Source organism: Triturus cristatus, chromosome 1_2, assembly GCF_964204655.1.
Source record: "Triturus cristatus chromosome 1_2, aTriCri1.1, whole genome shotgun sequence".
NCBI lineage: Eukaryota > Metazoa > Chordata > Amphibia > Caudata > Salamandridae > Triturus > Triturus cristatus.
Genome location: NC_140580.1, coordinates 1037901241 through 1038045419, shown reverse-complemented (window position 1 = coordinate 1038045419; position 144179 = coordinate 1037901241).

Sequence of the window (144179 nt, the reverse complement as noted above, 5' to 3'; positions counted from 1 at the left end):
CTGGTTCTGATATTTGTCATTTGTTATTTAATTTAATTGTATTTGTCCTCTCTGGCAAATAAATTACCTTAGGTTGGCATTGTTTTACCTGGAACATTGTCGCTCTAATTGTTTAGATTCTGCATTTAACAGAACAGTGGGAAGCAACAGTGGGAAGCAGTAGGAGGGAATAGTAACACGAACAAATAAACCAACTCATATGCCCTTGTTCTAAAATAATTTAGTTTGCTCAAGAGCTCTCTAAAATTCCATCTGCTCTTTGACAAAAGGGTACTTCCAAGAAAATCAAGAGTAATAAACCATCAATAATTGTGGAAGAAAAAGTATAACTCACATCTGACGAAAAGGGATTCACAAAAGACGAGCAGGATAAAAAGATATCCTTCGACTCCAACCAGCAGCACTTGGCATCTTTATAACAAATACAACTGTAAATATAAAACCACTCGATTCATCTTGCCGCAATGGTTCCAGCATGAATATTATCATCTAAATCATCTACGAAGGCAATTGAAAAAAACATAATGGTACAAAAGATTTAAATTAAAGGCTACAAAGACGATAAATACAATTTACGGTGATTGCCAACATCCTATAAAAAAGATTCTAAAAGAGGAGGTGTGCGAAATTCACGTAATTTTCTTTCAAGTGTCTACGCAAAATGACAGCAAGATTATGCAAAATTGCACAAAATAAAATGAAATGCAAATCCATAATTTCGTCCTATATAATTGCATGCTCGCCTCAATCTTTGGACCGAGGAAGTATTTAATCAAAAGCAACGTGAATAACAGCCTTCATGTTATGTTGTTGCCGTGTGTTCGCAGTAAATTGTTACAGTAAATTACACAGTTTGCTATGCATTTTTTAGCATGTATGGGCGTAAAAATGTGAAGTGGTGTAATGGCATAATTTGGGGGATTTTGAGTAGCAAGTGTAACATGAAATTCCCCAAATTAAGTTCACTAGGCTAATAAAGAATCAAAGGTAAGTCACCTGTGGAATACAAAGTGAAAAACAACAATCAAAATGCAATCCCTATAATTGGCTCTTAATGCCTCTGTCCCATTAGTAATTGGAAATAATTATGAAGTCACTTTAATGGGAATACCTAAAGTGCTTCATTAAAAAATAAGAGAGGGCCTCATACCGATGGCGGAGGGCCCGCCACCGACAGCCTGCCGGTGGCGGGCCCCCCGCGATCAGAATGAGGTTTTTCACCCGCCTGTTAACTATGGCAGGCGGACAGGCGGTGGTCGGAAAGACCGACCGCCACGGTCCCAACAGGCTGTCTTTCTCCTACCGCCTGTCGGACCTCCCCGGAAGGCCAGCATTACCGCGGTGCCAGCAAGGCACGGCTGTAGGGATTATAATATGTCTTTCTGCTGGACGTTCTTCGGCGTTCGACCCGCCACAAAACGGCTGGTTGAAACGGATTTTGGGGCCCCTAGTGGGCCCCCCACAATCCCTGGGGATGGAGCAATGGTACTGGGGGGCACCTATGGATCCCCCCTACATATCCCTGCACCATGTAGCAGGCACTGCATGGTGCCTGCAACGTAGTGCAGGGATATACAAGTGCCTTTTTTTTGTATTGCGGCCGGGCTGCTGACTACATCCCCAACGCAATGCAAAAAATAGGGCCTGCGACTGCCGCATTGGCAGTCACATCGTAATGCGGTCGGTGGGTAGGCCACCTCGTAGGCGGCTGGTCCCACTACCGCAACAATGGCCGGCGGACGAAAGTCCGACCACCATCGTAATGACCCCCAGAGAGTGGCGAAAGCCAGTATGAACTGGCCCACTATAATATTCCCAATGAGGACCTACTAGAAACCCTATTAACACAAAACCAGCATCTGAGTGTTCTCAAAAAAAGTACTCCTATAATAATAAGAATAATAGGAAAGGTTTACAACTCAACAAATCAGATGAAACAACGTAGTGATAGAAAATGACCACATCACTAAATGTAATGATTAACAGCTATGTTAAAACAGACATCAAACCAGAAAGACAACCTAACACACAGGACAGAATGTATATTTCAAAATCAGGGATAGATAATAATATGAGTAAATTAAATATCTTGATATAATTGGCGCAGGACAAGGTCAACCGCACAAAAACATCATGCACTTGTCCCCAGTGACTAGATTATCTAGTGGACCAAATATTTTAAGTAATTGGTAGAGAATAAATCAGTTGATTAAAAAATATTTTTACCAGAAATCCAAGGCCGTCAAAGAAAATCGGTGTAATTTACCGAAATCTTTGCTGTCAAGAATAAATAAAAACACATTTGTTACTGAATCAAAATGCAATTAATTATAATCTATAGAGAAAAGTGAACTAACTTTCCTCTATATCATAGGTCTGTTGGAAATGTCATAAAGAATTCAGAGAATAATACCAACTTAGCCCCCTTTTTTTTTTTAAACAAGAAAGAAATAAGGAAAGCTCAAGAAAAAAAAATACTTATGACCAGAACAAAAATGAACAAGTTAAAAAATAAACCAACCACTCAACTGTACTATCAAGTTTTTATGAAGCAGATTATTAACCAAAATCATGTATCTGACACTGCATCGCTACATAAGGCAATCACAGGATAAGTCCGAAATAATGATCTATAATTGATATTTATTACAAATAGTTTACAAACTACACCAAGGCAGCATAGACGTAGGGGACGAATACCCTGGAACAAACTATAAATGCTAAAAAGGATCAACAAAAGTTTATGGAAAAACTTGACATTAATCCTCAAACACTAACTAGATCTTTACTAATTAAGACAAAATATGACAATCCAGTATAAACATATTTACAAGACATGAATATTAAAAACATTGAAACTCGAAAACTCTTCCCAGTTGATATATGAAAAAAACAAATATGTTAAACAACTTTCCACCTGCAACTAAAACACCTTTAAGTTGAACAAAACTATGACATAATGACAACCAAAACAACTACAGATCCCAAAAGTTTCTCCAAAATGCTCAGGCTTCTAATTACAGCTTTTATGTACACAGAAGATAGTAACCCTGGATTAGATGATTACAGTTGGAGATGAAGTTGTAGAATCTGAACTATACCGAAATAAAGATAGCGTCTAAGAAGACGTAGAAAAAACCCATCAAAATGCAAAGATTTCCCAATACGTCTCTATTACCAATATACAAGTCATCAACTAATACAGAGGGTTGGGAAAGCCACACAAACAGGAACCAAATAGTGGATAATAAATTTGATCAAATTGAAAACATTTCAACCTTAATAGTCCACTTGACTCCTCAATATACATCTAGGGACTTCAAGACCTCTTGAATCACAGGATTATATTACAACTTTTAAATTATCACCTCAGCCCATGACTTTCAAATGAGTCAATAGTAAATGTGGCAGGTTTGCCCATACAAAGGTGAAAAAATAAAACTACAACTTTTTCCCTTAGCAAGCAAGTAGAATTTCTAAATCTCACAGCCAGCAGAAGGATATTTGAAAACTGGGGAATTTCAGTATCTCACTTATAACCAGAACAATATCCACACATATAGAACCAGTCTAAAAAAATTATGAGTGACTAATATTATGCTAACTGTTACTAAACCCAAACCATCAGAAACACCAAAGATTGAGGAGACCCATTGATGAATACATTTACATCTAATGATGACACCATAAACCCACATGACATGCAAGAAAAAAATCAACCGTCCTTAAATCAACAAAAGTACCAGCAAAAACTACAAATCTAGACTTGGAATGTACAACAGATTAAAATGTGCTTGGAAACCAGCATTGCTACCCAAAAAACTAACTCAGCAAACAAAGCATTAGTCATGGCTGGCAGCCTTGCCACAAAATAATGTATCTCTGAAGGGAGACCCCTGAAGTTACGTAGATGAACCTCCAGATCCTAACATTTGATCATGTAATAAAGATTATGCAATCATCAAGCAAATAAAGAAATGTTTGTAGAATAGAGCAGAATGGGTACAACTTAACATGCACGAGGAAGCAATGCCCTTCGTGGTGGCCTTTGGAATTTGGCACACTCCCCAACCCTACCACTAAGGTCAAGAACATAGGAGTGTTTTTTACAGCAAACTATCTTTTGAGGGTCATGTAAACTCCATCATGTCAGTTTCATTCTTTAACATCAAACTTGTTAGCAAAATCTTTCTCTTCATTCCAAAGGACCTGCAGAAAACAGTGCCTACATATTTTATCCTCTCTTGAATTGACTGCTATGATTTACTTTTTGTCAACTTACAGAAAAAATGCAGGTCTTACAAAACGCGGTTGCTCGACTTCTCTTGGGCATTCCCAAACGTGAATCTGCTTGTTCAGCGCTCACTCATCTCCACTGGCTTCCTGTTAAAAAATTTATAGAGTTTAAAGCTCTCTGCATTGCCTTAAGGGCACTACACGGCTGTGGCCTGAAAATGCTAGGTAACATTTTCATTGGTAAATCCCATCAAGAACACTTCGCTCTGCGCAGCCTATGACCTGGTGATTCCCAGATTTTAAAAATCCCAACGGGGTCCAAGGAGCTTTATAACCAGCAATTAACAACTCTGGAGCTCTCTTCCCATTGAACTGAAGAAAAAAAAACTGATCTGCTCTTATTGAGGAACGTTTTCAAGACCTGGCTATTCAATCACTAGACTCCCACTACTGTTCTCATTCAGCTTGCTACCTCCTTTGAGTTCAGCACCTAAACACCCCTGGATTAGTGTGCTTTTACAAATCTTTCTTTCGTTTAATTTCATTTCAATATCATTCATTTCAAACTTTGATATACATTGCCTTTAAGATACCTGTAAAGTAGACACAATAAATCTTTGAAGCGTTGAAACCTTTGAAGAACCCTCAACAAGAAGATCATTGAAGGAGCACAAGACTTTTACTAAAACTGGAAAAAAATCAACACATGTCTAAAATAGTTATTATCAATCTAAGTGAAATTAAATTAAAAAGTGGCTAACCTATGCATTCTTTATATACCCGCAACCAGGAAATGAACAAAGGAACAAACAATTGCCCATTTATTCAAAGCACTATCGAATATAGTACAGGACAATAAATCAGGTACTATAATATTAAAAGATTTTAATCTCATTCTCATGTCTCAAGGCCCTAAGAATGTTCAATATTGTGAACAAAATCAATTCTGAAATGCCCAAAATTGATCAGTTCTACCCCAGAGCAAGGACCGTGTGAGAAGTATTTAATCCAATCATTATACAAAATGAATTTAATAGCCCAACATGAAAAGCCTGTGGGAAATCGACATCGCAATCCTGATGGCGGAAATGCTGTCCTTAAGGGATTATGTGCAGGTTCCAACTGGCCGACTGGCTCTGTGAGCCCGTTGGAAGCCAGACGGAATAACCGGCTGGTTTCACTTCTGACCGCCGTCATTGTAATACAATGGTTGAAAGTGAAACTAAAAATGTCAGGCTGCGGAGCTAGGCCAAAATTCATGTTTTCATTCTCAGACTAGTGGATGGCAAAACTTGTGCTGCATACCACAGCTGACTTTAACTTTTCATGCCATTGGTAGATTTTCTTCTACCATATACTGGAAAGTTAATATTCCAATTGGGGATTAGTCAATTTAGCATGTTTTAGGAATCAGAGCACATAATCTGTGGACTGGGGAGCAGTGCCACAGTATGTAGAGTTCAAATCCCAGCAATACCAATCAGTAAACAATTAGGTCCTTTCAATGTATAGCGATAACCGCTGGGCCGGCAGACACAGTAGGATGGTGGAAGTAATGTTCTTCCCCATCCTCACCAACACTACTCTATATGTCACAGGCTAAATTAGGCTATGAGTCATGTGTGCATCTTGCCAAATCTTTGCGAACTAGCCCCATGTAATTACACATCATGGTGTAGACAAAACACAAATGATCTTCTTGTCGCCAGGAGCTAGATGTTGAATATTAATTACAATTGCAGACATATTCTGACATCTTTAAGTTGGAATGCATCATTTAAAAATTTAAAGTAGGTCAGGCATGTTTACAAAGTGTCAGAGCTGTATTGCATTACAGATACAAGTTATGCAACTGCTGGTAAACATTTCTTTGTATTATTATTTAGATTATGTGGCAGATGCTCGATTAGATTTTATAAGTCCAAAGTTTCACAAATGTTCTAAGTTCCTGGTTTCTGTGTATGTTTCACTTTAAAGCAACACTTAGGGGCCGATTCCGATCCGGGTCGGAAGGGCACAGAACGCGAGCCGGCAGGAAAAACTGCGAGCCGTACGCGTGTTTTCCGGATGACTCGTACAGCTGTACGAGCGAGCAAGTACGATGCGAGCTACATGAAATTCACCGACAGAGTCATTTCCGGGTCCGAACCGCTACGTACGTCTCGGGCGTAAGCTAACCGTGGCGTGCAATGGATGCGCTTCACGACCGAGCCAGGACGATGCATACGCCGGACAGCCTGTGCGAGATGAAGTGTCCGGCTCGCAAATTGTCTGGGTGGTTGCCTTTGGGGGTCCGCGTCGGACCCCCTGTCACCCGCAGCCCTAATACTCGGACACAGGGGGAGACCCATAGGTCTCCCCAACACAGGCATGTATGGTGCGGATGGCACCGACGCGTACCCACTGTAGGGGGCGCACTTGTCCGCGACGTACACATTCAGTCAATGGGAGCCCATGTACACATCGTACGACTGGCTCCCATTGACTTCTATGGGAGTCCGACCGAACCGAGTCCGGCAGCATACGGCCGCATCGTACTCACTCAGTCAGACTGCAGGACTCCGGCTCGGTCGGAAAACACTCCGGATCCGGCTCGGTTGGAGTGCTTTCTGACGCGGATCGGAATCGGACCCTTAGTTTATGTGATATATGCATGACTTGCACTTACTGAGTAAAATGTCATTTAATCTCTAATATTTTGCTGCTATGGAACTGTTCTTTTCAATTTTGGGTGCAATGCTTGACTTAGGTGCCGATCACGATCCGGCAAAAAAATTGCCCGTCCGACTCGTATCCGGTCTTTTTACCGTACGAATCGTACAAGTGCCGTACAAACTGGCAATCACGATTCGCATGGTAAAAAGTCCCTACGAACCGCCTTGGGAATTAGTCCCCACACGTCCTCGGGTCGGAAAATGTGTCCGACACGTCCTCGGACGATTTACCGTACAAACGTGAAAAGTCAAGTCCGACCGAGGAATCACGATCCATCCCGTGCGTCCGATGTCACAACCGTATGGAAAAAACACCGTCCACACCGAACTCCCATAGCAACCATTGAGACATGTGCCCGCATACGCGCCCAACACTCCCCCCCGCCCCCGTACGTCCGAGACGTACCCCCGTGTATGTACACCCCCACCCGTGTATGTACACCCCTGTACGTGTCGTACCCTCGTGTATGTACACCCCTGTATGTTCGAGTCTTACCCCCACCCCTGTACGTGTCGTACCACCGTCTAAGTACACCCCAGTACGTTCGAGTCGTACCCCCACCCCTGTACGTGTCGTACCACCGTCTATGTACACCCCAGTACGTTTGAGTCGTACCCCCACCCCTGTACGTGTCGTACCACCGTCTATGTACACCCCAGTACGTTCGAGTCGTACCCCCACCCCTGTACGTGTCGTACCACCGTCTATGTCCACCCCAGTACGTTCGAGTCGTACCCCCACCCCTGTACGTGTCGTACCACCGTCTATGTACACCCCAGTACGTTCGAGTCGTACCCCCACCCCTGTACGTGTCGTACCACCGTCTATGTACACCCCAGTACGTTCGAGTCGTACCCCCACCCCTGTACGTGTCGTACCACCATCTATGTACACCCCAGTACGTTCGAGTCGTACCCCCACCCCTGTACGTGTCGTACCACAGTCTATGTACACCCCAGTACGTTTGAGTCGTACCCCCACCCCTGTACGTGTCGTACCACCGTCTATGTACACCCCAGTACGTTCGAGTCGTACCCCCACCCCTGTACGTGTCGTACCACCATCTAAGTACATCCCAGTACGTTCGAGTCGTACCCCCACCCCTGTACGTGTCGTACCACCGTCTATGTACACCCCAGTACGTTCGAGTCGTACCCCCACCCCTGTACGTGTCATACCACCATCTATGTACACCCCAGTACGTTCGAGTCGTACCCCCACCACTGTACGTGTCCCACCCCCGTGTATGTACACCCGTGTACGTGTCCTACCCCCCTGTATGTACACCCGTGTACGTGAGAGTCGCACCCCCACCACAACCTCCTAAGTACGGAGCGCACCCCAGGCCCCAACATCACAACCGCATGTACGAGTCGTACCAAGCCACACACAAGGACAGCACTGTACAACCAAATGGCCCATGTACACACCGTACACACGCTAAAAACGCACGTACACAACCAGGACAAAACAAAACAACACAAGAATACACCATTCGAATGGCACAAAGCCACTAAACATGTCCAACAACCACTAAAAAAACACATTCACTGACCTGCAACTGCCAAAAACAAACAGAGGCCCAAAACACCACCACTCCTTATAACACACCCACCCAAACTTCAAACACAGCCACACCCACCAATGGACCAATAAAAAAGGCCCACACACACAAACCATGAGCCTTTGCAACAGAATCACTGCTGCCAGACCCCTCAGACAACCTACAGCACCATACTACAAGCTTCACCACACCTTACACTTGCACACCTTCACACAACCACCTTCACAAACACCCCCTCATCACATTCACACACACACACACCTGCACAACCACACCCACACACCCACAACCATCCACACACACCCCCCACCATCCACACCCACACCCCTCACCATGCCCACTAACAAGAATCCAAAGTTCAGTAACCGAGAGTTGGAGGTCCTTGTCGATGAAATCCTCAGAGTCAAGCCACACCTCTTTGGAACATTGGTCAGACAGACCAGCATTGCAGCAAAAACAGCCATGTGGCAGACCATCGTTGATGCTGTGAATGCTGTTGCGGACACCAGAAGGAACAAGCAGGAATGCCAGGCCAGGTGGTACGATCTGCGGAGGAGGGTCCGAGCCAAGATGACGGACGAACACAACCAGGCCAACGTCATTGGAGGAGGGCCGTCCCGCAGACCCGTACACTACCATCCCTGGGAGGAGAGGGTGATGGCCATACTGCCGGTGGAGGCAGTCGAAGGATTAGGAGGACTCCGAGACCCGGGTGAGTACACAAACAACGCACCTCACATGGGGGGAACGTCATCCACAACCAAACCCACAAACAGGCACGCAACCACCCCAAGCTATCGCATGACTCAACCACACTCCATGAACACGCACATGCCACTGGCGCCACCATGCCCCATGCACCCAGCTGGACAATGTCAAGTCACAGGCCACAGAAGACACCAACACATGACACGATAAGCCGGATGGCGGGAGGGTGGGCCCCAAAAATCACATAGTACAACTCAGAAGCAGACAACAATGCCCTCTGCCCATATGGCCTAGGTCACAGCCAGACTAACACTGTGTCCCCACACAGGAAAGGCTCGCCAGCAAATGGCGGACGCCTTGCATTAACACATGGGGGTGAAGGCACGTTTTTGCACATTACAGCAGCTAATGAACAGCCAACACTGTGAAAGAGTGGCAGCACACAACACCACAGCAGCAGCGCAGACACACACACTACACCCAATGGGTGCCTGGAGATCACAAACAAACTCACAGCAACAAGCCAAGGGCCATTCAAAGAACTGCTAACAGTGTGTGCCCAGGAAGCTGGGCTGAGGTGACAGAGGGTGACACACAGAGGGAGGGAGAGGGGGACAGAGAGGGAGGGAGACACAGGGAGACGGACAGAGGGAGGAGGTTGACAGAGGGAGGGAGAAAGGGAGACGGACAGAGGGAGGAGGTTGACAGAGGGAGGGAGAAAGGGAGACAGAGGGAGACGGACAGAGGGAGGAGGCTGACACACGGAGGGAGGGAGAGGGGGACAGAGAGGGAGGGAGACACAGGGAGAGCAAATCAGCCTTGTGGTGTGTGGGAATGTCTGCTCGTCAGCAGGTGGACTGCGTGCATGTAGACAAGGGTGGCCAGTGCCAGCACCCCCCTCTCCTCCATGGCAAAACACAGGGCCATGTCACAACCTGTGCACAAGCACAACGACAGCTACCTGCATCATTGAAGTGTGTGGAACAACTTCATGTGCCCACGTACAGTGCAACACAGAAGGCGCCAATGCACGGCTCGCCACACCTGCCCACTCCACTGCTGAGTGCAGTCACACTTGATGCAGCAAGTAAGACTGTGCCACACATAGTTAAAGGCGCCAAAGTGGTACCCAAGGGACACACCCATGCACAAGTGCACTGTGAGTGGAATGCAAGACAGATCCTAATTCCAAGAGGAAATGTGCCAACTTTGAAACTGATGAAACATGGATGTTGCATGGAACAAAATTAACATTGTCTCTCTCACACACAGGTCAACCTCGTGGTTCACCCCCCAACACTGGGGGGAAGACTCACAGGACCCGGCTCTGCGGGAGGCCGATCCCACCGGCAGCGACGACTCTCACCACTCTGTGGACGACCCCGACCAACCTGGCCCCTTGGTGTCCAACGACCTGCAGCATCTGCGTCAGGTACAACGGGGCCAACCACCACCCCCACTCCTGCCACATCCCAGGAGACACCCAGGATCCCTGCCCCACCACCACAAAGCAGCCAGGCTGGCCAGGAGGGACACGGTGTCCCGGGCACCCAGGAAGAGTCAGGCGACAACGCCAATGCCACCCCTCAGGGGTCCCAGAGACCCGATGTGCCCACAAGGGCAGGCCAGGTGCAAGTGGGCAGGGGTGGTGGGAGTGGAGGACGGCAGAGGCGCCAGCCTGACCAGTTGGCTGCGGAACCGGTATATTTCCATGTCCGAAACATCCTGGACACATACCGGCAGGACACCACGGGCCTGGCCCAGGTTGTGTCCGTCCTCGAGGGGATCAAGACCCAGCAGGCGCAGCAACATGCGGAGCTACATGCCTGTCTACTGCAACACCAACGGAGGATGGAGGACGGACAGGCTGAGCTCGTGACGGCGTACACGGGAATTCACGATACACTCCGTCGGATGGCCGACAACATGGCCAACCCTCCCTGTGCCAGAAGGCGTAGAACATCACCACCCACAGGGAGGGATCAGGAGGAGGAGGAGGATACATCCGATGGAGCATCCCAGACGTCGTCACGGCCTGCTTCTGAGGGTCCCCGCAGGAGGGCGGGTCGTCCACGGAAAAGACCGTGAGGGTCAGCGCTACATCACCATCTCCCAGGACACCTGGCCTGGCACCTGGCCCACTGGAGCAACAGCATCACAGCATCAAGAGACATTCTCTGCCACATGGCCTTGCTGGTCGCTGTCTGACCAATGTTGACAAAGACTGTGGCATGGACTCTGAGGACTTCCAATGGCAAGGACACCAACTCCCCTACTGAACTTTGGATTCAAAACTCCCGGAAAGCCCCTCACGTCATACCCCCCCCCCCCCAAATAAAAAATCACACCATGAAGAGAATATGCCTGCTGGTTGCATTATTACCTTACATGTGTCTTGTAAAGTCTAAACATGCCTGACTTCTCTTTTGACTTCAACCATCCACACCCTGGGGCCTGAGTCTGGCACAGGACACACGGGTCACAGTGTATTAGGCAAGACAGACATGGAGCACCATACACACCCGTGATGGGCCCAACCAGCTGAGGGGGTGGCCGCACAACCGTGCTGACAGACACATTGAGTACAGCAACAGTCATGCGCAGAGGTCAGGGATCCCGTCCAGTGTCCTGGGGGGCACCCAGGTATGTGTAGACAGGTGGCAGAACCATGTCCTGCAAGCTTGAGTCCGGTGGATGCAGAGAATGGGGGCCTGACCAACGTTGGATGCATGGGGATGGCACATGTCACAATACCCACACACTCATGGACATCATGCACAAAACACAATCTCAGCCCACACACACAGCTTGCATCTTGCTACTCGACACATAGACACATAGCCACTATCAGGGAAAACCATGCCAGACATGCTGGATGCACCGTGGCAACACACCAGCATTGACTGAGAAGAGGCACCTTGGAGGCATAGGGACACCTTTATTAGTCATGTTTTCGGGATTGCAGAGGCAACTTGAAGTACACATGACCACTTCATGTGGAGTAACATGTGGGTCCAACACTGGCACCCCCCTTCTGCAGCACTAATGCGTGATAGCCATGGAACAGGCACACAATTGTCGGCTAACAGCTAAACACCCACAGCTGCTCACGGAGAGACTGCCATACACCATTGATCCGCTGATGTAGAAGTCCCACACCATGTCAAGCCAATGCAAACCGCATGTGTCCGAGGGCAGTGTTACACACATTGATGCCATCATCACAATCCACTATCCCATCACTGATGACTGTCAACCAGTCAGACCATCTATTCAGGTGTACACAGCTGCATGTTGTGTCCCATGGTGATGCTACATGTGTGCAAAGGAACCAAACATCGACAGGGGCAGTGTGCATACATCGTGAACAACTGCCACACCCAATACACCCCAGATGCATCCCTTACCCTAAGGAGACTTCCAAACTTGTCCGTGCGTGTAATGCTGAGTCAGCACACGATGACGTGTCCATGAGGAATAGCAGTGCCACAACAATGCAAGCAGCAGACGGCATGCGCAAGTACCTGGGGATGAGAGACACACAAGAAGTCAGCCACAAAAAGCACAGCCACTTGCATGTGCATGTACTCGACACATGTATGGATGACAACATGCTAGGTCACAATTATGACTGGGGAAATACAACCATCACTGCCACCATCACTCCAGTGACACACCCACACACACCTCTGACTCATGTGCCATACATGCAGGTGGAGACACACATCACAACACATGCCACACGGGGAGCAATGCGTGCACACTCAGACACTGGTACTCACCACTAAGCAAAGAAGTCGCGTATGAGCCGAGTCCGTATGTCCTCTTGCGGCTCCACATCCTCCACATCACTAGCCCCATTGCCAAGCCCTTCGTCCTCCACGGGTGGATGGTCCTGGTCAGCTTGATCCAGGATGAGTGGCACAGCTTGCTCAACTGCCATGTTGTGCAGCATGCAGCAGACCATGAAGATTTTGCAGACCTTCGCAGGGGCATATGGGAGCGTGCCGCCGGTCTTGTGTAGGCACCAGAATCGGCTCTTCAGCAGGCCAAACGTCCTCTCGATCACTCGCCTTGTCCGGCCATGGGCGGTGTTGTAGCGGAGCTGGGCCGGCGTGATGGGGTTGCGGAGAGGTGTGATCAGCCATGGCATGTTGGGATAGCCAGCGTCCCCTACATGGGAAGCACATGGACATCGTTAGAACTGGAGAAGCGGTCGTGCCAGTAGTGTACGCAAATTACAGGACAGACAGACTGTACCCACCAACAACACATGCTCGTTCGTTGCGCAGCTGCGTCATCATTTCAGGCATCCTGCTACGCCTCATGATGTAGGCATCGTGTGCTGATCCTGGAAAACGAGCACAGACATGTGAAATCACCATGTTGGACAGACACACCACAAGGGCATTGATGGAGTGGTAGTGCTTCCGATTGCGGTATGCTACCTCCTGTGCGTGTGGTGGTACCAAAGCAACATGTGTCCCATCTATGGACCCAATGACATGGGGCATCCCTCCCAGGGCATAGAATCCATGCTTGACCCCAGTCAACTGTTCAGGGGTTGGGAACTTAATGAAGTCATCCAGGTGAATCAACATGGCCTCTAAGAAATCATGCAGCACACGGCAGAACATGCTCTGGGACATGCCACCAACATGAGCTATGGTATTTTGAAAGGTACCCGTGGCTAGAAAATGTAGGGCTGCCATTACCTTCAGCTTGGGTGTCAGTGCCGTAGGATACCTGTGCAGCGGTTGCAGGTGTGGTGCCAGTCTCGCCGTCAACTCCAGAATCAACCGTTGTGGGAAGCGGTAGCACCGGATCCGATCATTCTCCCGCATGGCAGCCAAGTCCGGAATTGGTCGGGCAAGAGGCGGCACTCTGCAGTAATTTGGAAGTGACAAGGAAGAGTGAGTGCACCACAACAACAAGTAATTAGTACTGAGCACATGTTAATCTGTCTATACACATATGCTACATACGGAGTGAGGTATGTGCCACATGCCCTGGACACGTATGGCTGCCAGGTGACACTCCTACCAAGACCCAGCTACACACGGAGATTGAGAACCTCCCCATGCCATGCCATGGGATTAGCTGTGTCCCAGTGCAAGTGAACAGCCAGACGCAAGACAGGAGTGACATACACCCACACATCAGCAGAAGTAGGATGCCGATTGCAGAGACTGGTAGCGGAACACTAGAGCCACAGGTCACATGACATTACACTAGGACAGCCCACACACCTTGCCATGAAGGTGCACATGTCATGACTCACCACACATTCATTGAGAGGATGCAGACATGTCCTTGTCACGCTACTCCGTGTCCCATGCATACATGGGCACCTCACATCCGAAACCACATGTGGCATGGTGTGCGGAACAGTGTGCAATGTCAATCTACACACAGACACATGTTGGTTGCTGCAACAGCTGCAGCTTTTGAGGGTGCTCCAACATCAACCTCATGGGAAGCCCCCACACATACATGACATAGTCACATCGTGCACCGTGGGCAGTGACAAGTCAGGTGTGGTAACCCCTGTACCGGGCATCAGGGGACACTTCCGTGTGTTGGTGTCCGTGCCATGCCAGTGTCGGTCATCCCAAGTGTGCAGTACGACATACACACATGTCCAAGGAGTCAAGGGCATGCCTGGCACACATTGCACCGTCACACATTACATCTGTACACATCTCATCATACATCTGGTGCCTTCTCGACTCAGGAGTAATGTTCCACATCACAGCCTGTCACACCTGTGCCCCACACATGTAGTAATGCACAGACAATGCCTTGATGTCCATTCATGGACAAGTATGTCCATCCATGGACAAGTATGTCCGCCCTATTCCTTCCTGTGTGCTGCTTGTCACCACTGTGATGTGTGAAAATCCGCCGTACTGCTGCTAAGAGGGCCTGTGTACGTTCCCATATCACTATGGGAGTGCTGCCGTATGTGTACCCATCGTGATGGCGAGCGTACAGGCATGTGTACGGTCCGTACCACTACGAGTACGCATACGCAAGAACACCCATAGTGACAGGGAGCGTACAGGCGTGTGTACGGCCCGTACCACTACGAGTACGCATACGCGAGGACACCCATAGTGATAGTGAATGTAGGCACGCGTGTACGGGCCGTTGCTATGCATTTGGGGTGCCCTAGGGCCCCGGAACGCACCGTACCTGTGTGTGAAGCTCCAAATTACATAGGGGACACATGAGGGATAAGTATTAAGGCCTACATGCATGCTGGTTGTCATGGAGACCAAGTTCAATGCTGAGTCTGCCGCCAATGCTGAGTCTGTGGATATCCAGCGGCAGTTGCAGATTGGTCAGACTGCGATCCTTAATGTCCTCCATGCCCACAGCCAGGTCCTCAACAACATGGAGGCATACTTGGAGGGCATTCATTCATCGCAAGCTGACCAACGCAACTTGCTGAGGTCCATAGACTCCACACTGACTGCAGCAGTGGGTCTCCTGCAGCGCTATGTCCCAACCCCTACCCCTGCCCCTTCCACACTTCCCACTCCCATGCCTGTCCCACATACACCCAGACGTAAGCATGCACCCACCACAACAGACACAGGCACCACACCAGCAGGGAAGGTCCGCCGCACACCTCCTGACACGCACACACAGGGTGAAGTAGGCACACCCACTGGGTCGGGGGGCAAACGTGTGACACGCAGCCAGAGTGGGAGTCCGCATTCCACCAAATCCACTCCCTCCAAATCCCCTCCCCCCAGCTCTCCTGGCCAGATCTCCCCCAAAGACTCCTTCATGGCCGCTCTGTCCCTGAGCCCCACAGTGACACGACCCCGCAAGCGGTCAAGGAAGTCCACGGTCAGGGTGCTTGAGTCCCCCCCCTGTCCACACCCTCCCCCAGTGGCGCTGCGACATATCCCTCTGACCCCCCCCCTCCTTGGGGCCTGTGGTTCCTTCGGGTGCAGGGGAGTCCCTGGAGCACCTTGCCGAGGTGTGCAGCGCGCTCCTAGAATCCACCTTTGGCCCTGCCCCACCCCCTGTGGTGGAGTCCTCCATCCCTGCACCCACGTCGCCTACCCTTCGCCCTCCTGTCCCTGCGGTGCCTGTTCCTTCCCCCCAACATGATGCCCTCACCCCTGTGGAAGACAACGGCTTGCAACTGTGCAGGCAAGCTAGGGGACACGCATCCCACTGTGTCCCCCATCCAGCTGTGACTCCTGGACTGCCCTATGGGCTTTGTAAATATTGGACTTACTTCATACCAGTTTTTTGCTCATGCTGAATAAAGCTATTTATTTTTTGCCCTTGGAACACTCCTGCTTTGCTGGCATTGCTGTTGGTGGGGCTGCTACATGGTTGTGGGTGTTGGTCATGTGTTGGGTGTGTGGGAAAATGTAGTAGTGTGCTGCTCATAGGGGGGACCCTGGGATGTGTGTGCCATCACACGGTGTTAGCTAGCTTTCTCCATTCATGTAAGCAGTTGCTGCATGTTGCAATTGTCCCAAGGTGTATTCCTTCCACTGTGTACCCTGACTTCTTCCCTGCAGGGTGTCCCCTGACTTTAGCGCAGAGCTGTGTGTACATTAGCTGGGTGTGTGATGTAGTCCTTCACCTTTGCACATGCATGCTGAGCCATTCTCCACCTGCATCATTCGTGGCATCCTTGGTAGTCATTGTACTTGTGTATGTGGACTATTGACATGACTTCATGTGGACATGTTTTCTTTTTGGCCCTATGCATGCGTATACTCCCAGCCTCGCACACATGTGGTACATGTACTGCAGGGTCTTTGTGCACCTGACTGACATTTGTGGGCATGGTATCTGTGGCTACTCCACCCTTTGCGTTCCATGGGCACTGCTGGGAGTGATGGGCACCCACCCCTCCTGTCTCAGGGCACTGCTGGGAGGACTCTGCACCCACCCCTCCTGTCTCAGGGCACTGCTGGGAGGACTCTGCACCCACCCCTCCTGTCTCAGGGCACTGCTGGGAGGACTCTGCACCCACCCCTCCTGTCTCTGGGCACTGCTGGGAGTGATAGGCACCCACCCCTCCTGTCTCTGGGCACTGCTGGGAGGACTCTGCACCCACCCCTCCTGTCTCAGGGCACTGCTGGGAGGACTCTGCACCCACTCCTCCTGTCTCAGGGCACTGCTGGGAGGACTCTGCACCCACCCCTCCTGTCTCAGGGCACTGCTGGGAGGACTCTGCACCCACCCCTCCTGTCTCAGGGCACTGCTGGGAGTGATAGGCACCCACCCCTCCTGTCTCAGGGCACTGCTGGGAGGACTCTGCACCCACCCCTCCTGTCTCAGGGCACTGCTGGGAGGACTCTGCACCCACCCCTCCTGTCTCAGGTCACTGCTGGGAGGACTCTGCACCCACCCCTCCTGTCTCAGGGCACTGCTGGGAGTGATAGGCACCCACCCCTCCTGTCTCTGGGCACTGCTGGGAGGACTCTGCACCCACCCCTCCTGTCTCAGGGCACTGCTGGGAGGACTCTGCACCCACCCCTCCTGTCTCAGGGCACTGCTGGGAGGACTCTGCACCCACCCCTCCTACCTCAGGGCACTGCTGGGAGGACTCTGCACCCACCCCTCCTGTCTCAGGGCACTGCTGGGAGGACTCTGCACCCACCCCTCCTGTCTCTGGGCACTGCTGGGAGTGATAGGCACCCACCCCTCCTGTCTCTGGGCACTGTTGGGAGGACTCTGCACCCACCCCTCCTGTCTCTGAGCACTGCTGGGAGTGATAGGCACCCACCCCTCCTGTCTCTGGGCACTGCTGGGAGGACTCTGCACCCACCCCTCCTGTCTCTGGGCACTGCTGGGAGTGATAGGCACCCACCCCTCCTGTCTCTGGGCACTGCTGGGAGGACTCTGCACACACCTCTCCTATTTCACAATATGTACGCTCATTACATACACGGATGTGGGTACGCTCCATGCATTCGAGGTGGGGGTACGTGTCGTACTTACACTGTTGGGGTGGGGGGTACGCTCCATACGTCCGCTGGTGAGGGTACGGGTCGTACTTACACTGTTGGGGTGGGGGTACGCTCCATACGTCCGCGGGTGGGGGTACGGGTCGTACTTACACTGTTGGGGTGGGGGTACGCTCCATGCATTCGAGGTGAGGGTACGTGTCGTACTTACACTGTTGGGGTGGGGGTACGCTCCATTCGTCCGCGGGTGAGGCCACGGGTCGTACTTACACTGTTGGGGTGGGGGTATGCTCCATACGTCCGCGGGTGGGGGTACGGGTCGTACTTACACTGTTGGGGTGGGGGGTACGCTCCATGCATTCGAGGTGAGGGTACGTGTCGTACTTACACTGTTGGGGTGGGGGTACGCTCCATTCGTCCGCGGGTGTGGCCACGGGTCGTACTTACACTGTTGGGGTGGGGTACGCTCCATACGTCCGCGGGTGAGGGTACGTGTCGTACTTACACTGTTGGGGTGGGGGTACGCTCCATGCGTCCGCGGGTGAGGGTACGTGTCGTACTTACACTGTTGGGGTGGGGGGTACGCTCCATACGTCTGCGGGTGGGGGTACGTGTCGTACTTGCACTGTTGGGGTTGGGGGTCCGCTCCATGCATACGGGGTGGGGGTACGGTCCGTACATATCCGTCCCCACGCTATGTGATGCTTGTGCGGGCCGTACCCAGGCCTTTGCCACGTGGGTACGAGCCGTCCCGCCATTGTTGGGGTGACGTAGGTGTGGGCGTGGTACGACTCGTACCCACGCTCTTAAGGCGTGGGTACGGGACGTACCTGTCTGGTTGTGTTGCAGGTTCGCGTCGTCAAGGACTTCCGTTGTGGCGGTCGCTGGCTTGGCTGGACACGGCCTCACCCCCTCGTAGTGACCAGGGCCTGGGAGTCAGGTATGTCCAGGGCATGTGTGCTGTGTGACTATGGTGGGGGTTTTGTGGCCTGCCCCTGGTCCTGCCCCCCCCCTCCCCCCCCTTTCCCCCCTCCCTTAGTTGTTCTGACCTTCTGCGGCGTCTGCGTCGTAACCTGTAGAGGAGGTCGACTGCTATGAGGGCCGGGATGACACGTAGGTTCGGGTCCATGTCTGTCCGTCGCGTACGGGTACTCCTTGTTCGCGTCGTCCTGTCTGTCCGTCGCGTACTGGTACTCCTTGTTCGCGTCGTCCTGTCTGTCCGTCGCGTACTGGTACTCCTTGTTCGCGTCGTCCTGTCTGTCCGTCGCGTACTGGTACTCCTTGTTCGCGTCGTCCTGATTTCCCGGCAGTTTTTGGCAGCCGGTAAATATTCACCGTGCGGGATGACGTCGGTGCGAATCGTAATTCCTGGTTCGTGAATGGCAGGCTGCGTGCGTCCCGACGTCAGGTCGGCGCTTTCCCGGATCGCATTTGTACGTTTATTTTAGTCGGTCGGTGTTTTGTACGATTCGTACGGAAAAGGTGTTTCCGTACGAATCGTAATTCCATGTTTGTATATTTACACGACCGGGTACGCGTCGGACGGAGAATATGCTCCGTCTGACGGTTCGTACCCGGTTTTTCCAGGATTGTGATCGGCACCTATGTCTCAGTAATTGATAGCTAATAGAGCCACGTTCCAATAAATCTTTTGTAGGGCATTCAAACTAAATATTGTGTTTAAAATATCCTCCTACAAACATATCGAGCTTAAAATATTGTGGCATGGAAATTTCATCAGCAAGAATATCGGTGTCAAGAATATCGATTTGAAGGTAAGTAAAATCGATGATTTAAATATCCAATATAATAATATAATTTGCAAAAATATAGTTGTTTAAATTAAAATATCATATTTTAATTATGATTATGTACTTCAGTATATTCTTTAAATTAATATGATATAATTTTTTGTATAATTATCGTTTATGATATTTTATATATTTGCTAATTTTCTAGTAGTTAATAAATTTACTTTAATTACATTTTGTGATTTTTAGTACCATAGCAGGTTGTGGGTTTATAGGGGTAGAAGGTGGGAAGCAATTTAGTTATAATACATTAATAATTAGTTAATTAAAATAAATTTATTAATATTTATGTTAATTGTGTCATTTATTTTAGGCGCGGGTTGTGAAGTTATAGGGGTAAAGGGTGGGAACTAATTTATTTGCAATTAATGGACAATACTGTGTTAATTATTATTAATTCAATAATTGATAATTATATACATTGTTTAATTTCATTTTTTTAGGTGCGGGTTGTGCTTTTTTTGGGGGGTAAAGGGTGAGGAGTCAATTAATTTTAACTAATTATTCATTCTTTTTTATCAATATTAATTATTTATTTGATAATTAATTATGTTAATTGTGTAAATATTTGTCTGTGAAATTTTATGTGTGTGTTGTGTGTTTTGGGGGGTCAATTGTGGGAAGTACATTAACTGTAATGAATTAATAATTAATATTTAATCTATTATAATTAGTCTGTTGATAAATATTTATATTAATAGTGTAAATAATTTGTTTTCTTAAAGTTAAATTTTATGTGCTTGTTGTGAGGTTTCTGAGATTATAGTATGGGAAGTTACTAAATTATAATTATGAAATACATTTGTTTTGGATAATAAATAACTAAAAAAAATATTTATATGAAAACTATTTCTGTATTTTATTTATAAAAACATTTGTAGGTATTTGTGATATGTTTTTCTTTTTGAACATTTTCAGTATTACACATATTTGTATTTTTTCACAACATATTTATATTTGTTATTATTTACTTTATTTTATAAATAATTTTGTTTTGTTCAAGACATTTTGTTTCTTTTGAATGTTGCATGGACTGGAGTGGTAATAGTAAACTTTACTTCTCTGCAATCCAACACTTTCCCTACTGTTGAATTCACTGGAGTGAGAATAGTACATTTTACCCCACTGCTATCCAACACTTTCCCTACTGTTGAATTCACTGGAGTGGGAAAAGTAAATTGTACCTCTCCGCAATAAAACACTTTCCTTACTGTTGCACTGATTAAAGTGAAAATAGTAAATGTTACCCCTCCGCCATCTAACACATTTACTACAGTTGTACTGACTGGAGTGGGAATGATACATTTTACCCCTCCATAATCAAACACTTTCCCTACTGCTGTACTTCGTGCAGTAGGAAAATAAATGTTACCCCTCTGCTATCCAACATTTTCCCTACTGTTGCAGTGTCTGGAGAGGGAATAATAAATGTCACCCCTCCGCAATCCAACACTTTCCCTAATGTCATACTGACTGGAGTGGAAATAGTAAATTTTACCCCTCCGCTAGCCAAATCTTTCCCTACTGCTGTAGTGACTGGAGAGGGAATAGTAAATGTTACCCCTCCGCAATACAACACTTTCCCTAATGTCATACTGACTGGAGTGGAAATAGTTCATTTTACACCTCCGCTAGCCAACATTTTCCCTACGGTTGTACTGATTGGAGAGGCAATAGTAAATTTTCCCCTATTCATTCCAATATTTTGTTTACTGTTGTACTGGCTGGAATGGGTATAGTAAATACTATCTATCCACAATCCAACACTATCATTACTGTTGTATTTACTGGAGGGAGATTTGTAAGTTTTAGTTTCATTATTTTTGCATTGTGCAAAGTGGGAGTAATACAATTTATATACATTTACTATAATAATTTGTGTTGTTTTGTACAAATTATAGTGATAATAGGGTATGTATTTTATAATATATTTAGTAATTTATTTAAAATTACAATTTACATTGTTAAGTATTTGTTAATTTAAGCTTATAATCATTTTAATTAATTATGTTTTTAATGTGTAAAATTATTGTTACTACATTTTAAGACTTAGTGGTTTATTTTTTTAATTCAGTTAGAATGGTCTGTTTTTTTTTTCTTGAGGAGCTGATTACACCGTCGATCAGAAAGCCTCCGACTGCTAGTCAGAATCTCTTTGACCGCGGTCAGGTGCTTTCCGACCGACACAGTCAGTTTGAGGTCGGACTGCCCGATTATGATGTCAGAAATAAACTGGCCGTTCAGTCCGACTTGCTTCTGACCAGCTCTCGGAGTCTTGCTGCCGGTCAGAACCACACCGTATTCCCCTTTGGTCGGCATTTCTGCCATAGGGATTAAGAAGTTGATTTCTCACAACCTTTCCATGCTGGCCTGTCTGACTCGTAAAGGATGTCAGAATGTGACTTTGGGAGGGACCCCTAGCAGGGATTCCTGGCCTCCACAACCTACAGTTGGTGGTCGAGGGGGTACCTAGGGTACCCCCTGTAAAATCCTACATTGTGTGGCAGGCACCATAGGTGCAGAGATTTACACACACTCCCATTTCTCTATAAGAGCCTGTATTACACCCAGTTTATGGTTGTGACACAAGCTCCCATAGAGAAAAGTAGGTATCTGACCGAACAGTGTTCGGTCACATCATAATCAGGCGGTCAGAACCGCCGACCGGAGATCAGTTGGCCCTGAATCTGAGCCAGTGTCCTACCGACATCATATTCAGCCCCCTAATGTTATTGGTATATGTATATTTTTTTGGGGGGGGGGGGGGGTTATATTTGTATATTATTTAAAAAAATTGACATTATATTATGAATTTAAATTATTAGTTCAGGAATTGTTTTTTAAGTAGATATATTCTAAATATATATACTAGTTATTATATAATTGTGTTTAACTTTTTTTAATTAAGTTAATTTGTTATATTTGTTAAATTATATATTACATTTTTTTAATTAATGTTACAATATAATACATCTAATATTTATTATTTTATTCTATATCTATTCAAAAAACGATATCTAATACAACTATATTAATGACATCAATATTTTTTCCCAGATATTTTTGTACTTACAGTTGTAAGTATAGGACGTCAATATTTCAGTAAGGAGATATTTTGTCTGTCGATATTCTATCAGTGAACCCTTTTGTAGTCCAATTTGCCACTCTAATCAGAGAAACCAGTCTTATAGAAACCAGCTGTGGTCCGTCTCCAATTAGAACAGTCAAGGTCATTCAAAATGTAAAAGGATGTTCAAACTGCTGACCGCAACCATAATCTGGACAACGCTCCACCTCATTTCTTTAAATCAATAACTCAGCATGATTCAGGAACCACGGATGCGTCATTTTGATTTGTAGTAAAATGAAGACGCCTTGAGAAAGCTTCTGGGCATTTATTGAAAAGAGAATACATCCCAACTGTTTAATTGCTACAAAAATAAAACATTGGTGAAACCAGACATGTTCAAGATTGAATTTCTAAGGATATGTTGAGCCTCAAACAACAAATCACGTCCATGAAGTGGAGGGTGGCGTGATCAACCCCTCCTGAAGTAGGCATAGCACCAGGCACTATCATATAAATGTCTTTAAAAACCTATTCTTTTTCATGGCAAACCTGTCAAACCTGAATCCAACCAGAAAGGACGCATCTCTTCCACAGTCAAATTGCTCAATTTCAGTGCAATAATTGGTAGCTCTACCTGGTCTTTGAGCCCGATTCATAGTTTTGACTTTAAGGTTATTTTGTAAAATGTTCTAAAAAAAGTGAGTACTAGATCAGTAATAGCGCCATTAGACACACTGTTACATTTAATAAATGATCTCAGGGGGGCGTGGCTTGCTGCCGACGGGAATGGCCGCTCAGTAGCGAGGCTCTGCAGCGCCACTCCCGTTCTATCCTGATCTTTCCTACCCGCTGCTCCCGGCTCATGCCTTGAGGGGTCCATGGAGGTCCTGAGGCTCCGGCCGATCCAGCGCTGCAGTTTGGGCCCGTTTTGTGCATATACGGCGACGGCGCTCCGGTCCCCGGGACCTGGCGCGGCACCTCTGATGGTGAGGGGGTGCAGCCCTGTGGATCATCCTGACGCCGGAGGGGCCTGGACAGCCCGCCGGACGGCTCCGTGTGCCGCATTGGAGCGCCGGCCATGTGTGTGACCAGTACTGCGCCCGGAACTGGAGGTGAGGTGTGGTGGGGCCGTGGATGGTGCCGGCGCCCTCCTGTAATAGTGGCTGGAGCAGGGAGTGTGGCTGGAGACTGTGGGGGCCATCCCCGGCGAGCGAGGACTGTCGGCGGAGCCGCTTGTGGCTGGGGCCCAGCCTGGAGAGCGGACCCCTGCGCTGCTGTGGTGGGGCCCAGGTGCTGGCCGGCCGGGTTCCTCCCCTGTGACTGCTGGGCCTGCTGACGAGTGGGAGATCATCCGTCTGGAGACGCCCGGAGCATCGGCCCTGGAAGGCTGGGGGTCGCTCCTACTCCTGACGCAACGTACAGGTGGGCGCAGGGTGCGGTGACCTGTGGCGTATTGGTGGGCCCCGATGGTGCACGGCTCTCCTGGGCCTGGCCTGGCTCTTCGTGGCAGACGGATCGGCGGATCGCCTGAAGACGCGGCGCCGGACTCCCTGGACTAGTGACCCGAAGGGAGGGCTGTGAGCCTGGTGCGGTGGCAGTGCCGAGCGAGAGAGTGAGGACCTCCCCCCGGCGTGGTCCCGCTGCGGAGGATTCGGACCCAGGAGCAGGGTCCTTGTGGCTGAAACGCAGCCTGCGAAAACCGACAGGCCGAGGGGCGGTGGCCACGGCAGGCGGCGGGGAGTAGCGGCTGCGCCTGGAGGAGGACGAGTGTCGACGGCGGCGGGACTATGGCGACCGAGTGGCAAGTCAGCTGCGCAGACGAAACTGGATAAGTTCGCCTGGAAGCAGCAGCGGAGCGGAGAGGGACCGGTGGCGCAGGACGCAGATGGCAAGGGGGAGCCGACTAACAAGGACCTCATGGAGGTACTCACGGCAATCAAGGCGTCGTTGGAGACACGCATAGACACGGTGGCCACGGAGGTGGGGCTGATCAGAGAGGACGTCCAAAAAATCGCCGATCGGGTGGGTGCAGTGGAGACCATCACCAAGGAGCTCAATAGTAACACCGTCACTCTGAAGCGCGAGGTGGCTGACCTACGGGCGTCCCACGATCTACTTGCTCGGCAGCTGGACGATTATGAAGGCAGGATGCGGTGCAAAACTTCCGCATTATTGGTGTCCCGGAGCGCGCGGAGGGGCCGGCGGCGGACCTCTTTGTCGAGGAGCTGGTCCTCAAGCACTTGCAGCCCCGTGGACTCTCCAAATGTTTCTCGATCGAGAGGGCCCATCGAGTACCGGGTGGCCGCCCGCGGCCGGGGGCGCCGCCACGTCCATTGCTTGCCCGGGATGTCATTCTCCAAACCGCAAGGACTGCCCCACCTCTTAAGCTTGAGAACACCACCATCACGTTCTTTCCTGATTACACACAAAGGGTCCAGAAACTGAGACGCAGCTTCCTGGAGGTTAAAAAGGCTCTCCGTGATCGAGAACTCAAATATGCTATGTTGTTCCCGGCCAAGCTACGTGTGGAGGCAGACGGAAAGTCATGGTTCTTCGCACGCCCGGAGGAGGCTTGGGACTGGCTGGAGGGCTGGCGTACAGTGGACAAGGGGGCAAAAAAGGGACAGTCGGCTGCGGACAAGGCGGAGGATTGGCGCCGGCGGAGGCGGCCTTCGTCACAATCGGACGCTGAGGCTCCCGGCCCAACCGGAGACCACTGACTACGGTGGTGGAAGAGGAGTGTGCGGCTGGTGTGGCCTTGCTGGTCTCCAGTGAGGCGCTACTGGTGGCGATTCAAGGGGTCTCATGCCTCTGAGCCGAGGGTGAGGGGAGGGTCCCGGGTGGGCGATAAGAGTCACCCCTGGCTACATGGACATGACAGACTACCATTGCTGACGAGTGGGGGCAGCTCACCTGGACACTTCCGCTATGGCGTAGCTGTTTCTTGAATGTAGGCTTACTCCTGAGAATGGGTCTTTGAGCAGGCATGGCTAAGGTAGGGTGGACGTGGGGGGGCCGTGGTCTGGTTGAGTGGATACTGCCGAACTGTACTGGGGACTTCACTCGTTGGGGCTGTGGGGGTCGGGGGTGGCGGATTATTGAGTATCGACAGACTTGATGTAGGGAGTGGAGCAGCACACGTTTCCTCGAGTTGTTCAAGGGGGGGCGACAGGCGCTCTGCATGTTGGGGATGGCGGGCGGTTTTAGTCCCGTTGTGCAGGGAGGCAGGGTGGGGGGTAGATTTCTATGGTTACTGTTTGGCTTGAGTTGGGTGGTTTGGGGAGGGGTTTTTGATTGTTCCCTACCAGCGGAGCTGAATGTCAGGCTCTATCCTAGGGTCATGCGGGGCACTTACCCCCAGAATATTGGTCACATTTTCTCCTTCCTTGTGCAGGCCAGTAGTACTCTGGCCGCGGTTTATCCCGCCAGGGTGGCAGGGCACCCTTGGGGGTGCAAATCCACGCATTCTATCGCCTTACTGTTGAGATCTTATGGTAATGAATCGGAGACTTAACCTTATGACTTGGAACGTCAACGGGCTGGGGGACAAGCTAAAACGGGGCATAGTAACACACTACATCCACAGGCATCACCTTGACCTGGTGCTGTTCCAAGAAACGCACCTTGTTGGCAACTCCTGCAAGGCCCTAGACAGAAAGGGATACCAGATGGTTGCGCATTCGGGTTTCACCTCAGGGTCCAGGGGAGTGGGGATCCTCCTGCGTAAGGGTTGCCCCTATATGATTCACACTACTTGGACCGAACCCCAGGGTAGATATGTGGCCTGCTCCTGGTGACCTTGCCCGAGGGTGTCCTGGTAATGGGCGGGGACTTTAATTTGACGATGGACGGCACCGTGGACCGCGCCCCCCCTCGACGAGACGCGCCACAGGGCTCACAACTACGTAACTTTACTGACGCCGTGGGACTGGTGGATGTTTGGAGGTGGTCGCATCCCCGGGAGACGTTCTATTCTTTCCAGTCCGGGGTTCATGGCAGTCAGTCGCGGCTGGACTACCTGTTCACCCAAGCACAACACCTCCACCACTTCACTGAGACTGGGTATTTAGCGCGGGGCATATCCGACCACTCCCCGGTTACGGCTACATATGGAGCCCAGGGAGCAAGGCAGCCGGGCCCTATTAGGATCCAGCCTTGGTTATTGAAGATCCCTCATATAAGGGACTCCCGGTGGCGTCGGCGATCACACTTTGGGGCGCTTATGGGGCGGTCATTAAGGGACGGGCGCTCTCTGCCACAGGGCTGAAGGCAGGCGTAGGGTTGGTGAGCTCGAGACTGACATACTTCACCTTGAGCAAGAGGTTTCGCATGACATGTCCCCTGAGACTCCTCACACGCTAACTGTCAAGCGGCTAGATTATAGGCAGCTGCTCCTCGAAGAGGCTACCCAGCGCGCTCTGGCTACCAGACATAGGATTTATGAGTTAGGGAATGTACGGGGAAATTGTTGGCGTGGCTGGAGCGTAAAGAGGTGGCGGCGAGGTGGGTCGGTGCGCTCAAGGGGCCGGACGGTGTACTGATCACTGATCCTCGAAACATCGCAGAGACCTTCGCGGCGTATTACAAACGGATCTAAAACCCGCCGCAGCACTCGCAAGCAAGGTGGGCACCAGACCTCATAGCTACTATTGAAGTCCAGGGTGTCTCGGAGCAGGATAGGGAGGGGTTGGAGGCGGACCTCTCGCTCGAGGAGGTACAGAGGGCCACACGTGACACCAGGTCCGGAAAGGCAATGGGCCCTAATGGTCTACCGATAGAACTCCTGAAATCAATGGCAGTGAGGGTAGCACCCCATTTATTGAACTTCTATAATGAGTGTTACGAGACGGGCGCGTCGTACCTGCCTATCTCCCTAATTACCGTGGAGGCCAAGGTGTTCGTCAAAGTGCTGGCCAATCGATTACTTCCCTATCTGCCCGCCCTGATCCACCCAGATCAATCAGGATTCATGCCCGGCCGTAACACGGCGCAAAATCTTCGTCGGGTGCATGGAGCGCTGGGACGGGCCGCCACTCTCCAGGAAGAGGCGCTTCTACTAGCGTTCGACGCTAAGATGGCGTTCAATACTGTGGCTTGGGAGTATCTCTTCGCGGTCCTGGCCCGGATTGGATAAGGGCCCCGGATGATCGGCTGGATCCGACTCTTATATCGGCGACCGCTGGCCCATGTCTCTGTCAACAATCACCGTTCGGGCACATTCTCCTTATACCGGGGCACAAGGCAGGGTTGTCCGCTGTCGCCGCTCCTCTTTGCTTTGGCCTTGGAGCCCCTCGCGGTCTGGATCAGGGGTGATCCGGAAATTAGAGGCTTCCAGTAGACGCCGGATCACGAAGATCGTATATCCTTATACGCAGACGATATCTTGCTGTATTTGGCCTCCCCGGCCCGCTCTATTCGCCGGGTTTTCCACATCTTCCATATCTTTGGGGCCCACTCCGGTTACCAGATTAACTGGTCCAAATCCCAGATGTATCCGCTGTGGGGCGACCCTCTCCTTAGCCCCAGAGGATACACCATACCGGTGGCGCCGCAGGGCTTCCTGTACCTCTGTATCCATGTTACCTTGGACCCCACATTGTTCTATGACCGCAATCTGGTGGGCCCACTCTGGCGATTTACAGCGGATGTGGTCCACTGGAAAATGCTGCCCCTCACACTATTGGGCCGGGCATTGCTGTTTAAGATGCGGCCCTTCCGCATTTTCTCTACGCGTTACAAAATGCGCCTCACCCGATCCCAGAGTCGTATTTTTTACAGATCGACGCTGCCCTTAGAGACTTGTTGTGGGATGGAGGACAGCCTCGGATATCGACGCAAAGATTGACAATGGGATGGTATGATGGTGGCATAGGATTGCCAGACCTGCGGCTCTACTACCAGGCATCGCAATTGATAGCAATCAACCAGTGGGTGTTTGGGCCCCACGATGACCCCAATTTCCACACCGATCGATGGCTCCTGGGGAGGGGTGGATACAATAGGGCTTTGTATTCCAACTACAAAAAACTTCGTCTCACTGGTCCCACTGCCCGGACGGTGGAGATATGGCACAGACTCCAGCGACGAATGGGGTGGTGGGGGCGGTTGACTGGGGCCACCTGCACAGAGTTCGACAAGTGGGACTTAATTGGTATCGCGACTGTGGGAGATGTGTGGATCAAGGGTAGGATGGCGACGTTTGCGGAGCTCCAACTCAAGTTCCAACTTGCCCCGTCGGAGTACTTTCGTTACCTTCAAATAAGTCACGCTATTGCCGGCGCCCTTCCTGCTGACGCCCCTCTCCCGGCTTACTCTCCTCTAGAGGACCGACTGCTGTTGGACCCAATGGACCGCAAGGCTATCTCCCTGACATACAAAAAGTTGATCAATAACAGGACTGATCCTTTGCAGAAAGTTAGGGCTCGCTGGGAGACGGACATGGGGGACTTGGCGGACGAGGACTGGACGGAGGCGTTGGCTTCCCCGAGTGAGGTGGCTATACCAATGCGACTCCGCCTGGTGCAGCTTAAAATCCTACACCGTGTATATTTTGATGCTGAATTGCTTTGTAAACTAGGAAAGAGAGCGGATGCGGGTTGCTTGCGACAATGTCACCAGATAGGGACATTTTTACATATTCTATGGGCATGCCCCCACGTCCAGCGCTATTGGGAGGCCGTCACCCGTCAGATGGTGCGGGCCATTGGCAAGCCCCTGACCCCCTCTCCCCAGCTCTGCCTCCTCAATATCTGGGACACCACAGATCTGACCCAGCCGGAGCAGGAATGGTCGGCCATGGGCGGGTCATCGCGAAGAGGAACATTGCCCAGAAGTGGGGGGTGGCCACGGTGCCGCAGCTGCGGACCTGGGCCACGGACATGGCTCAGGCCATGGTGGTGGAGAAAACAGTCTATAAGGGTCGAGGGTGCCCCAAAAAATGGGATCTTAAGTGGGGATGCTGGAACAAATATCGGGGAGACATCTGCATTTCTCCCACTGTGAAACTGAGGAGGGAGAGACTGGCGGCGTTGAGTGCAGCTGGGGCGACCGAGGTGACCTGAGGCCCCTGAGACGCAAGGTATATGCTGTAGGGACTGGGTTCCCCGATCCCGATGTATGCGTGAGTCCGTTTATGGGTTGCTGTGCTAGTGGATTTGACAGGCGGTGGGTGGCCCTGCGGGCGGGGTCTGTACTCTCCAGTGTCCGTTTGTATACTATGCCGGGGATAGGATTACCTAATGTGACATTACTATTGCTCTGCTGTGTGTTTGGTTTTACTTTCAATAAAAATTGTTTAAAAAAAAAAAAAAAGATTCCAAACTTATGGGACTTTGATAAATGAAATGCTTAAATAAAATGAGACTCGTTCAGCTTTTTTAGCGTTATTATTTGCAAGGTGAGGCATGCTGAATTTAACTTATTCTGCTTTGATTGGTGGACTAGCATTTGCATATTATAAAGACACACTTGCATAGAGTATTTTTGTACATTTTTCAGCAGATATTTATCACACGTTAATATTCTCACAAAAAGTATTTTTGTAGGTTTTCACCCTGGGTAGCAACATTTTCTATAATTTCTGTGTCAATATATCCTTATACAACTTCATGAAATTTCATAATAAACAAAAGTTGGAGAAAGCCAACTGTACAAGTTTTACACACCCACACAAAGAAGTTGCTTTCTGATTCCTATGATGATCATTATTAAATTGAGGCCTGTCCAGATCGTACACTGCATATGAGTCACCCTGTCCTCATTCTCGACAATTGCTGCGATTTTCACTTCCTTTCAGCAAACTGTTGGGTACAAAAAGACATGATTTCTTACCTTTTTTTGTGTTTTGAAAGTTAATTGTTTGGTAGAAAGTATGGTGATTAAACATAATAACAGCTAAAGGCGGTAATGGATCTACGTCTTCTTTCTTTATGTTTCATTTCTCTCAGAATGTTTTTTTTTCCAAATTGCATTCAATATATTGTGAATATAGAGAACTATGGGATTGATTTCTAGATTGGCAGACTGCTCTGTCACATATGTGAAGAATATCCAGTCCCCCTTAGAAATGAATTATATCATATGGCACTTTTAATAATGTGGATGGGATATCTGCCATGCCTGTGATGGAATAATCCATCCAGAAAACTCAAAATCAGGCCCAAAGAGTCTCGTATCTACATTAATTGGAACCTTAATGGGCCCCTCCAGTGCTTTACATGATGAGGGATATAATATAGTTAATTTGAGAGTAGTACATTTATTGCTTGCAACTTAATGTGTTTCCTTCACCTAAATAATATATTAGCCAACTTGTGCCGTGAAGGCCAAACAATTGCATCACAGCTAAAAGATAAGGATGTAGAGTACAATGAGCTTGAATAGCAATGGATTATCGGTCACAAATTATACCATAATATATGTGACAGAGTCAAGGAAAAACAATTTAACCTTGGCATCTTTGTTAAAATCTCCTTACTACTACTGTTGTGATTGTTCTAGTTATCAGTATCTAAGAACCTGGCTTCAGACTATAGCAACACATCCTCTGCGACCCTAAATTGTTCATAGGCATTTCTACAGCAAGTTAGATTTGACTCTCAGATTTCTGCACCTTTACAGCTGCGTTACACCACAGAGCCTTAGCAAGAGGATATTTCTCTCCTTAGTCCTTTTAAGGGGCCAATTTCGATGTGGTCGGAAACAGCTCCGACCGTCAGTCGGAGCCGTTCCAACTGCATTGAAATGTCCTGTTCTGATACCTTTACGACTTACCAATTATGATGTGGTCGGTCAGAAAGGAATATGAACAAGCTTTCCGAATGGCTTCCGACAGGCTCAAAAATCCCGTCTGCCACTCGAAAAGAAGCCTGTAATCCCAAGGGCGGCTCTTTCCTCCCAAGGGATTACAATGGCAGATTCCCACAGCCTTTCTATGCCGGCCTTACCGACACAGAAATGCTGTGGGAATTCGACTTTGGGGGCACCAAGCAGGACCCCCTTTCGTGCAAGGCCTCCGGATGGCGACCTAGGGGGCACCTATGGTGCCCCACTGTTGATCCCAGCACCCCATGGCAGGCACCTTGAGGTGCCTACAACCGGGTGCAGGGATGAATTGCATCTCTGCTCTTTACAATCAAAGCATACATTCCGTTCAGAATGCATGTCCTCATTGTAAAGAATAGGATTGCGGCCGAACAGTGTTTGATCGCATCCTAATTGCTGATGTGGGACCGCCCACAGTAGGTCGGTCGGTACCACTTCCAAATCGATGACGGACGGACTCAGGTCCATCCGACATCATAATCGTCCCCTAAGTGAATCACTTGCCTGCAGGTTCAATCATTCTACCAGTCCTTTTGTTGATATGACTGCTTTTCAGCACAGCCAATTACACATCTATTTCCAATCGATCTTCTTTCATTGCAGTGTACTTACCTGAAATATTTTTCCCATTACTTCAAGACCTCCACCGTATGCACACAATTTTCCTCTCTTCACTGTGTCCTTACCTGCACATATATCTTACTAGCTGAGTGATCGATAATCTCAGTACAATTGCAGTCTAAGCTTAGGAGAGTGTAGATTTTTTCCGCAGGCAAAGCTTTGCAGAATTCTCAGTCTCTAGTGTTTACAAAGTTTTTTATTTCTTCTGTGCATTGCTCGATGATTTTCACTGCATAGCAAAATAGATTTCAGTCTAATAAAATCGAGACAATCTGCAAAATAGTTGCTGGTGGTTTTTCTGCAAGTTTACCTTTGCTGTTGTTGTTTTTCAGAGGAAGAGCATTAAGATACTCATTCCAACCAATACAGTAAAATCAGCCTGGCTCTATCACAAGTACCAGTATGAAATTACTGAGGGCATTGTTATTTAATGTGATCTAATTCAGCAAAACAAAGCAAGTTCAAGAGAAGCAGTCCATAGCAGAATGTGCTTTGTGTACCTAAAAGCATCTGGTAAATGTCAGGAATCTATGAACAGTCCTTCTAATTCTATTTTTAAAGGTGGAAACTATGCAAAAAAAACACATGACAGCTCCTAAAAGAATATCTGTAATAACTTCACACAGGTAAGTTTAAATAACCAGATAGATACATAAGAACAATTCCACCAAGATTGATACTCAAATACCAACATGGATGTGTTTTGGAGTATATCATTGCACTTCGCAGATCTCTAAGCGGACTCAGTATGTCATTCTTCTGAAGCAAGAGGATGAGGCTGAACAGTGCTGAATATCAGTCACTAGTTGGAGGAGAAGGCTAAGATTACGTGGTCAAGACTAAATCCTTTGAAGATGTCACAGATCCTCACATCAGGACATATATACTGTACACAACAACCTGTCTTCCATTGGAAGTGTGCCAAAGACTGGGATCCAGGTAGTTTTAACCCTCACAGTGAATTTCTTACAGAGCTTCTTGTTTGTACAACTGGCTCATGCAGCATAGAGTAGGCATGGTGCGTGGGTTGTCATAGCATACCTTTTTCAAAATACTGACACAGATCTCAAATGGACTGCCCAAGTTAATAGACTCTATCACTGTATGCCCTACAGCTTCCTAAACATTGAATGCAGTAGAATCGGAATGTAAGCAACAAATGTGCACAGGACCCATGTCCCCAAGGTGGCATTGAATGCAAAATAATGATGGAATGGGATGCAATCCAATTATTCACCAGTGGCTGAGATTAATTCAAGAATTTCATCAATCACTTTTCTGTATATTTTAGTGTGTGGCCATCAGTAGGGGGTATATGCCCATATGTGGGACCTGTGCCCACTGAGTAACTGGAACCAAGCTATACCTAGCTTATTCGCCACAACTAAGGTGAAACCATTCCTTTTCAGTTCAGAAATGTTTATTAAAGAAAAAGCAAATCTCAATATAACAAGCAAAATAATAATGTAAAGTCACATGAATTATTTTTTGAATACAAGAAGTAGGTAGGTATATATACAATCATAAATGGTCTATCAAAGCAAAAAAGGTTGATAGAAATAGAAAAAAGAAAATTGCACAATGTATAAACTGTAATGCAAAGGAAAAATGATTAAGCATATAATAAATTTCAATAATAGAAAGTCATGGAGGTTTGAAAACTTCTTGTTGTATGGGAGTTAAAGAAGAAGAATGCTTAGCACTAGCTTCAACGAATGTTGTAACAGGTAGCCACAAACACAGACGTCTCGTGGCCATGGCAATAGGATAAACAAAAGCTGTGTTAAGCCTATGGTTATAACAAATAGCGTACCACCAAGCTTGATAATATAATTTGGTGAGGTCTTTCCAATTTTTAGTAATCTGTTGAAAAGCAACTGCCAATAAGAGGTCGATAATTCTTATATTAGAAGGATGGTCTGACCATATCAGAGATAAACTACCCAAAAATACGTTGGAAACAAAAAAAGGAAAGTGAGAGTGAAAAATTAAGTTGATTTGGGTCCAGACCTTTTTCCAAAAAGCATGAACGGGTGGACATGTGAAAAGTAAATGGGGATGGTCTGCCTGAGGTGAGGAGCATGTCCAACAGGTATCCAAAACACAAGCATGTTGTTTGAGCAAAACAACTGGAGAGAGCAATAATCTATTATTTTAAAAAAAGGGTGTTTGTGAGGATTTCCTAATCTCACTCGATATTTTTTTACAGAGAATAGTTGACCAATCAACTTCCAGATCTTTCTCCCAGGATAATTCTACTTTGGATTTTTCCCGTGGGACGCATGAAACTTGCAAGTAATTATAAATGGCAGAAGCTTTGGGGTTAGCTTGTAATAGGGAGTATAATTTGTCGATCGAAGAAGTAAGAGGGGTAGTGAAGGAGGTGGGAAGTGTGCAGTGAGTGTATGCATCTAAAATAACTTGCTTTAAAAGTGTATACTTAGAGTGGAATGAGGATGGTAAACTGAACAGACTTTTAAGCTGCGTAAAGGACATGAATTGGTTTTGTTGATATAATTGGTGAACCCATATTAGACCCTTTTGCCTCCACGTTTTCCAGTAAAAAGGTTTGTCACGTATCAATATCAAATTATTATGCCATGCGTGGAGTTGAAAAGAAAAGTTCCATTGGTGGAATAGTTGGAACGTGCAAGTTGCAGGATCTTGGATGTATATTTAATTATGGGGGTCGAAAGAGACTGCGGTTTTCACGAGAACGAGAGGTACTCTTGAAAAGAGAAAGGGGAAAGAAAGGAAAGCTCAAGTTTAGCCCACAAGGGGCGTTGTGCAGGAGAGTGTGAGAGCCATCTAGATGACTTTCGAAGTAAAAAAGATTTTTGATATATGGGGAAAATAGGAAAATTAACACCACCTTCCGATTTTTGGTGGGTCAATTTGGATATGGACATTCGCAATTTGTTATTGCCCCAAAGAAAAGAGGATAAAAAAGAATTTGTTTTAAAAATTATTTTTTGAAGGAATGTAATATTAGATATTGTGTAAAGAACTATGGGAGACAGCATAATTTTTATAGTGTCAAGACGGCCCCACCAAGATAGGTACAAAGGATGCCATTTAGTAGTTAAAGTCGATATTCTCGGTATACAATTATCCATGCATCTGGAAATTGTAGTTGGGATGTAGGGAGTGAAGTGGAGGCCCAGGTATTTAATAAATTGGGGACACCATGCAAAGGTTGAAAGAGTAAAATCATCTTTAAAGGTGTATTTTGGCAGGGGTAATATTTCACATTTATCTTTGTTTAATTTATACCCAGAAACCGCTGCAAAAGAATCTACTTCATTTAAAAGCACAGGAATAGAGGATTGAGGTTGGGAGATAAATAGCAATATGTCATCAGCATATGCTGCCAGTTTAATGTGAGTGTTGTTAAAGTTAAAGCAGTTAATATCCTCATTCTGACGGATCCGCAAGAGAAATGGTTCTAAGGCCAAGTTAAAAAGAAATGTAGACAGTGGACAGCCTAGGCGAACACCTCTCCCTAAGGTAAAAAAAGAGGAGGACACCCCATTGTCACACACTGCTGCTCTTGGGTTAGAATATACAAGTGAAATTAAGAAGATTATTTTAGGACCAAAGCCAAACCACTTGAGGGTTTTGAAAAGGTATGTCCACTCCACTCTATCAAATGCTTTCTCAGCATCCAATGCTATAGCAGCCAAAGGATGTGTAGCATGTGAAGATTTAGATAAACTATAAAAAAACAAGCGGGAGTTGTCTGTGATAAAATGTGCTTTAATGAAACCAGATAGTTCCAAACCCAGCAATTCAGGAAGGTGTGAATCTAGTCGAAAAGCTAAAGACTTAGAGAAAATGTTATAGTCAACAATGAATAGAGAAATGGACCGAAAGTTTTTACAATTTCTCAAGTCTTTTCCCTCCTTGGGGATAAGGCAAATGAGAGCTTCAGAGAAAGAACCAGAAGATTTACTCAAGGAAAAAAAGGAATGTAATAATACATGTAATTTTGGAATTAGTATGGAGGCAAAATGCGTAAAAGATTCAACTGTAAACCCATCCAGGCCAGGGACTTTGTTTTTTCTAAGTGCCAAAAGAGTAGCATGGAGTTCTTTTTGTGAAAGGTCTAATTCTAAATTAGAAAGATCAGGTTGAGGGGAGGGAGTTTGATGTATGTCGGACAAGAACCGACATATGTGCTGTTCTGTAGGAGATGCTTCTGAAGTGTAGATCTTGATAGAAATTCAAAAATTTGTGTACAATTTCATCATCTTTATATTTCAATTTCTGCTGATCGTTCATAATAGAGTCTATATTTAGCCTGTTGCGCTTAACTTTCAAGTAGTTGGCTAGAAACTTGCCGGCTTTGTTCTGTCCACCGTAACATTTTGCACTGGACTTCAATAGGTAAGTAGAAGCATTATTTGTTGACTCTTTATTAAATTGAAATTTAACATTAATACGTTCTGACAAACATTCCTTTGATCTGGATGAGTAGAAAAAATGTTTAAGGCTTTTTATCTTAGCCAGGAGAGACGTGGTAAGCTCTTTTGACTTTTTGCGTTTTTTAGAGACATAGCCAATAATAAAAGTCTCTGGCTGCTGCCTTAAAGGCATCCCAAATCATGTGAAAGGGAAGGTCATCTGTCTGATTGAATTAAAAATGTTCTTTAAAAAAAGAAGTGAATGAAGAGGCAAAAGCTTTGTCCAAGAGAAGGGAGTTGTTAAAACGCCACTTCCGTGGGGAGCAAGGTTTATGTAAAATGTCTAAATTCATAATGATGGGAGCATGATCAGAGAGTAGAATGGATCCAATCTCTGCTGCCAATAATGACTGTGATAAGCTATGAGAGAAGATAAAATAATCCAATCTTGACTTGGTATGGTGAGCTGGAGAATAATAACTGTACTCTTTAGTAGTAGGATTACATAGTCTCCAGGCATTAATAAGCTTGTATTGTGTGATAGTTTGTACAAATAATTTGTGGGCTTTGTGAGGAGTGAAGGAGACCATAGAGATACGATCTAGGAAGAGGTCATATACTTGATTACAGTCACCTGTAAGTATGACATTTTCGTCAATACAGTCTGCAAGTTGCTGTGCTAAGATCGACCAAAAGGAGGGATCACCAGTAGTGGGTGCATAGACATTTAACAAGGAGATTGGAACTTTATCAATCATAAGCTTAGTAAATAACCAACAACCATTTTAGTCAGAACTTTGTGATAACTCTTTAACAGAAAGTGATTTACGACATAAAGTAAGAAGCCCATTCCGTTTCCCATCACCTGGCGAGTAAAAAACCTCCTCAACCCAGCTCCTTTTCAATTTAATGGATTCTTCTGCTGTTAGGTGAGACTCCTGTATATCTGCACCAAGTTTAGCCCGGTGAGTAAGGAACCATTGTCTTTTAATGGGAGAATGAAGACCTTTCACATTCCAAGAGACAATGTTTAAAGACATATATAAAATGAAAGAACAAGTATGAAACAGATAACCATAAAGAAAGAACAAATGAAAAGATGTAGACCAGAAGACAGACCAAATAATTCCAATACGAATCAGTTTTTTTTTCTTTCTTTTTTTTTTATTGTCCTCATGTGCCGCATCCACCCATTCTTTTCCTTAAAGCGCCCTAGGGTGTAAATCATCTCATATCTGAGGAAACATTGCTCACTAGAAAGCGAGAGGGAAAAGGAATTGACCCTTTCACCTAAACTCTCCAAAGCAACAGCCCCAAGAGATTACCAGCGACTTAATCATAGGACCACATTTTCCAACATAAAACAAAATTCTTCGAGGTCCTAAACCATCCCCTCACCCATAATGTTCATAAAATAACAACCGAAATCTATGCTTCTTTTTCAGGGGTACTGTCATGTCGAGTTTACCAGTAGCTCTCATAGCACTAATCCACATCAAGTCAGTAGGGGGATCGGGAGAGACCCATAATTTACAAATTTCCCTGCGGGCCAACAGTATAGCATAAAACACCAATTTGGTACTGTCATCTAAGCCCTTACCTTGTAGATCCAATCTACCTGTAATAATACTTTCAGGGCTTACCTCAATCTTCTGTTTTAAAATAACTGACAGATAGTTACTTACAGCGTCCCAATAGATCTTAATCGCCGGACACGTTACAAACATCTGTATGTCGTCCTCATTTAGGCTGTTACACTTAAGGCATCTTACATTACCGCCATCTTTAAATTTTGCCAGCCGCTTTGGAGTCCAATATGCCCTGTGGAGAGTGAACAGGTGATTTCTTCTTAGGTTTGCTGGTTTCACCACCTTGTAAAGCATCAACATAGTTACTTGCCATTGATCTTCTGACGCGATCCTCGGCAAGCTCTCTCCCTAAAGAATTTCCGGAAGTCGAAACGGGCCATCTTCCAACTCGATGATAGCCCAGTACCACGTTGCCACCTCTTTTTTAAAACAAACTTCCAAAGCTAGTTTTTCCTCAAAAACGTTATTGCGACCAATAAGATGGTTTTTCCCCACAGCCCAGCTTTGAATCTGATAATACTTAAATTTGGAGAACTTTGAACCCCAACGTTGATTACATTCAGACCATGGTAACAGGATGCCATTCATGAATAATAAAATAATACGAATCAGTTTTGTAAAAAAGGAATATAGACAAGAACGATATAATAAACTAACATGTGACAAATGGAAAGTGCAAAAGAGGAAAACATTATGTGCAATATTGAGATAAGCAAAATGAACTAGGAGTATGCCAAAGTGAGAAAATTGAGAAAGAAGATAAAGGATAAAAGATAAGAAATGGAAAAAAGAGACAATGTGTAAAGACAAATTAGAGACAAATGGCAATGAATGAGTAGAAAAAGGCCAATTTGTGCACCAATTAAACACAAAGCAGGTCTCAAAGTCAAAAATTATTTTCTTCTATCTGCTGTGGGTTTTGCACAATCCTGCGAGAAGTAAAGTTGGCATCCTGAGGATGAAATCCGCTTCAGAGAGTGTACTGCAGCCAACACCTTCAGGAGATCTGTGTACTCTAGAAAGTAAAGTATAACACCTCGTGGTTTGCATTGAGCAGATGGTGAAGAGTGCAGGGGGCCTAGCCAGTGAGCACCTTGAATGTTCAAGACGGTGGTTTCTGGCAACTTGAGCACTGTTTGCAAAAAGGATTTGAAAAAAGCTATGTGATCCGACCCCTCTAAACCCTCCGGCAATCCGTAAATGCGTAAGTTGTTCCTTCGATTCCTGTTTTCAAGGATTTCGATCTGCTTCTGGCAAGATGCAACCTGTGATTGAAGGGCTACCACCTGAGCGCAAGTCGAACTCAAGGAGTCCACACATTGTTCTATTGCTGTGATTCTCTCTTCCATTTTTGTCCAACCATCAGTCAAGACTTGTATCTTCGAGTTAGTCTCCTCCACAATTGGATGAAGCGCCTGTATTTCTTCCTAGAGGATATGCAGAGAGACTGACGAAGATTGCTTTGGAGGTGATGGTGGATCTTTTTTCAACCACTTTATTGAAACTTTGGTAGTTGTGGCGGAAGAGGCAGAAGCACCCTTTGGAGAAGAGGCAAGAGAGTCCTTCATTCTGAGGCGACGAGCGTAGAAGTGTGCACGAGAAGCAGATGAACGATTTACAGGAGTCACCAGTAGTTTAACTGTTTTCAGTCTGCCCATATAAATGAACTATGTAAATAGTCTTGTCTAGAATAAAAAATGGATTAGGGAGGCACAAAATCCCTAATGTGCAATTAGAAACAGGTACTTTAGATCTTCACCCACTTAATATTGAGAAAAAATGCATTCAATGACTGAAAAGGTTGACATGCACAAATAAATGTAACAAACGTGCAATATATAAGAAATATCCACAATAGGATTTACAGGATTGAAGTAAATATTCCCCAATGTTTGTGATATACTCTTGAGAACTTTGTTTGAAAAAAGAGGCCTTGATTATCGAAAGAATGCCTTATGATGAGAATATAGTTACCCATATGTCAACAGTAACAAAGTTTGTAAGTGCTAAACAAAAAATAAAAGAAGAACAACCACCATAATTGGAAGCCTCTCTGCAATGACATTGAGAAAAATTAAGAATACCCATGCCAGAGTAATAGGTGCAGGCGAATTGCATCTGGTATTAAGAATGCGCAATAGTGTTCATAAAAAGTCCTGCACACGAAGGCTCCGTGAAGCTAAAATGGCCGCTGGCAGCTGAGGTGGGGAGAAAGAATTCCCAACAGAAGCGGTGAAACAATGGCAAGTGTAACATTTATTGAGTGAAAGCTGCTCAATAGCTCTGCGCGATTCAGCGTGCTGGGGTTAAAGCACAGAAGCACATGGGTAGGCAGAGCCACAGGAAAAAGAGAGTCTCCTCAGGTTACAAGAGAATCAAAATGGCGGGCGCCATGGGTTGCCAGAGAAAAAGGATAAAATCAAACCAAAACAGAATTTCCTCCCACGACGAGAATCATTCCGCAAGATGCCACCTGATTTCCGACATCCGTACCACGTGTTCTGCCGGTTGTCTTCACGTATAGAGCATCACAAAGCCCTCAGTCGTGCAGTCATCGCCGTGAGCACTACGGAGCCGCCGCCATCTCCCGTGGGCACTAGCCACGCCCCCCATGGTGAAACCATTCCTAAGTTGCTTGTGTTCGGGTTCAGGGAGGACCTGGCCTGGCATTTGGGCAGGACTGTTCCCATTGGAGCAGGGTCAAGACTGAGAATTCCATCCATCATCTTTTTATTTACTTTAGTGTGACCTTTTGGCAGATCCAACCAGAATACCACTTCCTATGATGTTTTTGACACAGACATTCGTACAAGTGGTATCTGGAAGAGTAAGGCTTTGGGATAATTGCTCAGGCAAGAGTTATTAGATACGATTTTGTAAATTACACAAACAATGTATCTTGAAAGTATGGCTTTTGCTGTCCCAACCACGAGTTTATTATGGGGTCACATTTGCCTCTTGGAGCAATGTAGTAAGCCTCTGCTGATTTCAAGGCCCACATAATCTTTGGGTGTGCAAAATCACATAAATTGCTTTCGCACAGTTATGCAGAATTGAGCAAAAATTACACTAAATTACATAAAATGCAAAAATTCCATTTAACGCTATAGGACCAGAGGCTGCATTTCACATAAAGCAAAAATAAAGCACAAAAACACATGCGCTGCAAACATTCTAGTGGTTCTCATTGTTCCTTTGCTCCTGTGCTAAAATATTCCAGCGAACACATCATAATTTAGCCACGTGGCATAATTAAGTAACTTTGGAAATTCCAAATAACAAGTTTAACATGAAATCCACAAAATTATGTGAGATTATCCTGGCATAATAGGAATTTCGCCCGGAGATAATCATTTCATTGTCTGCTGTTCATGTGATCTGTGGTGCCTTTACCAGGCTTCTCGCTTTTCATGCATGAGTTGTGATTGGCCATTCAACTTTACATACAAAATTAGCGCTTGTGTTAATTTTAGATAAATAAAATTGTACAACATTACAAGAATTGCACAATGCTTTTTTCATGCTCAATCATCATTTTTCCATATTGTCTTAATGTATAGCATCCATATTTACCGAAGTGGATTTTAAGTGGAGCTAGGTAGAGTTTGCAGAGTTCTGCTACACGGAACTCTGAAAAGTGTATTAAAAAAACACATACCATGCTACACGGAGTTCTGCAAGTGGCAGAGTGCGGTTGGACTCGCCTTTTGCGTTGATTTTCAGTGCCGGGTGTTTGTCCCACACTGTAACGCAAGAGAGAGATACTTCTGTGGCTCGGGTTGATTTTCTACTCGAGCTGCAGCTTTCTTAACGTAAGCAGGTTTCTCAACACTAGCAGGCGCGACCATCCGCAACCACTCAAATTGAGAAATCCAACCACCCACGTTGAGAAATCTCACCTGGAGGTGGATTTTCCTCACTTGCCAACTTGACGTGGTGAACGAGGAATAAACTCTGCTACGCTACGCTGAGTTTTTTTTAACTCTGCATACTCTGTGAAGTGCGAACACTCTGCGAACTCTGTGAATGGAGCGGAATTTATCACCCAGGCCTAACCGTATGGGGTGAATGTTTTCTGCACAGCATATTATATGGTGAACTACTTTGTAACAGGAAATAAGGATCTATGCGACAAAAATTGTCATGATTTCTCATGATCATGAAAAAGAGTATATATACAGTATTCAAGAAGTTTGCAAAAGAAATGCACACCACCAGGTCCAGGCACCAAAATAAAAGTGCCCCTGTTAACAAATCAGATAGCTAAAAAAGGTGGTTCACATTTGCACACTAGGGCCATTTTTAGGTTTCACCTGCACAGTCCTTGCACTGTGCTTGTGAAATCTATTGTATTAAATATACATCTTATAGGGGGCTGACACTCACCCCCTTGCTTTCCTTACTTTTCATTGGTTCCTGTGCTTGCCACTTACTTTTCTTCACTTTCTATTGGCTGTAGCATAATGTTTCCTGTTATTTCACTCGTTGTTCCTCATGCGCTTCTCTTATCAGTTTTCTGGCTACCAAGTACTGTTTCCATTTGCTTTTGTGGACCTATTTTTTAAAGGTTTTGAATGCACAGGTCAGTGTTCTAGTGTTGTTGCTCTCCAGTGTGCACCTCGACCACCTAGCAGTATCTGTTTGTTCAGCCCTATTAATAATCTCGCCATGGTTTCCCTAGAGATAAAGTCTCCTTGAAACCACGAGCTGCTCAACCGATTGCAACAGCACTGACCAGGCAACCCGGGGGCAACTAGTGGAAAAGCCGCATCAGAGGCTGGGGCTTGTTTTAAGATGAAAACATCAGCCTCTGCACTTGGGAGCCCTAAGTCATTACTGGTAAGTGCCTCATTTGTACATGTTACTTGTGCATTTGCCAATGCATGACTCGTGACAGGTTATCTGCATTCATTCTAATGTGCTTTTTTACTTTTCGGCATGTACTCCTAGAGAGAAAGGGGCATATGTACAAGCCCCTCTCGCCACCACAAAGTCACTTTTATCGATGTTGTGGTGGCGATAGGGGCTGCGCCTTATTTCCAAGGCAGTGTTAAGCCACTTAATGCTGCCTTGTAAATAAGGACCCTTTCACGCTATGGTTAGCGTGAAAGGGGAATGCAGTGGGTGTTGCCGTGGGCATTCCACCGCAAAACCAATTGTATTTGACGCTGCCCCCTATGTACAAGGGTGGCGTACATAGGAGGCAGCGCCAAAACTAACACCAGGAAAACCCTGGTCTTAAGTTGGCAAAACGAGGGGAAATGCATTATTTCTCCTCGTTTTGGTTTTTTCCATGTGTGCAGCACACATGGAAAAAGCAAAATGCCATGGATTGTTTATGGACAGGAAGGTGTCCCTTCCTGTACATAAACAATAATTTAAAAAATCAAATTTGTGACTTTCATGTGTACTCAGTGACAGAATCAACAATCATGTTTGGGTCTAATCAAGACATTATCTTTTTTTGCAGTTTTATTACAGTGCAAACTCGAACCAAAGGTATTAGAGTGCTTTCCATGAGCACCAGTTATATTGAACAAGCACACATTCGTTTTTGTTAGGTACAGGGAGATGAATTGATGTGCCCAGGATTTCAAGATGTTGAACTGGTGCTAGGACCCGAGCCTGGTTCCCTAGGCCCCAGCCCCTCTCCATGAATTCTCTCACTACCACTCTCCAACAGGGCACCTCATCTCGCCATAGCACCTCTCTGGCTTACATTTCATGTTTTTACAGCGCTACTCATATTTCACTCACACTCAGGTCTGTGACCTGCATGTTACATGTTCTTTGCAGCAGGCTCGTTAACCCTCTGTGCTACTGTAGGAAGAGTCAAATCTGCTACTAGACAAAATTCTGATCATTCACCAGTAGGAACATTAATCACCAGAATTATCTTGACCTTTTTATTGTTTGCTGAAAACTTCTGGATGCACAAGGAAGTTCTTATGCTTTTAACCCAACAGTTAATTTTAAACAAGGAGCCCCACACCAAAGTAAGTGTCAGGTCATAACGCTTTAACGGAGTTTCAGTACTTATATTGCACAACTGCTCACCAAGCTACAACAAAAAATACATTATTTATCACATAGGTGAAACCTAATTAATTTAACAATGCTTGCTGAACTTCTAAATACACCTATATAGATGTTTCACAAGGTATGTTAGACTGCATGCATTTGTGCTTCCTGTTGGGAATGTTTGTGGGAAACCAACAGCAAACAAGTATTGTCAAAGGCAACAGATCTCCCCTATGGTCGAGCTAATGGCTTTGGCTATCGGTTGAGGGTGGGGAACGGGTGGATGTTTAATGGGAGTGGGCATTGGGACAGTTAAAAAAGAGCACTATGAAGTGGCCAGCACTGGCTGCTTCATAGAGTTTTGTTTTACTTCTGTCTGTGGGAGGGAGAGAAAAAAAGCTGGAAGGATCGTAGGGGGAGAGGAAACAGGGACAGGAAGGGGAGAAGAAACAGAATGGGGTGGGTGGGGAGGAAAAACAGGTTGCATGGGTGAAGGAAGATATAAAACAAAAGCGCTATACACGACCAGCATTGACCGCATCATAGCGTTTTTTTTTCTCAAAAAGAAATAGTACCTGAATCACAGCATGAGCATCAGATGGCCAGCTTAAGGACTCTAATTAAAGTTAATTAATCTGTGCTTGGTCCATGCACCACCAAAAGAAAAGGAAGTGACACATGGCAATCGATGCCCAATTACAAGTTGGCAAAGAAAAGTGACAACGCTGCAAACAAATGGTAAACAGTGAGCAGGTTCAAAACACATTATAAAGGAGACGATTCTTGCAAGCAAGAGCGCATGCGCTAGCACATGCTCACACAGGCGAGACCTAAAAACAGCCCCCAGTTACATAAAGAAGGCCCATAAACAGCCAAAAACCAGGCCCACACAAAGACCTTTCCAACCTGCACTTCGGGCACAACATGTTTTCCCCATAGGCCAGTCAAACCCTGCACTCTCCTTTTGTAAACCTGCTTGTCCCACTTGTCATTCACTAATTGTGTTCATTGCTTAAGAAAAAAAGTTGGAATTAAAATATTAATTTCCCCATTAACAACTAAGAAATCTGGATAATATAGTTATGAATGAAATGCAGATAGGTGGAAATAAGAATAGAGAGGATGAGAGTGAACAAACTGTATGAGAACAGAGGGATCTTCAAATGTGAAAGATTAAATGATGCAAGAGTAACCAGGAAGCAGAGATAGCGATAAAGGGAGAACCAATGAGTGATAAAAGCAGCAGAGAGACATAAAGGACTCACACGAGGAGTCGGGATGATAGGAAATATATTGAAAGGGTAGATTGAATTCTTATATCCTTAGCCATATCTAAAAGGGAAGATGGAGGAAGAGAAATGGTGTAAAAAATTAGATAAAAAGAAGCACCAGCTATCAATCAGTAGCCGGCAGGATGCAAAACAAACGCCTCAAACTCAACACTGGCAAAACAGAGGTATTCATCTTCAGGAGCCACACCTCCCCATGGGACAACTCCTGGTGGCCAGCAGAACTGGGCCCCTCGCCCACTCCCACAGACCACCCAGAAACCACAGCATCCCTGTATCCACCTTCAGATCTCCCGAGGCGTCTCCGGGAGCAACGTTCATTTTAGAGACTTTCTTTGCTCGTTGACTTTTAAAATTGCCATACCTGCATTGCACTTTCAGCGCTCTGGACATAGCGCTCTTGGATCCACCCTGGCTGCCCCCTCTCCTGCACGCGACCCAGACCGCCTCCGCTGACCGCCCCCTCCTCGCCTGGCTCTCGGAGTGGGACGGGCGGGTCCACCATCTTGGGCGGGTCCGGGCGCCGCGCTGCAGTTCTTTGGCTCCTCCACCCCCTGCCACGCCCCACTGATCCTCCTCCCCCATGTGTCCCTACATCATGGTTACTCATTCCCGGCAGCGCAGCGGGCGTGACGAAGGCGCGCCGAAGTTGCGCCTAAGTTAAGCCCGTCTGCGCCCGTCCGCGACGAGCCGGGACCAGGGGCCACACACCCTGCTCCTTTTTTCGTTTACACGTCAGCCCAACTCACTGCCCTTTCTGCTACTTTCCTTCCTCCTCTCTCTCTATTGCATCACCTTGATTCATTCGGCATTCTTGCCTCTCCTTCCTCTTACCCGGTACCTGTCACTCACTGCCCCATTCCCTTTTCTTCTGATCCCCCTCCTGTCCCCCGCCCCTCTCCTGTTCCTACTCTAGCCTCTGCTCACTTACTTAACACTCGTTCTGCAGTCTTCAAACTTTTGACCACGGACTCTCCTGACTTTCTGTTCTTGACTGAAACCTGGTTTTTTCCACCGATTCCCTTCCTGATCTTCTGCCATTCTCCCCGTTACCTACTATGCCCTCCGAGCTGACCGTCCGGTCGGCAAGGCTGGGGGTGGTGTGGCGATGATCATCCGGTCGACTCTCAAATTCCAACTTCTTACTCACCCCCCCATACCTAACGTGGACTACTTGGTGGCCCGCTCACTTAATCTTTTCTGCCCCCCTCACTGTTGTCCTTGTGTACCATCCCCCTCAATCTATGCCTTCTTTTGTAGCTTTTGGCCACTTTGGTGGTTAATAACTCTTCCGTCCTTTTGCTCGGCGACTTTAACTTTTGGCCGGGCGATCCTAGGGAAGATTTTCCCTCTAAAGACTTTTCTGCCACTCTTCAGTGCTTGAACCTTACATCTCATGTTACAGTCCCTACCCACGCACAGGGTCACATCCTGGACCAAATCTGGTCTACACGTCCTGTCATCTCACCTCCTTCTATATCCCCTTGTGTCTGGTCGGATCACTTTATTATTTCTTTTTCTATTTACTTGGGCGCGGTTGACAAGCCCCCCCTTCCGAAAAACCTTCTAGCCCGTAATTGGAATCAGACCGACCTCGATTCCCTCTCGCTCACCTTGGCCTCCTCTGCCCCGGACCTTAATGACCTTCCTCTCGAATCCCAGGCCGACGCCGTCAGTACTTGGCTTTCTTCCTCATGTGACCTAGTTGCCCCGCTAAGAAAGATCAAAGCGGTCCGCCCCTACGACACGCACAAATGGTTCTCTCCAGAGCTAAAAGCGCTTAAACTCGATCTTAGGCGGTCGGAACGCCACTGGAGACGGAACTACTGTTCCTCCTTGCGCGTCAAATACAAACTACTCCTCACCGAATATAAAAAAGCGATCCTAGTGGCTAAAACCTCATATTTCACCGAGAGAGTGGCTCTCGCCACTAATAAATCTCGTGAAATTTTTTCCTTGGTTCACAATCTTGCCACCTCTGATCGCTCTACCCCCAGTCTTGTCCCTTCACAGTCCCTCTGTTCCTCACTTAATGATTTCTTTATCGACAAGATTTTGAAGATTAAAGCCAATATCCCTATTGTGCTTCAACCTAGTTCCACTTGCTTCCTTCCTCCTCCCCTTCCTTCGTTCGCTCTTTTCCCTCCCATTTCCCTTGAATTATTTTTTAAACTCCTGGTCAAAGTCAAGTCTGGCTCTCCCGCGGACTGTGTGCCGGCTCGTATTCTTAAAGCTCTTTTCACTAACTGTCCTGCCTCTCCTCTTGCCCTTCTCAATTCCTCTCTGGCTCTTGGTTCTGTCCCCTCCTCTTTTAAATCTGCTATAGTCTTTCCTATCTTAAAAAAAAATGGTCTGGATCCCTCTCTCCTTTCTAACTTTCGACCCATTTCTCTTCTTCCCTATCTTGGCAAGATCCTCGAAGCCCATGTCACCTCCTGCCTCTCCACTTATGTCGAGGAGAATGGCCTTTTGGCATCCCATCAGGCGGGCTTCTGCCCGGGCCACTCCACGGAGGCGGTGGTCCTCGCGGTCTTGGATGAACTCAAGGGGAAAGCCGACTCTAACCTCCCCCAAGCCCTGGTCCTTCTCGATTTGTCCGCTGCGTTTGACACGGTCGACCACTCCATCCTTCTCGACCGTGTCAGCTCAGCTGGTATTCGGGGCGTGGCCTTTTCCTGTCTCGCGTCCTTTCTTCGGGAGAGGTCCCAGGCGGTTCATCTTTCTGGCTTTTCTGCCCCTTCCCGCCCGGTCACTTGTGGTGTCCCCCAAGGTTCTTCCCTTTCCCCCCATCCCCTTATCACTTCCCTTCTTGAGCTGGGGGTCTCTGTGTACAACTACGCAGATGACCTTCAGCTCGTCTTTGACCTGTCTTCTTCCCCTGATTCTCTCCCTAAGTTTTGTTCCACTTTAGTTTTTATTTCTGAGTGGATGAGTGCCAACCACTTGAAGCTTAACCCGGACAAGACGGAACTTGTCCTCACTGGTGGCCCTTCCAACCCTTGGTCTCCTGCACATTGGCCCCTTTCTTTTGGTCCCCCCCCTTTGCCCGTCCCCTCTGTACGCACCCTTGGCATCAAAGTCAGCCATGACTTATCTATGCACAGTCAGATTAGTTCCGTTGTGTCTTCCTGCTTCTTGTCCCTTCGTCTTATCCGGAAGATTTCGCGTTTTTTTCCCACCTACGCACTTAAAACCATAGTCATGGCCCTTGTCACCTCTCGCCTCAACTATGGGAATGGCCTGTATGTGGGCATACCCGCCTTCGAATCCCGCCGACTTCAGGCCATTCAAAACCAAGCGGCCCGCCTCATCCTCTCCCTCCCTAAATCCTCTCATATCCCACCTGCACTTAAGTCCCTTCACTGGCTTCCTGTTCGTTTTAGATCTTTTTTTAAACTGGCTTGTTTAGCCTTTCTGGCTCATTCCCGCTCTGCTCCCCTTTTCATCACTTCTCTTATCTCTTCTCACGCCCCCAGCCGCACTCTTCGCTCTTCTTCCCTGTCTCTTTTGCACATCCCCCGCTTCCGTAAATCCAGAATGGGGGGGTACCCGGTTTTCAGTCCTGGCCCCTCCGCTCTGGAACAGTCTTCCACTTTCCATTCGCTCTATTCCCATTTACACTCACTTCCGTAAGGCCCTCAAAACCTTTCTTTTCTCCCAGGCATTCCCTTCCTAGTCTCCCGGGGTGTTCTCTGTGAGCTCTGATCAGGTCTTCAGTGCCAGGAAGCCGCTTGGCCGCAGTGCGCTTTATTAAAAAAAATTTTCATTTCATTTTCTTTTCATTTCAGCATCATTCTCGACAACAAACTCACCATGAAGAAGTAGATAAACGTTGTCTCATCAGCCTGCTTCCTCACCCTCTGCACGCTCTGGAAAATTATTAAAATGGGTCCCCATCAACACCAGATGCACTTTCACCCAAGCTCTCATCACCAGCCACCTGGATAACTGAAACTCCCTCTATGTGGGCATCACCTCACAACTACTGAGCAGACTGCAAACCATCCAAAACGCTACAGCCAGGCTCATCCTTGACCTTCTGAGAAGAGCCCACATCACCCCCCACCTAAGAGCACTCTACTGGCTCCCTGTCCAAAAAAGCTGCTTGTTCAAACTACTGACCTGCACCTACAATTCCCTGCACAACAAAGGACCAGCCTGCCTCAACCACAGACTGAATGTCCACCCACCTGGCAGACAACTATGCTTTGCCACACACCCTGCTTCCTTAAAAGCAGAGGCCACACCTTCTCACACCTGGCTGCCAAGGCCTGGAATGGCCTCCCACTTCACCTCCGGACTGCACCCACCCTACAGTAGTTCCGAGATGTCCTGAAAACCTGGATATTCGACTGACAACTCCCAGCAGCACAAACTCCCCCCACCCCACCCCCCCAGCGCCTAGGTACGCTCATGGGTGATAAGCAGCAGTCTACAAATCGTTGATTAATCTGAAGAGCATGGATCAAAGGAAGGGCAGACGATGGTATTATGAACAACATTAAAAACGAACTGAAATAATGAAGGGAGAAATTATGGGTAGTGTAGAAGAGAAAGGAGGAGCAGAATGAAGGTGGACAGAAAAACGCGAGAGAGTGAGTTGGAAGAAGATGCTAAAGGGAAGGAAGGCCGTAATGGAGAAGCTCTTGGAAGGGGGAGAGAGGAACGAAGGGGGTAATGGAGAAATGAATGTAAAGGAATGAATGGAGAAAAAGAGAGTGAGGTATTGTATATAGAAATGTTGCAGATGTTTGAGGAAGGGAGAACAAAGGCGGGGAGGCGGATGGTAGTGGAACGGTCCATGCAGATCGAAATTCCATGAGGAGGCGGCGCAGACAGTGCTCGAAGGCTTCCATAAATTGCCTCCCTGCGCAAGCAGGGCAGCCGGAGCCGCTCTGGGTGGCTTTGAAATGCCTCTGAAGTGTGCCGCCCTCTACTTCGGTTCAGCGGCAGCAGACGTTGGAGGTGCACCGGAACCTGTCACCATGACCTCGTGTTTCTCGCGGATCAATATTGATTTAAAAGAGCCTCTTTTCATTTTCGTGAGTTATCTGTTCCTTCCCCTGCGGAGTTCGTGCGAACTTTCATTTGTGAGTTAGTGAGGGCCCCAGGACCTGTCAATCAACATGAAGAAACGGAGGAATTTTTGTTGATTAAGCTGCTGTCGGTTCTGAAAAAGCAATGTCTGCCGAGTGGCTACTGTCAGCGACTGCACCAGGTGACGCAGAATTAGAGCAGTCTTTGAATATATTCCAACAAGAGCTCACGCATCCTTCCTGTTCACCAAAATGTGATAAAAGCAGCTGAGAGTCTAAGCCATCAGCACACCTCGGCATTCTACATCTTGAGCAGTCCACTGGAAAGTATGGTTCTCCACCTATTGCCTTTTCTGCCTAACTTCAAGTTTGCCACATTTGCCACATAATGCAGCATCAGTTGCATGGAAACAAATGTTGTAAACGGGCAGCATCGGACCTCTTCAAACGTTATCTGATCACCTTTTAGTTGTCGACTGCTTTATGCATGCTTTTGAGTAGCTTCCTTTTTTTGTCCTAATTAGTGTAAACAGCCCAAGTTGATGGATAGGATGATGCACTTTTTTTTATTCTGCAGCAGAAAACAATCTTGAGTTCTTGCATGTCACTCATAAAGGGTAGAAAAATAATTCTAGTCGTTTGGTATTGTTATTATCATTAGCACTTGTGCAGTGCACTATATGCCATAAGTATGTCATCTCAGCTCAATTAATTCTGGAGGCTCCTCGAGAAGAATCCCAAACATATTGCATTTCATTTCAAGGTCCAATGTCCTTAACATCAACTCTGCATCAACGAAGCCTTCCATAGGTGGCACATGGGCTTTTCCATGCAACCACCCACGGTTTTTGTTGCAATAACCTATCTACTGAAATAGTAGACACGGTTTTACACCAAAAATAACATCACTGACTCAGTCGTAAAAAGGAGGAATTATTTTATTTCTCCTAACGTTTCGAACTTTTCATGTGTGCTACACTGGACAGCACATTACTGATGTGGGAAACGTTCTAAAGTTAGTTTAAGCAAAGTATTTTGTACTGGTAAAGAATGCAGAAAGCTTTGTGCCATGCTGCCAAGAGGTGTGTGAGGCACTAAGCAGCCTGAGTGTGCATCATTGCTAGGGGGAAGCAGGATAGTGCAATACCTTAGTAGATGTGTGGTTCTCAGCTCTCTGTCACCCTCTCAGGGCACGCAACAACTTTGATTGCTGCACTGCATTGCATGACTTGCTTATTAAATCTCGGCTTTAGAATGTAACTGGTGGTGTGTTTTGGAGTAAACTTTCACCCATATATTGATAAAGCATGGTCAGGTGGCGCACTCTCATTTACAGACCGCACATTCTAAATTGAAATGGCCTCTAATGCATACATTATCACTGATAAAACTAAAGAGCAGACAGATGATAATGTGTGAAAAATCTGAATTCAGCAAAAGTTTGCCATTTGCAAAGTGGGAAAGTAAAGTGCCTTGTTCTGTTTTATTCCTATTAAATTCTTTGTATCCATCACACTTCAGGATTATAAAAGAGGACTCCGTTTGTGCTTGCATAACCGCAGATATATTTTGAAATATTTTTACTGGTAATTTATAGATATTTATATTTTGTTGTGTGTTAGGAAAAAAAAACATTTTGTTGTGTTTTAAAAAAAATTACATTATGCAGCCTTTCAGTTCAAACAAGCAAGACTGTTGCATAGTTAATTTTTAGGTCTCGCCTACACAGCGCTCGCATTGCAATACGTATTGTTTACAATTCAAATGGCTACAACCCACCACAACATACACTTTCATTTGCAATCTTTTGATTGCTTAGCTCCTGTGGGCTTCCTTTGCTTCTTGTGTTCATTCATCCCTGGAGTATGAAACAAGTACATGAGTTCTACCTTATCTTTGTTCTTCCTCAACGTTTTGCAGCACACTATATTATTTATTTTAAAAGTGTTTCAGTATTATTCCTGGACATGCAATGTGCTTTTCTACTTTTCAGAAAGGCATACGGCTTTTTATTTATTGTTTTCACTTTATCTGTGTTCTCTATTGTACTCAACTGTACTACTCTATGCCTCTCTACCCTATATTACTCCACTCTACGCCACTCCACACCGATCTAAGCCACTCCACGCCACTCTACTCAAAGCCAATCCACTCTATGCCACTCTAATATATGCAACTCTACATCACTGTACTCGACTGTACTGTAGGCCACTTCACTCTACAGCTCTCCACTCCACTCCATTCTACTCTACGCCACGCCACGCCACGCCATTCTATGTCACTCTATGCCACTCTACATGATTCCAATCTATGCCACACTACACCACGATGGAGGAGGCCACGAGGGGCAAGGACAGCGTCGTGGATGGTCATTGCTGTAGCGCAAAGATCCTGTCAGATGTTGCAGGCAGTTGTTGCTGAAGATTCACGTTGACAGTCACCACAGGCTGTCGATGCTGTAACAAGAAGTGCACATCTTGTGTTGTCAGTTGTTGCTGGCGGTCACTGAAGTCCGAATAGTTGGGTTAACCTGAGGTTTGTGTTCGATGTGGCTGTGAAATTTTGGTGAGGACAAGCCCGTTTGATGTCATGAAGAGCCCAAAAATTCAGGATTTCTCCTTTTCTTTGAAAGAGAGTTCAACGGATACTACACCAGGGGGCCCTAACCTCAGGGGCTTCTCTTGGTGATCAGGAGTTCTCTCCAGCAGATGCCAGAAGTGCTCAGACAGTTCCAGTTGCAGGTCCAGGCAGCAGGTCAGGTGGGCAAATGCAGAGAGGGCTCTGGAGCTGGTTATGTCCCTGTAACTCAGAACAGGAAGACAGTCAGCTGACCTGTGGAGACACTTCAGCCGGGGATGAGGGTGCAGGCCCAGTCTTCCTTCTCAGCAGCAGGGTAGGCCTCAAGCAACACTACAGAAGGGTTTCCTTCTTCTGTAGTATCCACAGGTCCAGGAGTTCACTGCAGAGTTGGGTCTGTGGGTCCAATATATATACTTTGTGCCAGCTTTGAAGTAGGAGAAGTTTCTAGAGGTATCAACCCCGGAGGTGCTTGGAATATCCTGCCTTCCTTTTCTGGCCCAGCTTGCTGAGGGCGCAATAGACTTGTGTGAAACCCTTTGTGAGTGTGCTGAGGGAGAGTCTTTGTAAATCCTTCCTGTACATCAAAATGTGATAAAAGCAGCCGAGAGTCTAAGCCCTCAGCACACCTCTGCATTCTACATTATGAGCAGTCCACTGGAAAGTATGGTTCCCCACCTATTGCCTTTTCTGCCTAACTTCAAGTTTGCCACATTTGCCACATAATCCAGCATCAGTTGGATGGAAAAAAATGTTGAAAACGGGGTGAAAGGCAGCATCTGACCTCTTCAAATGTTAACTGATCTCCTTTTAGTTGTAATTATAAAAAGACCAACTACCAGGTATACCAACTCATGTGTCAGAGGAGACAGGCTGTGGGCACCAACTCATTAGGATAAGTAAATTCCAACTTTCTTAAATTGGCATTTTCAGAATTGAGACTTAAATTCCAACTTCACAATTGAATGGGGTTTTAAATAACAATTATTTAGAGACAAACTCAAATGTTTTATCCACTCCCAATTGAAAGTTATCACTTTTGAAATGTATTAAGGTAACCCAAGGTCCTCCCATGGAAAAGGTAGGTCCCACAGCAGTGAAAAAGGAGATTTGTAGTTTTTAACTACCAGAACATGTATAAGTTAAAAGTACATGTACAACGTTTAAAAGATTTCTTCAAAATAGTCAAAGAATTCTCCAACCCAACAGCCTTAGAGAACACCATTCACCCCTCCCAAGAACTCCGTGACACCCTCTCAGACTACTTTCACAGAAAGACTACCAACATCTACAACCATTTCAACAGCTAAATTGCCACTTTCAACCACGACGATCTCAGCCAGTCTACAAACACCAGCCAAACCATAACCAACTAGTCACTGCTCACCGCCCTGACCACCTCAACCATCATGTCTTGCATCCCCTCGGGGGCATTCACTGACTCTTGACCCACCATCTCTACAACCTTGCAATGAACCCAATCAGCATGCAACTCACCAGCATCCTCAACACCTCCATCTACATAGCAACCTTCTCAGACAGATGAAACACGCAGAGGTCAGATCCCTCCTGAAGAAAGCCTCTGTCCACCCCAAAGATCTAAAAAAATTACAGGCCAATCTCCCTGTTCCTCTACCCGGCCAAACTACTCAAGAAAGTCATCAACCAGCAGCTCACCGATTTACAGGATCAAAATCACCTACTGGATGCCTCTCAATCAGGATTCCATACCAACCACTGCACTGAGACCACACTGATATCCACCACAGATGACATCAGAACACTCTTCAACCGTGGAAAGACTGTGGTCTTCATCCTCCTCGACCTCTCTGCGGCGTTTGACACAGTTTCCCACAACACCATTAAAAGCAGATTCTACAACTTAGGCAACAGCAAGACGTCCTCAGCTGGATCACCTCCTTCCTTACAAGATACAAACAGAGCATCCAACTGCCTCTCTTCACCTCCTCACCCACCGACATTATATGCAGCATACAACAAGGATCATCCCTCAGCCCCAACCTGCTCAACATCTACATGACCCTCTTCGCAGATGTAGTCAGATCCGATGGACTCAAAATAATCTCCCACGCTGATGATACTTGTTAGAGTCGGGGATCTCTGGTTGGCGCAAGGTTGCCCTTGTGTCAAGCAGGAACCCTCTCCTCCACGTCAGGGCGCAGGATAACCCCTCGCGAATGACCCTTGCTCACCCTCTAGGTGCGTGGCGTGAGCAGCCAAGGCGATTCCTCAGGCGTTGTTGGTTAAGCACTTACAATCGTACACACAGTAAATACATCAATCCCCCCAGAAACGGACACCAGACTTGGATATATATAAAAATACGTTTCTTTATGTAAAAATAAGGTATATATATCTCAACAGACTTATCACAAGACCAATAACGTTTTCGCTAGGCCACCAGGTTATACTGCAGGCAAATGTTCTTGGTTCGTAGTTTCAAATGGATAGTTCGTAGTCTCTTTACTCGTAGTTCCAGTACTCACAGAGATCGGTTCCTGCGAACGGGGAAATAAGGCGTTGCGGGCCCCGAGCCCGATACTGGAACTTCTTTCGTGATGTGGAGAGTCGGCACAGGTCGGTGCGACTCTCAGCTTGGGAAGTGTTCTTGGGTCCTCAATCAGCAGGTGTGGGCAAGTAGGCAGGCGCGGCCCGCGACCCTCTAGCACGGCGGTGCAGGAGGGTCTCCACAGCGGGGGCGGCGCGGCCTGAGATGTCCGAGGATAGCGAAGCGGGGCCACAGGGCACGGTCAGTGCAGCTGGGTGACCCGGCGTAGATCACAGTCGTCGGACGGCTTCCGGCAGGAGGGGTGATAGCACGTTCAGCGCGCTCCAGTAGCAGGCGGTGACAGGGATGCAGGCGGCCTGGCCCGGGGACAGAGAGCGGCTCGGGACGGAGCGGGGCTCTCACGGGATTGAGGCAGGCGAGCTTCTGGGTGTCACGGCCCTAGGAGGGGCGATGAGGGGCGCAGTCTCTTTTCCAGCGGGATGCACACACGGCTCGAATTGGAGGACGAGCAAGAAGCACAAAGAACCCACTGTTCCTGGGGTTCAGTTCAGGGGGCAAGCTCAGATCAAGCCCTTGGAGAATGTTCAAGCACAAAGTAGCAAAGTCTTTTCAGTAAGTCTCTTCCTCTCCTCTCTCAGCAAGGCAAGCAGCAGGCCAGCTCCTCCGGCGTCTTCTTCTCCTTCTAGTCGGGCAGAGGTTCTTTGTGGTAAACAGGATTCTGATTTCTTAGGAGCCAGGCTCCTACTTTTATACACCAATTCTTTTGTTCTTTAGCGCCAGGGGGCCTAGGCCTGGCTCAGTCCAGTTCTGGAGCACTTTGTTATGGTGACTCTGCTCTTTCCTTTCAGCAGCAGGGCAGAGACATCAGCCGCCCCACAGGGGGTGGCGCCGGCTTTGTGGTGGCAGAGCACAGGTCTATTCAAGAGTCAAGGTGTACTCCTCCCACCCATCCAGGTGTAATCTCTCTACCCACCACCTGGCAGCCAACCTGTCTCTGGGGATCCCCCCACCCTGCTCCTTACTGTTGCCAGGCAGAACACATACACACAGCAGAGGCGGACTGAGATGGTCAGGTCAGTAAATACTAACTTTCTAAAAGTAGTATTTACAAACCCAGGATATTAAAATAAACTTGACTACAAGAAGTATTTTATCATCCTGAGTTCAGGCATACCAAACTGGACACTCTACCATGCTCTCTGAGTCCACTGGGGTCACAGCGTTGGCGTGATCCCGGCAGCCCATTCTGGCCTATGGAGAGCAGGTAGCCTTCAATAGTGAAAAACGACAAGGGCTGTAATTCACTACTAAGACATGCCACACACACCAGGGCATGTCTTACCTTATGCCTACAATGCACCCTGCCCTTGGGCCTACCAGAGGGGTGGCTAATATGTAGGTAAGGGAAGGTTTAGGGACTGGCAAGTGGGGGCACTTGCGCAGTCAGCGCGACGGTCCCGGACCGCGCACAGGGTCTGCGGTGGCAGACCCTAGACACATTTTACAAGGCCGCTTCCGTGGGTGGCGCAACCGGCGCTGCAAGCCCACCAGCAGCATTGGCATTCACAAGCCCTGGCACCCCTGGTGCACTTTACTGGGGACTGACAGTGAATCCAATAAACCAATCAGAAACATCAATTACAGGTACACTTTACTTAGGGAGCACTTGCACCGCGGCACGGATTAGCCGTGGCGCAGTGCCCTGAGCGGACAACACCAGCAAAACAGTCGAGGCACACCATAAAAAAGTGGAAGGGAAACTCACGCCAAGGTGCCAGGTCTAACACGTGTCCCCTCCAGCTGAAATGTGGGGAGAACTACCCTTGCCCAGGGGGTTCCTCGTCACTAAGGCGGAAATACCTGGACAGACCGTCGGCGTTGGCGTGATCTGTACCAGGACGGTGTTCCACCGTAAAGTCCATACCCTGTAGGGAGATGGACCACCTCAACAGCTTCGGGTTTTCACCCCTCATTTGCATCAACCATCTGAGGGGCCTGTGGTCCGTCTGAACCCGGAAGTGAGACCCAAACAAGTAGGGTCTTAGCTTCTTCAGCGCCCAGACCACAGCAAATGCTTCTCGCTCGATTGCACTCCACCTACTTTCCCGTGGAAGTAACCTCCTACTGATGAAGGCTACGGGTTGGTCCCAGCCCTCCTCAGTCATTTGTGAAAGAACAGCCCCCACACCATGCTCTGAAGCGTCTGTCTGGACTAGGAATTCCTTGGAGAAGTCAGGGGCCAAGAGCACGGGCGCCGTGCACATGGCAGTCTTCAGGGTGTCGAAAGCTTTCTTACAGGTGTCAGTCCAAATCACGTTCCTGGGCTGCTTCTTCGAAGTCAGCTCTGTCAAGGGGGCAACGATCGTTCCATAGCCCTTGACAAACCTCCTGTAGTACCCAGTGAGCCCCAGGAAGGCCCTCACTGCGGTCTGCGTCTTGGGGGGTTCCCAAGCCAGGATGGTCTCAATTTTGGGTTGCAAGGGTGCCACCTTGCCACTCCCCACTTGGTGTCCCAAGTATACCACGGAACCCTGCCCGATCTGGCACTTGCTTGCCTTGATCGTGAGGCCTGCTCGGCGCAGCGCCATCAACACTTCCCAGAGGTGGCGCAGGTGTTCAGGCCAGGTGGCACTGAACACTGCGATGTCATCCAGGTAGGCGGCACTGAACGCATCCAGCCCAACCAGTACCTGGTTGACCAACCTCTGAAAGGTGGCAGGGGCATTCTTCATCCCAAATGGCATGACTCGGAACTGGAAGTGCCCATCTGGTGTAGAGAATGCTGACCTCTCTTTGGCCCCATCGGTCAAGGCGATCTGCCAGTACCCAGACGTTAAATCAAACGTACTGAGGAACCGGGCAGCCCCCAGCCGATCAATGAGCTCATCAGCTCTGGGGATGGGGTGCGCGTCAGTCTTCGTGACTGAATTGAGTCCTCTGTAGTCCACACAGAACCGGAGTTCAGGTGTGGCTCCCGGCGCAGCAGCTTTGGGGACCAAGACCACGGGGCTGGACCAAGGACTGCTGGAGGACTCAATCACCCCTAGCGCAAGCATTTTGGAGACCTCCTCCTTAATGCAAGCTCTGACCCTGTCAGTTACCCTGTAAGCCTTGTGCTTCACAGGTAAGCTGTCTCCTGTGTCCACATCATGGACGCACCAATCTGTGACACCAGGAACCAGGGAGAATCGGTCGGAAAACTGTCCCAGCAAGTGGCGGCAGTCTTCCTGTTGTTCGGGCGTCAGGGTGGGTGAGAGGTTAACTCCATCCACTGACCCATCTTTCTCAGAGGCCACTAAGAGGTCAGGAAGAGGCTCGGTCTCCTCTTCCATTCCATCATCAGTGGCCAGCAGCATGCCCACTTCGGTCCTCTCTAAGTGGGGCTTAAGGCGGTTAACATGTAGGACCCTCAAAGGGTTCCTGGGAGTCTGCATGTCCACCAAGTAGGTGATAGGACTTTTGCGCTCCACAACCTCAAATGGACCTGTCCACTTATCCTGAAGTGCACACGGCTCCACTGGGGCCAAGACCCACACCTTTTGTCCAGGTTGAAGCTCTACCAGAGTGGCATTCCGGTCGTACCACCGCTTCATCTCCTCCTGGCTGGCTTCCAGATTTGCCTCAGCAAGTTGCCTGAAACGCCGAGTCTGGTTTCGGAAGGCCAGCATGTAACTATATACATTCTGGGGAGGTTTCCTGGGAGATTGCTCCCAGCCTTCCTTTACCAAACTCAGAGGTCCTCTTACCGGGTGACCATACAGAAGCTCGAAGGGGCTGAATCCTAGAGACTTCTGTGGCACCTCTCGGTAAGCGAAGAGCAGGCATGGCAAGAGGACGTCCCACTTACGCCTCATTGGACCGTCCAGGCCCATGATCATGCCTTTGAGGGTTCGGTTGAATCTCTCAACCAACCCATTTCCTTGGGGGTGGTAAGGAGTGGTGAACTTGTAAGTTACCCCACACTCCTTCCACAGGGATTTCATATATGTGGATATGAAATTGGTCCCCCTGTCGCTCACCACCTCTAGAGGGAATCCCACTCGGGAGAAAATTCCCATCAGTGCCCGTCCCACCACGGGGGCCGTCACTGTCCTCAGAGGGATGGCTTCAGGGTACCGGGTGGCATGGTCCACCAAGACCAGGATAAACCTGTTGCCCAGGGCTGTCTTGGGATCCAGAGGCCCCACAATATCAATACCCACTCGTTGGAATGGCGTACCGACCACAGGGAAAGGTTGCAGGGGAGCCTTGTGCTTCCCTCCGCTCTTACCACTTGCCTGGCAAGTCTGACAGGTTCTGCAGTAGGAATCGGAATTCTTATGCATTTGGGGCCAGTAAAAGTGGGTGACAAGCCTGTCATAGGTCTTGTCCATCCCCAAATGTCCTGCTAACGGCACATCATGAGCCAGCCCCAGTAGGAAGGTTCTGAACTTCTGGGGTACCACCAGCACACGGGCTGACCCAGGTTCAGCAGCCTTAGGCTCGGAATACAGGAGGTCACTCTCCCAGTACACGTAGTGTGTTTTGGCCTGAACACCATTGGCCTGGTCTGCAGCCTGTTGCCGCATACCCACGAGAGAAGGGCATTCTTTCTGCTCCCTGCAGAATTCCTCCCTGGAGGGACCTCCTTCTTGCTGCCAATGGGTCAGCTCAGGCAAGTCTCCCAGTTCGGCAATCTGTTCCCCGGTAGGCTCCAGAGCATCCCCCTCAGGGTCTACTTCCTCCTGGGCCGTGGGAACTTCGGGGGCCGGTTTTCCGCGCCTCCTGCGCCTTCTCCCTAAGGCCGGTTCCTGGACCTCTCCCTCAGGCTCCAGGACCCTCTCAACACCCCTACTGGCTGCCATGGACCGGGTGGTCACGCACGCCCAGTCGGGTAGACCCACCATCCTCAGATGCGTGGTCTTCTCCACCTTTTCCCAAGGGGAACTCTCCAGGTCGTTCCCTAGCAGACAATCTACAGGCATGTCAGTTCTCACAGCGACTTGTAGAGTACCAGAGACCTCCCCCCACTCAAAGGGAACTTGAGCCATTGGACAACGACTCTCTACGTTGTCAGCATTGACAACCCTACAGTAGGCATTGGGTACAATCTGCTCTTGAGACACCAGGTGTTGCCTCACCGAGGTCACGCTGGCTCCTGTATCTCTAAGAGCCTCAACCTTCTTTCCATTGATGGTCACTACCTGCCCATATTTCTTAGTGTTAGAGGGCAGGTAGGTTACGGGGACCATCTCGCTGTCTCCTAGCGAGACTAGGGTCATCTGCCCGGGACCCCCACCCTCCTGGACTGCTACTTCCTCCCCAAAGTTAACACTAGCTACTTGCCGGGGTGGAGCACCAGTGGGTGCGGTCTTACCAAACAGGCGACACTTAGGATCAGAGGCAATGTGACCCGGATCGCCACACTTATAACAATTGAAGGGCCCCTTTGGAACAGGTCTACCTGTCGGGGCCCCGTTCTGCTGCGGGGTTGGGGGAGGCTGAGAACCCTTCTGCTGGTTCCCTTGGGAATTACTTTGGGGGCCTTTTTGGAACCCCTTCTGTTTACCCTTGTCCCCCCCACTCTTCTGCTGGGGACCCTGCCCACCTTTGGCGGAGTCTCCCACTTGACCCTTGTGGACCCTGGTGCTGAGCCAGCGGTCCGCCTCCTCAGCAAGCTTCCTCGGGTTGGACAGCTTGCTATCAATCAGGTGCTGGCGTAGCTCAGGAAAACATTGACTGGACAAGTGCTCCCATGCAATTAAATCAAGCAGCCCTTGATAATCATTCACTTTGCTACCCTTCACCCAACCATCCAGCGCTCTGCAGAAAAAGGTCACATATTCCACATACGTACTCTCAGGGATCTTCTTGGTCTCCCTGAACCTCTGTCGATATAGCTCCGGAGTTAACCCATACCTGGTCATTAAAGCTTCCTTCATATGGGGGTATGAGGTTTGGACTTCTAAGGGCAAATCTAACAGTGTGTCCCGCCCTTCAGCAAGGAACCTTCCCCACAACCCCGCTCCCCAGTCTTTCTCAGGGACCCGGTGTGAGGACATGGCCACCTCGTAGGCCCTAAACCACTGCCCTATGTCATCCTTTCTGAAATACTCCTTTACTACATCTTTGGGGATGTACACCTTGGACTCTGCCTGCGCTGGTGGAGTGCTGCCACCAGAAGGAGCGGTGTCCAAACTTTTCGCCTTCAGCTCCAACTCCTTCAATCTGATATCATGATCCATTTGGCGTTGTTGTGCCTCCAGGGCCAACTTCTGCTTTTCCATTTCCATTTGTCCTGCCAACTTTGCCATCTCCATTGCATGCGCCCTGTCTGCTGCCCTGTCTGCCAGCTCCTCTGGCGACCGGACTCTGCTGGGCTCCTCAAGGTTGTCGGGTGGAACGATGTCCCCCGCATTCCGTAGGTCTCGTGACTCCTTCCAGGCTCTCAACGCCTTGGTGTACTGGTGCTTCCTCTTGCATCCAGCATGGGGGACTCTGAATTGTACACTGTAGCCTTTCAATTGCTCCATCGTGTAGCCTTCCAGTCTCTCCCAATCCACCTCATCGATTCCAGAAATCACAGAGAGTGCTCTCCCAGCGGAGTGTGAGCCAGGCATGGTCGCAGTAATGGCAGACGTCTCAACAAAGTTCAGAAAATGAAAACCTGTGGCTGCGTTACTTGGTCTGCTCTCACTATCTGGTGATTAATAACTCACTGTATGCAAATTACAAGTGCAAATCCGAAATCCCAACCGCTGCCACCAATGTTAGAGTCGGGGATCTCTGGTTGGCGCAAGGTTGCCCTTGTGTCAAGCAGGAACCCTCTCCTCCACGTCAGGGCGCAGGATAACCCCTCGCGAATGACCCTTGCTCACCCTCTAGGTGCGTGGCGTGAGCAGCCAAGGCGATTCCTCAGGCGTTGTTGGTTAAGCACTTACAATCGTACACACAGTAAATACATCAATCCCCCCAGAAACGGACACCAGACTTGGATATATATAAAAATACGTTTCTTTATGTAAAAATAAGGTATATATATCTCAACAGACTTATCACAAGACCAATAACGTTTTCGCTAGGCCACCAGGTTATACTGCAGGCAAATGTTCTTGGTTCGTAGTTTCAAATGGATAGTTCGTAGTCTCTTTACTCGTAGTTCCAGTACTCACAGAGATCGGTTCCTGCGAACGGGGAAATAAGGCGTTGCGGGCCCCGAGCCCGATACTGGAACTTCTTTCGTGATGTGGAGAGTCGGCACAGGTCGGTGCGACTCTCAGCTTGGGAAGTGTTCTTGGGTCCTCAATCAGCAGGTGTGGGCAAGTAGGCAGGCGCGGCCCGCGACCCTCTAGCACGGCGGTGCAGGAGGGTCTCCACAGCGGGGGCGGCGCGGCCTGAGATGTCCGAGGATAGCGAAGCGGGGCCACAGGGCACGGTCAGTGCAGCTGGGTGACCCGGCGTAGATCACAGTCGTCGGACGGCTTCCGGCAGGAGGGGTGATAGCACGTTCAGCGCGCTCCAGTAGCAGGCGGTGACAGGGATGCAGGCGGCCTGGCCCGGGGACAGAGAGCGGCTCGGGACGGAGCGGGGCTCTCACGGGATTGAGGCAGGCGAGCTTCTGGGTGTCACGGCCCTAGGAGGGGCGATGAGGGGCGCAGTCTCTTTTCCAGCGGGATGCACACACGGCTCGAATTGGAGGACGAGCAAGAAGCACAAAGAACCCACTGTTCCTGGGGTTCAGTTCAGGGGGCAAGCTCAGATCAAGCCCTTGGAGAATGTTCAAGCACAAAGTAGCAAAGTCTTTTCAGTAAGTCTCTTCCTCTCCTCTCTCAGCAAGGCAAGCAGCAGGCCAGCTCCTCCGGCGTCTTCTTCTCCTTCTAGTCGGGCAGAGGTTCTTTGTGGTAAACAGGATTCTGATTTCTTAGGAGCCAGGCTCCTACTTTTATACACCAATTCTTTTGTTCTTTAGCGCCAGGGGGCCTAGGCCTGGCTCAGTCCAGTTCTGGAGCACTTTGTTATGGTGACTCTGCTCTTTCCTTTCAGCAGCAGGGCAGAGACATCAGCCGCCCCACAGGGGGTGGCGCCGGCTTTGTGGTGGCAGAGCACAGGTCTATTCAAGAGTCAAGGTGTACTCCTCCCACCCATCCAGGTGTAATCTCTCTACCCACCACCTGGCAGCCAACCTGTCTCTGGGGATCCCCCCACCCTGCTCCTTACTGTTGCCAGGCAGAACACATACACACAGCAGAGGCGGACTGAGATGGTCAGGTCAGTAAATACTAACTTTCTAAAAGTAGTATTTACAAACCCAGGATATTAAAATAAACTTGACTACAAGAAGTATTTTATCATCCTGAGTTCAGGCATACCAAACTGGACACTCTACCATGCTCTCTGAGTCCACTGGGGTCACAGCGTTGGCGTGATCCCGGCAGCCCATTCTGGCCTATGGAGAGCAGGTAGCCTTCAATAGTGAAAAACGACAAGGGCTGTAATTCACTACTAAGACATGCCACACACACCAGGGCATGTCTTACCTTATGCCTACAATGCACCCTGCCCTTGGGCCTACCAGAGGGGTGGCTAATATGTAGGTAAGGGAAGGTTTAGGGACTGGCAAGTGGGGGCACTTGCGCAGTCAGCGCGACGGTCCCGGACCGCGCACAGGGTCTGCGGTGGCAGACCCTAGACACATTTTACAAGGCCGCTTCCGTGGGTGGCGCAACCGGCGCTGCAAGCCCACCAGCAGCATTGGCATTCACAAGCCCTGGCACCCCTGGTGCACTTTACTGGGGACTGACAGTGAATCCAATAAACCAATCAGAAACATCAATTACAGGTACACTTTACTTAGGGAGCACTTGCACCGCGGCACGGATTAGCCGTGGCGCAGTGCCCTGAGCGGACAACACCAGCAAAACAGTCGAGGCACACCATAAAAAAGTGGAAGGGAAACTCACGCCAAGGTGCCAGGTCTAACAATACTCAACTGATCCTCTCGCTCATTGAGGACCCATCCAACACCAAAAAACAACTTCTGCCATGCCATGAACCACCACAGCCAAATGGATGAGAGACAACTGACTCCAACTCAACTCTGACAAAACTGAAGTACTGAACTTTGGAAAGGACACCTCCACATGAGACCACAGTTGGTGGTCTGCAGAACTCTGACCCATGCCCACACCAACCGACCATGCTCGCAACCTCAGTAGCATCGGCCAACTGACCATGAAGTGTCAAGTCAATGTAGTCGCCTCCTCCTGCTTCCACACACTTCGCATGCTCTGCAGAATCTTCAGATAGATCCCAACCGACACCAGAAAGACTGTCACTCAGGCCCTCGCCAACAGCCGTCACAACTGCGGCAATGCCCTCTATGACGGCATTTCCACCCAGCTCCTCAGAAGACTCCAGACCATACAGAACATGGCAGCCAAACTCATCCTGGACCTCTCCAAATGAACCCACATCACCACCCATTTTAGAGACCTCCACTGGCTCCCCATCAAGAAGAGGTGCTAGTTCAAGATCCTCATGAATGCCTACAAAGCCCTTCAAGACCTAGGACCTGCCTACCCCAACCACCCACTGAGCTTCCACCAACCATCTAGACACCTGTGCTCCACTTCACTCACCCTCGCACAACCCCCCGCATCTGTGGCAGGCACAGCAGTGGCTGCTCCTTCTCCTACATTGCTGAAAAGAACTGGAATGACCTTCCCCTCCAGCACCTTACAGCCCATTCGCTGGCAGACTTCAGAGGGTTATTCAAGACCTGGCTGTTCGAAGGAGACATGTTGCCTGGATACCCCTACTGGTGACAGTGTCACACTTTAAAAATGCTGTTTGATTTTTTGATTGAAATACACTGCACCCTGTCCCATAGGCTGTTTAGGGCCCTGGGGATGACTTACATATATTGAAAAGCAAGGTTTTGGCCTGGCGAAAGGATTATTTTGCCAAGCTGAAACGGTAGTGTTAAACTGCACACACAGGCTGCAATGGCATGCCTGAGACTTGCTTTCAAAGGGCTACTTAAGTGAGGGAAACAATCAGTGTTAACTAGCTGTATTTAATTTACAGCCCCAGGGTACATGTAGAGACGTACAAGTAAATTAAATATTCCAATTGGGTGTAAGCCAACGTCACTATGTTTAAAGGAGAGAGCACACATACTTTAGCACTGGTTAGCAGTGATAAAGTGCACACATTCCTAAAGCCAACAAAAAAAGTTGAGCAAAAACAGGAGAAGTAAGGCAAACAATTTGGGGGAAGACCACCCTAAGGCTGATAGGTCTAACACACTCCACCCTGCTCTGTGTCCCTCTACTCTACGCCATCTAGTCAATGTAACTTTGTGCCAATCCATTCCATTCTATGCCACTCTGCTCCTCTCGATGCCACTCTACTGTATACCACTTTAATACACTCCACTCTACACAACTCTACTTTATACCTCTCCACTCCACACAATGGCACTGTACACCACTCCACTCTAATCAGTGTACTCTATGCCACTTTACTCAATGCTATTCTACTCTAAGCTACTCCACTCTATGCCACTCCATTCCACTCTACTCTACGTCATGCCATTCTGCACCACTCCCCTCTACTTCATGCCACTCTATTCCACTCCACCCCACTCTATGCCACTCTACTCTATGCTACTTCACTCGACTGAATGCCACTCTTATCTATTATATTTAAACAAAAACAAGAGCGACCCTTATGTCCATGTGAACGGGGTATCAAGTTATCCTTGGAACAAGCATTCATATCAGCCGCGGTCGGTAGTAGGAGTAATTGCAGGACGGTGACGTGGGGAGGGGCAGGGTGGGGGGTAGTAAACTATGGATTACAGAGGTTTACAGGCAAGTTAACATATAAATTAATAAAACGAATATCGTTGTGTGCACTGCATCGTATTTGGGGATGCAGTGCATGCAACAAAATTAGTTTTATTAATTTATATGTTAATTTACCTGTAAACCTCCGTAATCCATAGTTTACTACCCCCCACACTGCCCCTCCCCCTCCCCACGTCACCGCCCTGCAGCTACTCCTACTACCGACCGCGGCTGATTCATATGGAACTCATTTTAGGAATTCTTCCAAAGTATCACAGATCTTTCTGTGTAGAATAAATCTTTGTAACAGCAACCTTGTTCTTAAGTAACAAAGGAATACAGCAAGACCAGTATTTGTGAGTAGCTGCGGTTCAGCCGAACCGAGTTTTATTTCATGAAAATTATTTAGATCAACAATTCATAGGTGTATCTCAGTGACATGAGAGGAATTTAGAAAAAAATGAAGAATTGAGTGGAACCTGGGTGTAAAGACAAACCAAAACCGAAATCAAAGAAGAAAAGTGAAGTAAAATGTGAACATAAGCTGTGTATTGGTTGCTTTACATCATAGGACAGCACTTTAAATTCATTACAACTCAAAACACAGGGAATTAATCATTGTATCACAGAAAAAGAAAAACAGTCTGTCTTTGGACATGTGTTGATAGGGTTTAAACCCTTGGGGGCATAAGAGGGTCTCATCAGGGATGACATTTCCTGGGGTTGGCTGCAATTGTAGAGGAAAACAATCCACAAGATAGGGACCATTAGGGAGTGGAAACTGTCATCAAATGATGGACTTGTAGGGGGATGTACCTTTATGTATATTGGCTCCTTGAACGGAAAGAAGAAGCTGTGATAGTCTATCTTCAAATTGCACAAGAATCTGTTGAGGTCAAGGGGGATGAGCTATCTTCAATTTTAAATACTTCGTAGGGCAGGCTATTGCTCCTAATGCAACTGCCATATGGTAATGGCTGGGGCTTCTCTCCTAGTGAGACAGCCCTCCATACTCTTATCTAAGCCACTTCACTGTATGGTACTCTACTTCATGCTACTCTAATCTATGCCACTCTACTTTATGCTCCTCTACTCTACACCTCCACACCACTCTATAGCAATCTATTCTGTCCCACACTATGCCTCTCAATGCAACTGTACTCCACACCACTCTACTCCACTCCATCCAGCTCTGCACAACTCCATGCAACACTACTCTATGCCACTCTTCTCTACTCCATGCCACTCTACTCTTAGCCACTCCACATATTCCTCTAAATGCCACTCCACGCTGTTCCATGCCAGGCTATTCCATCCAATGCAATGCCACTCTATGTTACTCCCCATGCTCTATGCCACTCCCCTCCACATTTCCCATTCAATGCTACTCCACGCCACTCTAATCCACTCTACTCTACACCACTCTACATCACTTCACAGCACTTCAAGCTACCCTATGTAATGTTACGCCACTCTACTCTACGCCACTCTACTCTACGCCACTCTACTCCAAGCCACTCTACTCTATGCCACTCTACTCAACGCCACTCAGCGCCTCTCTTTCTAAACCATTCTACACCATTCTCTGCTACATTGCTCTAATCTACACCACTCCACTCCATGCCAGTATAATCTATGTACCTCTATGGCACTCTAATCTAGGCCACTCTGTGCCACTATACGCCACATCAAACCACAACAGTCTATGCTACCCTACACCACTCGACTCTAGCCCACTTCATTCCACTACCCTCCACTCCACTTCACTTCACTCCAGGCAACGGCACTCTATGCCACTCCTCACTATGCCATTCTACTCTATGCCACTCATCTTTATACCACTGCACTCTACGCCACTGGATTAGACCACAACACCACATCACTATTGTCTATGCCACTCTAGTCTTTGCCACTCTACTCTATGCCACTCTACCCCATGCCAATGCACTCAAAGCCACTCCAGTCTATTCCACTTTACTCCACTCTACACTACACCACTCTACTCTATACAGTGGCGGCTCCTCAGCTATTGCAGAGGAGCATTGTACCACCTGCCAGCCTCAAAAAGCAGGTTTATTATTGTTTTATTTTCAAGGTTCTCAGGGCTGGGCAGTCTTGGGTCCGGGGCCATCATGAGGGCCTTGGCAGAGGGAGTGGTTGCACTGTGATCAGTGTGTATGTCGGTTTCCACGGCTGTCTCAGACTGGCCAAAATAACATGGGCACTAAGGTGTTTCCAACCCAGCTGCCTTGCTGGGTTGGAGACAGCAAAGCATAGTTTCTCAATCTGCCTGGGAGTGCAAATTCCCAGCGCTCGGGCCAATCCTAACGCTGCTTTCAAACATGAGAGCAGCGTCAGAATTGCCCAGAGGGGAGACCTGAAGCCTGTGCTGCAGCGAGGACATGGAAAGGAATGCCGGGATGCAGGCGGAAGGTAAGTTTTAAATCTTTTACAAAATGTTTATTATCCGTTTCACCCCCCTCTCCCCACCATCCATCGTCCCCCCGATCCCTGCCACTTCGCCCGCACACCAGTCGCTACTGACTCTATGCTAATCTTTTCAGCTCTCTACTACCCCACTCTCCATTACACCACGCCACTAGCTTTTAGCCATGTTGAACAGCAGCCACACTGCTGTACAGCATGGCCATAAGACATTGGCAAAGCCAGTATCCCTGACATAGGTGATACCTATTTGCTTTGCCATTGCTAGTTGAAAATACTCTCACTTTGCAGTCAGTGAAGTAAAAGTGAACACTAATTTCAATGTTAAAAGAATAGCCATCAATTTATCAGAAGAAATAATCTAACATTTGAACTCTGTTGTTGGACTCACAAGAAATGTGACACAATAAAAACAAAATGTACAGGTGTCTTTATTGCCCATTCACCTTCAGACCACCAGCAAGGTTGTATTAGGGGTGTATCCCCCCCCCCATTGCATCTCTACTTCCAGCACCTCCAGGCAAAACCTGCACAGCTTTTGGATTGGCTAGTTTTATTGCTTTAAGGAATCTGGATTGCAGAGACAGCCTGCTCAGGTCTAGTTTATATGCAATTCATGTCACACCTGCATTCAAACACTTCAAATAACGATCTCTCTTAGTCCTAGGAGATTGATCAATGAATGGCGCTGCTATTCATATAAATTGCACTCGGTATTTCATAAAGGTCTTTAAAAGTCATTTAGCTCAGACAAACGTGACCTTTTGATATCATGGTGACAGGAAATTGAGAGGGAAATAAAAGGAATAACATGAAAAAAATCTAATGAACATTTATGTTCGACCCTTGATTCCATCAAGATGTTCTGCGTTTCTCTTCTCCACCAGCACTAAATAGAAACTAGCAGCATTCTGCTTTTACTTGGTTATACCATCGAGGTTGTCTACATTTGTCATTTTGGTAAATTTAGTTGTACTTTTTTGTGCTCCATTAAACTGTTCATAGGAGTGACCACAAATCCTTAATTTACTATCAGCAACACCCTGAAGATTGCGTGGTTGTCTGTTCAATCTTGCAGTGACACATGTACCATTTGAAAAATGCAAAAATGGTATTTGCAAGTATTGATTATTGCAAAAACAACATCTTTTACAAGGCATCCAGTTGGATTGTCCGTGAATATCATTGTTATTGCAAACTATGCAAAGTCAGTGCAAAATGGGTCTGTTGTCAGGGTAAAATATGACCAGTGACGTTCTCGTGCTCCAAAGCCTCATCCTTTATACGGTCCTTGAGATGTTCTGCTAGGCTAAAGTACATAAACTTTTCATCATTTCAAAAAACACAGGAAATCACGTATGCACTATGTTACTGCTTGAATAATGCGAATTGAAGATTTTGGTAAATTTCATTTTGCCTTAAATGTATTTAATTAGGGAACAAATAGTGTAAAAGATATTTAACTATTGGAGAATATATATACATACTAGTGCATAAATACCTTCCTGAGGACACGGAGCAAAGTGATTTTTCAAAATGTTTGCTGTGTCAATTAAATGGAAACAAATCATTTTGAGTTCAACTTATTCAAACAGTGTACATTTAAAACTTTAGTTTGAAGCAAATGATGTTTGTTCCTCTCTTAATTTTATTACCAGCATGTATTTGCTTCATTTGTTTGCATAAATGAATGTATTTTACGTGAGTTGTCCCATGCCAGCATGGTACATCAAATATTGCCCATCACATGATAACTATCTTTTATGCACTGCTTTGAAGTGACATTGGTGGCAGCCTTTGGTATTCTTTCACCAATACACTGACAACAGCCAATTTAACTGGTTGGTTTCGTTCAGCTTGGATATGGAGGATTAAGAACTATGGAGCATATTTATAATAAAGTGGAGGAGCACGGGTTAGCTCCAAAGGAGTTAACGGCACGTTCCGTCATTTAGAAATGCAGGGATGCGCCGTATTTATGAAAATACGGTGCACCCTGCATTTCTCCCTGCGCTGGTGCTAAATTAAGCGGCCAAGCCAACGCAGTCACCCTTGCACCATAATACAAGGGTGCCTGCGTTGAGGAAATGATTGTTTATGTGCAGGAAAGTGTTCCTTCCTGCACATAAACAATCCAGAATGATGATTTTTAATAATTACTCCTCATTTTGCCATGTTAAGACCAGGTTTTCCCTGGTCTTAATTTTGGCGCTGCCTCCTATTTACGCCACCTTTGTAAATAGGGGGCAGCATCAAAATCAATGGGTGTTGAGGTGGAATGGCCACCGCATCACCCATTGTCCTCCACTTTCAAGTTTAACGCAACCTTGTAAATAAGACGAAGCCCCTATTGCCACAGGATTATCACTAAAAGTGGCATTCCTGTGGTGATGGTGGCTTGTAAATATGCCCCTATATGGCCAAGCATATTCTTGAAAAAACAAACTACAAGAGTACCTTACATCCTATGCCAGTCAAGACCTGTGCCATTCCTCTTGAGATGCGATTTCAGTCTTTTGTAATTGATTGATTTCTGCTCTTCCATGCTGCTTCTGTCATATGCCATTGTCCTAGAAGTCTCTCTTTGCTTCAATTAGAAGAGCCACGTTGAAGACTTGAAGACGAAAAGGTGGACTTGTGTGGCAACGTAAATCTCAATTAGGTTTTGCGTTGCCCTTGTATAATGACGCAAGGGTGATGGGAAACTTTGATAAATATGCCCCTGTAGCTAATCTCATCCTTGGGATATGCTACTTGAAAATTGACTTTAAAATAATGTTTGCCCTTAATTTCATGGTCAAAATATCATCAGAGTCGAAATACTGTGGGACAAAAAAAATCACTGGTAACTTTATTCAGTTGTTTTCTTTGTCATTAATACCGAAGGACAAATTGTAATGTACTAAAATGTTGTGGTATGCAATGCTGATACAGTATTTTTTGGTATGTGTTTATTTTATAATATGTTATAAATATTAAATCAATCAATCATTGCATTTGTAAAGCGCGCTACATACCCGAGAGGGTCTCAAGGCGCTGGGGAGGGGGGTGCCGCTACTGATTGAAGAGCCTGGTCTTGAGGAGTCTTCTGAAGGCCAGCAGGTCCTGGGTCTGTCGTAGGATGGTGGGGAGAGTGTTCCAGGTCTTGGCGGCGAGGTAGGAGAAGGATCTGCCGCCGCCGGTGTTTTTCCGGATGCGGGGGACTGTGGCGAGGGCGAGGTTGGCTCAGCGGAGGCTTCGGGTGGGGGTGTGGAAGCTGAGTCGGTTGTTGAGGTAGGTAGGTCCGGTGTTGTGTAGTGCTTTGTGTGCGTGGATGAGGAGTTTGAAGGTGATCCTTTTGTTGACGGGGAGCCAGTGCAGGCCTCTCAGGTGGGGTGTGATGTGGCTGCGGTGGGGAACGTCGAGGATGAGTCGGGCCGAGGCGTTCTGGATTCGTTGGAGTCGTCTCAGGAGTTTGTTTGTTGTTCCTGAGTAGAGTGCGTTCCCGTAGTCGAGTCTGTTGGTGATGAGGGCCTGGGTGACGGTTTTTCTCGTGTCGAGGGGGATCCATTTGAAGATCCTGTGGAGCATGCGGAGGGTGTTGAAGCAGGACGCGGAGACAGCGTTGGCTTGCCTGGTCATGGAGAGAGTGGAGTCGAGGATGACCCTCAGGTTGCGTACATGTTCTTATTTGTTTAAAAAAAAAATCAGTTTGTGGGTTTCTTAGGAAGTGCTTAAATTATAGAACCCAATTTTGTGCTTCTTTTGAAACTCATAACATTATTAATTTAAATCGGTATTATTTTATTTATTTCCTAATTAATTTTTTTATATAATAATTTTCTAACAAGATTTTTAACTTTAGGTTTGGGGGTTTGTTAAGGGTTTCGGTGGGTAGTGCTATATTTTAAGTATATGTTAATTAATATTAAAATTATATTTTAAAAATCTTTGTTTCCATGAAATAATATTATCTATTGCATTACATTTCAAAATGTATAAAACTATTTACAAATAGGGAGGTTTGCTTATTTCTGATTAATTAATTAAAATAAAAAAATGTTTTGTTTTTTCATTTGGGGGTGGTTTAGTTGATTCATATGATATTATTTAAAGGATTTATTTTTTATATATTTTGGATGATGTTATTGATAATATTGTGTATTTTAATATTGTCAAGATTTTTATTTTACATAAAACATAGTGGTTCAGTGTTTAAGGCTATATATTTATATACATAAGATATCATTATTAAAAATTAATTGAGGTCCATATATATCTGTATTTGTATGTGGTGGTCTTGATAACTTTTTAATTCTGCCTGTGTATGTTGCTTAATTTACAGAATTTTGCATTATCCTTGTTTTTTCTCAGGTTATGCCATTACGCCACTTTGTGTAATTACGTATCATTCACTGTAAATATTTACTGTGAAACAACCAAACGCGAGTGGCTGCTGTTCACAGTGCTTTGCTTAAATGCATCCTCATGCCAAAATTTGACGCAGGGACTCATTTCATGCCAAAATACAGAGCAAGGTAAATAATTAATGTGAAACAAGAGAACACAAGTGGCTGCTGTTTACCGTGCTTTCTTCAAATGCATCCTCATGCAAAAAATTAAAACAAGTATGCATTTCATGCTAAAATGTGGGGCAAAGTGATAGATTTGCATTTCACGTAATTAATTACATGCAATTTTGAATAATTTTGCCCCAAATTTGCGTAGTTACATGAAAGCAAATTATGCAAATTTCGCACACCCCAGTTTTTGTCAGATTTAAAATGCATTATTTTATATTGTATGTGACCAAAATAGAAACAAGAATAGAAACAAGAAAAATAATATTATCTTAATTTGTTGCAAGAAATAACAAATTAAATATTACAAAATATACAATTAACAATATCATGTTTCAATACTTTTTACCTAATATGTATGAAATTGTACTAAATAGTTTCTTTACAGACAGGAAATTGAAATAGAGCACCCCTCCACTACCCTTTCCAAGTGTGAATTATCTTTCAAATGAATGTGTGACTGGAGTTAGACTGGATTAAGGATAGTAAATCTGCCTCCCCACCGATATATAAACTTTCCCTTAAAAGAGAAAATCTGATATCACCTCCCCACCACGCTACAAACGTGCATTTTCCCTGTGTTATTTGGATTGGAGTTACAATGATAAACCAGACCACTCGACAATATATAGGCGCTTTTCCTAATATTTGACCTGCTGGAGTATGTTTATGAAAACCAACCTTCAAATAAATACGCTGTCCCTGGCGTTTCTTGGAATGGAATTAGAATATTAAACTGATCAGTCCCATACAATCCAGAATCGGCACTTTCCACAACATAAATGGGACTGGAGTAAATCTCCCTCCCTCTCGCTTTATAGCTATTATAAAAACATCCCCCTCTGACAAATTGTCACTGTAAAGGCTACTGACAAAAATGACAGACTAACCATAAAAAGCAATGAGAGACTCCCATATTTACATTGAAGGAACTGTTTCAAATGTATGTATTGGATGCTGTGATATTAGAGATGTTAAAGTCAACTCTTGAGGAAGTAGGATTTTACTCACAGAAAAAATACATCAGCTCCAGTCGCAACATAGGGCTTTCAGTATATAGGCATTTTTGTGACCAGAGACGCCGACAACTTTAAATGGAGGAACATATTTTCTCAACTCGAGTGCCTCAGGGAAGATGTGGCACAGTGGAGGGCACTCTTGGTGTTTTTGATGGAAAGGCGGTGCTTTTTATGATGACGACCCTCCCCCGCATGCTGTATGTCCTTCAATATATCCGGTAGAGGGTACCTCTTGATTTGGTTTGTAAGGTCAATAGCGAATTGCGCATGTTGTTGTGGAATGGGGGCTGTCCTCGAATCTCCCATGGTAAACTACAATAGGGAGTGTTTGAAGCGGGACTAACAATCCCAGATATTCACGCTTACTATTGGGTGGCACAATTGACTGCAGTGAATGATTGAGTATTCGGGGAACTAGAAGACCCGACATATTGAGCAGATCAAGCAGCTATGGGGGACCGAGGTTACCCGTCCATACTTTACAATAGAAAACGTGCAGGATCACTGCCACCTCATACTAAGAAGGTTGTCAGGGCATGGAGAGAGGTTAATAAATACCTGGGCTGGGAAGGCAGGCTAACAAACATGAATCTGTTATGGAATAGCCACCTCCTGTGGGAAGTTGGGAATTTGAAAGGTTTCTCTAAATGGGGACTGATCAATATTGGAAGACTTGGGAACATTTGGAGAGGTGGTACATTGCTGGCCTTCGAAGACCAACCAAAGGAATGGGGGTGACAGAACAGTTTACATATTTGCAGTTGGGGCACATGATACAATGCCATGTGCTAGAGGGGCAGTAACTGTCAGAGTCCACTCCTTTGGGGGACCGATTATTACTCGACCCCATGCCTGCAAGGGCGATCTCATTAATATATAAGAAAATAATGAAAGATTCTCCTGACCCGTTATGCTCTTTGCGAGAGGTGTAGAAAGAGATGTTGGCCTTATTGAGGACTGGGTGAAGGCAATTCAGAGCCAAGGGTACGGGTCTCGAAGTCCCACTGGAGGCATGGTGAAAGCTACTCTGCATAAGGGCGGGGCCAACTGGCCTAGGTAATCAACAATTTGGCTAATGCAGGCCACAGGAGTGACAAAAAGAAACATAGCAAAGGCATGGGGAGCAAGTGGACCTCCCAGTGTCAAGGATTGGGAACATTATTTAGATTGGTGTCAACAGGCAGAGTGAGTGATTTATCATAGTCGGAATGCCCCAATTTGTCTCATAAAGTATGGGAAAAAAGGGCTTATTTAGAAGCACATAATAGGAAGATTCGGAGACTGAGGAACTTCGATTTCCGATCCCGATCGAATCAACCCGCCATTTTGTAACCCGCCGCCATCTTGTGTTGCCATCACTCAGGCAGCACGGCGAACGAAGTCTTTTCTGCCTTTTCCCGTAGCTTGGTGTCGAAATCCGCCCTCGGCCTTGTTTGTGAAGCTGGTGTTTGAACTAGCTGAGTACACTAATCAGTGTCTGGCTTTTCTAATCCCTGTTTCAACTATCTGTAGGCTCACACTATTCTTTCCCGATCATATCTTATCGACTGGCCTTCACTGTCTCCTGCTAGCATTCTCTTGTGTCATGTCTGTCCTCCAATACACACAAACGTATCTCACCACCTGCAAGTCAGTTGTAATCTGTTAATAAATTAAGTTCGGGGGTGGGATGACAAACACAGTTGGAGGAGAGGTCTCTTCGAGTCATCTGATCTTTCTGTTTTCAAACCCTTCTTACTGGTTCCGCTTGGTTTTCCACTTACCCTATTGGCTCTTTTCTTCTTTGCTTGGGGCGTGTGTTTTGTTAATAATTCTGTGTTGTATGGTATTTAATCTGATGCGCCACAGAGTGAAGTGGCAGTCTCCTGAGAACCTACTTTGTGTACTTCTAGGATAACTGTACTAGCTGCAGCTAAATAAAGCCAATCTTCTAACGCCGACAGAGTGTCCCGTGTCTCTGTGTATCGAAGCAGGTGAACCCAGGAGACGGAGGGCGTTCCCTGCACCGCCAGGTCCAAAAGGTTCTGGTTCGTGGGGCGGCTTCAGTGGTACCGGTTCTGCTCGAAGGTCGTGAGGAACCTCGCAAGAAAATTCCGGAGGGTTCGCGAGCCACACTAAGCGACCCCTTAATGTCGAAAGTGGTCCGAAGGTCTTTTGCAGCGCGGTTACTCCTTCCTGACGGCTACTGGCGACCGCTGCCCTGACTGCTGCCCTGCTTTGGCCCATTCCTTTGGTGATGTATGGTAAAGCGAGACGATAGACGGGCCTCTGTTGGTGGAAGAAGACGTCCTTAGTTAAGTTAAGTATTTTCGTGGGTCGCGCCCACAACTTTGGTTCTTTGTTTGATGTCCTTAGGTATCTTAGATTTAGTTATTGCAACGACTAAAGCCGAGGGTAAGTGCATTTGTGCTGCGTAAACTGAGTTTACTCCCTTGAAGTTTGTGAACAGTCCAGAGACATTGTGAAATGCCTGGTCTGACTAAGTTTGGAAGATTTTGTTGTCTTGGTTGTAATAGGGACTCCCGACTTGAGGACTCTTGTCCGATTCCTTCGGTTGGAACCCCCACATATGAGCTCTACTCGAAACATGGTGTCGGCCCCATTGCCTTTAACGAGACATGGACTCGATACACGAAGAAGGATGGTGTTCTTAAATGGCCAGAAAACGGTAGTTTTGATCCTAATGTGCTAGATAATTTGGAAACAGTTTTATTCAAAAGAAAAGCCCGTCCGGCAATGTTTGACTCTCTTCGCCTTTGGCGAAAGGAAGCCAAACAGAAAGAAATTAAACAAGCAAAACTGCTAGGAAAGCACAGGGTATGACGATTATACAAGCTGCCCAACAGTTCAAAAATGATGAAATTGACAATGCGACTAAAATTTCAGAAAGACAACATCGTATGGCGATAGATAAATGCTATCCGGTGTTGCCTGTTTCTCCTTCTGATAACAAGAGAGATATAGAAGAAGATCCCCTAATGTCCCATTTATTGAGGTTGCCTCCGCCCTATGCGCAAAATACTAATGTGCCTCAGCCGTTACAGCCTGCTCAGTTGCTGGTAGTACCTCCGCCGGTTCCGGCTCTTCAACATTTGCCTCCTCCAGTATTACCGCCCTTGCCGGTGTTACCATTAGTTTCAACTTCTCAGCCTTTATCTCCTGATCTTAGCTCTCCTTTGCCTTCTGCTCCTCCTGTAATTTCTAGTTCTTCTCTTGATAATTCTTCTAATATTCTGTCTCCAGTTCTGATGTCTAATTCACCATCTATGCGTAAGCGTCTCACAGATTCTGTCACTAGTATTTTATCTCCTTTCTTTGGAGCTCTTAATGCGTCTCCGGCATTTGCTCGAAGACAATCACGTAGTCATTTCCCAGATTTCGAGGAACGAGAGAAGTTAGATTCTCTGGCACGAAGATGGATCAAGAAGGGTCCACAATATAGTGTGTCTGATATTATGCCTACCTTCTTGCAATGGAATGCACCTACACAAAGGTATGTTTTTAATGTAATGTGCGATATCCTCATTAAAGAATGGGAAGATGTGAGTTCGAGTCCGATCTCACAAGATTTATTAGATGTCCAAGCTGATTTTGAAAAAGGACTTATTGTAGGTTCCAAGGTTGAGGAAGCTGTAAGGACACTCATCTCCTGTAGAACCTTATTGTTCTCTCAGATTTTTCTTGATTCTGATCCGTCGGTTAAACTGACATCGAAAAATTACCCTATGAGAGAGGTTCCGCCAGTGTGGAAGGAAGAGGTTGCGGCAGCAGGTGCTAATCCAGCCATTCCAGGTCACTTCCAGCGAATATGGGTAGATGTACCATGGAAGAGATCTGAAGTTTTGGCCCTTAAGCAGACTCTACCAGATCCTCGTAAGAACCCTGCAGGTTATTATAAAGAATTATCGCAGACAATCGATGCTTGTATTATGAATCTGGCAGATATTGATATGCTAATGGGTAATGTAGTCCCACAGACAATATGGGCTAAGATTCGTAGAGAGGATCATGCACAGGAACTGGGTGCTACTTGGGATGTCATAGCTGATACAGATAGAGACCAAGTGGGTGGTGCAAACCTGACGCCTTGATCTCGGAGCTTCCTGGTAGAATCATTACGTTAATGAAAACTATGATGCCTGCATTGAGAGTGAATTGGGATAAGCTAGCAGCATGTAAACAAAAGAAAGATGAAAGTGTCTCTTATTTCTTCACTCGTTTCGAAGAGACATTCATCGATCATAGTGGTCAGGACATGGCTACCGAAGGTGGACAGCGACTATTCGTGGACAAATTCGTATTCAATTTGCTTCCCGAGCTGTCACACAAATTAAAGGATTCAGAAAGTTCTTGGGCTGTTTCTTCTTCTGCCCAGATATTGGCTACTGCACAATATTACGAGAATAGGGAAAAAGAAGAAAAAGAAAAGCAAGAGAAAAAGACGAAAGATTTAAAAACGAAGGTTCTCTTGCAACAAGCTTATCCTCCACGTTATGTTCAGCCTCAGACTCAACAGCCGCCACAGTTTCAGAGTTTGTACCAGAAACCTGGGCCGTACATTCCGCGACCTTTGTTAGGTCCTAATCAATGTGCCTATTGTAAAGAGGAAGGTCATTTTAAGAGCAGTTGTCCGGTTTTATTGCAGCGCAATGGAGCGTTATCTGCTCCACGAGGTCGTGCTGGCCTCCAGTCAGCAAACAGAGGTAGAGGTCGAGGTATGTTAACTCAAGAACAGCGTGCCCTTCCTTCTCCTAATTCCATGAACTATTTTGATCAACATACTGTGAGGTCCACTCAGTATTATAATGAGGACCATTATGTTGAAGGCGAAAATGAGAGTCTTCATGCCAACTAGGACAGCCACGGACAAAGTAGAGGAGTTGTGCCAATCCCAGTAGATCAAAATGGCCCTTATATCAACGTCACTACTATGGGTGTATCAGAGCCATTTCTTCTAGATACTGGAGCAATGAGAAGTTCCATCATTCATTCTAAACTCCCTGGCGCACCTTTGTCTGGCTTAACTAATGTTTCTGTAGGATTTTCTGGCGCCCCTGTTCGCAATCCGGTTTCTTGTCCTTTGCCTATTTCAGTTGGTCCTTATGACTTGGAAGCTTCACTTCTGCTGACGAATGGTTGTGGTGAGAATCTGTTGGGTCTAGACCTATTGAAAAGAATGCATGCTACAATATATTGTTCTCCTTCAGGCGTACATCTCACTCTAGGTCAGAAGTTGATCTTGCCAATGTATCTGTCTAAAGATCAGTTCCCTCCTGAGTTGCTTTCTCTTCCGACAGCACTTTGGGCCACAGGTCCGAACGATGTGGGTTGTCTTGAGATACCGCCTTATGTTATTACTCTCAAGCCCAATGTTGAATTACCACGTATTCCACAATATTGAATCTCTGCTGAAGGTGAAAAAGCGCTTTTGGAAATCATTCATGATCTCATTCAGAAGGGTGTGGTCGAAGAAACGAGAGGCAACACATGCAATAGCCCTATTCTTCCTGTTCTTAAACATACTGATCCTTCTCAGCCTCCTGTGTACCGGTTTGTGATTGATCTGCGAGAAGTAAACAAAATTGTGATTCCACAATTTCCTGTTGTTCCAGATATCACTGCCTTGTTGACTATGATACCTTCCACAGCGACTTGGTTTTCTGTTATTGATCTAAAGAATGCCTTCTTCAGTATTCCAATTGCAGAAGAAAGTAGGGACATTTTTGGTTTCTCCCTTGGAGGCCGAAGCTTCCGGTTTAAGCGCGCACCTCAAGGCTATTGTGAAAGTCCCTCCATTTATAGTCAAGCTTTGAAATGTCATCTTGATACTTTTTATTTACCGTCTGGTGCTGCTCTTATCCAATACATGGACGACTTGTTAGTCGCTGCCGATTCAGAAGATATCTGTAAGAGTGTCACTGTTGCACTATTGCGTCACTTATTTAAGCTGAAACACAAGGTTTCACCTTCCAAACTGCAATATGTTTGTCGAGAGGTTATCTATTTGGGTCATCTCCTATCAAAGGAGGGACGACGATTGACACCACAACGGATTCAGGCGATTACGCGAATGTCTGTGCCATCCACACAAAGGGAAGTACGTGCTTTTCTGGGAATCCCTTCTTATTGTAGACAGTGGATCCCTAACTTCTCTTTGATTGCCAAACCTTTGTTGGCACTCACTTTAAAAGATACGCCTCAGCCCCTTCCTTGGACTGACGAGTGCCAAAAGAGTTTCACTGATTTACGCACTGCTCTGTGTTCTGCTCCTGTACTGGGTACCCCAGATTACACTAAGCCTTTTACGCTGTATGTTCACGAGAAAGAGGGTTGTGCATTATCAGTCTTGACACAGCAATTCGGAGATAGACAGAGGCCATGTGCTTATTTTTCGGCTACGTTAGATCCCGTAGCAAAAGCATTGCCTAGTTGTCTCAAAGCCACAGCAGCCGCAGCAATTTCTATCCGACAGTCCGCTGGGATAGTGTTAGACAACACTCTTATTGTCATGGTGCCACATGCAGTGGATACCTTACTAAACAGAACGAAGACACAGCATCTCACGAGTGCACGTTTAACTGGTTACGAGCTGACGCTATTGGCTAGTCATGTACACATCAAACGATGCAATACTCTGAATCCAGCCACTTTATTGCCCCTTCCAAATGAGGAGAGTGTTGAGGATCAGCATGACTGTTTCTTTCGTACTGAGGAACAGACAAAAGGAAGGATTGATTTGAGAGACACACCATTAGAGAATCCAGATGGGACTCTATGGGTAGACGGTTCTTGTTTTAAGATGCCTAACGGAGATACGGTTTCAGCCTATGCTGTAACTACCTTACATACGATTGTGGAAACTGCGCGCATAAGACACAATTCAGCGCAAGCAGCAGAGTTGATAGCACTGACGAGAGCTTGTGTATTATCAAAAGGAAAAAGAGTGAACGTGTACACTGACAGTCAGTATGCCTTTGGTGTCGCGTTCAATTTTGGGCATCTCTGGAGAGAGAGGGGTTTCTTAACTTCACATGGCACTTGCTTTACCTGTCCAAATAGCAATAGTGAAGTGTAGTGCTCATAAGTAACCCCGGGCGTAGCACTACGCTTCGCCCACGTAGTGTACGTAGCGCTGCCTGCTTCGCACTTTCCGAAGTAGGCGAAGCAGGGCAGCGCTACGCACACGCCGAGGGCGAAGCGTAGCTGCTTGCCACCCGCCACCCACCTCCCGCCCGCCCTTCTTTTAAATAATATGAGCAATGAAAAATAAAGTAAAGTAAGTCGACTTACCCGTAAGCGCGGCGTCTCCGGGGCTCCCTCTTTCAGTTTCTAATTTCTTCTGGCAAATGCGCATGCGCGGACACCCGCGCATGCGCATTTCTCGCGAGAAATGCGCATGCGCGGGCGTCCGCGCATGCGCATTTGCCAGAAGAAATTAGAAACTGAAAGAGGGAGCCCCGGAGACGCCGCGCTTACGGGTAAGTCGACTTACTTTACTTTATTTTTCATTGCTTATATTATTTAAAAGAATGGCGGGTGGGAGGTGGGTGGCACGTAGTGGGGCTACGCGAAGCGCGTAGTGTGCGTAGATTTGGGCACACTACGTGCTGCTTCACGTAGCCCCACTACGCCCACTACGCCCACCCTTACTCATAAGAAGATTACTGATGATGTTGGACAGGGAAATGCATTTGCTGACGAAACAGCAAAGAAAACAGCGAGAGATTCAACGAGTCGAATGTATATGGCAGGTCCTGCGAATTGGGTCAGAGAGAGAGGAATGTGTGAGAATACAGTGGAAAAGCGTGAAAGCGATTCAGAAAGAGGCTACAGAAAGAGAGTTAAGCATGTGGAGAGAAAGTACAGGAATGTTAGATGAGATGGGTTGTTGGGTAGAATTATCCGAACACCAACGTTGGTTGTTACCAAATGCTTATGTACTTCCAGTGGTTACTATGGCTCATGGTCCAGCTCACCTTAGCGCAAAAGGTATTTGTAAACTCCTAGCTCCAGTTTGGCAAAACAAAAATATCCCGAAATGTGCAGACAACGTAGTAAAGCATTGTATTGTTTCTCTGATGTATAATGCAGGAAAGGGAACACCCACTCCAGCAGGTCACTTTTCTCCTCCGACATACCCATTTGAAGTGTTGCAAATCGACTACATTCACATGGATCGATGCAACAACCTCAAATATGTTCTGGTGGTAGTATGTGCCTTTTCGAGATGGATAGAAGCATACCCTTTGAAAGACAATACAACTTTATCCACAGCCAAAATCCTTCTAAAAGAGTTCTTTCCCAGATTTGGATTGCCGTGCATTGTCTGGAGTGACAATGGGAGCGAATTTGTTGGCCAAGTCATGCAGAAAGTTTGTGCAGGTCTTGGAATCAAGCAAAAGTTCCATGCGGCAAATCATCCCCAATCAACGGGTTTAGTAGAATGCTACAATGGGACCCTGAAACTAAAGTTAGCGAAAATTCAAGCAAGTACGGGACTCAATTGGCCTGATGCTTTGCCGTTAGCTTTGCTATCCACCAGAACTGCAGTACACTCTCGTCTGGGACTTAGCCCTTACAAAGTGGTGTTTGGCCATCCGGCCAACGTATGGGGAATACCTCGTCCTAAAAAGTTCTCAGATTTGCCCTACCCAATGTTAATTGACTATCTGCATGACCTTACAACTAAATTGCATGTCCTTCATCGACAGGTTCAGAGTACTTTGCTGGCGTCCAACGAGTCTTGGATGAATTTGTTTCTTTTTGTGCTGATCGGGGCCTAGAGATCAACACAGCTAAAACAAAATTCATGATCTTTAACCCCCCCCGGTCAACCTGCCCCAACCCGGTTATTCATGGTATCAGCCTGGAGAGAGTTCACACCTTTGAGTATCTGGGACTGACTCTGAATGAAAATCTGACATGGTCTCATCACCAGATAAAATCAAATCTAAAATTAACACAAAAGGTGGGGGGTATCTTATATCTATGGAATAAATCTCTGACTCATCCCATTGGTTTGCCACTTGAAATCTACAAAATGCAGGCGCGTGGGGCTGTAACATATGGTAGTGAATTGTGGGGCAATAACTGCGCCCCCGAAATTGTTACCACAGAAAACAAGTTCCTACGGAACTTGGCTGCTCTACCATCGAGGTCACCACTTCTCCCCCTTAGGCTTGATCTGGGATTAAGATCAGTAAAGGAGGAACTAGGTGTGAAGCCCCTAACTTTCTGGAGGCGACTTTGGGTAACCCCCGAACTTTCGTGTTACCGGAGTGAATTTTTGGAACTCTACCAGCATATAGCTTTGCGAAAAATTCCATGGTTAACATACATAAAGAATGAATTATTTGGCTTGGGTCTATCGGCCCTGTGGATTAATGCACTAGAGGCCGGTAGTACGATATCCCGCAAAGACTTGGTCTCTCTGTACTATGATCGCAATTTGACTGCTTCTTTAGCAAATGATTCACTAGGGTTAATGTCTACTACCTTTCTAACAATGAAGGACTATTATAAGTTGGAGACAGTCCTGGATGACATTAACCCCATAGGTCTCAGGAAATTATTCCTCCAATGGAGACATAATGCATTGCCTATCAGAGCCCTTACTAGTAGCTGGCACCCACCTACTCCTAAAAATTGTCCGGCTTGCACTGAAGAGCTGGAGAATGAAAATAATGTATTGTCCTTCTGTCCATCCTATGCGAAATCCAGGAAAAAGTGGATTATTCCCATTTGCAGAAATTGGGGTTTTAGGCACCATCTTGATGCCTATTGATTGCTGAAATCAGATCTATCCCCGCTAACTGTATTTGCTGTCAGCAAGTATTTAGCTGCTGTGTGGAATATTAGAAGAACTTTTCTGACAAAATGTAATTTTATTTGTATTACATGAAGTACTTATTCCTGGACAATATTTTTTAGACGATCTAATGTTTCCTTTGTAAACAATGTTAATTACTGTGTTAGTCCTGGACTTATCTGTACTGTATCTCTTTTATGACTTCACGAAGTCGAAATAAAGATCAATGATGATGATGATTGCTTTGCCGTAGGCTTCCACAGATCCAGGTCACTCCATCCATCCAGGTGACTGGGTCTGCATCCGTAATTTTCAAAAGAAGAAGAATTTGGAGCCCAGATGGCGGGAGCCCCGAATGGTCCTTCTTACCCCGAGGACAGCAGTTAAAGTTGAAGGAGAGAAAAATTGGATTCACGGTGTGCACTGCAAGAAAGTACCTTTGCCCTTGCCTTTCGATCGGTGGGTTCGAAGAGGGGTTGGTGACTGCGAAGGCGAAACAGTTCCACAATTCGTACCCTTTAGCGATGCACACCTGAATGGGACATTGTCTGAGAAAGAGGACGACGACATTTTACAGGAAGCGATTCCATTGCATCGTCGCTTAAATACGATTGAACCAAGAACATTGTTTCAAGATCAGAGTGTTCTAGGGAAAGAGCGCTACCATCTTCGACCCAGACAAAAGAACATTTGAAATTTTCTTCTCCTTGTGTAGTGTTCTGTTTAGGTTGCAGGGTCACGGTAGGAGTCTAGGTCACGACCTGAGTAGTGACAATAGGTCTGCAGGATCTTTCAGTGTCATAGGACGGTTGAGCATCGTGACTTTAGTGATTGAGGAAGATTGCCGTGAGCATCCACTAGTGAAAATGGAAACTACACCAAGTATTAAAGAGAGAAGAAATGAACTAAAGAAAGCATCTTGTAATAATAATGTACAGTCATTACAGTACAACTCTATGTGTTTTAATATCATTATGTTCTGCTTTGGCGATTATTGGTCGGATAGTTTATGTTTTGCAGCCAAGAAACACCTCCCCTTCCTTTTCTTTGCCTTCTTCTACTATCTCTCCACACATTTTCCATACTTTCCCTTCACATGAACTTGTCAGAAGAACCGAGTATTACAATAATTCTTTTGTTCAACTATTACACCAGCATCAATTAGTGGTTAACACAACTGATTGTTGGGTATGTGGTCTTATGCCGCATACTACTGAGAAGGGAATACCATTTCTAGTTCTTCCTTTCTCCTACGAGGGTTCTGCTTGGGCATTCTTTGTTATTTTCTCAAATGCATATCAAAGTAAATTCAGACGGTCTGTTGCTTCACAAATTAATTATCCGGATTTTAGTTATAGTTCTTTGATTAAGGGTATGGTAGTTATGGCTAAAATCATGGAGAATAGCAAGATTTCTATCGATGAAAGAAAAGCCTACACCAATTGGAACGTCACCCAATACATGTCAAGTCTTAATAATAAAATGGGAAAAGAGAAATCCTCACCAATCTGGACTGCACCGCATCAAGGTAACTTCTGTTTAAAGATAAACGAACGCTCTTCTGACACTGCACCAAAAAGTAACTGTTCCTACACATACATTTATTCCTCTCTGAACTCACCTCCTCTAGTACCGTCTCATGGCACCTATTTCATTTGTCATGATAGAGCTTATACCTGGTTGCCAACGGGTTTCTCTGGTACCTGTTACATAGCTTTCCTTCTTCCTCCTACTTACACTGCTTCTGCCAATTATCACCGAACTCGTCTCAGCCGAGGAATTATTGACTCCAAAGACACCTCGGGACAAGAAGGAGGAGATTTCCTTAAAGGTTTTCTTCCCTTCTGGGACCAGTGGCCAATAGCAGAAATATACGGCAACTGGTCCGTGTTGTAGAGACTACAATAGACATCACTGTAAGAGCCTTGAGTAATATCACGGCGGAACTACAGGCGGATCGTCTTATGACCCTACAAAATCGAGTTGCCTAAGACTTTATTCTTGCCGATCGTGGTGGAGTATGTAAATTGATCGGGTCAAGCTGTTATATTTTCATTCCAAATGACGCTCCGACAGTATACCAAGCTATTTCCAAGTTGCATATAATCTCCAAGTCTATTCATCAGGACGAAGGAGATTGGTCCTTAACGGAATGGTTTTGGGGACTACTGTCCAAATGGGGTTGGAAAGTATTGACATTCCTTGGAGTAATCCTGACAATCGTATTTTCCTGTTGCCTTTGTATGCACTGTGGTCCCGCTATTTGTGATCTTTGTGCTACTATGTGCATTTCCAGACCAAAACCTCAAGTAGCAGAAAACATAAGGATGATGCTACAACAACAGCTTGATGATCTCATGGCTATTGACGTGGACTCAGATTAACGTGAGTCTATCTTGCCTGAGTTCTGTCAAAAGGAGGGTCTGAGGAACTTCGATTTCCGATCACGATCGAATCGACCCGCCATTTTGTAACCCGCCGCCATCTTGTGTTGCCATCACTCAGGCAGCACGGCGAACGAAGTCTTTTCTGCCTTTTCCCGTAGCTTGGTGTCGAAATCTGTCCTTGGCCTTGTTTGTGAAGCTGGTGTTTGAACTAGCCGAGTACACTAATCCGTGTCTGGCTTTTCTAATCCCTGTTTCAACTATCTGTAGGCTCACACTATTCTTTCCCGATCATATCTTATCGACTGGCCTTCACTGTCTCCTGCTAGCATTCTCTTGTGTCATGCCTGTCCTCCAATACACACAAACGTATCTCACCACCTGCAAGTCAGTTGTAATCTGTTAATAAATTAAGTTCGGGGGTGGGATGACAAACACAGTTGGAGGAGAGGTCTCTTCGAGTCATCTGATCTTTCTGTTTTCGAACCCTTCTTACTGGTTCCGCTTTGTTTTCCACTTACCCTATTGGCTCTTTTCTTCTTTGCTTGGGGCGTGTGTTTTGTTAATAATTCTGTGTTGTATAGTATTTAATCTGATGCGCCACGGAGTGAAGTGGCAGACTCCTGAGAACCTACTTTGTGTACTTCTAGGATAACTGTACTAGCTGCAGCTAAATAAAGCCAATCTTCTAACGCCGACAGAGTGTCCCGTGTCTCTGTGTATCGAAGCAGGTGAACCCAGGAGACGGAGGGCGTACCCTGCGCCGCCAGGTCCAAAAGGTTCTGGTTCTTCAAGATGCTGGATGATGGGGGGTTGAGATCCAGAGGGTAACAGTTGAAGGTTATAATTGTATGTATTCATAGTTGTACGTATATGATCTAAGTCAGGTCCATCAACATTTGCAATGGTAACAATGTCATACCTCACTGTCTTGCATAAAAACATATTATGTAAATTATTGCTCTGTTTGATGTGCACTGAGCAACAGTTCAGTAAAAATATTTAGAAGAAAAACAAAAACAAAAAACCTCTGTTGTAATTATGCAAGTCTCTCATTGTTTTTTATGAGTGGTCTGTAATTTATGTTGGCAGCCTTCACAGTGGGATTTGTTTGGGACACTCATTTTGGCAAATTATGTTGCACGACATTAAACTTCCCCCACAACTACCTACAACAGTGCCGCCATCTTTTTCCTGTAAGAATTTTGCTGTACATGCAAAAAAGTTTCTGCACCTGCCCGTCCAGCACGATGTATATACACAACAAAAAAAAACAAAGGTTACGGTGGCATTATAGTTAGGAATTAGCATTTTAAAAAACGTTGAATTTCACTGAAAAAAACAAGTTACAAGGACGTTATAGTTAGTCAAAGTGAATTTAAAAAACCTTAGTAATTTATTAAAAAAACAAAGGTTACAGGTACATTATAGTTAGGGTCAGATTTTACTCATGCAAAACCAGAGAAATTAATCCGTTATAGTTGCCTGAGTTAACTATAACTCGCGCCCCCGCAATCACTGCTTATGACCTCACATATTACATCACTCATGACATGGTCAGTGAGATCACTGATAACTTCTCAAATGACATGACTGATGATACATCCGATTTTTTTTTTTAATAATTCTTTTTTTTGCCCTGGGGGGTCCCTGTAGGACCCCCTGAACACGCCTATGCGGTCATGGTGTTTGCACCCTGCCCCCTTTTCTTGTTTTTTTATGTTTTTGCTAGTGACTCGGTTCAACCGAGTCACAAGATGGCTGCCAACACTTCCTGGTTTGAAGTGTCATCAGCCAATCAGATCTCAGGCACGAGATCGGGAGGGTTTTGCGGATCCACCACGGCGCCGTTGTATATCTGAGAAATCTTAAAATTTCTCAGGAACTACGGAACGAATATACACCATTTAACAAAAAGAGTGCATTCTGATCCAAGAGCTACCTTTCTGCCAAATTTGGTGTAATTCTGTTCAGCAGTTTGGGCTGTAGCCACGTCAAAGTCTTCCTATGGAAAATAACATGGAGAAAAAGCACTTTGGGACCCCCTTTTTTCTCAGCCATCGCTGGACAGATCACTCTGAAATTTTCAAAACAGCTGACATGAACGCCCAATTAGTTTTGAAAATTATGCGAAGATTCGTTCTGGCGCCAAAGTTATATATATATATATATATATATATATATATTTATTTTTATTAAATGATTACGTTCCAATTTAAAAAGCATTTTATCTAGATACATATATAAGTAGTTTGATGTTTCTGAAGAGATAGTTATGAATTATTGAATATTCTCTAAAAAATGAAACTTTTTTTAAAGTTTAGATATTTCAGAAATTTATTTTTTTAATATTACATTATTTTCAACATCTTTGTGTACTATATATTATGCTATTTTTTTAATAAAAGACTGTTTTTTTTATATTCGATGATTGGCATTAGATATTTTCATAATTAATATAATGCACCTGATATTTTGTACTTTAAATTGCAGGTATGTAAAGCCAATATTTTCAAAGTCGATATTTTGACACCAGTGTTTCTGTACCAAGATATATTTGAGGTTAATATTCTGATCAAAAGAAATGCTTGGTCACTTGTAGTATCTCATCTAATCTCCTTACACTAGCTGCTTGTTGCTAAACACACCTTCTTAATGTATTTCTGTTTCTTCCTCTGGACAATCTCCTGCAAAGGCTGAATCTACCTTAGATATAGATTTGTTAAATAATCACTGAGCCGTCACCTTCTCTTTCACTCGCAATCTTCTTCTTGTCCCTTAAAAGGGGAAGCATCACATGGTAGGCTGAGCCATCTCTGTCCTCCCAGTGAAACCCTGGAATGCCTACCCATATATCTTATGGTCATCAATTAACATTTCCTCTTCTTCTGCAGGGCTCTGAAATCCTGGCTGTTCACTTATCCTTCTGAGCAGCTTTTCAATCATTGACTTATTTTAATCCATTGGTGACAAGATGCCCTATTCTAAGGTATCAGATGCACTTTACAAAATGACTGAATCATCGTCATCATCAATGATGCATGTGTATTAGAAATGGGGGTCTCTAGTTGGCAGAGGTAGGTACCTTTGTCCAATTAGGGACCCTTGCTTCTAGTCAGGGTTTTCACAGCGGCACAGTGATGTGTGGAAATTCTTCCCGCACCCTGAAGATGCGGCAAAAAAACAGCCGCAAGAAAAGCGGTGTGTCAATTTCTGTAGTTCTTTGAGTTTCTTCTCTCTTCCACCTCCCAAACAGCAGCAACTACCTCCATAGGCCCAAAACTGGCACAGGCACCTCAAAGCAGGTCATAACTCACAACAGCAGAGTTCAGGGGGGCTGGGGGTGAACTCTTTGTGTCCCTGAGACTGCTTAACAGGAGGCCAGGTCACCTCAGGCCCTTGGAGATCTCCTTGTAGCTGGGCACACAGCAAAGTCCTGCTCCTTTCCTTGGCAGAAACAGCAACTGCAGGCCAACCCCAGACACACAGCAAGGGCCGTACTTCTCCACAGTCTCTCCAGCTCTTCTCCTTGGCAAAGGTTCCTCTTGAATTCAAGGAATGATCTAAAAGTCTAGGGTTTTGGGTCTGACACTTATACCTCAAAATGTCTTTATTCTCCTTGTGCAAGGGGCTCTGAGCCTAGTTCAAACCAGTTCTGGGGGGCACCCTGCAAGTACACAACAACATCCATTGTCAGTGTGAGCCTTGGCTCCAGACACACCACAGGGGGGCAGAGTCAGCATTGTGGAAGGCAGGCACAGCCCTATTCAGGTACACGTCCTACTCCTCCCACCACTCCAAATGCAGATCAGGCCTATTTAGCCTAGTGCTGACTCATCCAGGCTCCTGGAGCCACTGCACCTCCCCAGCCCATGTCACTCCAAAGCCAGACAGTCATTCCACAAACACGCAGAGGCACACAGGATGGTTGAACAAGAAAATAGCCACTTTCTCAGAGTGTTATTTTCGAACACACAATTTAAAAACCATCTTTACTAAAAGATGTGTTATCAACTTTTGAGTTCAGGGATACCAAACTCAATATTTGTATCTTATCCCTATGGGAGTATGTGCTTGTAAAATGTTACAAAGCATTCCCCATTCTGTCCTATGGGGCAAGATAGCCTTTCAATAGTGAAAAACGAAATTGGCAGTATTTCACTCTCAGGACATGTTAAACACACCAGTACATGTCCTACCTTTCACATAAACTGCACCCTGCCCAGGGGGGTAAATTGGGCCTAAGGAAAGGCTATGTAAGAAAAGGAATTGTTAGGGCCTGGCAAGTGGGTGCACTTGCCAAGTCGACATGGCAGTTGACAGACTGGGCACAGGCACCTCGGTGGCCGGCCTAAGACCTCTTTTCAGGGCTTTTCAGGGCTACTCATGTGGGTGGCACAATCAGTGCTGCAAGCCCACTAGTAGCATTTGAGTTACCAGCCCAGGCACACTCAGTGCACTTTACTAGGGACTTACTGGAAAAACAAATATGCCAATAAGGGAGAACCAATCACAATATCAATTTACACAGAGAGCATGTGCCTTTAGCACTGATCAGCAGTGGTAAAGTGCCCAGAGTCCTATAGCAAACTAACTCAGGTCAGGAAAAAATAGGAGGAAGAAGCAAAAAGTTTGGGGATAACCCTGCAAAAAGGGCCATTTCCAACAATGTGACATACTTTCCACTTAGATTCTGATCTGGCTATTTCTGGTAGTCTTCAAAATCTGAGAACCTAAGATGTGCGCCTTCTTGATGTCATTTAGTTTTGGAAAAGTAAAATCATGTTCAAATTCTTCCCGGAGTGTATATCTGTTTGGAAGTTAGAAGACCCTTCTTTTAGAGCTCGAAACATAGACAAACAATCTTGTCTATGGAAAAGTTAGATTCTGGCCTTTCTGTGACTGTGCATTGTCATACATTGATATTTTAAAATTATTTTTAGACTGGCCATAAAATCTATTTTTGTGTGATTTTATAATTGAAAGTGCTTTCATTGTTTTACAGTGCTGCAAGACTTTTCAACACCTGGAGCTCACTAAAACAAATATAAAGTAAGCAAAGAAACATTGAAGTACAAAACAAAGAGAAGTCACATCTGATGGGATGCCGCTGGGGGTCAGAAATAGAGAATTAGGAGGGAAATTGAATGTCTGTTGTTCAGTAAAATGAGAATCAATCAAGACCAGTTTCTTAACTCAGATGTTAGGGACTTGGTTGAACATAAGGAAATTGAAGATTTAGAAACATTGCTTACTCAGGTACACCCAGAGAGAGAGTGAAACAGAGGCATTAATTCAAATAGAGTGAGACAGTTTATAGAAAAATCAAGGAACAATGGAGCATGCTCACAAAGGAATGTCAGTGAGCTCTATAGTGCTCTTTTACATTCTCTTACATACCTTTGTGAATTAGCCCAAAACATCTACAAAAATGAATAAAAATCAAATATTCTGGTTCATATACACTTATTAAAAACAGAAATCACTTTGTGCTATTTGAAGTTATGCCAACAGAAGGGCTGATTCGGATAGCTGGTCGGACAGCTGTCCGTAGCCGTACCGTGCGACCGACACGTACCCGGAGCTGGTCCCTCCTGTAGAGTAAGTACCATACGCATAACTGCCAAAAACCAGACCGACACGTAGGCTCTGATTCAAGCTCCATTCTCTGTCCGTGATGGGCAACAGGTCCCCACTCACAGGGGACCTGTTGCCCATCACCCCTGCGCCCCCCACCCATAGGGCTTATGTTGCCCATCACCCCTGCCACCCCCACTCACAGGGGACCTGTTGCCCATCACCCCTGCCACCCCCAGCCATAGGGCTGATGTTGCCCATCACCCCTGCCACCCCCGCTCACAGGGGACCTGTTGCCCATCACCCCTGCCATCCCCAGCCATAGGGCTGATGTTGCCCATCACCACTGCCACCCCCACTCACAGGGGACCTGTTGCCCATCACCCCTGCCACCCCCACTCACAGGGTACCTGTTGCCATCACTCCTGCCACCCCCAGCCATAGTGCTGACGTTGCCCATCACCACTGCCACCCCCACTCACAGGGGACCTGTTGCCCATCACCCCTGCCACCCCCACTCACAGGGGACCTGTTGCCCATCACCCCTACCACCCCCACTCACAGGGGACCTGTTGCCCATCACCCCTGCCACCCTCAGCCATAGGATGGGTGATGCGCAACACATCCAGCATACTCCAAAATCACATATGTCCACAAAATACATCCCCCCTAACATCATGTCAACAGTGTGTAGTCTGTGACAAATGCCCACAACAGTGATTATGGCCACGAACATACAATGTAAGTAACAGCACATGTGTGACCAACACATGAGTGTGACATACACAAGGCAAGCATCACCATAGCACTGTGGCAATGTAAAAAGAACACCCCCTCACTGTGTAGAACAGAAGTTAAGTGTGGGCTTCCAAAATGCAGCAGATGTTGAGCATTGTGGTGATGGGGACTAAACCCCCCCTCATCACAGTGACCAAAAGGTAAGTGTCATCATGGTCAAAGCTGCAAATAACAAACAGCATGTATGATCCCTGCTCCCAACACATTAAACACTTCTGGGGCAAACTAGTGGTTGTGTCCCACACACACAGAGATGTGGTGAGGCTAACAGTGCTGTGAAAACATAACACACTCTTGGCCATGTGCAGACAAGCACCACACATGGGGGCTGACAATGCATACAGTGTACAATGACACAAGAACAGAAGTGACCATCACCAAGCATGCACACATCTTGTCGATAGACACACCAATCAAAAAAACATGTGTAGACTGTAGGTGTCAGCTCACAAACTCACATTCCATGCCAGCAATGGCACCTAACAATCAGGATGAATGTGCACAATGATGTGATATGACTCACAGGCACAGCATGCACAATCACAGAAACAGCATCCAGACAAAGGCCCACAACAGCAATACCAATGCACTGGTGCAGATGCACAAACACAAACAGGCAAACTCACACTTCACATCTGACACAGCATGTGTGTGTGTGTTTGTCACAGTATCCCCAGGCAACTACACAACACATGAGGGGGGCTGAACCACAGTGACACAGATGTGGACACAGTGCCATACAAAAGTAAACCATCATTGAGACACCCTCAGTGGGCAATCAGGCATTGGGAGATGAGAGGGAGCACAACAGACACATGTGACACAAGCTGAAATGAACACCAACTAACACAGCAAGAGCCTGACACACAACAGCACTGCCCCCAGGGACCAGACTTTGGCGGGACACAAGCATGCATGACACCTCCACTGTGATGACAAAGGCAGATGTCGTACAAACTGGGAAACCCAGACATGTGTCCTGTTCCACAAACGTACATCACAAATACACAAACACAAATCACTCAGCATGGCCCCTCATCCATGGACAAATGGGAGCTAGGGGACCATCCATGCAAACATTCATATCAGTCCACCCTCAACACCACACACCCTGAACTGCAACAATGTGTATTTGTGAAGCCCACATGGACAGGTGACATTGCACATGCACCCATGACAAACACAGGAATGTTGGGAGGAACTAAGGTGCACAGACACATCAAAAAAGGACAGTTTACAACCCTGGTGAATGACAGACATACTGCACAGTATGCGGTACATGGCCATGACCTCAAAGCTCACGTAACCTCCAAAATCCCTGCCACAGTCCCAGGACAATGCAGAAGCCAAGGAGAACCACAAGGCACACATGCTGACACCTGCCAGCATCGCAGCCATGAACCCGACAAGTGGGAGCAGTCACACACACATACAAATGTCTCAATCACTGAAAACTACCACCTAGGGACAACTACATGATTTAGCAAATAAACAGGTTCCTTGAGGAACCCTGACTGTGTCCCATCTGTGTCTGACAACATCATCACCACTCAGATCTGACAAATCCCAATGATAATACACCAATTAACAGTAGTGTGTCATGCACCCACACATCTGGTAGCCCATTGGAAAAGTAGTGGGATGAACCCAGTACCACTCAGCAAGCATCAACAACAGGAACATATAAAGGGAACACTGTCTGTGTATTAACAGGGATGTGGACACACACACATGCTCATACAACACACACCATGGGCCCAGGCCGTGTCACTGGACAACACACTTACTTGAGGGGACCCAACTCCTGTTGAAGCCCAGCTGTGCCAAACATATTCACCGCAAGTCTCACTCATGTCTGCAGAACACTTGGTCAGTCAGCCATCAGTTACCACACAATGAAGGCTCTGGTCACAACAGCCTGGGTACGTGAGTCTCCCCTAAGTCATCTGCACATACCCAAAACATATGTCTAGCAAGTTGCACAGAGGACCCAGTTGCTCCTATTACAATGATGCCCACACCTGTAGGTCCAGTGTTGATGAGCACAAAGTATGTGGAAGTGACAAATTGGGCAATGGGAAGCACATCAAATGTGCATGGGTGCAAGCCAGATATGTGACCATGCAAATGAAATGCTCACAGAGAGATGTCCACAAATAGTTGATCCTGACTCACCCAGGTAGCTGCCAAGGCTGACATGGATACCCACCAGAATAGGATACATATCTCATGGACCACAGGGAGTACCTCACAGCAACACATCAGTATTCAACATTGTAAACAAAGCATCACAGGTGCAAGGGCATAGTAAACATCATCAACATAATGTACAGCTAAATCTAGTTCACAGGGAGAAAGAAAAAAGCTTTATTCAGCATTTTAAAAGTTAAACGTCTGTGCAAACAAAAGGCCAATGGCCAGTCCATGTCCAAATGCCAAGGAGTGAAGTAGAGTGACAACTGTCACACCTTGCTTGCCTGCACTGCTAAGGACCGGGGTCATCCCCTCGGAGGGGCATACATGGGGCAGGCCAGGCACTGCAGGGACAGGCTCAGGGCACAGCAGAAGGAGGCAGTGAAGAGGTGGTGGATGCAGGTGAGACACTTGCAACTGCAGTGGAGCTGACTGAAGTGGTGGGTGCTGTCACAACTGTGGGGCACAAGTCAGATGGTGTGGGTGCCGGCACAACTTCAGTGGGCAGGTCAGATGGAGTGGATTGGCTCACCACTGCAGTGCCCAAGTCAGACGGGGTGGTGGTGAACTCCAAAGCAGTGCCTACATCCATGGGAGTGGAATGGGGGACAGGTGAGGTAGGCAGGGCAGGGGGGGACACGGTCCCCACATCAGTGGCACTAACTGTCTGACCAGGTGTGGAGGAGCAAGTGCTAAGGGGGATGGCATTTTGGGGATGGTGTATCTGTGGGTGGGGGAACCCAGGGCAGGGAGTGGCAGGGGAACCTCTGGAGTGGTGGCCTTAGGGATGGAGGACGGAGACTTTGCCTTGGAGCTGCGTGGTGGCGGGGGGTCCTTGCTCTTCTGGCGCCTGGGGGACTTGCGGTTGGGTGCCTCTGTCTGACTGCTCCTGGGGGAGGGTGTCCGAGTGTGAGGGGCACTCCCCTTGTAATCAGGATCTGCAGGGTCAGTGGGGAAGAGGCCAAGGTCACAGAGGAAGAGCTTCTGGGGGGATGGGGTTGCAGGTGAGGCAAGGGAAGGGGGGTGGGAGGAAGAGGTCTCGGAGGACTGCGGAGTGGTTGTGGATGACTGTGTGTGTGTCTGCAAATCAGCCCCTGGGAGTGTGGAACCAGTCCCCTGCGCTTGCTTGTGTGCACGTCTAGACTTTGGTTTGGGGGTTTCTGTGCTTGGGACAGGTAGGGTGCTAGGAATCGTGGGTGGTGCAGGGGTAGGAGGGGTGCGGGACTGTTGGAGGAGGGACACTGCTGCCATCAGGGAGGAGGCCACGGACTGATTGGTCCTCATGCCCGAGGAAATGCCCTCCATGAATGACACCAGTTGTGTCAACAGACCTGTGTGTGCATGGAGAACCTTCAGCATCGACGTCTGCCCTACATGGATCTGTCGAAGTAAGTCCACAGACTCCTCACTCAGGGCAGCAGGTGATACAGGGGCAGGGGGTGCGGTGCCTGGCACAAAGGAGACATGCTCACGAACACAGGAGCCCACAGGGACCTCTGAGATGGGAGCCGATGGGAGGGTGGTGGTGGTGGTGGTGACTGTGGCGGGGACAGCCTCACTAGCTGGGGTTTGGTGGCTGCTGACACCCGCCTCCACAAGGGAGTCATCCTCAGAGCTGCTGTGGCCCTCAGCTGGGGGTGATGGTGCTGACGACTCCTCTGTGTGGATCCACTCGCCCTCCATGCCACTGGGAACACCCGACTCCTCTCCTGTCCCAGTCAGGCTCTGTGGCTCCGCCTGGTCCGTGGAGCTGTCCCCTCCTGTGGCCGTGGATGTATCTGGATAGGAATAGGAAGTAAGAGAACAACATCAGTCACCTGCACGAACTGCACACCCCACAGTGAGTACATCACATCACAGGGCAAGCCCTGGCATCATCAGCTGAACACAGCTCAAAGTGCCAACACTGTTTAGAATAAGAAAATTGTCATTCTCAACATCAACCATGGCAAACATATCCCTCCTTGACTTTCACACATATGTCTGTTGCATGTTGGATGCTAACACCCCATTGTGCCAACTAGGGGTGGGCGGAATTTGCGAAATTCACTTTCGCAAATGATCGCGAAAATGTTAAAAATCTTCGTAAACACGCGGAAATATCGCGAAGATGCGGAAGTTTTTTTCCTGCCCGTTCGCAGTATTTTCTGCGTGGTCGCGGCTCGCCAACTTACACATGCGGTTGCTCGCGGGCACGGCCATCTTGTTTTCACTAGTCTCGCGGTGCATTATCGCGAGAAGACAGATGTGATCGCGTGACACATGAAGTTACTGCGGGCGCGAACTGTCGCGAGACAGCGCAAATGGCTACCAACAATCCAACATCTCGTGGAGAACGTGACCGGATCAGGAAAACTTGTCGGCGAACGCGGGGATTCAGGTAAGGCAATCGCGCGCACGCGAGAATGTATTATTTTACAGCGCGAGCAAGAAACAAATTATCGCTAAGCTGTGGAAAGCGGAAATTTTGACATTTCCGCGCTTTCCGCGGAACGCGAAAATGCAAAATTATCGCAATTTCCGCGAACAGAATGGAATTTTGGCCCAGGCCTAGTGCCAACATGTACCACCCACACATTAGTTGGACATGCAAGTGAACTTGTAGGAGTATGTCACTATACACACAACACATCTCTTGCTACTGACTCAGTACAGGTGTCCGAATGAAGGGATGGGCAGAGACTCATTTTGCATGCTTGTGATGCATGCCAGCAACACACACTATGATGTACCCATGTCCTGATGGGCAATGCCACAATGGGGTGCATGGTGCACACTTGAACACAATGCAGGATCACTCATAGTAAGTTCAATGCCATGGCACTGGGATGCCCTGAAAGTCAGTCAACACTGTCTCCTGTCACGGGGGCAGGGCATCCAGACAACAACAATATGCACTGACTCACAATCCTAGCTCAGGGGTAAAGATAGCTCTGCAGATGACCGGCACACTTGCCCATCCCCTGTAAACAACATATCCAGGACCCAGAAGACCCCACATCATGCAAATCATACATATGAGTCTCTGCATACACAAATCCCTGTACACTAACACATCACAGTCTGCCATGCATGTAACCCAGCTGCATGAAGGACACAGTTGAATACACCATTGAGCGCTGTCAGATGATCACACACTTATATGTCACACAGGTCTTGTCTCTCACAGTCACATCTCAGATGTCATGCTGACACTCTGAATCATAGACACCCCAGTTGTACCTAACAACAAGCCACGACCTAATGACACAGAGGCAGACACCTGAGGGCACATGTCACTAAGCACAACCTGCAATTTCATACACAGGAGTGAGATTACAGAGTGTTTCTAAATGCCCTTGAGGAGCCATGACTGGCCAGGTCTACATGAAACAGTGTTTGGCCCTGGACAGTAGTCAGGTGGCTAAGCAAGTGTGACATACTTGATATACATACTCCTGAGGCCCCAAAATTGGAGTCCCCTGCTGCATGGGTTTTTTTGGAATACCCCAGCCACATGTTGCGAGTCAGACCAGCAATTGGTACACATCTCAAGGGCACACACAGATCACATGTCAGATCTCAGGCATTGTGTAAACAATTGACCCACCCATGTAACACACAACAGAGTCACGGGAACAGATGCTGATCGGCAGCTGAAGCATAGCTGACTGCAGGGACACAGTGCCCTAGTGACACAAGCAACAGACTATAGGGGCCGCACCTGTGGAACAGATGAGGAGGTTGCATCACACAATTGATGTAGCTGAGTATTGGACTACAAGACCTACGTAATGTGGAAGTGTGACCAGGCGAAAAGACTGCAATTAGCATGTCAGACATAGTACACAGATTAGGCATGGACTTACCCCCTTCCTGCTGCTGTCTGCCTTCAGCTGCCTATCCAGGTCCAGGAAGACCACCACCAGTATCCGGAGCATGTGGGGAGTCAGGGTCTGGTGTCCGCCCCTTCTGCATGGAGGTGACAGCTTCAGCTGGACTCTAGCTATCCTCCGGGTCCAGCCCCGAAGGTCCTGCCACCTCTTCTGGCAGTTGCGGATCCGGCACTTGTAGACCCCCACAGAACGAACAGCCCGGGCGATGGTCAGCCAGATCTCCTGCTTCTGGTGGGCATCAACCTGTGAGGATGACAAAGTGAAAAGTACATTAACACACATGCCCCAGATTTGTGCAGCACAAATTTGGATATACATGTCATAATCACAAAGGGAAATTAATTACACAGGTTGTGCAACCATGGGGAAGGAATAATCACCTGCAGGTCTGACATGTTAACAATGCCTGGATAGTTTAAGCTTGCAATAATGCACTTTAGCAGCAGGAAACCTATTCATTACATGTACCCACACACTTTGGGGGATGAAAGTAGTCATTGAGAATGCTTGCTACTGGTGTACACACTGCTAGTACTGCTAGTCAGCCAACATTCATAATTAGGAAGTCAGTGGACTGCACACTCACCGGCTCCCCTGGTTTCCCACAGAGCTTGTTGTACTGTGGAAGGAGCCCGTCCAGCAGGGCCTGGTTCTCTTCCTCAGTGAAGGCTGGGGCCCTCTCCAGAGTACGTGCCATAGCAGGAGCCAGAGGATGCAGAGACAGCAGCAGTGGTAGCAGGGATGTGGTCCATCAGCATGTAGTGCAGGCAAGTGAGCTCCCTGGGGGCCAGCCAGCCTTATATCTGTGCTGCAGAGGAAGAATCTGTGCCATGTGTCCGAAGTGATAGGTCCAACACGGTTGCATTCTATGAATCTGGCCAATCCAATTAAAAGTACGACTCGTACACGCCTTCCGCATCGTTCAAATCTTCACCTTCATGGAACACTTGAAATTGCAACATTGTTGTAGGCATCCAACTGAATTTCCAGTGCACAACTCGTACAAGTTTTGAATCCGCATCCGTCTTCATGACAGTCCTGAGCCAATGGGTGCGCCAGGCTCGTTCAACTGACTGTACAACGCGTATTTTGAATATACACATGCACCCGTGTCCATACGATTCAATGGCCAAGGCGTACGCCTGTCTCAGACCATGCCTGTCCGACGCGTATGCATGATAGTCACCCGCGTCGGACCTCATTGCATTCAATGACAATGCGTACGCACGGCTCGGACATGACCTGTGCAATGCATAAGCATTGTCACCCGCGTCGGACCTCATTGTATTCAATGACAAAGCATACGCACGGCTCGGACATGACCCGTGCAGTGCATACACATTGTCACCCGCGTCGGACCTCATTGCATTCAATGACAAAGCGTACGCACGGCTCGGACATGACCCGTGCAATGCGTACGCATTGTCACCCGCGTCGGACCTCATTGCATTCAATGACAAAGCGTACGCACGGCTCGGACATGACCCGTGCAATGCGTACGCATTGTCACCCGCATCGGACCTCATTGCATTCAATGACAAAGCGTACGCACGGCTCGGACATGACCCGTGCAATGCGTACGCATGATCACCCGCGTCGGACCTCATTGCGTTCAATGACAAAGCGTACGCACGGCTCGGACATGACCCGTGCAATGCGTACGCATTGTCACTCGCGTCGGACCTCATTAGTGTGACTATTATACGGATGCAACACACATATACTGGCCAGGGACACCTGTGCACACCTACCACACTACAGCATTGGCCACACAGTGTCCCATGGCATGTAAGGCTGCATTCTCTGGGTGTTTGGGGGGGCCACATCTGTTTTTTGGCTGACACTTTGTGCAGCCACTCCCAGGCTGTGCACGTGTACATGGGGGCAGAATCCTCTGTGTGTTGTGCACATTACCACTGTGATGAGCAATTGGACAGTAATGGGCATGAGTCACGGACACAGTGTCAGGTTGGATATGTTTAGGACAGGTCACATACACCCTGAGTCCTGGGGGTGATGGCATGTACGTCACAGTGATACCTGTAGCCACAATACTGATGTGCACCCACAGTCTGTGTGCATGTTGTGTCTCAGATGTGTCTGTTCAAATGTTCCCAATGGGTGACAGTCTCCACATCCATGTGGTATATGCAACAACCTTGATGGGGTGTGTGTCTAAGAGACGTACATGTCGTGCTGGCAGGAACAACTGTGGCCACGACCTGTGGGACTTACGCTTGCCTTGTGGTGTGTACGTGCTACACCATGTCTATTGCTGTGTTGATGTGGCAATACAGGGAGCCTGGGTTTCTGCATGGCAAAGATCTGTGATGCCTGGGAGACATGAGGCCTCAATTGTCACTGTGGTGTGTGTTTGGAACGTTGAAGCAGCACATAGGTTGGGTGACACAGCCAGATGATTGGCCATTGCACTACATGGGACTCATGTGGACATGTGGAATTGAGATGTGAGGTGGTGGTGTTGTAGGTGACATACGTGTCCATGACCAACAGCACACACCTCAGTACATTGTGTAGTGTCATGAACTAGCATGTGATATTGAGCGTGGTCATGGCCACATGGGTGGATGAACTGACAATCTTCCTTTGTGCATCTCTGTACTGCAGGGTACCAGCTGTCCATCGGCCTTTCCCAGACCTTGCAACCATGGAAGAACGCGACTGCATCAGACGGTACCGCTTCACTAGGCCACTGATTGCGGAGTTGGCGGAGCAGTTGGTGCCACATCTGCTACCTGGCCGGACATACCCTACAGCACTGACCCCAGAGGTGAAGGTGATGGCAGCCCTGCACTTTTTTGCTACTGGTACCTTCCAGTACACTGTGGCTACTGCTGGTGGGATGTCACAAACGATGTTTACTCGGGTGCTACGCGATGTCTTGGAGGGGATGTTGCAATTCCTCGCCCTGCACATCAAGTTCCCTAGCCCAGCTGATCTTCCTGAAATAAAGGATGCACTAGAAGGATGCCGAATGTCATTGGATCTATTGATGGGACACATGTTGCCCTGATACCACCACAGGCACATGAGCAGGCATACTGTAACAGGAAGCACTACCATTCTATCAATGCTCTGGTGGTCTGTCTTGCTGACATATCAATCACACATGTGTGTGCACGGTTCCCTGGTTCTGTGCACGATGCCTACATTATGAGGAGTAGTCGCATTGCAACGCTGATGTCACAGATGCCAGCTCAGCATGCCTGGCTTGTCGGTGTGTACTGACTGTTTCTCATTGTGTGTGTTTGTCAATGTTGTATTGCGCACTGCTACAAAACTCAGCTACTTGTTCATTTTTGTGTGTGTAGGTGACTCCGGATACCCCAACATGCCGTGGTTGCTGACACCCCTCAGGAACCCTGTGACACTAGCCGAGCTCTGCTACAATGATGCACATGGTCGGAGTAGGAGGGTGATTGAGCGGACATTCGGCCTCCTGAAAAGCCGCTTTCGCTTCCTGGACAAGACCGGAGGGGCCCTCCCATATGAGCCTGCAAAGGTGTGCAAAATAATCCTTGTCTGCTGCATGCTACACAACGTGGCTGTGCGGAAGGAGGTGCCTCTCATCCAGGATGACGATGACGATGACCAACGTTCGGCACCTGTGGAGGATCCCGGCCTGGGCCAAGATGCCAGTGATGATGAAGATGATGGTGACATCCGCTCACAGCTCATCAACAACTTCTTCACCTGAATGTGAGTTTCCATGGTTGTTATGTGAATGAATGGAGGTAGCCTGGAATGTGTTGCGCAAGCTCTGTTGCTGTCTGAGTGTGTCTGTGTGCCACTTGACTGGATGCGTGCTGTGATGTGTCCATTCAGGTGGTGTGTACTCCACAATAGGGTAGTACTGCTAACTAGTGTTTGTGTAGGTGTCTTGCAACATGTTTTGCGCATGTGCATTGCATTTCTCTCCTGTTCTACTGTGCTTTTGACTGTATATTGTCTGTCCTTCCCAGGGTACTTTGCCTGTTGTGTGGTCAACACTGACCCCCAACGCCCAGAAGCCAACACCAGTGTGGAAGTTGACAATTCCCATCAACTGATGTACCACACATCCCTGGACTTCCATTCTACAACACATTGGGAGCGTGTGTCCACTGTTACGTAGAATGACCGTGCAACTAGTGTGGAATAAATGTGTTGCTGATGTGTAATGAATAGGCCTGGGCAAAAATTTTGTTCCGTACGCGGAAATTGCGATAATTTGACATTTTCGCGTTCCACAGAGAGCGTGAAAATGTCAAAATTTCCGCTTTCCGCAGCTTGGCGATAATTTGTTTCTTGCTCGCGCTGTAAAATAATACATTCTCGCGTGCGCGTTCTCCATGAGATGTTGGATTGTTTTTAGCCATTTGCGCTGTCTCTAGACAGTTCGCGCCCGCAGTGACGTCATGCGTCGTGCGATCACGTCTTTCTTCTTGCGATCATGCACCGCGAGACAACTCAAAACAAGATGGCCGCGCCGGCGAGCAACCACATGGGTAAGTTGGCGACCCGCAACCATGCAGAAAATCTTGCGAACATGCGGGAAAAAAAATTCCGCATCTTCGCGATATTTCCGCTTGTTTGCGATAATTTTAAACATTTTCGCGATAATTTGCGAAAGTGGATCTCGCAAATTCCGCCCACCCCTAGTAATGAACCTGTGATACGCTTTGTTATGTGCGTTGTCTGTATTCCCACATCTGAGTGACATCTGCTTACCTCACCTGTGAACTTGTTACCACTGCCTGGGGTTGGTGTTGTGTCTGTGCATGCCAATGCGTTTCAGGTCAACATCATTGTGTGTGATGAGTAACATGGCCATGGTGAGTATGTTTTGTGTTGCCATAGTGGTGTATCTCCCTCACATGTGTCACATCCCCATGACTCACCTTACATTGGTCACATTGTTGCAGTATTTGGCATGCACTGTGTTGTGTAGCAGATCGACATCTCCATGAACATGACAAGTTGGAATCACAACAGAGGCAAGTATGGTGTACTGGTGAGTTTATTTACAAACATGTGTGAGGGAAGTGCACTGGACGGTGGGTGCTGTTCAGTGGTTTGGGAATCCAAATTTCACATTGGAGTTGGAAGTGCTGGTAGATGAAATGTCCAGAGTAAAGTCCACAGTCATCTGATACATTGGCCCAACATGAACCCTCCATCTCATATGGGCGAGTTGTGTGCGATTGGACAAGGTGAATGGGTTGCGCACAAAGAACATTGTCCAGAAGAAGTTTAGAGGCCCTGGGGGATGTGCTGGGACATCTGCCTCTCACATGTCCTTCTTCGGACGACCCCTCTTCTTCCGGGGGTGGGGGGGATCCTCATGTGCAGGCCTCTGCGGTGCAGGGGACTCTCCGCCAAAGTCCTCCTCCCTCCCTGTGGCGCTGGCAGATGGTGTTGCGACAGATGTTGTGGGCACACAGGGGGGTGTGGACAGGTTGGTGTTGATCTGGCGGAGGCATTGTAGTATGTCACGATGCACCACAGTAACGTCATCCCACTTGGCCTCCATGCGGGCATGGTGGGCGACCTGCTCGTTTTGCATGTACTTGAGGATCCCCACTACCTGGCCAAATCCTCCGGTGCTATCCTGGTACGCATCTAAGATGCGTGCCAGGTGGAGGTCATCATGCAGTCCAGACCCCTCTGCAAGGCGCGCCCTGTGCCTCCCACCCCTCCCAGCACCCCTCTCCACACGGGCAGGACCAGCGGCGGGACGCACAGGTGACACTGGGACCCCTTGGGTGGTGTTGCTGGTGGTGTTTGCTGTAGCTTCCGGGGGGTCCTGTGTCCCTGTGCTTTCGGTGTTGGTTGTCCTTGGTCTGTCCGTGTTGGCGGGTGTGCCCTGTCGGTGTCCTGATGCTGGAGGTGTGGGTACAGGGGAGGCAGATGTTGATGCTGCTAGTGCTGCATGATGGCTCACACCGGAGGGGCCAGGTTGGTCGTCGTCATCCGAAGAGGACAGTGAGAGAGTCAGACCAGAGAGCTCAGTGTCCACCAGAGTCTGGGACTGGGAATCCTCATCGTTTGGTGCTGGGTGCCCAGCACCACCTGTGTTTGGAAGAGACACACAATGTGATTTATGTTTCTACATGCATCGTTGGTTCAGAAACATGACATTTTCTACTTTTCGAACAGACGCCTGCATGTACACTGCTTTTTCCCAGCTTGTCACGGACAAAGTTTGATATTGTTGGTGGCCATTTCCCAGCAGGCCTTGTGCTCCCCACGACAGAGCCCAGTGTCAGACATCTTGTCAGTCCCTTCCCACTCCCTGTGAGCCGAGTATGGTTCAGTTTGATCTTGCTGGGCCATGTGGGTGGGTGTAGCTTGTCTGTGACTGCAAGTCCCATCATACTCTTGGCTACACCCTCCTTCCCAGCATGCCCATACTTCCTCCCTCTTGACTCTGCTTCCCTGTGAGGGGGTGTGACAGCAATGACAAGATGGCTGACTGTGAAATCCAGGTGTTTGTTTGGCTACAAGTCCAAAGTGAGGCCCTGTGCTTCACACAGCAGCACCCAGTACGTGGTATATTTTGCTCATATTTCAATGAGGTGTGTGTCAATGCATCGTACCCGGTGAGTTGTGTTGAGTTTGTGTTGAGGGGGGGTGTCTCCCCATGCTGATAAGTATGGTCAGGGCTGTCAGTCCTCCTTCCCATCATGAAACGTGCTTCCATTGTAGGGTTTGCAAGTTGTCTTTCAGGATGTCAGTCAGTGGTGTCCTGCTTTTGATTTGCACACAAGCCCTAGCAGGGCTTTGTGCTCCCCACAGCAGGAGCCAGTGTCAGCCATCTTGTCAGTCATTTTTCACTCCCTGTAATGTGGGCATGTTTCTGAGAGGTCTTGTTGAGCCAATCAGGAGGGGGAGCATTATCTGTGTCTACAGGCCCCATCATCCTTTTGGCTACACTCACTTCACCTGCATCCCCACTATTCCTTCCTGACAGTCAGCTGCACTGTGAGGTGGTGTGTTTGTGGTTGCAAACTGTCTGGCAGGGTCTATTTGGCTTTGTGCCACTGGCTTGATCTATTTGTTTGTAGGTTGGTGCATGTCATGGCACAGTTCCCAGTCACTCTGAGATGGCAGGTATTGTGTCTGTCTGACTGGCATACACACCTTGGCTGATTATCTATTGCTTAGTGTAGCTTTGCTTGCGGAGCATGGTTTCACTGTCCCCTTGCCACACAAACTTGGGTATGTTGTTTGTGTACTCACCATGCTCTGGGATGTCTGTTAGGCCATGGACACTCTCTGGTGGTAGGATGTCCCGCACCTTCTCCTCCCAGGTCCTGAAGTAGACTGGTTTGGCAGGAGGGCCACCGCCGGTGCACTGACTCAGGGCGTGATCTTTTTCAATTAGTTTCTTGACCCTCCTGCGCACGTCATACCACCTGTTCTGGATATCGTCCTTTGTGCGCCTTGCTGGTGCTTGGGCATTCACCTTGTCCACAATCCTCGCCCACATCTTGGTTTTCTGTGAGATGATCTCGTCTACCAGCAATTCTAACTCCCTATATATGAACTTTGGATTCTTCTTTGGAGGCATGGTGATGGGTGGTGGTGGTGAGAGATGTGTGTGTGAGGGTGCAAGTGATGGTAGTTTGGTGTTGGTATTGCTGGGTGGATATGTGTGTGCTTTTGTATGAGGTGCTGATGGTGTGTGAGTTGTGAGTGTGTCTGTGGTTGCTGTGTACTGGTGTTTGCTGCTGGCTGTGTCTCCTGTTTGCAAGGGAGGATGGTAGTGATTGTAGTTCTTTATATAGATGGAGTGGTGGGTGTGTCTTTGTCCAATGTTTTTTCTTGTGGTATTTATTGGCTTTGTCATTGCTTGTTTGGTCCTTTTATTGTCTTTTTCCCTTTGTGTTTTGTAGGCATGAAGGAGACGTTCATGTGACGGAAACGGACGCTGCTGTTGTCTCGTGCAGGCTTCTCCGCCTCGTTCATGCTGCCTATCTTCTGTGTTTGGTGCACGGCGGTCGCGGCGGTCTCTATTGCTTGTGTGCCGGGTTGTCTGTGCGTGTCGGTCGTGCGGCTTGGTCTCCATGCGAGTCGGTCTGGTTTTACACGCATTGCTTCGTACTGTGCAAATCGTACATCACGGGTACGGGTCGGTCGGGTTCATTCTGGGTGCGGGCCGGATCACTATTTTCCCTACGGCTCGGTTGTACGGCTTGTATTCGGTACGTGTCAGTTGTAATTCACACGCGTTGCATCGTACTGCACAGGTTGTACGGCGCTGGTCCGTGTCGGTCGGTATTCGGTCTGGGTCCTTGTCGGTCGATTCGTTTTGCAGCCGGAATCGGAATCGACCCCAGAGTGTTGGACATTTCAGGGCTGATTCGCAAACGCATGTAAGAGGATGCAAATGAATACTGTACAATTGTGCATACTAATAAATGCTTTTGTACATCAGCCCTCAAAGAACAAGCACAATAGGCAACGTCCTTAGTCAGAGAGCACAGAAAATACACATCGTAACTTCAGTGCTTGATTATGCCGGTGACCTGTTACACCATGGCATTTTTTATGAAGAGTTTCTGAAAACTTGGAATCCCAAACATATCCTTACCTTTAGAATAATGTCTTCTGCACTGTGATTTTGTTCCCAGATTTCAGACTGAGTGTGATTTTCAATTGTAGTTCCACTTGTAGTCTTTTCAGAGCACAGGAATCTGTAAGACGTGGCTTCTGTGATTTTGTCATTTCCAAAATTTGGAATTGGTGTGATGTTATGGGATTTTGCTAGATACTGGTTTGTTCTCGGTATACTGGGTGGGGCAAGGGTACTACAAATAGGCATGCCACTGGATTCAAAGACAGCTGGTAAAGTTACTAATAGGGTGGTTGCAAAATTGCAATATTTACAAACTGTGGGGCATATTCTCAAGCCCCTGTCGCCATGGGAACGTCACTTTTTTTGACGTTCCTGTGGCGATAGGGCCAGCGCCCTATTCTCAAGGCAGTGTTAACCCACTTAACGTGGCTTAAAGCCACGTTAAGTGGCTTAACGCGGCCTTGAGCATAGGGCCCCTTTCACGCTAAACTTAGCGTGAAAGGGGGCATGCTGTGGGTGTTGAGGTGAGCCTACCACCGCAACACCCATTGAATTCGACGCTGCTACCTATTATCAAGGGTGGCGATAATAGGTGGCAGCGGCGAACTTAAGAGCGGAAAAATCCTGGTATTAAGGTGACCCTTCCTGTACATAAACAAACCTTTTTAAAAAATGCTGTTTTGCAACTTACATGTGTGCTGCATGAAGCAGCACACATGTAAGTTACTAAACAGAATTTTAGGTTTGTTTATGTGCAGGAAGGGACACCTTCCTGTACATAATTAAACCTCCCTGCTCACAGACACCCTTGCACTCTGGTGCAAGGGTGCCTGCGTTGGCGTTAAGTCGTGAGACTTAGCACCGTCGCAGGGGGAAACGCCAGGCTGCACCACATTCTTGAGAATAGGGTGCAGCCTGGCGTTTCTGAAGTGGTGGTGAGAGGCGTTAAGCCAAGGAGGCTAACGCCTCTCACTGCTGCTACCACGTGAATACTCCCCTGTGTTCTTCACAATGATTGTGGAGCTTTTCCAACATTGCAAAACTTTGCTTGAAAAATAATAGTCCTACAATACCTTTCTGGAAGAGAATGTTCACAATACAACTATTGCATTGCTGATTTAATTCGCAAAACCTGATTGGTGCAGATTATTCACAATTTAAACTTTGCAGCCTCTCCGAGGGTTATGTAGCTTGCAAAGATTTACTGCCAATTTTAAAAAGTTTGCGAGTGAGCAACTTCATGACTTTGCACAGCCTTCCTTACTAATCACCATTTTGCACTCTGATATCTTGGCTGGAGATTTGGGATACTACTACAGTGTGTGACTTGAGTAATAAGGTTGAGGAGAACTGATGAGATTTCGTTACTAACAGTTTGTCACTGTTGTCTTGTGGCTGAGTTGATGCTGCCTCATTTCTCCTAGATTAAGAACTGTATTCATCTTCAGCAGTTTCCTGTCTCAGGATAGAGGCAGCTAGATTCCATAACTCTCATACTTAAACCCTACTCGGAGGAGCAAATTCAATCCAATCTAATCCAAGACATACACGCAGTGTCTTTCTAAAGAAAAAATGACAATAGTCCTACTTAGTACATTGGATTTATTCAGAGCCATCTAGAGTCTCAGATGCTGATGGAACACATTTTTCATTTAATCTTTGACAGCGCTACAGTGATTGAAGAGGCTGCTGAATGAACCAATAATCGACCACAGATCAGTGTTTGGACAAAATATTAGAAACACAAATATGGTGGGACAGAATATCATGCCAAAAATTTTGAGGACAAGAATATTGTGAACGTCATTTTCTATGGGTAGGTAACGTTTTACTATATCTAACTCCACATATATGTACCTTGACACTATATATAACTTCAAGGTACGTAGATCTGGAGTTGAGAATTGTAAATTTAAACTTACCTATTTGCACTCACCTACTCGATATTCTTGTCCTCGATATTTTTGACTCAATATTCTGGCCTCACAATATTTGTGTTTCTGATATTCTGTCAGTAAACCCCAAAGATCAAAGGCCTTCTTTATGATGCCACAGTGGGGCTTTGAATTTAGGAAGTTAGAAAGGGTATCATACTACAGGCTTGAACAGATTGGAAATGTGCTGCACTGGGAAAATAGTGTTATGGTTATTTGTACATGATCCAATTATCTATAGCACATCATGAGAAATCTGGTTCATTCTAAATGCATCAATGTTTCTATTTTTCTGAAAATACAGAACAAAGCCTATGAAATTGCAGCCCACATATGTACACTTCTCACAAGTAAAAGATTTGAATACACAAACATAAACCACAGTGACTATTTCCACTCTTTCATGACTCACCCAGTCTCTTATTTGAAATGAAGATTTCCTGCCTGGCTCAAGGGAGTGTATGATGAAGCAGGCCTGTGTTTTAGAGTATATTAATTTGGTGGAGTATATGTCCATTGTACTGCAAGAGCTCTGCATGAGTTATTTAGTGCCTTTTGGGATAATCTTAGAAAAATTGACTGTCCAAGGCACAGTAGAGCAAAGCGGTTGGACACTATTAACTGATATTGTTAGGGTTGTGCAGGTTTCCTGACCAGAGAACCAGCAGGCAACTGAAGGGATTGGGGAAATACTTCCAGATGGGGGGGGGGTGAGGGCACTGTGCCAAACTCTACATATGGTCTAAATCAATATTGAATATTGACTATGGAAGCAGACAATGGTGCAGAGCTTCTGACAGTGAGGCCATGGAGAACTTGTCTTCACCTGGGTCAGGGTGTCTTCTCATCGAAATAAAATGAAGCCAAATCTATGTTCGCATACTACATGCTTAAAGTATAGTTCCACAAAGTGGACATCAGCAATCCTGCTTGTAATTCTAGATCAGTGATGAATGTTCTTTAAGCTCTGGCCTACTCACAAGAACTTTGGATAGGGTGGTGGTGCAGACGTGTTGATAAAAGACAGTTGCAACAGTTCTATACACAAAGACAATCTTCTTCTTCATCAACCAAAGGTGGACAGCAACTCAGTAGATCTCTTTAAACAGTCTGACAAGGTAACCTCTCAAACGTTCATTTGGTACTCATTATGAGTTCTTTGTTGGTATGCTTTGCTTCACTGTAACTGTACTCTCACTAGCATAGTAATTCGATATTAATCGAAACAATGTCAACCTTGACATCACGACCAGTAAATTGGATAGCAAACTGTTGCATAAAAAGTAACACTTTTTATTTGGAAGAGTGTGACTTATATATTGTTGTAGCCAGTTGGCCTTTGGGCGTCCTAGCTTGCACTACTAACTGTAGCATATGATGTAATTTTGTAAGGTAACTGCTGCCAGGGGAACCAGTACAACTACTGTTAAATGGTAGCGGCAGTTTCAGTCGATAACCTTTCAAGTATTTGCCCGGCGGTAATCGCCTCTCATACCACTCGATAATTTACCAATAAAAGAGGCAGGCGCCGGAGACTGGAAGGCAGGAAACAAAGTTTTATTCCGTCGGAGCAGAACACATCAGATCTGACAGCAAGGTATCGTCACGAGGTGCTCTAACTGCATCTCCGAGACCTGGTCTCTTATACACTGGTTTATTGCTTTATTATACATAGTATATTCTTGAGATTCCCTTGATGCCTGAAAGAACATCCCCTGAAGCCCCCGGCTCAGATCTGATCCCACACATGGTTACAGTAGAGGTTCCCACCCTACCCGCAGTGGGAGATGGCTATCGCGCAGCAGGGAATTCCGCTAATTCCCGGGGGTGTGTGCAACCGGCCGGGTCTCAGGGGGTAGGGGCTTTGATCTACTGTAATCCCTTTGATGTGGGGTGTTTCCCTTACAGTAGGGGCAATAAACTGCATCCGCAGGGCTAGGTGATGGCCTGGGACCAGTTCAGACAATGGGGTGCAGAGGAAGGGGGTTATCAAAGGAGAGGCATGACCATGTATGGGTTGTCGGTCGGAAGTGGTTCCGTAGCAGGGTCGCGCAGAAGGAGAGGGTTTATGGCCTGTATGAGAGAGCGGGGTGGCCAGCGCGCGGGGGGATGCTCGCAGCGCCAGGGGAAAGCGCTGGCGGTCGAGAGTGAGCGGGGAGAGAGTGGGGTGCCTAAAATGGCGGCCGTGCATTCGCTGTGCGTGGCGCTGGGGAGAGGCAAGATGGCGCAGATAATGTTCAGTTTGCAGGCTAAATTTCCACAGTCCTCCCTTTTAACATATCTCGCCAGCTTGTCTAGTTCGGATTTATCCCCATAATACTGCGGACTTCCACCTCATAGAGGGCTTTCATCCGCTCTGTTTCAAAGTTCGAAGTCTTAGGGCAGATGCAGTTCATAAAAAGCGAACATAAAGGTGGCAGACACTGAATCCCCAAACAACATCCACATAGTATCACAATCGGTATTAGGATAAATGAAAACAGCCTCCATCCCCAACTTTTAATAGTGTCCCAGAACCAACTCCCCAGCGACCATTCTTCTTGCTCTTGATGGACCTCTGTGGACAGTCTGTGGAGGTGTTCAATTGCTTTGTAGACTGAGGGTGAGTTGTCTGGTACGTAGGTACAACAGCTGGACCCAATGATGCGGCATGCTCCTCCACGATCAGCCAGGACCACATCTAGAACGAGGCGGTTCTGAAGGGCCACTAAGCGGACGGCCTGGAGCTCGGCGGTGTTGTTGGCGAGGGCGCCAGCCGTAATGTTCATTGCCGTTTCGACTGCCTGGGTTAAGTGGCGGATGGCACGGCTGTTTGCCATCGGACCCCAGAGCGGAACAAGACCCTTTACTGCATCCATGAACTGTGCTCCAGTGGAGTCGGCTTGCACAATGTCTTTGGCCCGTTTCTGTCGGTGATGGTTTGCTGGAGCCACATACGTCGGAGGAAGGACAAAGGCGATGTAGCAGGTGCCTCCCCAACCTTTCGGGAGCCAGGTGTAGGCCTTAGTACCACAGACGAAGTACATATTCGGGGAGGCAACAAAGGAGGGTGGGTCAACTGAATCCAATGTTCGGGTGATGAGGCAGGAGCTGTGGCCCACCAGCTGTGCCCCCAGGCCTTCGAGGCATACAGATCCAGTGATGTTGATGACGGACAGGGCCACTGTTAGGGTGGCGGCGGTCCGTTTTCGGAGGTAAGAGAAGGTGGGTCTGGCTGGATTGTTGAACACTTGCATTTCAACTCGTTCTTTGGCAGGGATGTCCATGTGAAAGGAAGCGTTCGATCTCAGGGGGCAGAAGAGGGCGGAAGTTCTACCAGTTTTGTTCATCCAGAACCCATGGTAGAAGTGTGACATGGTTCTGCCGGAAGTGGCATTGTCCTTGTAGCTCTCCTGCAGAAGGATCAGCCAGGCGAGGCAGGAACCATGGACAGAAAAAGGTGAAGGGATGAAAGGGATTGAGTGCCCAGTGGCATGTGGTAGCAATCCACAGATCCAGCAGTTAGTGGCGTTGGTGGCAAGATTGTGTTGGTGGAGCAACTGCACAAAAGAGTTATTCCAGAACTCCTTACGCCTTTCTCGGAGTTGGGGTGAAAGTGAGATCAGATGGTGCTCCTTCGTGGTGGTAGGTTGAACGGTGGTCAGCAATGTCTTATGAGCGGGTGTGTTCTCCTCCATGATCCAGAAGGTGACCATGAGGAGAAGGCAAAAGAGAAGGGTAATAAAAAGTGTTATAGTCTTAAAGCCGTGCATTCGGTCAGTCTTTGGGTTTTTGTAGGGGATCTTCGGACGTCCGGTTGCTTCCATCACCTTCATGTCGGGCGCTTCCATCACCTTCGAGAGACTCGGTAGCGGGCAGAACCACAGACTTTGCTTAGTTTCTCTCCTGGTGGCCTTTGAGGTGACTAGGCTACCGCTCTGAGATTTCCACTTAGCCTGTGGTCTGCTTAGCCGAAGTCCTCTCCTTTCGTCGCAAGTTATACCCTTCTTTGGATGGCACAGTGGGATCGGGATATTCAATCAATTCAAGTGTCTCTGTATCCGGGCAGCGGCTCAGGGATGGTCGGTCTTTGTCCAGAAGTTCCTCTTGGGCGGTGACGTTGTCCGTGGTTGTCAGGGTCGGTGATACCTTCTTGCAGTGGTGTGCGTGCAGCCAATTGCGTTTCCCCTCCACTCGAAGAGCTGTTCGGGTGGTGATCAGGACTTGCAGGGGGCCCGTCCACCGGGGCTCCAGACTCTTGGTGCGCTGGAAGTTACGCACTAAGACGAAGTCACCAGGTTGGATGTCGTGTCCGGGGCCCCTGGAAACATCGGGGATGGCGTGCAGCACCTGCTGATGGATGATAGACAACGTTTTAGTTAGATTGTACAGATAATCAGACATGAGGACGTCCGGGACGTCGTGGATGGATGTCGGTTTTGGTGCAGTCCAAAGGTTCATGGGCCGCCCGAAGACGACCTCGTAGGGGGTTAAGTGGTGTTTGGTGGGGGTGGAACGCATTGATAGCAATGCTAGTGGGAGAGCGTCTGGCCATCTTAGCCCTGTGGTGGCGACTATTTTTGCTATCTTAAGCTTCAATGTGGCATTGTGTCGCTCAACCAGGCCTGCAGATTGGGGATGGAAGACCGCATGGAACTTCTGTTTTACACCCAACCCTTTTAAGATGAGTTGGATAACTTCGGCTACGAAGTGGGGGCCATTGTCGCTCCACAAAATTCGACAAAGGCCGTATCGGGGGAAGAACTCCTTCAGTAGTACTTTTGCGGTAGTCATAGCGGTGTTGTCATGGGTTGGGTAGGCTTCCACCCACTTGCTGAAGGCACACACAATGACAAGTACATACTTCAAACCTTGGCACCTTTCTAGCTGGACATAGTCCATTTGTAGGACTTCAAAGGGGTGATTGGGGACCCCAAACCCTCCCCGGGGTACAGCAGTTCCTTTCCCAGGGTTGTGTTGGAGGCATACTAGGCATTGTTGGACTAGACGTTTGGCTGAGTCTGGTATTTTGTCGTTGTGCCAGACTTTAGAGATGAGTTCGATCATGGGGGCGGACCCTATGTGTGCGGGAGAGTGTGCCATGGTCAGTATGGGGATCAAGTATGAATCTGGTAACACCCATTTGTTCAAGTCTTTGGTTCGCCAGCAACCGTCATCGTCCTTCAATCCCACCCGGGCCCATTCAGTTAACTCGTGTGGTGTGCTGGCTAGTTGGATATCCCTAATTGTTTCCCTAGCATCCTTCCATTTCTCAGTTTGTGACCTGGTCACGTACATACGGGTCGTGGACCTATTCTCGGCTGTGGTTCGGGCAGTAATGTCAGCCAGTGCATTTCCCTGTCCTATAATGTCTGTCACCTTCTTGTGTGCCCGGCATTTGATCACAGCTAACCGTGTGGGGAGGAGGACTGCTTCGGTCAGGGCAGAGACTAGATCTCCATGCAGGATGGGTGTGCCATGAGAAGTCAAGAATCCCCTCTCTTTCCATAAGAGCCCAAAGTGGTGAACTACCCCGAAGGCGTACTGACTGTCTGTGTAAATGTTTGCGGTTGTCCCTGCTGCCAGGATGCAGGCTCGTGTAAGAGCAATTAGTTCCGCCGCCTGTGCGGATCGCTGTGTGATGCGGGCTGTCTCAACAACTGTTCGGGCTGTGGTGACTGCATAGGCAGCTGAGGTGGTGCCATCGGGGAGCTTGATGCATGAGCCATCCACCCACAGTTCTCCGTCAGGGTCCGGGAAGGCAGTATCCCGGAGGTCAACCCTACTCTTGGTTTGTTCGTCGGTGAGGGTCACGCAATCATGTATAGGGGATGCATTGGGGTCAGCGTCAGGGAGAGGCAGTAGTGTAGCTGGATTCAGAGTGGTGCATCGTTTCAATGTGATGTGGGGTGCAAGCAGAGTCAGTTCATAACCAGTCAGTCGTGCGCTAGTCAGGTGTTGAGTCTTGGTTTGGTTCAGGAGGGTGTCAACAGCATGGGGTACCAATACCGTGAGGGGGTTCGAGAGCACGATCCCCTCATTTTGTCGGATAGAGACAGCAGCGGCGGCTACTGCTCGAAGGCAGGCGGGCAAAGCTCTGGCTACGGGGTCAAGAGTGGCAGAGAAGTAGGCACAAGGGCGTTGCTTAGGGCCTATGGACTGGGTTAGGACAGACAACGCACATCCCTCCCTTTCGTGGGTGTAGAGGGAGAAAGGTTTAGTGTAGTCTGGGGTTCCTAGGACTGGGGCCGAGCAGAGGGCGTTTCGTAATTCTTTGAAGGAGGATTGACATTCAGGTGTCCAGGGGAGGGGGAAGGGGACATCCTTAGCCAGCAGGGAAAGCAGAGGCTTTATGGTAAGACTGAAGTTTGGCAACCACTGTCGACAAAAGGAGGTGAGGCCCACTAGGGATCGTACTTGCTTCTGAGTTTTGGGAACAGGGGTTTCTAGGATGGTTTGAATTCGGTCAGGGGTAAGTTTCCTCCCGTCTTTGGATAGTAGGTGGCCTAGATACGTTACCTGGGGCTGGCAGAATTGCAATTTCTTTCTGGAGACCTTGTGACCGTTCTCCGCAAGGAAGCGGAGGAGGTGAATGGTGGCTGTGACGGCAAGAGGAGTGGTGTCGGCCGCCAAAAGAATGTCATCGACGTACTGTATCAACACCACTCCATCGGGTAGTTGGACTGCATCCAGTTGCCTCTTGAGGGCTTGGCTGTAAATACTGGGACTCTCAGTGTAGCCTTGGGGTGCCCTGCAGAATCTGTACGAACGGGCTTTTAAAGTGAAGCCGAACAGGTAGCGGCTGTCTGGGTGGATGGGGATGGAAAAGAATGCGTTCTTGAGGTCAATAACAGTAAAGATGGTGGCAGTGGATGGAATCAGGGTGAGGATGGTGGTGATGTCTGAGACTACGGGGTACTGGGGTATGACTACTTTGTTAACCTCTCGCAAGTCAACAATGAAACGGTAGGCTTTCTCATCCCCCTCGCCTTGCTTCTTTACAATGGGTAGGATTGGGCTGTTGCAGACATTACTGACTACTTCTTCTACCACTCCTGCCTCGACCAGGGACTCGATGATTTCCACCAATGCCTTCTCGCCTTCGGGTGATATCTGATACTGTGGAAGCTTTGGGAGCACTGCGTCCGGTCGGACGGTTATGTGTACCGGGTCGATCACCATGCGCCCTACATCTGAGTCGGTTTTAGCCCATAGATGTGAAGGTAATGTGTCGAGTAGGGACATATCAGCATCGGTTATAGAGAGCATACGCCGTGTGTGACAGGGTCTGGACAGATCTGGGTTATCGTGTAGGATGACTCGAACTCCGTCTGGGGAGCATCTGATGGTGGCTCGAAAATGTTTTAGCAAATCAAGTCCCATAATAGCATCGGGGGTGTTGGAGGAGAGCAGAAAGGTCGTGTCAGTGGTGTTATTTTCTAAGTCAAAGGAGATTGGTGCTGATAAGGGGTTAGTGGAGGGCGTTCCGTCAAAGCCTATTGAGGTTACGTGTGAGCCAGACAAGGGTGCCCTAGGAATCAGTCGTTTAGATAACGCACTACGTGTCGCCCCAGTATCTACCAGGAATGGAGATTTTGTGCCCAAGACCTTAGCGGTGACGTAAGGACCTTGCTGGTCAACACGGAGTTCGACTGGATCCCTCACTTGCCCCTGGCGGTCCTATGCGAAGTCATGAGTGCTCTCATAGTCGGACTGCTGACACTGGTTTTGGCGGGGGCGATCAAAGGTGTTTGGTCTGCCTGGCCTGTCGTTGATGGTGTTGTTCGTGTGCCCTCGTCCCTGTCCTCTATTTCTGGGGTCATATGCTGTGTCTCTGGGGTCCCTATTCTTGTTCATTTCCAGAAGGACCGGGCACTGGGATTTCCAGTGTCCGAACCCTCTACAGAACGCACATTGATTTCCATCTAAGTCTCTCCGTCCGTTGTAGGGTGTAGGTGTATGGTCTCTAGGGGGTAGCTTTCTAGGAGCGGTTGGTTGGTAATTCTCTTTTGGGGGTTCCCTTCCTATGGTCACCCCTTGCAACTGTGCTATCATCACCCTCTCCTTTAATTCCTTTTTCTTCTTCTCTGACGCCCTATCGTTCTCGTTCTTCTGGTTTTCGTAGTATTGGGCCATCTGGAGAATCGCTGCGGGTTTGGAGGCTGCCCAACTGCTCTCGCTGGTCTGTAGCTTCTGGGAAACTTCTTGAGACAGACCCTTTACATAATTCTGGACAAAGAGGTGGTGTCCGGTTGCGGTGGTCATGTCTTGGCCACTGTAATCGGAAAGCACAGTCTCGAATCGGGAGAAGTATTCAGACACATCCTCCTGGGGTTTCTGGCGGCAAGCCGTCACTATCGACCAGTCTACCTTTCTTTCTGGGATTAGAGTCTTCAGCTTTTGTACAATCTTGTCTGGGAGCTCTAAGATGGCTTTCGGGGGTTTCTGTCCTGGTTCTCGCTGTTTATCTATGGTATCGAGTTGTATCCAGGTATATCCGAACGGCTCAGCGTGGTCAACTTTCCGGATTTGTTTCCACACATCAGCCGGCAGGCATAGCCCAAAGAACAAGTCGATATCTGCTAACGTCATTATCGTTGAGCCTAAGGCTGTACCCAATTCAGTGTAGAAGGCAGTCGGGTTCTTTCTCAAGTCGGGTAGAGTCTTTCTAAAGGTCAAAATATCTTGCCGGTCCCACGGCTGGTAGACCCAGTTATATACAACCCTTCCCTTCGCATCTTGGTGGTTGATGTCGTCGTGTGTTCCCTGACCCCGTGGGGGGACCCAGTAGGGGTCAGCTTCTTTAATGGGCATCATGGCATCGGCCCTTCCTCCCTGGGGCTTAGTTGCTATGGGGGTTTCTGTTTTGGTGGTCTGTCCATGTTCTTTAAGGTGTCGGTAGACCTCGAGTGTACGAGTGAAGAGGTTCGTTACATCGCCCTCTCCTTCTTCCCCAATGTCTACCTTCCTATATAGGGCCGCTAAGCCTTCGGGACCTTTATCGTGGTATCTGTCCTCATATGCATTCAGGGCGTGATAACAGAGCCGTACGACGAAGTGTCGTCTGCGGCTGTCGGCATACGAGCTATACACGTCTGTTATATACTCCTCACTTTCTTTTCGCTCCACCAGCGTCCCTACTATCCTATCGATTCCTGCTCGTTCATCCTTAGTTAATCGATTCATTCTGGTGGACTCTTTCTTTCCCATCTCATGGTCATCTAGCGTTGTAGTCGATATTGGGTTCAGTACAAGAGGCTCAGCCGGCGCGGAGGCCGTGAGGGCCGAGGCCCCTGTACTGCTTTCGCTCGTGTTCGGGGGTTGTGGGTGTTGCACTACTGATTGGGAGGGTGCATACGGAGGGGGCATGTAAATGATCGGGGGACCTAACAGTAATTCGTCATTCGTTCGCTGCTTGGAGGACAACTCAGGGTAGAGCAAAGAAGGGGTCCTAACAGCGTACTGGCCTGAGGTTTCGGGCTCCTGTCTTAGTTTAGTTTCCCTTCTCTCCTTTATGTCTTCTTCTAACTTTTTAGCGGCAAGGTGAGCTGCCTTTCGTAATTCCTTTTCTGCTTTTACTTCTTCCCTCTTTTTCCGTTGCGTTGCTTCTTTGCGCCACATGCCAATACTGTCAAGCATAGTAGGCGTCGTCTTATTGCTACGCAGAGCTACTTCTAGCGCTTCTATCTTGCGGTCGTCGAAGGATCCCATCAGTGGCCACTGACTTTCGGGGTCCTTCTTGGTATATTTATGCCACAGCTTGCTATAAGCTACGGCGACTAGTCCATATTTAGTGAACATGTCCTTATTAGGGGTGCCTTCCAGTGGAGCCGGGTGGTTCACCTCTAATAAGCGGTCCGGGCAGAACCAACTACCAATCAGTGGGGAGAAGACAGGGTTTCAACGGGGACAAAAGTCAGCACTACCTATCTTTTCACTGCTTGCAAAGACTAGACAGAATATCTCTATTCTTCGTTATTTGTAAGCAGAGAATACCTCCAAAGAACCAATATCGAACAACTAGTGTTCGGACAATCAATCAATCAATCAATGGGGAGATAAAGATAGGCACGACGGGTTTCAACGGGGACAAAAGTCTGCGTTACCTACCCTTCACTATTTGCAAAGACTAGACAGAATATTCCTATTCTACGTTATTTGCAAACAGAGAATATCTCAAAGAGCACTATTCTTCAAAACAATCAATGTTCGGACAATCAATCAATGGGGAGATAAAGATAGGCACGACGGGTTTCAACGGGGACAAAAGTCTGCGTTACCTACCCTTCACTATCTGCAAAGGGAGAGAGAGAGAGTATTTCTACTCCTCCCCGTTTGTAGACAGTGAATATCTCAAAGAGAACAATCAATGAGCAATACTAGTATTCAAACAATCAATCAATTATTTCGCACTTTTGTCGTATTTCACGACCTTACCCGGACCGCGTGGACAGTTTCTCGTCTTCCGCCTCCAGCGCCCGATCGTCCTCTACTCTCCGTATTTGCCGCGGCACTCCTGATGGTTCCCAGTCAGGACCGTAGATCACTCGAGAGAGGTCTGCTCGGAACCAGTGAAGTTCGGATGATCGGCTGCCAGACGAGGGTCTATTGGGCAGGAGCTCTCCCGATCGTTGCAGTCGTTCACTCTGTCGTCGGGACCTCTCCCACTGGATCCACGTGTCGCTGATGGGCCCCACGTTTGGGACGCCAATTGTTAAATGGTAGCGGCAGTTTCAGTCGATAACCTTTCAAGTATTTGCCCGGCGGTAATCGCCTCTCATACCACTCGATAATTTACCAATAAAAGAGGCAGGCGCCGGAGACTGGAAGGCAGGAAACAAAGTTTTATTCCGTCGGAGCAGAACACATCAGATCTGACAGCAAGGTATCGTCACGAGGTGCTCTAACTGCATCTCCGAGACCTGGTCTCTTATACACTGGTTTATTGCTTTATTATACATAGTATATTCTTGAGATTCCCTTGATGCCTGAAAGAACATCCCCTGAAGCCCCCGGCTCAGATCTGATCCCACACATGGTTACAGTAGAGGTTCCCACCCTACCCGCAGTGGGAGATGGCTATCGCGCAGCAGGGAATTCCGCTAATTCCCGGGGGTGTGTGCAACCGGCCGGGTCTCAGGGGGTAGGGGCTTTGATCTACTGTAATCCCTTTGATGTGGGGTGTTTCCCTTACAGTAGGGGCAATAAACTGCATCCGCAGGGCTAGGTGATGGCCTGGGACCAGTTCAGACAATGGGGCGCAGAGGAAGGGGGTTATCAAAGGAGAGGCATGACCATGTATGGGTTGTCGGTCGGAAGTGGTTCCGTAGCAGGGTCGCGCAGAAGGTGAGGGTTTATGGCCTGTATGAGAGAGCGGGGGTGGCCAGCGCGCGGGGGGATGCTCGCAGCGCCAGGGGAAAGCGCTGGCGGTCGAGAGTGAGCGGGGAGAGAGTGGGGTGCCTAAAATGGCGGCCGTGCATTCGCTGTGCGTGGCGCTGGGGAGAGGCAAGATGGCGCAGATAATGTTCAGTTTGCAGGCTAAATTTCCACACTACGAGCCAATACACAGACATGATACAGAGGACCATTGCAAGCAACTGATGTAACTGACCTATTTCAACGTGTTCTAATTGCTTTGCAAAGGTTTCAATGTGCATTCACTCTCTGTTCCTAAGGCGAATTACCAAAATATTTTATCAAATATATTGTGATACAACTTTATTATGTAAAATATATATAAGAATATTGAAAGTGCGAATATTGTTTTTCAGCCATATACTATTGTTTTTGAAGATATAGTTGTCTATCATATAGTTCACTTTAAAATCATTGTATTATATTTTTTTTATTAACTTAACATATATTAGTTATTATACTATGAGCTATGTGTACCATTTTATTTGTTGTTTAAAATTTGAATTGATGTATGTACATTATTTAATTGATTAACTGTTTAAAAACTGTGTTGTGTTTATTATTTGTTGTAATTCTATTTGTTTCATTTAATACTTAATTTATTTTTTAGAATTTTTTAAAAATAATTTTTGCTTGGCATTTCTTTGTAGTTTTTTCAGGGTAATAGAGGGGGAAGTGTAGTATTATTGCTAATGCATGAATTAGAGTATGAACAGTAAATCTGAAACCACCAAAGTTCAATATTTCTCGGCTTTTGCTTAAGTGCAATGTGAATTGGACATTTAACCCCTCCAAAGTTCAACATTTGTCCTGCTTTTGCTGATGCTGGAGTGGGAATAGTAAATCTAACTCCTCCAAAGTCCAATACTTTTCCTACTATAAGTTAGATTGGAGTGGGAACAGCAAATCTAGACCCTCTGTTTCGAACACTTTCCCTGCTTTTTCTTACATTGGAGGGTGAACATTAGAATGAACTCCTCCAAAGTCCAACATTTTTTATAGTGTAGAGTATTTTAGAATAATATAATTTAATTTTTTTATTTCATGTTTATATGATTTATTCCATGATTTATTTTATTTAATATAATTTTTTTGTTTAAATTTATGTTTATAATAAACAGATTTTATTGATCGTATGCATGGAAGAACAATATGACACAAATGTTGCTCTGCAAAGAATATCACATAGAACAATTGTAAAGCGTTTACACCACTGCAAAGCAGTAATGAAAGTGGTATCTCCCCCTTCGAACAATACAATTGATTTATTGGCCCAACCACTTCTCTCACACTCGGCCATGCTTAAGGGGACAACCCCTAGCCTCGTAAACCATGCTCTCCTGCGGGGCACACCAGTCCACACCTGACGCCATTGTGAAAGGGTGGGAGGAAAAGGGGACCTCCATCGGTTAGCAGTATCCCATTTGGTGACCATAAGAGCTGTCTCAAGGCATGATTGGTCTACCCTCGTAACCCAGAACCCTCATGGACACCCAGCAGAAGCATTAGGGGATAAAGGGAGTCCTCCCATCCCAGTACTCTACCACCACTGCAGACCATAACTATTGAAGTATGGGACATCTCCAGACAACATGAAGAAAGTGTGCAGGAGCATTGCCACATGGAGGGCAAGAGGCTTTGGAGAGTAGTCTCGCTCGATATAGCAAATCTGGGAGAGATAGGTCCAGTACAAGTAATACATTTGGACCGTCATGGCCTGGAGGATATTGTGATCGCCCTTAGCGCCATCACTGCATTGTACCAGTCATCATCCTGAAGAGGTCCCATCCATGCCTCCATGCCTCCCATCAAGCCATAAGGTGATCCAAGGTACCTTGTGTATCAATTATCAAGGCTCGGTAGATTTTCAAGACCCCATCTTTGCCCAAATCATCAGAACCTTGTCCTCCAATGGGCTGAATTCAGAGAGTGAGGCTTTCTGAGAAAGATAGGGCTGAAGTGCATGTCTCAGTTGAAGATATTTATAAAATTGTGTGCAAGACAACATAAACGTAGCTGAAGCTCTAGATATGATGTCACGTGTGTTCCCAGCCAGACATCTCGAAAGTTGGGAGATTCCGATTACTCCACCGCCTAAAGCCCCACAGGGACGCCACCTCCGTAAATCATGGCAGAGAGGTGACTGCTGCGTCAGTTTGGTGTCCCAGTGGGTGTGCCGTAGAGCTTTATCCTGCCAATCAAAACAGGGTCAGGAGTGAGCCTGGGGCACTGGTACTGACTTAGCAGGGTTTACTCCAACACCTAATGCTGCCTCAAACCAAGGTAAGAGGTGGAGACAGCTGGGCCCGCTCTGTGCTGGGTTCACCAAATTAAGCAGAACATCGTCAGCATATAAGGATATGTGATCTTTGTGACCATTGCTCTATTTTCGTACAATGGATCTGTGCATCTACTAGGATGAGTTGTGCTAGTGGCTCAATCACAAGAGCAAAAAAGAGCGTGGATAGGAGACAACCTCGCCTGGTCCATCGGCTTACGTGAAAAGTGTGGGAGGGGACTCTGTTGATGTGAACCCGCCTGTAGAATTGGAGTATGGTGTTTGGACCATTCAACTAAAGCAAGGTCTGTCGGAGACTCGCACTAGCATCGATTGCAGGTAGCCCCAGTCCACCAAGCCTTCATTATCATGAAAGTATGTCTGCAGTTCATCACTTAGGGCTTGGACGTAATACTTGTCTTGCAAATACCAGGCATTGAGACTCCACATAGGCCATGGACCCTCCTTGGGGGAGCCAAAATGAAGGGGATAGGTGCGTGATCAGATATGCCTTGAGCAAGAATCTGGACATGGGAAATTGCACTACAATCAGGGGGCTGGCAGAAAGACAAGTTATAAATGGGAATGGAAGTGATGTGCAGGTGATATATGAGTATACTAGTGATGTCTTGGGTGCCATATTCACCACGGGTTGCAGAGACCCAGTGCAGTGGCCAAGTCAGAGAGGCGACGGGCCTCTGAACGACTGGATACTGAGGGAGGTACAGCAGCATCAGTTCAGTTCTGGTGACAGGGACCATGTTAAAATCCCCGCCTAATATTGTCACACCCAGTGGGAGGTCCAAGAGTGCCTGAGATAGATCTTGAAAAAAGGTAATGTGAGCCATGGGTGGGGTGTAAACACTCACCAGGTTAATAGGTTGGTCTTAAAACATCTCTGTGAGGGCAAGGAAGTGACCCTGTGGGTCATGAATTTCCTGGGAGTCTGGGAGGGGAAATGACCACCGAAGCAGGATGGCCACCCCTCAGGAGACATGGGAGTGCCCCACATGGAAGACCTTATTGTAGGAAAGTAACCCTGTTGGCATGGTTATCTCCCACATTTTGCCTGACTCTGATGAATCTTTGACTGAATGTTCACTGGGTTCCTGCTAACCAGGTTCCCAGTGACTGTAATTTTTCCCCAATCTGTGCCTTTGTTTCCACAATTGGCACACCTCTGGCTCACAAATAAGTCCCTTCTAAAAGGTACCAGTGGTACCAAGGGCCTTGTTACCAGAGTGGATATGTATTGTGCCACCCTAAGAGACCCCTCACCCAACACATGCACACTGCCATGTCTAGGCATGTTTCTGGCCCCCTGATGTGGGATTCTTTTGCTCTTGTGGGTCAGAAACAAAGCCTGCTCTGGCTGGAGATGCTTCACACCTATCCCCAAGCAGGAACAGCATAGAATGGCAGTTAACCTCAAAGAACTTCTGTCCTTTGTTATGTTGACCAGGGCCTCTCCATCTAGTGGAGATGCTCGCCCCCTGACCAAGCCCCACTGGGCAAGAAATTCAGTAAACAGGAGAGGTGTGTCCCTTCTCAGCCAGGACTACCCCAACGTGTCCTGAGTTGAAGTGACACCCTCTTTTGAAAATCCTCCATATTGGTTTTGAGGGTTCTAGCCAATAGGGATAGGTGTTTACCCACTCCCCAGTAGGAGTGGACATACATAAGATGTAGTCACCCTAAAGGTACGCTGTCCATTGGTTACTATCTTCTAACCCCTGTAAAGCCCCTAAATTGAATATTTAGGTGGACCCCTGAACCTTAATCCTCTGATTACCAATGACATGCAAAGAAAAGGACAAAGACGAGCCGTGCAGCAGGGAAGACTGAAGACACCAACAGGCTTGGTGCCAGCCCTCCCAGCTAGTCTGCAGCCCTCAAAGAACCTGGAACAGGAGAGTAACTCGTCCTACAGCCCAGCGACCTCCAGAACCCTGGGAGGGCTGCCTGCGTTCTAAAATAACTCCTGATCTCCCGTGGACAGCTTACCTGTCCAGAAGAAAAACAAGTTTAAAGACCAAATCTCTGCTAGTGGAACCACAAAGTTGACTAACTCTGCACCCGACACCCCGAGTCGAAGAGGACCACAGGTCCAGAAAACGTTACCCAGCAATCCTGAGCAAGTGTCCCTTATGGGTTTATCCCTGCCGGACTCCACATCGATGCCTGCAACTGCACTGGTAAGCTGACTTCCAACTCATAGGAGACCCCTACACCTGGAGACCCTTGGCATTGGGAGATCTACTGATGGTGTCCTGATGCTCCAGCACAACCCAACTTACCTGTGCAGCTGTAGGTTTCTTTTGTCAAACCTCCTGTCTTGAGCTTGCAGTCTTTTTCCAAGTTTGAGATTCCCTATTGGTTTGCATTCGGTGCCCGGTGCTGTGTTGGCATTCCGCACCCGACAGCCCCTGTGCCGCTGGAGTTGTAAGTTTGGTGCTGCCTTGTGGCCCCCTGTGCTTACCTTAACCCACATAGACTGGGTCATAAAACTGTGCTATACACCAGCAAGTACCCCTTTGATTGCCCCCTTTCTCCATTGCATAACATTAGCACCAGATACCGTGTTTGACCTCTGCACCAGGCTGACCCTGTGCCATTGGTGGTGCACTGAGATCACTTACCTGAACCTTGCCTGGTGCTGATTCTTCCAAAAGCTCATTTTAGCAACACTTTTACTTACATGTAAATAGCTGATTGCATTTCCTTCCGTAGGATAACTTTGTGTTGATTGAAAAATGCAGTGTGTCCAGGAGCGTAACAAAGCCCCCCAAAACCCCCTGGTGCGGGAGGGCCCCCAAAGAAAAGGGGGCCCTTAGCACAGCACTTCAGCCAGAGAGTTCCTGATTGAGCCCGGAAGGGGGCACCTCCATGTACCTTGCAGGGGGCACCCTCAAGTTTCATTATGCCACTGAGTGTGTCCACTTTTGATATTGAAAAACAGTGATATTGCCAAATGTATTTTACTGCAACAAAGTATCTTTGGTTCTATAAAATAAATATTCTAAATGTAATACTTTTACAAAGCATTGGTCTCAGATTTAGTCATTGAGTGTGTGTAATCATTTTTTGCCTGTGTGTGTACAACAAATGCTTAACACTGCCCTCTGATAAAGCCTAACTGCTCGCCCACAATACCACAAAAGAGAAAAATTTTATTATCTACTTTAGCCTCTAATAAGCCTCTGGGGATCCACTGGACTCTATACCTTTCTTTGTTAATGTATATACAGAGCCAGCTTCCTACGCCTATCATAATCTTTAAATTCTAGGAATGGACAATGATTCCCCGAGAGATGTGTCTCTTGGAGCATGAGAACTGCAGGGAGATAGTGGTGTGCAAAGATCAGGACTGCAGCGGTCCTGGAGGCTGTTAATGCTCCAGGACAAAAGTAGTGGAAAAGTTCAAAGCAAGAGGGAGGCGAAGGAAGACATCTCATTTGGTTTGAGATTGAGAGCACTGACGTACCGCATAGGAAAAGGGAGCTAGACCATGGGTATCGCAGAGCATAGGATGTGAATATGTGTTGTATGTAGCTGAAAGCATTAAAGTAAAGTAATGGTAACAATCGAAGCAACAAAAACAGCTTTACACCAAAACTCAGCCCCCAACTACCACCCCACCCCAACCCATACTTCTACTCCAGAAGCATCTGTTGCCCTAAAAAGAAAAACTAGAAGAAAAAATAACATTTAAGGAAGGGAATCATGCATGGTGGTTCCCTCTAGCAGGAACAAATGGATGGTTCACATCAGGTTAAATGATATAGTGCACAGTAAAAACAATGATGAAATCCCAGGAATATTAAACAGTGAAAGCATCACAGTGCTGCACTCTGGGAAGAATCCGACTTTGGCAGGTTCTCAGTAGGTAATAAGGGAGTTGTGTCCAGAAGAGTCTCACCATCCATCCCAGAAGAGACTCACAATCCATCATCTGCCGCTTCTCTCCTCCAGAGGCCAGAGGTTGATGTGAAAATGAGGGAGAGGGATTCCGCACCAGAGGAGATCTTGAGGTCGATGTGGAGAGGTATGGGAGATATCCCCAGCAGAAGCAGATGCATTATCTGTATGGTTTGGGTGGCAGCGTGTCAAGGTGGCCTCACATTCCCAGCTCCCAGCAGGAGCACGAAGGGGTCGTTCTTCTGTGAGCCAAAGCCAAGCTGACTCTGGAGTCTCAAAAAATATAACTTATTGGCATGTAGGACATGGAGCTTGGCTGGAAACAGTAGACGATACTGGAGGATATTCAGTCAAAATGTTGAGTTGGAAATGCCGACTAACACTAATATTGAGTTTTAAATATCATGACACAGAAATATGGACAGCAATAATATTGTGGTCAAGAATATCGACTTTGAGGTAAGAAATATTGATTTTAAAAATATAGAAGTCATTAACATTGTTTGCAAAAATATAGTTGTTTAAAATATCGATTTTTTCATTAGTGTTATGTATTTTACTAGATATTTTAAGTGTTTTTGATGTATTTGTTTATGTTTTTTAATATATCTGTTAAACTTTTAGTAGTTATTCATTTTATTTTAATTACATTTTATGATTTTTTGTTCTGTAGCGGGTTCTGGGCTTTTAGGGGAATAGCGTGGGAAGTAATTTAATTATAATAAATTAATGAATATTATTTATTTATTAATTTTTATTTAATTGTGATTTTATAATGTGAATTGTGTTTAAAATAAATGTGGGTAAATTTTCAGTGTGGGTTGTGGGGTTTATGGGGTAAAGGGTGGGAAGTAATTTATTTGTAATTAATTGATAATTTGTTGTTAATTAATATTAATTAGTTAATTGATAATTAATAAGGGTAATTGTTTTTAAAAAAACAATTGTGTTTGGGTTTTGGGTTTATAGGGGTGAAGGGTGGGGAGTAAATTAATTTTACTTACTTTATAATTAGTTGTTAAATACTATTAGTAATTTAATTGACATGTTTTTTAAATTGTAAAATTCATTTTTTTACAGTTCAATTTTAGGGTTGGGTTGTGGGAATTCTAGGTGTAAAGCGTGGGAAGTTAGTTAAATTCTATGTTGTTTAGTTTATTTTTTAATTAATATTATTTGTTTAACTGATCATTAATTATTTTGATTATGCAAGTATTATTTTTTGGGATGTGGGTTGTGAGTTGCGTGGTGTTATAGGCTAGGAAGTAAATAGACTAAATTTGTGTAATAATGAATGTTTTGTTAATAAAGTAAAAATATTTATTTGTTTCAAAATATTTATTTTATTTTATTTGATATAATATTTGTAGGTATTTGTGATATGTATTTGACAATATGATATATTTTTTTATTTTTTATTTTTTATTTTTAATGTTAAATATATTTTTATTGCTAACATATTTATATTTTTTTACTTACTTTAAAAAATAATATTTTTATCCTGTTGATGATATTTTGCTTGTTTTTTATTTTGAACTGACTGGAGTGAGAATAGTAAATTTCACCCCTCCGCAATCTAACACTTTCCTAATTGTTGCACTGACTGGAGTGGGAATAGCACATTTTATCCCTCTACTATCCAACACTTTCCCTACTGTTGCACTCACTGGAGTGGGAATAGTAATTTTCATCCCGCGGCTAGCCAACACTTTCCCTACTGTTGCACACACTGGAGAGGGAATACTAATTTTTATCCCACCACTATACAACATTTTCCGTACTGTTGGACTCACTGGAGTGGAAATAGTAATTTTTACCCCTTCGCTATCCAACACTTTCTCTACTGTTGCACTCACTGGAGTGGGAAATGTAAAGATTTTTAAATAGTTAAATATTTAAAACTCAATATTAGTGTAAGTCGGCAATGTTTTTATTTTCTTAGTATATATATATATATATATTACCTACTGGCGGTCGCCAGTAGGTAGTTATAGTTAGGACCCCTTTTCCATAGGAAATCCGCAACATTCTATTTTGAATAACTTTGGCGCCGGTCGATGAATCCTCGCGAATTTCTCAAAATAGGTGGGGCGCTCCGCTCCGCTCCTACCCTGAAAGTCTCGGGGGGATACGTCAAGCGGGGGCTGAGATAAAAGGGGGGTCCCAAAACGCGTTTTTCCCATGCATTTTTCCATAGGACCTTTAGAACGAGCTACAGCCCGAACGGCTGAACAGAATTACTAGAAATTTGGCAGAGAGGTAGTCCCTATGTCAAGGAAGTGCCTTTTGTAGGTTTGGTGTAAATCTGTTCAGTAGATTCTGAGAAAATAGCCTTTAAATCAATATATATATCTGAGCCCACTTACGGTACGCTTACCGTACGCTTACGGTAAGCTTACGGTACGCGTACGGTGGCGTGCGCGAGCGCGATTCTGATTGGCTGTTAGATCTTAGTAAACATTCGAATCGGCCGAAACCAGGAAGCGGCGGCCGCCATTTTGTGTGTTTCACTCAGAAAAAAAAGAGTGAAAACAAGAAAAGGGGGCAATGAGGAGAGTTACAGACCCCCTTACATTTGTGAGGGGGTCAAAGAAGGACTGTAAAGTACAAAGAAAACATTTATTGATTTTTTTAAAAAATCACGGGGTACGCGTACGGTAAGCTTACGGTAAGCGTACGGTAGAAAAAAAAATAAAAAAATAAATGAAATTCAGATTTAAGTGTTTAGATATTAGGGGGCTCTAAAAAGAGCCGTTGTGTTTATGAAATGATTTTTTAGTGGTACCTACAAGTAAGTACCGATGCAGAGTCTAAGGTTCAAGAGGAAGACTCTGTTCCCTTTATCATTGAAGTGCACACCATCTCCTCTATAAATGTCTTGCATGTAATGTGGACTTTTTTAATTTTAAATGAAACTTTGAAAAACCAATAATTTAGAGATAATCGGTAACATCTGCACAATTTAAATTTTGGAATGTTATTGGACTGCCATTGGAAATTTTTTCAAAAAAGATTTTAAAAATTACTATTTGGCCATGCGGAAAAGTAACCAATTCTATTGTGGACTTAATAAATTATTCAAAAAATTTTCGTGAACCAAAATGTTACAGAGAATCGGTGAGATCTGGACAAATTAAACTTTAGAATTTTATTGGATTACCGTTTGAAATTTATTCCAAAAAAAAATTTAAAATTACTATTTTGCCTAAAGGAAATGGAATCAGATGTATTTTGGAGTTATTTGAGATATAATATTGTGATTATACTTCTGAAACAAACATATCAGACGGTATTTTAAAGAAATAACTATTGGTATTAGATGATATTTTTTTAGAATATTATGCATTTCTATAATGTTAAGTTTAAGTAAAAAGAGATTCTGGGCTTTTTTATTACAATCTTTGTGATTGTTATTTTTTTTTGCCCGCTGTAAAATTATGAATGCAATTGCTTTCACAATTTATAGTGAAATGCAATATATTCTGAAAACAGCAAAAATAAGGCAAAAATATTTTTTGGAAAAAAATGTAAATATGTGTACTGTATTATAAATTGTTTTAAAAATATTAATACTTTTTTCTTTTTTTTCAGATTGATATAGAAAATTTTCGAAAACTAGAACCATTTTTAAAACTATTTTTTAAAAAAACAAATGAATAAATATTTTTTTGAGTGAGTATGGTAAGTCAATAATAATAATTGTAGTCTCTCAAGGACCTTGTAATGTGATAATTGATTTTTAGTGTTTTTTTTAAAAAATAAAAAAAAAGTACGCGCACCGTACGCGTACGGTAAAAAAAAAAAAAAAAGTTTTTAAAAACATATGTAAAAAAAAGATGAAAGATAAGGTTGGCTCTTAAAAGAACCGTTGTGTTCATGCAGGGACAGAGGAAAGAAAGCATGGAAAAATTAGTCTCTGTGACAAGTGTGCTGATCTATTTTGTTGTTCACTAGGGAAACACTGGTCTCCCTATGACAAATTAGATCATGACAAGAGGCACATCGAATATCAACCCTCAGAAAACGAGGGTTAATTTCCAGAGGGCCAGCAGAAGGAGATGCTCCCCCCACAGATGAAGGGCTCACCTGACCTGCAGAAGAAGGAGTCAGCCCTGCAGATGATGGTCCAGGCTGAGCTGCTGTGGATGTACTTGCTTGTCTTTCTGAAGAGTTACCTCCAAAAAGATGACCATGTGTCCTTCTGTGTACATCCTGGAGGTGTCTCTTCATGGTGTGATTCCCAAAGGAATACTTCCTGTCAGGATTACCTCTAGAAAGTACACGCTGACACAGCCTGCAAGTTACTAAGGGTGCATTCACCTTTTGCTGGCCTTCAGGAAAAGTAAAATAATCCCATACATAAGAGGGCTTTTGTTTCCTCGATCTCTGCCTCAAGACAGTGCTGCTAGTGCTAGCCTCACTCTCAGAAGAGCTCTGCTGTTCTGCCATCGTATCCCAAAGACAAACCAGCTCCTTCTCCCAAGGGATCACAAGCAGAAATGAGGGGAATGGGTGTGGTGTAGGAGAGTTCTAGAACTGAAAGTAGTTTCAACCAATCAAAAGTTGTGTTTCATGATCACATGACCTACCGTACGCTTACGGTACGCTTACGGTACGCTTACGGCAAAAGTGCGCATGCGCGTAAAAAAGACACGCGCTTGCGCGCATGCGCATAACAGTCACTACCCGACACTTCCGCGTAACGTGCGCGTGTAGCGTACACGCGTACGCGTCCCACGCGGAGGACGCGCGGGTACGCAAATTGCGTAACTATACGCAAACAGCGTAGATAAATTACGGACGTTGCGTAAACCGTACGCTTACCGTAAGCTTACGGTACGCGTACTAAAAAAAAATTTTTAAAAAAGGAAAAAATGTATTGCTAATAAATTTTACATGTTTATTTTATAAAATATATTAAAAAAAACATATTATAGAATTTTAAAAATTTAACCATAGTCTTTAAAAAAGGATAGAAAATTAAAATAAAAATATGTTTAAAAAAATAGAAGAAAAAAAACAAAATTAGCATTTAAAAAACCTTGCAAATTCACTGAAAAAACCATGGGTTTCACACACGTTATAGTTAGGACTTAGCATTTAAAAAACCTTAGAAATTCAGTGAAAAAACCATAGGTTTCACACACGTTATAGTTAGGAATTAGCATTTAAAAAACCTTAGAAATTCAGTGAAAAAAACCATAGGTTTCACACATGTTATAGTTAACTGGACATTTTACTCGTAAAAAACCATTGAAATTGCCCCGTTATAGTTAGTTCAGCTAACTATAACTCGCGCGCCCGCAATGCACTGCTGATGACGTCACATATTACATCACTCATGACATGGTCAGTGACATCACTCATGACATCACTGATGACATCTCAATTAATTCTAATTAGCTGTCAACACTTAAAACCAGGAATGTTGGCAGCCATCTCGAGCCTTGGTAGAACAGAGGCATAAGAAATCAGTAAAACAAATGCGGAAAACAAGAAAAGGTGGCAGGGTAGAAACACCCTGACCCCCTAGGCCTGCTTAGGGGGTCCCACAAGGACCCCCAGGGCCAAAAAAAGCATTTATTTTTTTTATCGCGAGATGCACGGAGGATCCATAGATCTGGCCGCAAAAATAAAAACAACGAAGCGTGGGCTCCCGCGCTTCGTTATTAATTAGCCCCCGGGTGGGCCAAGTCCCGGGGGCATGTCAAAAATATATTTGCGGGGGCCCAGAGGGACCCCCACATCCCCGGGACCCCCACCCCCTGGGGCTCTCTTTAAATATTTGCAGGGGGCACACAGCCCCCCCAGCAGCCCCGGGGACCACCACTCCCCAGGGCAAGTATTTTAAATGGGTGGGGGGCCTCTAAGGCCCCCCAGCACCTGGGACCGCCACCCCCGGGGCTTTCCTAAAATATTTGTGGGGGGAACACTGCCATCCCCAGCCAGAGTGGTGTAAAAAGGGGCATGGCCTCTGAACACCTCTCTACAACGCATCTCCCTGGCGCATACTGGAGGTACCTGGTGGGCTAGTTGGCCCCCAGGGACCCTCAGGAATGAAGAGGAATTAATTCCCCAACTTAAAATGCGCCACAGGGCGTGTTTGCACACATGTCACCTCAGGTCCCACCCCTTTCCTTCACCACTGTGCAAACGTGCCCCCTGTCGAGTTGTAAGATGGGGAATTAATTCCCCTTGAATACTGAAGGTCCCTGGAGGCCAACTAGCCCACCAGGTACCTCCAGTATGTGCCAGGGAGCTGCATTGCAGAGAGGTGTTCAGAGGCCACGCCCCTTTTTACACCTCTCTGCAACACAGTGCTGTGGCGCTTACTGGAGGTACCTCATGGGATAGTTGGACCCCAGGGACCCTCAGGATTCAAGGGGACTTTATCCCCCAACTCAAAACGCGCCACGGGGTGCGTTTGCACAGTGGTGAAGGGAGGGGGCAGGGCCTGAGGTGACGTGTGCAAACACACTCTGTGGCGTGTTTTAAGTTGGGGAATTAATTCCCCTTCAATCCTGAGGGCCCTTGGGGGCCAACTAGCCCACCAGGTGCTTCCAGTAAGCGCCACTGCACTGCATTGCAGAGAGGTGGTCCAGGCCATGCCCCTTTTAACACCTCTCTGCAACACAGCTCTGTGGTGCTTACTGGAGGTACCTGGTGGGCTTTCCCTAAAACTTATGGTTTTTTCAGTAAATTTCAAAGGTTTTTTTAAATGCTAATTTCTAACTATAACGTGCCTGAAGCCTATGGTTTTTTCAGTAATATATATATATATATATATATATATATATATATATATATATACATATACTAATAAAATAAAAACATGCTATTATAAGTTAATATATATGTATATATATATATTATCTACTGGCGGTCGCCAGTAGATAGTTATAGTTAGGACCGTGTTTCCATAGGAAATCCGCAACATTCTATTTGGAATAACTTTGGCGCCGAATGATGAATCCTCGCCAAATTTTCAAAATAGGTGGGGCGCTCTGCTCCACTCCTACTCTGAAAGTCTCGGGGGTTTCGTCAAGCAGGGGCTGAGAAAAAAGGGGGGTCCCAAAACGCGTTTTTCCCATGCAATTTTCCATAGGGACCTTTAGTCCAAGGTACAGCCCAAACGGCTGAACAGAATTACTTGAAATTTGGCAAAGAGGTAGTCCTCAGGTCAGGGATGTGCCTTTTGCAGGTCTGGTGTCAATCTGTTCAGTAGTTCCTGAGAAAATCAAAAGTAAAATCATATATATATCTGGGCGGAGCCTAACCACACATCTCATCCTGCGATCTGATTGGCTGTCAGCACTTCATCCAAGAAGTGTTGGCAGCCATCTTGGGACCAATATACATGATAGCACCTCATTAAAAAGCATTGCAGTTAATAGAAGGTTTTAAGACTTAAGTTACATTATAAATCATTTGTTGATGGTACCATACTCATTTTAGGAATTGTGGTATGTTCTAAGGTGATTTCACCATGTGAAAAAGCCTTCTGCTTCTCATGATTGAGAGAAAAATGTTTTCTCATGCTTTTCCCACAGAGGTTTGGAAGGTGATCTATAAGCTAAACTGAGAGCTTATTTTCTGTAAATTCACATTATCTTTCTCAGTCATGTGAGAATGAAGTCTGACATTCTACTGCAGCTTCCCAGAGTGTTCCTAAGAACAACTAGAGCGCTAACAGTCCTACTTATGATAAACGTATGGCACACCTGAAGCCATCTTGCTTGGATTAAAGTGGTAACTCTTAAAACATTTAATTTGAAAAGGAACAAAATGAGGGGGTTCATTTTTCCATAAAAAGTATGATTAGTAATGCAGAAAGAAAAATTAGGGCACATTTTGAGTGACTTCTCAAATCCTCTTCTATTTCATTAAAAAATTCTGACATGCAGACTGAAACATGCACTTTCAATACCAGCAGCAGTTTTCCCTGGTGAGCAGTAGCTTTACTACAGTGATCTAATGAGCAAAAAGAGTGCTAACTAGGGGTGGGCGGAATTTGCGTAATCGCGTTACGCAAATCTCCGCGAAACGGTAAAAAATCTCCGCGAACACGCAGAAATTCCGCGAACAAGCGGAATTGCTTGTTCGCGATACATTTTTCCTGTTCGCGACCGCTGTTTGCGTGCTCGGGGTGAAATATCTCGCGAACACGCATATTGAGAACGCAAACAAGCAAAAAATTTCGCGAAGTCGCGGAAAGCAGACTTTTGGGCAATTTCGCGTTCTCCGCGGAACGCGAAATTACCCAATTCCGCAAATTCCGCGAACGGAACGGAATTTACCGCCCAGGCCTAGTGCCAACATTCTGAATTTATGGCAAATGTGTGACACATCTGAATGCCTTCTTGATGGAATCAAAGTAAAAAACTGAAAGTATTTCCTACTGAGGAGACTGCAGTAAATGAGGAAATTAGGAAACTTCATAACAAATAAGTCTCCCAAGATGGCCACCAGACACAAAAGAGCCCAAATGTAGCCCAAATATCACCCAGATGTAGCCCAAGTATAGCCCAATGACAGAATGTCCCAGAGTGTTCTTAAAAACAACTAGAGCGCTTACTGTCTTCATTATGACAAAAGTATGGCACACCTGAAGCCATCATGATTGGAATAAACTGGTAACACTTAAAACATTTAATTTAAAAAGGAACACAATGAGGGGGTTCATTTTGCCATAGAAATTATGATTAATGCTGAAGAAAGAAAATGAGGGCACATTTTGACTTCTCAAATCCTCTTCTATTTCAGGCTGAAACATGCACTTTTAATACCAGCAGCAGTTATCCCTGGTGAGCAGTAGTTTTACTACAGTGATCTAATGAGCAACTAGAGTGCTAACATTCAGAATTTATGGCAAATGTGTGACATATCTTAATACCTTCATGATGGAATCAAAGTAAAAAACTGAAAGCATTTCCTACTGAGGAGACTGCAGTCCATGAGGAAATTAGGAAACTTCATCACAAATAAATCTCCCAAGATGGCCACCGGAGACAAAAGAGCCCAAATGTAGCCCAAAATCACCCAGATGTAGCCCAAATATAGCCCAATGACAGAAGTGTGCAAAACACTTATTATTTTGTGTTTTTGCAGTGTTATATAGTGCAGACTTGTCAGGTATTGGAGTGCTTTACATGAGCATTGGTTACATCACACAAGAACAAATTCATTTTGGTTGTAGACATGGGGAGACTAAGTGATTTGACCAGAATCACAGAATGTCGAGCTGAAGCAGAAACTCCAACCTGGTTCCCCAGTTGCAAAGTCTGCAGTTCTGGAAGTAACACCACATCCTCTTCCCCTAAGTGCAACATTTAATCAAGTGGTCAACTGGATGAAAAAACATAAAGGTAACAAATAATTTAAAAGTGCTTTCTCGCTATTTGAAAACTCAGAAAATATGTCCTTATTCTAGTCTTTTAGAGCACTAACCATAATTTTGATGCCAATAAGACCCTCTTATATATGTAATTTCTAAAGGAAATGCTCAAGGTATTACAGTTGTGATTACATCAAGATGACTTCAGGCGTTCCACACTTTTGTAATAAATATAGAATGTTAGCAATCTAGTTGTTCATACTGTTTAGAGGCAGAGGCCAGGGGCACGGACTCTGAAAATTGAAGGCAGGTAGGAGGGTGCAAAGGCAACAATTTAACCACACTGAGCAGGCAGGAAGGGCCGTGGCAGCACAACAGACTATAGAGGGCAGTGGAAAGGGGGGCAGGGGCAACAAACCAACAATACAGGACTTGCAAGAGAGGCTGTGGCAATGTAATAGACCATTGTGGGCAGAAGGAAGAGGCAATGGTAGTAAAACCATACATGCCAACAGACCCGATTCAGCCAGGAAACGTCCAATGTTTTTAAGCTCAAATGGGCTTTATTTGATCTGTCTCCTGTCTACAATCTCCTCTTTTTCAATGTAACTCAAAGGGGAAAATCAATACCCCAGTTTTTTTTCAAAATCTCCCTCTTACCAAGTTCAAAATGTTCGCAAGTATGGTACATTGGATCATGGAAGGAAATGGGTTAGGGACATGGACTTGGATAACAGAGGACAGGAGGGATATGGAGAGGTGCACCAAACTGACCCTGCAGGGCAGGCATCAGGGTTTGCAGCAGCACAATACACCACACAGGGCATGCGGGACGGGAGTGCAGCACAACAATCCATACAAAGCAAGAGGGAGGGGACAGGACCATGCACATGGACAAGAGAGAACAGAGGGGCAAGAGGCAATGGTAGCTAGCTGACCATAATGGACAGACAGGAGAGAAAGCTGCAGCATAACAGACCATAAAGGGCAGGAGGGACGGATCAGGGGCATTTCAATGGAACAGACAAGCCAGGAGGGAGGGAGTAGGGGTCTGCACATGTAAACAGAGAGCTGGGGGCAAGGGGGCAGGGCAGGAGCAGCAAGATAGCCATGGAGGTCAGGCAGGATGGGCACTAGAAGCAAGACACACCATGAAGAGCAACAGTGAGACTGTGATGGCATACACACAGACCATGGAGGGAAGGTGGGAGGGGGTCAGGAGCAGCTAACTGACCACACAGGGAAGGTGGGAGGGGCCATGGCAGCACAGAAGACCATGCATGGCAAGTGGGAGGGTTAGTGGCAGCACAATGGCTATGATGGGCAAGAAGGAGGGTGCAGGTGCATGCACAAAGGACGATGGAGGATAGAAGGGAGGGTCAGGACCTGTGCACAGACAAGAAAGTTCAGGGGAAGGGGCCTCACAAAAGACCGCACGGGGCAGGCAGGAGGAGCAGTTGCAGCACAACAGACCAGGGAGGGCAGGAGGGTGTGGCAGTACAATGGACCATGTAGGACAGGAGGAAGAGGATAGGGGCATGGCATGTAGACAGGCAGGGTGGAGGTCGCAGGGACAGGTTACAGTCATCTGACAATGCTAGGCAGGTGGGAGGGGAGTGGCAGCTCAACAGAACACTCAGAGTAGATAGGAGTGGCAGGTCCATGGAACATGGTGGGCAAAAAGGATGGAGCAGGGGCATGCACAAAGACATCGGAGGGCAGGGGGAAGGAGAATAGGGGCAGCAAGCTAAGCACAGAGTTTAAGCAGGAGGTCAATGATGGGGCATAGAATTGGGCAATGGAGGGCAGGAGGAGTGGACTGGTACATCATACTAAATTGAGGGCAGTGGCAGCACATCAGACCATGCATGGCAGGAGGGAGGAGGCTAGTCCATGGATTCAGACAACAGAGGATAGGGAGGAGGTGGATGGGGCAGCAAGCTAACAGTTCAGAGAAGGCGGGTATTAGGAACTTTATTGTTTTTAAAACGTGTGTCTGTGCGAACTACTTAAAATATGAACAAGAATGCAGCATAATCTCACTTTTATTCAGGAAGAAGAGGACGTTTGCGACTGTGACTCCGGGCTCACTTGGCAGAAACACCCCCTGACCCTCCACCCCCTATCGCAAAATGTAATGCCCTTGAAAAGGGTAGGTGAACACAGTGTTATATAGAACATAGTCCTGAGAGCACGAATGAAAATGAAAACTAGATATAGTGTATGGTATAAACTATGCACCAAAAAGTGTGATATAAGATGAACCGAGCGTGAAATATAATATGCAATACATTGTGCGCAATGACAGATTCATTGGAGAGCGCGAGATAGCACAGGCACTAGCGCGTGCTATGTGATATGCGCCTTGGAGTGTAATATGCACAGGGCAGTGTCGTGTAACCTAACTAGTCTCTAAAGTTGTAATATAAAATATGTGCTGGGGAGTGTAACGTTGCATATGCACTGTGACAAAGATATGGATCCCAGATTGTAATATGTATGGCATAGCACTGTGCGTTATAACATAGGCATCGAGGAAGGCACGTTAGATGGGGCAATATAACCCGTGCGAAGACAAGTGTGGCATTACATATTCACGGGGTGGTGTTACAGTGCACATGGGCTAGAGAGTGTCATAGCATATGCACTAGCTGGTGGAATACAACACAGAGGTGTGAGGCAATCGGCAGGCACTGGTGGGTGTAACACAGCATTGGGCTCTGCCAGGAGCGCGCTGAGACTCTCAAGTGATGTTCGTCCCCTTTCCAGAGAGTAAAATAAAAAGTATTACACATCCGGCAGTGGATGTGTGTTTTATTAACCGTGAGGGGGGTTTCTTGCATAGTTTTGGTCGAATTTTTGTTGAATCCCCTTGGAATGGCTTGGTGTGCATGTGTATTAAATGTGCCCGTTAATAGCTACCCATGTTTGTATAAATAAACGACAAGGGTGTCTACCGGGATTAGGCACGGTAGGGCCGCAGACATGTCAGAGCTTCACTAGTGGTGTAAATACATTCCACGTGGATTCATTGTATGCATAGTCGCCTTTTAATGAATATCACGCAAATCGTCCTGGTGATAGGTACGTACGGTTTGTCCAGCATGTCCTAGGTGTGTCTATAAATATATAATTTTTAAAAATAATAAAAAACAGTGGCCGGCGCTGGGGATTGGTGTCAAAAAAATATAATTAGGAGACAGGCCCTGGGGGATGGGGTCATCAGGGCCAATACATTAGAATAAGAAGGGGAACCACACAGCCCCCCTTCTTAAAAAATTAAAATAAATAAAAGACTGGCATTGTGCCGGAGGCCACGCTCCCTCCTTGCAGCACTCTGCAAACGCGCCCCCTGGCGAGTTGTAAGTTGGGGAATTAATTCCTCTTCAATACTGAGTGTCCCTGAGGGCTAACTAGGCCAACAGGCATCTCCAGTATGCGCCAGGGAGCTGCGCTGCCGACAGTTGTTCTGAGGCCAAGCCCCTTTTTACAACTCTCTGCAACGCAGCTCTGTGGCGCTTACTGGAGGTACCTAGTGGTCTAGTTTGACCCTAGGGACCCTTAGGATTCAAGTGGACTTAATCTCTCAACTTAGAACAGCCACAGGGCGCGTTTACACAGTGGTGAAGGGAGGGGACGGGGCCTGAGGTGACGTGTGCAAACACGCACTATGGCACGTTTTAAATTGGGGATATAATTTCCCTTCAATACTGAGGGCCCCTGGGGGCTAACTAGCCCACCAGGTGCTTCCAGTAAGCGCCACTGAGCTGTGTTGCAGAGAGGTGGTCCAGGCCGCGCCACTTTTTACACCTCTCTGCAACGCAGTTCTGTGGCGCATACTGGAGGTACCTAGTGGGCTAGTTGGACCCTCAGGATTCAAATTAACTTAATCTCCCAACTAAAAACGGCCACAGGGCGTGTTTACACAATGGTGAAGGGAGGGGACGGGGCCTCAGTTAACGTGTGCAAACAAGCCCTGTGGCGAGTTTTAAGTTGGGGAAATAATTCCCCTTCAATCCTGAGGGCCCCTGGGGGCTAACTAGCCCACCAGGTGCTTCCAGTAAGCGCCACTGAGCTGCATTGCAGAGAGGTGGTCTAGGCCGTGCCACTTTTTACACCTCTCTGCAACGCAGCTCTGTGGCGCATACTGGAGGTACCTAGTGGGCTAGTTGGACCCTAGGGACCCTCAGGATTCAAATTAACTTAATCTCCCAACTAAAAACGGACACAGGGCGTGTTTACACAGTGGTGAAGGGAGGGGACGAGGCCTGAGTTAACGTGTGCAAAAACGCCCTGTGGCCTGTTTTAAGAGGTAGTTTTAATCCCCCTGCCCTATTATATACTAGGAGCTTACAGAGGAGGTCATGCTAATCACAGGGGGACCCCAACGCATAATGTTCCCTAGTGTATGTAGGTGTTTTCACTGTATTCTAAGTGTCTTTTAACATAGCACTGGCTCTAGGACTGGTTAGTCAGACTCAGTTACCACCAGTATCCGTCTGAAAAAGTTGAGGGTACAGGATGATTTTGCAACAAGGCTTCTTTCTACTCTTCTTTGTGTTCTTTCTGCACGTTATCCTTCTTCCTGCACTTTTCTTCGTCTTTAAGGACTTCTGTTGCTTCTTTCTGCACTTCTTTTTTTTCTTTCTGTGCATTTTTTCTTCTTTCTTCACATGTCCTATCTCTGTAGGCATAGTTAGAAATTAGCATTTAAAAAACCTTTCTGTGAATATATAGAAAGAATTTGAGACTACACGATCAGGTCAAAAGAAAACCATAACACAGTTCCTCACTTGTAGTACCAACTTTGTTGTATATATTCTGGAATGTCCGTGCAAACTCCGGTATGTCGGGAGTACAACATGCATGGTTAAGAAGCGGATACTAGAACATCTAAGAGCCATTTCTAACTTAGATCATAACTATCCGATTGCACGACATTTCCAAGACAGACACCAATCCAACCAGTCTCTTCTAAAGTATTTTGCCATAGAACAGGTCAATACATAAAAAAGAGGGGGAAACAGGGAGCTAGCCCTCAGGAAGAGAGAATCGAAATGGATTATGGAATTGGAAACCAAGTTTCCGGGAGGGCATAATCTTGATGAGGAACTGGCAACGCATTTACATGTTGACTGAATTCATGTACCTTTCTTTTTATGCCCTCTTTTGCCTTTTCTCTGTTGCCATTTACTGTGACTCTTCATGTTATTACATGGCGACCATACCATTTGTTAGATTATTTAGAGTGTAATGTAAATTTTGTAAAAATGTATATATGTAATTTTGGGCTATTTGTAATTTGATCATGTTTTTCCATTATCCAGGAGGAAAGGAAGGGACCACTTACGTCTCACGGATACGGCACCGGTTCCCTACCCTTTTCTTCATGAGGATGCCACAACACGCCCAATAAGATAAGGACTGCACTTTTGTTATTCACTGGTCTTTATCTTTAGATTGCACAAATCTTTACACATTTATTTTAGGCTTGATGGACTGCCTGCATTGCCATTTCCCTCACCCGCAGAACCGAATGGCTCTCAGTTAGTAGTACTACTGTCTCCAACTTTGCTATATGGCTGCTGCTATATCCTGGTATAGAGTCATTTCGTGAGTCTGATTGAGCATATTTTAAATAGGGGCACTAGTCCTCATTAACCAACATTAGGCACGGAGCCTGGATAATTCCATAGGCTCGTAGCATGCTCATAAGACACCTACTTGCACTTACCAATATGCAGATCTGGTTCACGGCACTAGTCCGAGCTCGTAGCATGCTCATAAGACACCTACTTGCACTTACCAGTATGCAGATCTGGTTCACGGCACTAGTCCGACTGGCATGTAGATTTGATTTGAACCGTGGCATATGGCTGCTGTAGCCCGGGTTTGTCATTGTGAGTGTTACAATCGATAAAGAGTTGCAAATTCAATTATCTCGTAATTCGAGAAACTTGGACCATGGGGTAAACCAATGTTTATGTAGTATGCCAACATGTATGAACTGTACAAATACTATGATACATTTTGTTTTGTAAAGATTTCTGCTTTATCAACTAGAGAATACGCATGAATCTTAGTATGAGATCTAGTTTGTAACCCATTCCAAAATGGCGACCAGTTGCAATATTCTAGTTGCAGGAAATGGTAGTACTTCTTCTATGTTTGGGTGCATATATAGTTGTTTGAAAACATTGTTGATATCGTGTGACCAAGACACTGCTGTGTCGAAACGCGTAACGATAGCTTAGTAAAATACGAGCAAATACCTCCGAGTGTGCGTTTTTCTTGTTCTCTGAACTTTGTTGGATTATCCGGCCGTGGGTTCGCCGGACAACGCACCACCTGACAAGGGTTTTTATCCCGGAAGGACCTGACGGTATTTGTTTGAATATATATATATATATGAATATTTTATTATATGTATATTTATTTGTTACATTTTTATACAATTTCAAAATTATAAATGCCTTAAATTATTAGTGTATTAATTGTTTTGAAGTAAATATTTATTGAATAAAGCATTCTTGACTGACTGAATGTATATATTAATTAATATATATGTGTTTTTAACTTTATTTAACTGAGTTTATTTGTTAAAATGAATGTTAAATCTAATTTATTTTTTCAATTAATTTTATTCTTTAATATATGTATTATGTATTCATTATATATATATATTTATTTTTTAATATATTTATATATTTTTATATATATATATATATTACCTACTGGCGGTCGCCAGTAGGTAGTTATATTTAGGACCTATTATCCATAGGAAATCTGCAACATTCTATTTGGAATAACTTTGGAGCCGGTTGACGAATCTTCGCGAAATGTTCAAAACTCGTGGCCCGCTCCGGTGCGCTCCTATCCTGAAAGTCTCGGGGTGATTTGTCAAGTGGGGGCTGAGAAAAAAGGGGAGTCCCAAAACATGTTTTCCCCATGCAATTTTCCATAGGGACGCAGCTACAGCCCGAACTGCTAAACGGAATTACACAAAATTTGGCAGAAAGGTAGACCTTGGTTCAGAGTCGTGCCTTTTGCTTAAATGGTGTAAATCTGTTCAGTAGTTCCTGAGAAAATCAAAATCACATATATATCTGGGCAGACCCTAACCACACATCTCATCGTGAGATCTGATTGGCTGTCAGCACTTCATCCAAGAAGTGTTGGCAGCCATCTTGGGACCAATATACATGATAGCACCTCATTAAAAAGCATTGCAGTTAATAGAAGATTTTAAGACTTTAGTTACATTATAAATCATTTGTTGATGGTTCCATACTCATTTTAGGAATTGTGGTGTGTT